Source organism: Oncorhynchus mykiss, chromosome Y, assembly GCF_013265735.2.
Source record: "Oncorhynchus mykiss isolate Arlee chromosome Y, USDA_OmykA_1.1, whole genome shotgun sequence".
In the NCBI taxonomy this organism is placed as follows: domain Eukaryota; kingdom Metazoa; phylum Chordata; class Actinopteri; order Salmoniformes; family Salmonidae; genus Oncorhynchus; species Oncorhynchus mykiss.
In genome coordinates this window covers 17,052,965-17,197,143 of record NC_048593.1, presented here as the reverse complement: position 1 = coordinate 17,197,143, position 144,179 = coordinate 17,052,965, and the positions used below count along the sequence as shown (strand labels likewise).

General features: G+C 44.2%; 5 protein-coding genes across 10 annotated transcripts in view; all 5 read left to right on the top strand.

Moving 5' to 3' along the window:
• Positions 1-26,460, top strand: part of specc1lb (sperm antigen with calponin homology and coiled-coil domains 1-like b) — a 30,109-nt gene extending 3,649 nt beyond the window's left edge. Inside the window, exons 2-15 of one of the 2 annotated variants that reach the window (XM_021590793.2) lie at positions 5,415-5,613; positions 5,737-5,860; positions 6,017-7,719; positions 7,867-8,074; positions 8,356-8,429; positions 8,671-8,840; positions 8,927-9,212; positions 16,627-16,705; positions 19,797-19,886; positions 20,053-20,170; positions 20,920-21,022; positions 24,236-24,352; positions 24,807-24,866; positions 25,567-26,460. In XM_021590793.2, coding sequence (XP_021446468.2) covers positions 5,452-5,613; positions 5,737-5,860; positions 6,017-7,719; positions 7,867-8,074; positions 8,356-8,429; positions 8,671-8,840; positions 8,927-9,212; positions 16,627-16,705; positions 19,797-19,886; positions 20,053-20,170; positions 20,920-21,022; positions 24,236-24,352; positions 24,807-24,866; positions 25,567-25,656 — 3,384 coding nt within the window. In that variant the 5' untranslated portion in view covers positions 5,415-5,451 and the 3' untranslated portion in view covers positions 25,657-26,460. Of the gene's footprint in view, positions 1-5,414; positions 5,614-5,736; positions 5,861-6,016; positions 7,720-7,866; positions 8,075-8,355; positions 8,430-8,670; positions 8,841-8,926; positions 9,213-16,626; positions 16,706-19,793; positions 19,887-20,052; positions 20,171-20,919; positions 21,023-24,235; positions 24,353-24,806; positions 24,867-25,566 lie in introns of both variants that reach the window. The other variant, XM_021590792.2, reaches the window with a different exon arrangement.
• A 21,424-nt stretch (positions 26,461-47,884) lies between these two features.
• Positions 47,885-52,892, top strand: adora2ab (adenosine A2a receptor b). The gene is made up of 2 exons (XM_021590791.2): positions 47,885-48,253; positions 51,198-52,892. The coding sequence occupies exons 1-2, from the start codon at positions 47,922-47,924 to the stop codon at positions 52,270-52,272; spliced, it is 1,407 nt and encodes a 468-aa protein (XP_021446466.1). The 5' UTR covers positions 47,885-47,921; the 3' UTR covers positions 52,273-52,892.
• Positions 52,893-57,533: 4,641 nt separating this feature from the next.
• On the top strand, positions 57,534-60,894 carry LOC110509725 (small nuclear ribonucleoprotein Sm D3). Its single transcript, XM_021590790.2, has 4 exons — positions 57,534-57,683; positions 60,044-60,182; positions 60,317-60,509; positions 60,652-60,894. Exons 2-4 carry the CDS (start codon positions 60,057-60,059, stop codon positions 60,717-60,719), a joined length of 387 nt encoding a protein of 128 aa, XP_021446465.1. The 5' UTR covers positions 57,534-57,683; positions 60,044-60,056; the 3' UTR covers positions 60,720-60,894.
• A 358-nt stretch (positions 60,895-61,252) lies between these two features.
• Positions 61,253-103,088, top strand: LOC110509723 (calcium/calmodulin-dependent protein kinase kinase 2). Of its 3 annotated transcripts, XM_036968328.1 has the most exons (17): positions 61,253-61,800; positions 67,035-67,603; positions 69,035-69,082; positions 70,148-70,201; positions 71,240-71,291; positions 92,063-92,196; positions 92,506-92,542; positions 92,787-92,808; positions 92,935-93,026; positions 94,272-94,471; positions 94,574-94,627; positions 94,758-94,831; positions 94,915-95,002; positions 95,091-95,222; positions 99,513-99,625; positions 100,046-100,099; positions 100,821-103,088. In XM_036968328.1, exons 2-17 carry the CDS (start codon positions 67,103-67,105, stop codon positions 100,891-100,893), a joined length of 1,728 nt encoding a protein of 575 aa, XP_036824223.1. In that variant the 5' UTR covers positions 61,253-61,800; positions 67,035-67,102; the 3' UTR covers positions 100,894-103,088. The 3 variants fall into 3 exon arrangements, with proteins under 3 accessions (XP_036824223.1, XP_036824224.1, XP_036824225.1); XM_036968329.1 differs by lacking the exon at positions 100,046-100,099 and having other exon boundaries at positions 61,257-61,800; XM_036968330.1 differs by lacking the exons at positions 61,253-61,800; positions 67,035-67,603 and adding an exon at positions 68,710-68,817.
• Positions 103,089-103,606: 518 nt separating this feature from the next.
• On the top strand, positions 103,607-130,782 carry LOC110509724 (PKc_LIMK_like_unk domain-containing protein). Of its 3 annotated transcripts, none has more exons than XM_021590787.2 (10): positions 103,607-103,893; positions 104,355-104,479; positions 120,780-120,976; positions 125,385-125,506; positions 125,636-125,684; positions 126,010-126,159; positions 128,285-128,461; positions 128,611-128,694; positions 129,212-129,298; positions 129,613-130,782. In XM_021590787.2, exons 1-10 carry the CDS (start codon positions 103,811-103,813, stop codon positions 129,712-129,714), a joined length of 1,176 nt encoding a protein of 391 aa, XP_021446462.2. In that variant the 5' UTR covers positions 103,607-103,810; the 3' UTR covers positions 129,715-130,782. The 3 variants fall into 3 exon arrangements, with proteins under 3 accessions (XP_021446462.2, XP_021446464.1, XP_021446463.1); XM_021590788.2 differs by having other exon boundaries at positions 103,788-103,900; XM_021590789.2 differs by lacking the exon at positions 104,355-104,479.
• The last annotated feature ends 13,397 nt before the right edge of the window (positions 130,783-144,179 follow it).

Sequence of the window (144,179 nt, the reverse complement as noted above, 5' to 3'; positions counted from 1 at the left end):
TTGGATAAAAGTAGAGACTCCGAACTAGAAGATGCTACATCGTACACAGGAACAATGGTTAAAGTAATTTTGCTTTGAAAGTTGATGAACTTGTAACCCCACTTTTGATGAAATGGCCCAGCACACCTACTAGAGAACTCTTCTTTGTCTACACCCATTCAGCATTGTTCACACCCTCTTAAACCTTAGGTGGGACGATCTCTTTAAGGATACACATGTGAGGCCATGTGCTAAACAGAGTGAGTAGTTTAGTAAACAACCAAAGATTTCATGGGTTATGTAAACATCTGACAAAGTGGAGTCTTTTGTTTAGACATGTAGCTAGCTAGCTAAACAATGACCTGGCATCATCCAAACTCCTCCTACTATCAATACAAACATTGTCATAGCTGTAGTATGAATCTGCAGGTAGCTAAAGAGCTAACCAACTAGGTTCCTTGTCAGCTAGCTAACATTAGGCTGTAACTAGCAATACAAATTAATTTCTGACTCAAATAATATCCCTGCACAGATCATACACGTAATGTTTGCTAGCGAGCCAACAAGCTAACATTCGCTAACTAGCGAACAGTATGCTTTAACTTGCAAATAAATAACTTTTTGACAAAATTAGAAATGTATATTTTCTGAAAATGTAGCTAGACTCTTACCCGAATACATGGATGGCAGACTGGAAGCATTTAACTCTGTTTTGTTTGTAGCTACATCTTGTTTGGCCAGCGTTGTCAAGTCACTCCAGTTCACACTGACCATGGTGTGTGCAGAAAGTAGCCCATCACTTTTTCCAACTGATCTGTCGATAGTACCTGCTAAATTCAGTGCATAAATGTTGTTAAGAAAGGTAGCAAAACTTTTTTTGTAGTTCTCGATGGCTAACGTTATATCTTTCAAAAACAGCGCGGTAGATAGGACTATTAACATACTGAGCAGCTCTCGCTATAGACAGAAGCATTCTACATGGCAGACCAATCCAAACTCATTTCCCGGCAGGTCCAGCCCATCCATTATCTCAGCCAATCATGGCTAGCAGGAAAGTTCCTGTCTTTTTCCATGGCTAAACCAACTAGGCTCATAATTTAACTTTAATTTGTATTTACGGATGGAGTACAAGTTTGTTATTAAAGCACATGCAAGTTCACATGTTCCAGAAGGCATTTCTGGGGGGGAAAACGCTATTTGATCAAATAAAAAAAATACATGTTTACACGCAAATGCCACTCCTGTGAAGTAATGACGTGCGGCATATGCCTAGTTTCCTGAAACGAGTCACATTTGACTGCCCCATATTTACATTTACAATGTTACGTCTAGTCTATGAGTCCAGGCTGGCCAGGCAGCACTTTTATAGGGCATGGTTTTTAGGAGCAAGATGAGGAATTTGAAGCGATAGACTAGCCTATCTGGTGTATGATTTTTATTCTCGCTCTGTTTACACATTGAAAGAGTGCAGCTTAAATACATTGTGGAGCAGCACATGTGGGCCTATTCTCTATATAAGCATGGACAGTGAATCATGTTCTGGGTTTTGTGACAGCATTCCTTATGCATTCCTCTTCTGTGATGCTCAACTCGGGTGTTCTTGATATGATAGGGTACCTGACAGGAGCCATCTGGTGCTGTAAATAATGGTGCAGATGGCCTCTTAGAAGACAGCAGTGTTTTGAAAACCTGCTGCATATTCATTTGAGGTTCGTTTATGGGATTCAGCAGTGTTACCGCCCTGTGTGAGAGACCGAGTCGTACTCAAACAATGCTCACTTAGTCTAACTGGTAGTCATCAACCAACATGATTGTTTCATTCAGCTGATCTCCAATTTCCTTCTTGCTCCGCAGATCAACAATCCCCCCCCCCCCCCCCCCCCGTACAACCCTTTGTCCTCTACACCTTTGTCTATCTCTACTCTCTAGTTATCAGCATTGTTTCCTGGTGATTGTGTCGAAAGTCTGTCCGTTCTCAAGCCTCAGCAGCACCAATCTATATAGGCCTAGTACAAACCATACTATGCATAGTCCCTGCTCACTTCCTCCAGTAACTATCTGGTCTGATTTAGTATTGGCTTTAATTAAGTCGATAGGAAATTACAGTAGTCACTTTTACCTTACCTACATGTACAAATGACCTGACTAACCTGTACCCCCAAACATTGACTCGGTACCAGCACCCCCTGTTTATAGCCTTGTTATTGTTATGTCATTTTATTGTTACTTTTTTCTTTTTTACTTTAGTTTATTTTGTCAATATTTTCTTATTTCTTGGAACTGCATTGCTTGTAAGTAAGCATTTCACGCTAAGGTCTACCTACACCTGTTGTTCAGCGCATGTGACAAATACAATTTGAGTTGAGTAAGCCATGCTCAGTGGGGATCCAAAGACTCAAGACTAAGCTCAGCTGACTTTTACCCATTCAGTGGCTCACTCAAGGTTAGGCTCGATCATTAGACTCTGTCCACTAATTGCATTACCATTCAATTAGATTTTAATCATAGGCAACTGATTCAAGTTGTAAGCTAAGAGTGCATTAAGAAAGCTTTAAATTATAGGCTATTTCAGATCAGTCAAATTTTTGTTACTCCTTTTTTTTTTTTAAATGGGCAAAGCTATTTAACATGTGGACTTGAAACAACAGAAATACATCTGCTGACTGACTGCCCTACCATTTGAAATTCCTGAGGTGTGTGTGTGTGTGTGTGTGTGTGTGTGTGTGTGTGTGTGTGTGTGTGTGTGTGTGTGAGAGAGACTAAATGTGAAATGAGGGAGTATATCCTATTCTCTCACACCGCTGAGTTAAGAGTTGGTGGAAACCTCTAGCTGGTAGTGGCTATTACCATGTCGTCCCATCCCCCTCTCCTCTTGAATTCCAGCAAGGTTATGTTATGGATTTCGTAGTCTGTTATTGTCCGGTCCATCTTCAGGGAAGAATGTCTACCCTGACCCCCTGGTACTAATATCATGAAGCTCACCATGGCCAGCCTATGTTTATTTACTGTATTTTAGGCTAGGCCTATGTATTTATTTTTTTATTTTTAAATAGCTAAATTCTTCTGGTAGTGGTTGTAAATAATTTAGCATAATGCTTTACTCTACAGAAGGATCTAGATTAGGTCATTTCTTCACCACTGCCACTCATTCTGTGTCTGACTGGCCTTGTTGGGTTGTTTCAAGTAAGCCTTTCTAGAAACTGTCTGACTCAGGGTGGTGTTGATGTCTACTAGCCTCTTGTTTGAACATGATGCGCTACAAGGATTTTCCCTGTTACTGGAGGCCCCATCCCAGCCAGTGATCCATGTTGGTGGGCTGCTGTCTAAGGTGTGTCTCCAGACGTCTTTGTTTTGTCTGTCCAGGGTGCGTCTCTGGGCGTCTTTGTTTTGTCTGTCCAGGGTGCGTCTCCGGACGTCTTTGTTTTGTCTGTCCAGGGTGTGTCTCCGGACGTCTTTGTGTTGTCTGTCCAGGGTGCGTCTCCAGACGTCTCTGTTTTGTCTGTCCAGGGTGCGTCTCCAGACGTCTTTGTTTTGTCTGTCCAGGGTGCGTCTCCAGACGTCTTTGTTTTGTCTGTCCAGGGTGCGTCTCCGGACGTCTTTGTTTTGTCTGTCCAGGGTGCGTCTCCAGACGTCTTTGTTTTGTCTGTCCAGGGTGTGTCTCCGGACGTCTTTGTTTTGTCTGTCCAGGGTGCGTCTCTGGGCGTCTTTGTTTTGTCTGTCCAGGGTGCGTCTCCGGACGTCTTTGTTTTGTCTGTCCAGGGTGTGTCTCCGGACGTCTTTGTTTTGTCTGTCCAGGGTGTGTCTCCGGACGTCTTTGTTTTGTCTGTCCAGGGTGCGTCTCCGGACGTCTTTGTTTTGTCTGTCCAGGGTGTGTCTCCGGACGTCTTTGTTTTGTCTGTCCAGGGTGTGTCTCCGGACGTCTTTGTTTTGTCTGTCCAGGGTGCGTCTCCGGACGTCTTTGTTTTGTCTGTCCAGGGTGCGTCTCCGGACGTCTTTGTTTTGTCTGTCCAGGGTGCGTCTCCGGACGTCTTTGTTTTGTCTGTCCAGGGTGCGTCTCCAGACGTCTTTGTTGTCTGTCCAGGGTGCGTCTCCAGACGTCTTTGTTGTCTGTCCAGGGTGCGTCTCCAGACGTCTTTGTTGTCTGTCCAGGGTGCGTCTCCAGACGTCTTTGTGTTGTCTGTCCAGGGTGCGTCTCCAGACGTCTTTGTGTTGTCTGTCCAGGGTGCGTCTCCAGACGTCTTTGTGTTGTCTGTCCAGGGTGCGTCTCCAGACGTCTCTGTTTTGTCTGTCCAGGGTGCGTCTCCAGACGTCTTTGTGTTGTCTGTCCAGGGTGCGTCTCCAGACGTCTTTGTGTTGTCTGTCCAGGGTGCGTCTCCAGACGTCTCTGTTTTGTCTGCAGTACAAACAGGTCAAGTTCAAAGACAAGGGGGCTGGGAAAAGGAAATGTTTAGTAGTGGTCATAATGGTCAAGATTTATCTTGTTATTTAAATCGACTGATCTGTGAGTGGGGGGACTTAGACTTCATCAGGCAGGCAATATGTGATTCATTCTAGATGATGGCGAGTAGCCTGTTAAATTTGAATAATCCATCTTCAAGAAGAAGAGGGTCGCCATCTCAGACATAGGCCGACATGTAGTAGAATACTTCCAAAGGCCAGCTACTGTACTGAAAGTGAAATGTTATGACTAAAGTGAGGGATTTTTTTCATTGCCTGGGCACCGTTATAGGCCGGCACACAAAGGCTCCTCATGCCTTTTTAAGGCAAGGCCCAGCTGGCCTGCCCAGACCACAGTTACTGCAGCCGCAGTTCAACCGTCTCATGATGATGTGATGAGAGAGGCAGCTAGCTACACGCTTGAGACGTCCAATCACACGCTTTGCTTTGTGTGCTTTCAAACCTGCATCCAATGACCGTTATCACCATGTGGTCTGTGTTTGTGTCTGAGAAGGAGGTAGTGCTGGCTGGCGTTTGAACATAAATAGACCGCAGCACGGGAGAATTGTAGTAATTTAGTCTCTCCTCCAGATTAGACAGCAACTCCTTAGCTAATACCTAGCCTCTAGATCACAGGCCATGTCTTCTCCCAAGAAAACTACTACCGCAGGCATCAGGTAACTAACAGGATTTTCAAAAGGCAATCTAGGCTAATTGAGTGTTCTTGCAATAGATTTAAAACTAATGATTTACAAACTAGTATTTAGAGGGGCTGCATCCTATAACACTTGTAGTTTTTAGGCTAAGCATTTGTCAGTCTTGTTCTTTAGTATTTATAGTAGCTGTAAGAGGTTGTTGACTGGGGTTAATTATGGTGCAAAAATATTACTTTTTTCCCTCTGGCTAAGAAACAAGAAACCCTCTGATACATGCATGTGTTACCGCATCGTCCTGTTATTAACTCATCCTGCGTGCTTGTATGTTTTTGTTCCACACAGACTACGCTGTAAATGTCCGAGAAACCGAGAGTCCAGTATGAGGAAAGCAACCAGGCCAGTGGCAGGCGTCTCCAAAGCCACAGCCGCAGCCACCAAGGCCCAGACCGTTGAGAAAGTCAAGCCTGAGGGCGCCACCACCACCATGGGCACAGCCGGCAAGATTACAGCCAAGACCTCTGCCACCGCGCCACTGTCTAAGGTACGAATGCAGAAGGCAAAAGCGAGCACTGGCTTCATACTGCAACAACAACCATGGAAGCCCCTTTTTATCTTTATAGGTCCAATAGCTGGTATGATAACTGTCATGTTTCTCTTTGGCCAGGCGAAGAGCAATGATGACCTTCCATCAGTAACAACAGTAGGCAGTGGAGCCTCTGCTGGGAGCAGCACTATTCCCAAGGCGAAGAAGACTGGCTCTGTCCACTCTTCAAACTCCTCCACTACAGGTACCAGCAACCCACAGGGCAAGACGAAGACCAACTCCGGCACATCATCAACACATAGAGCTACTTACAGACTATTCTCTGTTTGTGATTAGCTCTGACCCAAATAAAAATGCCAACTTCTTGACCTTCAATAATGTACTGTATTGTATTCCTCAGGCAAGCGTGGGACCACCTCTGTGGTGAAGGAGCTTGGTTCATCGCGGGAGGGACTACGGGAACGCTCCAGAACTTGCACCACCAGCAGGAAGCTCTCCGGACCCTCCGATGCCTTGTCACCGCCCAAGAGAGTCCGCTGCCGGACTGTGACTGAATCTGAGTCCCGTATGAGCAAGTCCAGGTCGAACGGGCAGCTCAGCGACAAGACGGTCCTGGAGAGCAGGGTGAAGGACCTGCTGGGCCTGGCCAAGAGCAAAGACGTGGAGATCCTCCACCTGCGCACAGAGCTCCGGGGCATCCGTGTCCAGCTAGGCCTGCCCGAGGAGGAGGAAGAGGATGGGGGGAGCAGAGCCAGAGAGGAAGGCGAGGGCGAGGAGACTGCTGAGGCTAAGCCTCCACAGGACCAGGAGATGGAAGCCCCTACTCCTCTCATCTCTGCAGACGTGGAATCCACCCTGCTCTTGCTACAGGACCAGAACCAGGGGATCCGTGGAGAGCTGAACATGCTGAAGAGTGAGAACCGCATGCTGAAGGACCGGCTCAACGCCCTGGGTTTCTCCCTGGAGCAGAGGCTGGACAGCCCCCTAAAGACCCTGCAAGGCCCCTGCCTTAGCTCGGATCTTCCCCCAGCCCGTGATGGCAGTTATGGAGATGGAGGGTGCCCACAGGCCTCTTTTTTACATGAGGTCTCCCCTCACAGCTCTGCCTGCGGCTCTACTGAAGACCTTCTTGACCCCCGGCGAGTCATCTCCCCTGAGGCGGCCGACAGCGAATGCAGCGAAGCCTACCAGCCAATCACCTCCAGCGATGATGCCCTGGATGCCCCCTCTGGTTCTGCCTCTGCCTGCGGCTCCTCCTCCGAGTCAGAGGGCGGGCCACCGAGTCACGGCGAGCGCTCCCGTAGAGGCAGTAGTGGCAACACCAGCGAGGTGTCGGTGGCCTGTCTAACGGAGCGCATTCACCAGATGGAGGAGAACCAGCACTGCACCTCTGAGGAGCTCCAGGCCACACTACAGGAGTTGGCTGATCTGCAGCAGATTACCCAGGAACTAAGCACAGAGAACGAGCGACTGGGTGAGGAGCGGACCATCCTGGTGGATTCCCTGTGCCAGCAGGGTGACCGGCTGGAGCTTTACTGCCGGCAGATGGACTACTTCCGGGGCCTGCTGGATGAGCACCGCGTGGCGTATGCCCCGGCCGACGAGCAGGACACTAAGAGCGGGCGCTACCTGGAGCTGGAGCGCCGCTATGTGGACCTGACGCAGGGCGCCCACTTCGAGAGGGAGCAGCTGCTGGGGGTGCAGCAGCACCTGAGCGGGGCGCTGAAAATGGCAGAGCAGGACAACGCCGAGGCCCAGGGCCTCATCTCAGCGCTGAAGGAACGGGTGCACATGGCAGAGCGGCAGGCTGATATGGAGCGCAGGGAAAGAGCGACGGCGGCAGCAGAGCTGGAGGCCATGAGGGAGGCGGCTGGGGGGGAGCAGGCGGAGCTGGCTCGGTGCAGAGTCCAACTGGAGCAGGAGAGGCAGCGGGTGGCTGAGCTCTACTCCATCCACAATGCCGGGGACAAGACGGACATCCGCCACCTGCTGGAGAGCGAGAGGAGGGACAAGGAGAGGGCAGAGGCTGAGTCTGTTCAGCTGCAGGAGGACCTGGACCACACCCACGACGAGGCCGCCAGGCTACAGGACGGCATCCGCAAGGTCACATATTCTCATAGTTAAAACGCTTTCCATTCAGATTATCCATCAGTCCGGGATATTTTTTAAGTGTTAGTATTTCTCCCAATTCATATCTTTGTATGTTTATGACACGTGTGCTCACACATACATCTCCCATTGTCCCGTCAGCTGGAGGAGGACTTCCGTGCATTCCGTGGCGAGGTGCAGAAGCAGTTGGCTGAGCAGAAGCGGGCCCTGGCCCAGCAGTGTTCTGAGCTGGAGGAAAGGGACACAGAGGTCTCTGACATGAAGGAGACCATTTTTGAGCTGGAGGACGAGGTGGAGCAACACCGAGCCCTCAAACTCCATGATAACCTCATGATCACAGACCTGGAGAGTGAGTGTTGGATGGACGCTAGGTTACATCCCCAAATGGCACCCTACCCTATTCCATTTGTAATGCACTACCTTTAACCAAGGCCAACAGGGTTCTGGTCAAATTTGTGAACTATTTAGGGAATAAGGTGCTATTTGGGATGTGGTAGCTCTCAGGTAAATGGACTAGGGGGAAACCTGATGTGTGACCACAAGGTGGGGATGTGGGACCATTATAACACATCCAAGTAAGCTAGTTTATCCCATCTCCATTAATTTAATCATTAATCATTTTTCTTTCAGACTCCGTCAAAAAACTACAGGACCAAAAACATGACATGGAGCGTGAGATCAAGATTCTGCATCGAAAGCTCCGGGTAATTTGGGGAAGTGGGAGGAATACTGTCCTGTGCCTCATCCATATCGGAGTTAAATGTTGCTCTTGTATGGAACATAACATGAAGATATTTAACACAGATGTAATAAACATGGGTGTGAAGGCCCTTAGTGTTAGCCCATGGCTGCATCCCTACTCCCTATATAGTGCACTACTTTTGACTAGGGCCCATAGGGACCCATGTGATGTGTGTCCATATGTGTTCACACCTCCCGTTGCAGGAGGAGTCTATGGAGTGGCGTCAGTTCCAGGCCGACCTGCAGACGGCGGTGGTCATCGCCAACGACATCAAGTCCGAGGCTCAGGAGGAGATCGGGGACCTGCGGCGCCGCCTACTGGACACACAGGAGAAGAACGAGAACATGAGCAAAGAGCTGGAGGAGCTCAAGAAGTATGTGGTCTTTGTTGTTGTTGTTGCGTGTGTGTGTCTTCCAATCTCCCTGTGTCAAAGATATTGACCATCTGTTATGTCTCTAGGCAGGATGAAGAGAGGGGCAGGGTGTATAACTACATGAATGCAGTTGAGAGGGACCTAGCTGCCCTGAGGCAGGGCATGGGTCTCAGCCGACTCTCCTCTACCTCCTCTGAGCCCTCTCCAACCGTTAAGACCCTCATCAAAAACTTTGACAATGCCTCCACTGCAGGCCCTGTCCCAACCTCCCCCACAGCAGCCGTGCCAGCAGTTACCACAATGGTTGCCCGTACACCCCTCAGCCCCAGTCCTCTGAAAACCCCACCTGCTGCTGCTATCTCTCCCATACAGGTAAGAAAAACACCCGATGGTAGACCAGTAGCCCATAAACAGCATTCTGAACCATGTCACCAGGCAGCACAGGTCACCCCTGAGAAGGAGGAAGCTGTAGGTCTCTAACCCCATCCTGATTGATTTGTTAGATGTCAGCCCCTCTATCGTTCCTTTGTCCTTGTCTTTGTAGAACTACTGAGAATTCCAGACCCATGCAGGACCTGATGGTTTCTACCCTAACAGTCAAGATGTCCTCTTCAAGTTAACTTGAGATATATGCTCTGAATAGGTGGCACATGACCATTATGTCACAAAACAGGATGTTTGTGTGTCAAGTCGGGTTGGATGGAGAATGAGGAAGGGTGATTCTTGAACATTAACATTTTAACTTCTAATGGGTTCAGTTTAATGTCTTGGCCAACCTTTGGTTAGAACAGGCCCAAAGGCATTTGAACTATCACAAGACCAGTGAATTAAGGCAGGCTTTCAGAGCTAACACTGCAGCATGTTGTTTGAGTTAAGCTCCTGTGTTGGTTGCCAGTGCCAGCTATGTTAGCCTTGCTCTGAGTGTCAAGTCCAGTTTAAGTCTGACCTTTTGGGGAATAGAGCATCTGAAGCTCTAGATATCAGAGAGATATGTCTCCACAGAAATAGAGCCATGTGTCTTGAATTAGGCATAATTCTTTTACAGGCTAAGTTTAAGTGCAATTGATAGATTTTTTATTTCTTGTAGGCTACATGTTCACAATTATAAACTGGCTTCTAAAAAGAAGCCTTAAACCTCTCTGGGATATTCGGGACGGTAGCGTCTCACCTCACCAACAGCCAGTGAAATTGCAGGGCGCCAAATTCAAAACAACAGAAATCCCATAATTAATATTCCTCAAACATAGAAGTATTTTACACCATTTTAAAGGTAAACTTGTTGTAAATCCAGCCACAGTGTCAGATTTCAAAAAGGCTTTACGACGAAAGCACACCAAACGATTATGTTAGATCAGTACCTAGTCACAGAAAAACACAGCCATTTTTCCAGCCAAAGAGAGGAAATATAGATACAATTCATCACTAACCTTTGATCTTCATCAGATGACACTCATAGGACTTCATGTTACACAATACATGTATGTTTTGCTCCATAAGGTTCATATTTATATAAAGAAATCTGTTTACATTGGCGCGTTACATTCAGTAATGTTTTGCTTCCAAAACATCCGGTGATTTTGCAGAGAGCCACATCAATTTACAGAAATACTCATCATAAATGTTGATGAAAATACAAGTGTTATGCATGGAACTTTAGATCAACTTAATGCAACCGCTGTGTCAGATTTCAAAAAAGCTTTACCGAAAAAGCACACCATGCAATAATCTGAGTACAGTGTTCAGACAACAAAACAAGCCATACAGATATTCGCCATGTTGTGGAGTCAACAGAAGTCAGAAATAGTATTATAAATATTCACTTACCTTTATGTTTTTATCATAAATCTTCAATAATGTTTCAACTGGAGAATTCCTTTGTCTGTAGAAAAGCGATGGAATGCAGGTCACTCTCACGTGATCAGGTGTGATCAGCTCATGCCACTCTGGCAGACCTCTGACTCATTCAGCTCTCATTCCCCTCTCCTTCACAGTAGAAGCATCAAACAAGGTTCTAAAGACTGTTGACATCTAGTGGAAGCCTTAGGAAGTGCAATATGGCCCCATAGACACTGTATATTCGATAGGCAATGAGTTGAAAAACTACAAACCTCAGATTTCCCACTTCCTGGTTGGAATTTTTCTCAGGTTTTTACCTGCCATATGAGTTCTGTTATACTCACAGCCATCATTCAAAGTTTTAGAAACTTCAGAGTGTTTTCTATCCAAATCTACTAATAATATGCATATATTAGCAACTGGGCCTGAGTAGCAGGCAGTTTACTCTGGACACCTTATTCATCCAAGCTACTCAATACTGCCCCACAGTCCCAAAGAAGTTAAACCAAAATACCTTTGGTTGGTCTTCATATTGCCACCACCAAAGTGTAAATCAACATACACAGGGAGCCCATTCACTCAATCACTCTGTAACATTGTTCATTTGGATCGGTGGGTTCTGTCTGTTTGGCGCGCAGCCAATCTTTTCAGTGAATTGGAAGGTCGCTGCCTGCGTTATTTTTGGTTCAAGCTATAGGAAAAGCTCTTCCGTGAAACAAAGCTCTGTATAGCAGAGCAGACAGACAAAGCTCTCCCAGAGCAGACAGACGATGGTCATGAAACATTAATTTACCCTGTGGAGTTTATTTTGAGAGCGGTCAATATAGCAGGCGCTATATGATGCCCGTCCCTCACTCTGAGGAACCTCACTCGCATTTTAATGAAGATCAGGTCTGAGTGCTCAGATGGAAACAATATATCTAGGTTGGTGTAGAATAAATTAAGCACTTTACAACATGATGATATTTATTTATTCTACAATGATCGTACAAAACATTAGGAACACCTAAGGCTGTTACGGTGACCGTATTACCGCCACACCGGCAGTCACGAGTCATGACCGCAGTCAAATTCCACATGACCGTTGAGTCACAGTACCTAGGCTTCTCCGAAACTGCCCTCTGTTGCCTCTGTCATTTGTAGCCTACCAAACTTGCTAACGGCCGTCTCTAATGACCGGTACTCAGTGCTTTATTGTTCCTCTAAATCACTCTGACACAAATGCAATCGTAAATATAATCAAACAGTTCATGAGAGGCCTGAAATTCAGAGTTTGAGTACAATAGGATCACCTGTTGCCCAGTGAGAGCCAGCTGTTCCTATAAGCTCATGTTATGCAACATTTCTATAGGCTATGCATTTGCGTGAGAACAGTTGTAATGGCCTCTATTAAAAAGAGGAGGATTCCATCAGCTTTCTTAGGCTAGGCCTACTATATTTGTTTCTCAACTGTCCTAATATTAAGCACTTTGCTTTATAAACGGGTAACCTATCTGGCTGGCATGAAAATGAACTACGGGAAAAGCCCATAATGCCCATTTTGAAATAAAACATTATTTTACACATACACTACATGGCCAAAAGTATGTGAACATAGATTTATGGATTAAAAAGGGTATAAAATCGAGCATACAGCCATGCAATCTCAATAGACAAACATTTGCAGTAGAATGGCCCGTATTAAAGGGCTCAGTGACTTTCAACGTGGCCCTGTCATAGGATGCCACCTTTCCAACAAGTCAGTTGGTCCAATTTCTGCCCTACTAGAGCTGCCCCAGTCAACTGTAAGTGCTGATATTGTGAAGTGGAAATGTCTAGGAGCAATAACAGCTCAGCCGCAAAGTGGTAGGCCACACAAGCTCACAGAACGGGAGTGCTGAAGCGCGTAGCGCATAAATATTGTCTGTCTTCGGTTGCAACACTCACCACCAAGATCCAAACTGCCTCTGGATGCGATGTTAGTGCAAGAACTGTTCGTCGTGAGTTTCATGAAATGGCCGAGCAGCCGCACACAAGCCTAAGATCACCATGCGCAATGCAAAGCGTTGGCTGGAGTGGTGTAAAGCTCGCCACCATTGAACTCTGGAGCAGTGGAAACGCGTTCTCTGGAGTGATGAATCACACTTCACCATCTGGCAGTCCGATGGATGAATCTAGATTTGGAGGATGCAAGGCACGACCTGCCCTAATGCATAGTGCCGACTGTAAAGTTTGGTGCAGGAGGAATAATGGTCTGGGGCTGTTTTTTCATGGTTTGGGCTTGGCTCCTTAGTTCCAGTGAAGGGAAATCTTAACGCTGCAGCATACACTGACATTCTAGACGATTCTGTGCTTCCAACTTTGTGGCAACAGTTTTGGGAAGGACCTTTCCTGTTTCAGCATAACAATGGCCCAGTGCATAAAGCGAGGTTCATACAGAAATGATTTATTGATCGGTCTGGAAGAGCTTGACTGGCCTGCAAAGAGCCCTGACCTCAACCCCAGGAAGAGTAGCTGCTGCTTTTACAACAGGCAATGGGGATCATAATAAAATACCAAATGCCCTTTGGGATGAATTGGAATGCCGACTGCGAGCCAGGCCTAATCGACCAACATCCATGCCCGACCTCACTAATGCTTTTGTGGCTGAATGGAAGCAAGTCCCTGCAGCAATGATCCAACATCTAGTGGATAGCCTTCCCAGAAGAGTGGAAGCTGTTATTGCAGCAAAGAGGGGACCAATTCCATATTAACGCCCATGATTTTGGAATGAGATGTTTGATGAGCAGGTGTCCACATACCTTTGGCCGTGTAGTGTATTATTTAGTATTTGTAAAGACAAGATTATAGTGAAAATAGTGTGATAAGTGAGAATATTATCACGTGAATAATGCCCAGAGTGTACAATCAGGCAAGAGACCGCGCGTGCATTTTTTAATCATAGTTTCATGCATCATGTAGCATATATGTTTTGCTAAGGTTTCTATCGCAACTAAAGTGGCCAAATAACTCCAAACGTAAAGGCCTAGGACCCCTGGAACATGGTTGGAGAGCCCATAGACTACAGCGCCTAGTTAAGTGTTTTTTTTGTGGGAGGTTCTAAAATAATTGTAAAGAACAGATTACATTGAGGAAAGTCTGATGGGTGAGAATATTATCAAGTGCTTGTCAAATTTTGAATGAGAGACTGATTAAGTGTGTGCAGCCTGCACAAGAAACAGAGCAGAGTGCTTGTTCTGAGAGTAGCCTCATGTAACCTTCGAATGTATTAGAGATCAAAACATATAGCCTAACGTTTTTATCACAACTGAAGTTGCATGAATAACTCAATGAATCATATAGGAGGACATGTTTATTTTGTTAACCGCTCAACACAGAATACCCGCATGTGCACTCCCTCGGAAATCGTTTGGGGAAAAATATCCTTTCTATTTTATTCAGCCATGTTCAATTGTAATATTACTATAACATAATGCCATAGGACTTATAAGCAAATCTTACCTGCCTAGTGAACTAGTGTAGCCCACTGACATATGGCATAGCCAGATCAGGACCGGACATAAGGACGACTCAGAATATGCTATTCTGTTCTTCTGAAATAGGCTACATTTTCTTCACATCATAATGTTTCTTTAGACCTGCCTAAAATAAATAATGGATTTATTTTGATTGTGTAGACTATATTATACTGAACAAAAATATAAGCTCAGCAAAAAATGTCATCTAACTTACTGAGTTACAGTTCATATAAGGGAATCAGTCAATTGAAATAAATTCATTAGGCCCTAATCTATGGATTTCACATGACAGGCCCACTCACTGGGGAGCCAGGTCCAGCCAATCAGAATTAGTTTCTCCCCACAAAAGGGCTTTGTTACAGACAGAAATACTCCTCAGTTTCATCAGGCTCCTGAGTGGCACAGCGGTCTAAGGCACTGCATCTCAGTGCAAGAGGCGTCACTGCAGTCCTTGGTTTGAATCCAGGCTGCATCATAACCGGCTGTGATTGGGAGTCCCATAGGGCGGTGCACAATTGGCCCAGTCTGGGTTTGGCCGGGGTAGGCTGTCATTGTAAATATGAATTTGTTCTTAACTGACTTGCCTAGTTAAATAAAGGACATCAGCTGTCCAGGTGGCTGGTCTCAGACTATACCACAGGTGAAGAAGCCAGATGTGGAAGTCCTGGACTGGCATGGTTTGCGTTTGTGAGGCATGGTCTGCGTTTGTGAGGCCGGTTGCCAAATTCTCTATAACGACATTGAAGGCGTCTTATGGAGAGAAATTAACATTAAATTCTCTGGCATTTCTGCAGTTGCAATCTCTCTAAAAACTTCAGACATCTGTGGCATTGTGTTGTGTGACACAACTGCACAGTTTAGAGTGGCCTTTTATTATCCCCTGTGTAAGGATCATGCTGTTTAATAATGAGCTTCTTGATATGCCACACTTGTCAGGTGGAGAGATTCTTGGCAAAGGAGAAATGTTTACTAACAGGCATGTAAACAAATTTGTGCACAAATAATCTTTTATTTCAGCTCATGAAACATGGGACCAACACTTTACATGCTGCATTTATATTTTTGTTCAATATAAATGGATTTATCATACTTCTTTAAAATGTAGATGTTCCAAAGGTCCACAGCAGTGGCTTGTAGGCTATGCGTGGAAGCCAGGAGATGCTAAACATGTTTATGTTAATTGGCAGTCAATTACCGGACGTTATTTGCATGACAATCACCGGCTGTCATGACCCCCACAGCCCTAGGAACACCTGCCCTTTCCATGACATAGCTTTCACCTGGTCAGTCTATGATCCCTTTTTTGATGTCACTAGTTAAATCCACTTCAATCAGTGTAGATGAAGAGGAGGAGACGATTTAGATGAAGAGGAGAAGACGGTTAAAGAAGGATGTTTAAGCCTTGAGATATGGATTGTGTATGTGTGCCATTCAGATGAAGGGTGAATGGGCAAGACAAAAGATTTGCACCTTTTTGAATGGGGTATGGAAGTAGGGGACGGGCACACCAGTTTGAGTGTGTCAAGAACTGCAATGCTACTGGGTTTGATTATTTGTGCCAAGTCAGTAATTGCAGGCCTACTGGAATAGAACGACTAGTGCAGTGAGTCAGAGAGGACAAAGCAGTGCAGGGGTGTCAAACATCTGGCCCACGACTAGTTTTGAGTAAAAAATCCTACAGTTTCTTGACTGTCCAGCTCGCTAATAATCACCGAAATGAAAGCTAGACAGTCAGAGGGCATCGAAAATTCCAAAAACGATGGCTAGAGGACACTTTTTTTGTGCAAATTCTGACGGTGAATTAATCTAACCAATTTTCAGTCCTGAAGTCCGGACCTTGTTGAAGACCAACTGTAGCCCTCAGGGCAAAATGAGTTGAACACCCCTGAAATAGAGGGAAATGGGCTCAAGTCACTGGAAGTAGAAGCACTCTGTGACCCACATCCTCTTCCACTACACCATGAGTTATCCTAGCCTTGTCCCACCTGTTTAGCTGTTGTCTTGCCAACTCCATCGCTGTCATTGCAAAGCCAACCATGTTTTGGCATGACGAGGAGTTGGCATGACAGCACAAACAACATGGATGCCACTCAGGCGAGCATTTTTGCTCTGTGGCTCAAACTCGGCACCAACATTATTACATAATGATGGTACACTTCACCTTAATTAACCAACCCCAAAGTTCACTGATCAATTAATTTATAATTAGTAGGTTTTGTTTGCCTTTTCCCCCCCTTTTCAATTTGTTTTTACACTTTGGTGTGGTTTTCATATAAGCCCTTGGGCTTCCAACCACAACTGTACTGTTTTTTTTTTTATCTCTATCACTTTTCTTTGGTGCGACTAAACTATTAGGAAGATCAGTACTTTATGAGTAGTACAGCTATCCTGTCCTCATTAATGAAGAATATTTGTGTGTGTGTGTGTCTAATTCTCCTCTGTTGCTATGTTAGAGGCACACTGCGTCGACCCCCAAACCCCTGTCCTCCATGGTGGATAAAAGGTCAAGCTACACAGACCTCAATATGCCAGGTGGGTACAACAGTCTTCATTCATATCAACTATATTCTGTTGGACAACCGTTATGACTCCAATTAGTCGATTGTTTGATCAGTAGGCTTTTGGTTGAGAAAGATTCCTTTTTTTGTCGAGCAGTAGCAAATATATAGTACCAGTCAAAAGTTTGAACACCTACTTTCAAGGGTATTTCTTTATTTTTACTATTTTCTACATTGTAGAACATTAGTGAAGACAATAAAACTATGAAATAACACACATGGAATCATGTAGTAACCAAAAAAGTGTTAAACAAATCAAAATATAGTTGATATTCTTCAAAGTAGCAACCCTTTGCCTTAATGACAGCTTTGCACACTCTTGGCATTCTCTCAACCAGCTTCATGAGGAATGCTTTTCCAACAGTCTTGAAGAAGTTCCCACATGCTGAGCACTTGTTGGCTGCTTTTCCTTCACTCTGCGGTCCAACTCATCCCAAACCATCCATCTCAATTGGGTTAAGGTCGGGTGATTGTGGGGTCTGATGATCTGATCTGATGCAGCACTCCATCACTCTCCTTGGTCAAATAGTTCTTACACAGCCTGGACATGTGTTTTGGGTCATTGTCCTGTTGAAAAACAAAAGATAGTGGGACTAAGCGCAAACCAGATGGGATGGCGTATCGCTGCAAAATTCTGGTTAAGTGTGCCTTTTTGAATTCTAAATAAGTCACAGACAGTGTGACTAGCAACGCACCATCACACCACCTCCGCCATGCTTCATGGTAGGAACCACACAGGCGGAGATCATCCGTTCACCTACTCTCTGTCTCACAAAGACACGGTGGTTGGAACCAAAAATCTCTAATTTGAACTCATCAGACCAAAGGACAGATTTCCACCGGTCTAATGTTCATTGCTCGTGTTTCTTGGCCCGAGCAAGTCTCTTCTTCTTATTGATGTCCTTTAGTAGTGGTTTCTTTGCAGTAATTTGACCATGAAGGCCTGATTCACACAGTCTCCTCTGAACAGTTTATGTTGAGATGTGTCTGTTACCTGATCTCTGTGAAGCATTTATTTGGGCTGAAATCTGAGGCTGATAACTCTAATGAACTTAACCTCTGCAGCAGAGGTAACTCTGGGTCTTCCATTCCTGTGGTGGTCCTCATGAGAGCCAGTTTCATCATAGCCCTTGATGGTTTTTGTGACTGCACTTGAAGAAACTTTCAAAGTTCTTGAAATGTTCCGCATTGACTGACCTTCATGTCTTAAAGTAATGATGGACTGTCATTTCTCTTTGCTTATTTGAGCTATTCTTGCCATAATATGGACTTGGTCTTTTACCAAATAGGGCTACCTTGTGTATACCATCCCTACCTTGTCACAACACAACTGATTGGCTCAAACGCATTAAGAAGGAAAGAAATTCCACAAATTAACTTTTAACAAGGCACACCTGTTAATTGAAATGCATTCCAGGTGACTACCTCATGAAGCTGGTTGAGAGAATGCCAAGAGTGTGCAAAGCTGTCTACATGATTCCATATGTGTTATTTCATAGTTTTGATGCCTTCACTGTTATTCTACAATGTAGAAAATAGTCTAAATAAATAAAAACCCTTAAATGAGTAGGTGTGTCAACTTAGGCTTACCTGAATAGCCTACAGCACAAATAGACTACAGCTGTGTCTGTGCAGGAAACTCTGAGGTCCAGAATATTTTATACAATGTTGCAAGATTGCTGGAATCAGCTTCAGGCCTGACCCAAGTTAATAGGTGATACAATGTTTCAAGTTCATTGCAGACAGGCAATGTATAGCCAATGTGATTTGTAGGATGTTAATTTTTATCAGGATATTTTCTACCTGTGGCTGCAATGTTTTTATTTGTTGGCTTTATGTAGGCATTTTTTACATAGTTGGCAATAGAAGTTACTTTTTAGGTTTATCATTTTAATAAAGATTTGGATAGAGTTCTGATTAACCACATGACAATGATTTTGCGATATGAAGACATTATTATAAATGAAATGAAACTTCCACGAAAATGTTTATTTGAAAACCATAACTGGCACGCAGATCGGTAGAAATGGTAAGATAAATTGACATTCCACATGAGAAAGGTTTCCGACTCCTGTAGCCTATTACCGGCAACTTCAGGAGAGTAACGGCAGAATCACCGAAGCCCAGCATGTGCGTTTTTAATTGTGTTTCTTCTGGTTATCTTGATCTCTGGCTCTCTTGAATCATTTGTGTTCTATTTCTTCAAACAGTGTGCTTAAAGCATCAGACAAGCTCAATGCATATAGTTGATTTCATGAAAACTCTTGAATTGGAATATTTTGACTAATTTGATTGCCCGAAATCGTAGTCTGTTCTTTCGACCAATCACATGACACTTGTCATTTAGTAGATGCTCTTCTCCACTTAGTCAGGGCCTTCAACTAGTTTAGTAGGTTTCCTCACTGCGCCGTGACATCTCAGGCGAAGAACCCCGCAAGACAAGACTGCCGTCTAGGAGGTATTGCTTGGACAGTGGTGGTTGTAATGGTAGGGCAGTGTGTAGCAGACGGGTAGGGGATTGGATAACTCCGACCCACCAGGACTGTGAGATTGACCTCTATCTTGAGTGTCAGGTGTAATAATGGAAGAAGCACTCTTTCATTTTAAAATGAGGTTCATATAGCAGGCAGCCCTCAGTGGGGAGGCCACAGGCCCAGACAACAGGGCTTGGGGAAAATGGAATCCTATTCCCTGTATAGTGCACCACTTTAATGACTAGAGCCCTATAGGCCCTGGTCAAAAGTAGTGCATTTAATAGGGTGCCATTTGTGCTGCGGACCAGGAGAAATGGGAATGTGCCACGTTGGATTTAGCCCCCCGTTCACACGCTAATTTAGAGCCACCCCTGCTAGCTCAGCTCACACTGTTTTTCCACTAAGCTTGGCACAAAAGCAGCCCACTGCTTTTGTATTTTGGGGAAAAAGTCTGCTTGCATTAACAGGTATTAATGAAGGTTTTAACTTGGGCTCTGAAGTTAGCTTATTTTACTGGTAGGGCTCTTAGTTCCCCTATGGGTTCATTTAGAGTAATAGGGACTGATGTGTGTTCTCCATCCCCAACAGCAGATCACCTGTTCCGGGCCTCCTCTGGGACCCGCACCCCCTCTGCCCTTCAGAGGGTCCCCAACATGGACTCCTCCTCCAAGTCCCTCTCAGGTGTGTGTTTACGCCACCATATGTACCTGTGTCAGAGGCTGTAACATAAATCTGTGCCTGTGTGCTCCAAGTGACCTGATTGCAGCTTGATAGTTAAAAGTAATGTGATTGTGGTACTGATGACACTGTGGTAAGCTACAACTAAAACAGTGACCTGTGTCCCCAGTGTCTCGCAGGAGCAGTGAGGAGCTGAAGAGAGACATGTCTTCCTTAGAGAACACCTCCTCCCCTGCAGCCTCCTCCCCCACCACCTCAGTCCCCCCCTCCACAAGGGGACGCTTACGGTATGCTCTCTCTCGCTCTCTTGCTCTCCGTCTGTGTGCGTCAGTATCTGTGTGGCGTGCACGTCACTATCTGTTTGTGTGTGTGTCTGTGTCCCATGTCCCCATGGCTCCATGGCTCCTCTGCCCTGTAGATGAACAAATAAGTAGATGAGAAAAGTGACAGATTGATTGTCCAGTCTAACAGAGGGACGCAGGGGTCGAACTGGAAATGCCAGGTAATTCGGGATGCGTTGACTGGAAATCTAATTGACTGCAACCTGATAACCATATATTGACCGCTGACAACACACACTGCTCTGAATGGCTGAGGGGCTCGACTGAAAGGACACATTTTCTCCTTTCACTATCTCCCTCTCGTTCCTGAGCTCCATCTCTGTATTCCCCTTTCTCTGAATTATTCAATCTCATGGAAGGATTCTATTGTTCACCATCTTGACATGCTAGTTGGTGAATGCAGGGGGCTGGGAGAGTATAGTTACATAGGATGACAGACAAAAAGACAAATGTTTTTCAATGTCCCCCCCTGACGTGTTGTAGATGATCATCTTCTGAAAGAGACACAATGAGACTGTTTCCTGGACACGGATAAAGCCCAGTGCTGGACAAAAAAAATCAAGCTCAATGTGGAATCTCCATAGAAAATGCATTTTAGTCCAAGATCAGGCTTACTCTGTGTCTGTAAAACACCCCTTTGTGTAGGATCATTCTTTCTGTCTGTGTGCTCTTTAATTTCTGGTGTGTGTCCATAGGGAGGGGAGAAAAGACGCCCTGTCTGCACTGGCCAGGGAGTACGGGGGATCCAAGAGGAACGCCCTGCTCAAGTGGTGCCAGAAGAAGACTGAAGGATACCAGGTACGAACTAACAGGGTGGGGAATGGGTCGAGGGTACAGGCACACCCCAACTAGCGCACCGTACTTATTCCATCCCATTGGACAATGCTTTGATTTCTCAACAGGTTTAGATGCAGGAAAGAATATCAGATCATTACCGTTACTCTGTTTTAATCAATAGGGCCATTGCCTTGTGCGCTTTCTCCAATAGCTGCAAACACAGACGGTAAACGCTGTGTTTCCTTCCTGTTCGTTTCCAATCAGAGCCCCTTCTTACTCCTTTGAGGCTTTTAAGATGTTTACCCACCAGGAAGCATTAAGGTCTGCCCTGTCTAGTTACCATGGTAGCAGTTAGGCTTTACCCTCTCCAGGAAGTGTGCCAGACTTCACCGACGTCCCGGCCCTTCCTCTGCCCTCTCCCTTTCTCTGAATCTCTCCACGGCATGGGCTGGGGCATGTTGGTACAAATGTGCATTTTGTGCTACAACAGAGACAGTCGTGTCCAAAAGTTTTGAGAATGACACAAATATTAATTTTCACGAAGTCTGCTGCCTCAGTTTGTATGATGGCAATTTGCGTATACTCCAGAATGTTATGAAGAGTGATCAGATGAATTGCAATTAATTGCAAAGTCCCTCTTTGCCATGCAAATTAACTGAATCCCCCCCAAAAAATGTCTGCTGCATTTCAGCCCTGCCACAAAAGGACCAGCTGACATCGTCAGTGATGCTCTCGTTAACACAGGTGTGAGTGTCGACGAGGACAAGGCTGGAGATCACTCTGTCATGCTGATTGAGTTCGAATAACAAACTGAAAGCTTCAAAAGGAGGGTGGTGTTTGGAATCATTGTTCTTCCTCTATCAACCATGGTTACCTGCAAGGAAACGCATGCCGTCATCATTGCTTTGCACAAAAAGGGCTTCACAGGCAAGGATATTGCTGCCTGTAAGATTGCACCTAAATCAACCATTTATCGGATCATCAAGAACTTCAAGAAGAGCGGTTCAAGAGCGAATACTTTTGGAGGATGTCCTGGTGTCAAGAAGGTCAGCAAAGAAGCAACTTCTCTCCAGGAAAAACATCAGGGACAGACTGATATTCTGCAAAAGGTACAGGGATTGGACTGCTGGGGACTGGGGTAAAGTCATTTTCTCTGATGAATCCCCTTTCTGATTGTTTGGGGCATCTGGAAAAAAAGCTTGTCTGGAGAAGACAAGGTGAGCGCTACCACCAGTCCTGTGTCATGCCAACAGTAAAGCATCCTGAGACCATTCATGTGTGGGGTTGCTTCTCAGCCAAGGGAGTGGGCTCACTCACAATTTTGCCCAAGAACACAGCCATGAATAAAGAATGGTACCAACACATCAACCGAGAGCAACTTCTCCCAACCATCCAGGAACAGTTTGGTGACGAACAATGCCTTTTCCAGCATGATGGCGCACCTTGCCATAAGGCAAACGTGATAACTAAGTGGCTCGGGGAACAAAACATCGATATTTTGGGTCCATGGCCAGGAATCTCCCCAGACCTTAATCCCATTGAGAACTTGTGGTCAATCCTCAAGAGGCGGGTGGACAAACAAAAACCCACAAATTCTGACAAACTCCAAGCATTGATTATGCAAGAATGGGTTGCCATCAGTCAGAATGTGGCCCAGAAGTTAATTGACAGCATGTCAGGGCAGATTGCAGAGGTCTTGAAAAAGAAGGGTCAACACATCAAATATTGACTCTTTGCATCAACTTCATGTAATTGTCAATAAAAGCCTTTGACACTTATGAAATGCTAATTATACTTCAGTATTCCATAGTAACATCTGACAAAAATATCTCAAGACACTGAAGCAGCAGATTTTGTGAAAATTAATATTTGTGTCATTCTCAACTTTTGGCCACGACTGTGTAAACCTCTTTGGGGGGTGCCCTACGGAGTTGCCCACGACTGTATAAACCTCTTATTTGGGGGGGTGCCCTACGGAGTTGCCCACAACTGTATAAACCTTTTTTTTGGGGGGGTGCCCTACGGAGTTGGCCACGACTTTTTAGCTGTTCAGTCTGGGAAATGGAACAACAAGGCCTTTGCTACAATGCTAAATAGCCTCTCTAGTTTGTATTTTCTATTGGTCCCCTGGCTCCCTTCTAAATCGTACATTTTCTTTCCACAAAGTGTTCTCGCTTGTTCTCTTTTATATATACGGTATATAGGCCTATGTGGCATTGTTTTCATGAGGCCCATAGTAAATGTGTTCATTACCTGTGCTCTGTTGCTGCTCGGAGTGCTTTGTGCCAGTTGACTCACTGCCATGCTCACTGTAAACACACTGCTACCAGCCAAGCCTTTCCTAACGTAGCTCAGCCCTGTTTTTCCACAGATTATACTTTAATGCTCTCTGCTGGGATCCTCCTGTCGCGTGAACTCTACTATGCATCGTTGCTTCATATACTCCTCTAGTAAAAGGGATGCATAGAGAATACATGCCTTAAACATGCCTCATTTTTATGTTCCTTGTTTCTAAGTATGTCAGCGGTTTAACAGTCCTTTCTCAATAGTTTTCCGGTTTTTGTGTGGGTGGAAGGTTCCAAGGAAAAGACGAGTTGGCAAAGCTAAGCAACCAGTGTGACTCACCATAGTTAGTGACTAGAGTGCCTTTGTCTGCAGGAAGTGTAGTCCTGGTTGTCATCAATGCGACAGACGGGTGCTGTGATCCCGGAGAGCCAGTGAATTGGGGTCCCACAGAGAGCAGCGACGCCTCTTGGCGGAGTAAGCAGGCACCCCCTTCCTCTTCCATGCTCCACACTGCGGTGTCCCTTGTGTAACGGCGCCCTGGTATCTGTACCATTTTCTTCTCCCCATGTCCCTTGACACGCAACATCTCTGATAACTGACAAAGGTTCCCTGTGACCCTTAGAAGACATGAGGGCTGCCTTGCTGTAGACAGGGCCTGCGTCCCAAATGGCACCCTATTCCCTATATCGTGCATTACTTTTGACCAGGGGTCATTGGGCACACAGAAGGGGGTGGCGGAAGGTTGAAGTCAAATTCTCGCTCGAGTGCAAGGCAGTGTAAGTAACCACTAGTGTGCTAAAACATGTTCCTTCTTCCACTTCCCTTGAAAGACCACGGTTTGCGTAATCTATGGTTGTTGCTGGTGGTTTGGGATGACATGGTCAAACATCAGGATAGCCTATGGCTGGGGTTTTGTTGATCCCTTACTGTTGTGCTCCTTCGCTGCAGAACATTGACATCACCAACTTCAGCAGCAGCTGGAACGACGGGCTGGCCTTCTGTGCTGTTCTCCACACCTACCTGCCTGCCCACATCCCCTACCTGGAGCTCTCCAGCCAGGACAAGGTGAGATCGAGGCTCCCATTGTCAACTAAGGCAGTCATGGTGGAGTCCCTGGACACAGATTAAGTCTAATCGTGGACTTAAAAGCATTTTCAATTAATATTCTCCATTGAGCTTGCCTGCCGGGGTGACAGGGTAGCCTAGTGGTTAGAGCGTTGGACTAGTAACCGGAAGGTTGCAAGTTCAAATCCCCGAGCTGACAAGGTACAAATCTGTCATTCTGCCCCTGAACAAGGCGGTTAACCGCCACTGTTCCTAGGCCGTCATTGAAAAGAAGAATTTGTTCTTAACTGACTTGCCTAGTTAAATAAAGGTAAAATAAAATAAAAAAGTGTCCATAGCTAGGCCTAAGCTGTGTCCAGGAATCCGCCCCTACAAGTGTTTGGAAATTTTGTGTCATGTATGCACTTTGTTGTTCGTTCATCAAAAAACGGTTATTTTCTCCCTTTTCTTTCAGAAGGAGAATTTCACACTGGCTTTCCAGGCTGCGGAAAGTGTCGGGATCAAGTCCACGTTGGTAGGTGTCCGAGCTAAAAGGAACCCAAGACGGCTCCACCATTTGAACGAAAGGATATTTGACTACCACTAAAAGCTTAGAATGAAATGAGTCAGATGCTTTATTCGAGGGGGATGAGAGAGACATTCCATGTGACTTCCTCCCCTTTGTAAGGCTTGACTGGGCAACAGGAAGACGGGGCTGATGTATAGTTGCACCTACAGCAGCAATGCACACCAACGTCACATAGTTTGGCCGGCTGTAGCCTGTGAGGCCTTAAAAGAAGATGTGTTCATGTCAATAGCAAGCAGCTCCAGTTTATTTAGGAGCGGTGTCACACCGAGGCCAGTTGACTTCAGCGTAACAAGAGACGGGCTGGGTTTCCTCTGTGTGTGTGATCCACTGTTTTCCCCAATACACACTCCAGAGAGCTGACAGAGGGGGAGGAGATTTGCTATTAAAACAAAAGAGACGCTCTCTGTGTTCTTGACAATTATATGACCATTTAGATATTAAGTAGAGGCAGGAACACCTCTCCACCTTTCTCTGGTGGAAAGTATTGTGACTTCTTACTCTTAGGCCAAACGAGGGGTGCTTGCTTATTCCTCACCATCTCTTACTCAGAGAATATTCTGCACGTACAATTTGCAGCGAAAGAAACTATGCAGTGTGTTACGCATTTGTATTGCAACCCATATCTCTCTTTGACTCACTCTCTCAGGACATTGGAGAGATGGTGTACACAGAGAGGCCTGACTGGCAGAGTGTGATGACCTACGTCACGGCCATCTACAAGTACTTTGAGACGTGACCCATCTTCAAGCCTGAACACCTCGCAGCCCCGCACACCCCAGACCACATTTCCAGCCAGGGCTGTCATCACAACACTGGACAACCTTACAGCAACATCAGCTAATGCTACCTGAAAAGACTTCTGGGACCCTGAGTTGTACATTTTAAGAGTTATCACTTAACTCCATCCAGTATGTTCCATGTGTACGCTGCAATGTTCCACAAATTCTTGGCTTGGGACGCTCATGTGGTTTCTCAGCTAGACTGAAACCCTCGAAGACTATGTTATGGATAGACCGAGGCCCTGGGTATTGGACAATGTGTTGACCAGGCCCCCCCCATCTGTCGTTCAAATTCCCTTGGATCAGCGACTTCCTGTATACTCAAGTCTTTTGACCTCTTGACCCCAGCCCTATGTGAACTCTGCGCTGTCTGCAGTAGCCTATAATAACACCATGATCACCTCCAACACTACACTTCAAGTTGGGTAGTACATGTTTAGCGAGCTGAAAAACAATGTGGGTATGGTTTTTGGATTTGGATTTGGAATACTGCAGAGAACAGGACTGCGTTTTAAAAATTGGTTTGCCCATTTTGTCCGAGCAATGACTTTAATGGTAAGTGTGCCTTACCTGATAGAGGGTCCAGCTTAACTGTCACGGTAGGTGTTGTGTACTGTTTTAGCCTGATGCTTTGCTATATATATATTCCAAAGAGATAATCTACAAGTTTGGCAGATGATATCTTGAACTTCACAATAATCAGTGCCATGTTAGTCTCTTGTTTGTCATAATTGGCCAATACAATAAGCATTGACCATTAGTAACAGACGTCAATCGCATTGAAGTCTTTTACACCATTTACATTTTGTTATTTTTTCTCAGTCTAGCAGTCTGTTGTGTCCAAACTCTGCGAAACTGATGGTTGGCCATCATGGCCAGTCTCTGGGTGTATAGTGAGGTCAGTTGCCCTGTAGCACACCAATCCATAAATAGGCTGAACAACACAGGGAGCTGACCTGATAAGCTAACAGTTTTGTCATTACGGTAAAGGCACCCCTTACTGTTTCACAAATCCTCACTGGTTTCAAAGCACAACGAGGGGAGGGGAGGCTCTTTACTCAAATGGAATGTGTTTAAACCTTCATCAATGCCATGAAAAACACTTTGAAGGTTTCAAAGGGTGATTGCTCATGAAACCAGGACAAAAAAATAGACTGATTTTGGGGATTTTCATGGCGTGTATTCCATAGAATGGTCCTTTGGAGGAATGGTTGGTTGTTGACATACAGTGCCTTCCGAAAGTATTAAGACCCCTTCACTTTTTCCACATTTTGGTAGGTTACAGCCTAATTCTAAAATTGATTTAAATAGTTGTTTTTTTCTACACACAATACTCCATAATTACAAAGCAAAAACAGGTTTTGTAGAAATTTTTGCTAACATTTACAGAAGTATTCAGACCTTTACTCAGTACTTTGTTGAAGCACGTTTGGCAGCGATTACAGCCTTGAGTCTTCTTGGGTATGACGTGACAAGCTTGGCACACCTGTATTTGAGGAGTTTCTCCCATTCTTCTCTGCAGATCCTCTCAAGCTCTGTCAAGTTGGATGGGGAGCATCGCTGGCCAGCTATTTTCAGGTCTGTCCAGAGATGTTAGATCGGGTTCAAGTCCGGGCTCTGGCCGGGCCATCCAATGACATTCAGAGACTTGTCCCAAAGCCACTTCTGCGTTGTCTTTGCTGCGTGCTTAGGGTCATTGTCCTGTTGGAAGATGTCCGTTGCCGCATTCTGAGGTCCTGAGCGCTCTGGAGCAGGTTTTCATCAAGGATCTCTCTGTGCTTTGCTCCGTTCATCTTTGCCTCTGTCCTGACTAGTCTCCCAGTCCCTGACGCGGAAAAACATCCCCACAGCATGATAGAGATGGTGCCAGGTTTCCTCCAGACATGACACTTGCATTCAGGCCAAAGAGTTCAATCTTGGTTTCATCAGACCATAGAATCTTGTTTCCTTTTAGGTGCCTTTTGGCAAACTCCAAGTGGGCTGTCATGTGCTTTTTACTGAGGAGTGGCTTCCGTCTGGCCACTCTACCATCTTGACAGAGGAACTCTTGAGCTCTGTCAGAGTGACCATTGGGTTCTTGGTCACCTCCCTGACCAAGGCCCTTCTCCCCCGATTGCTCAGTTTAGCGCTAGGATGAGGCTTGTTGGTTCCAAACTTCTACCCTTTTTAAGAATGATTGAGGGCACTGTTCTTGGGGACTTTAAATGCTGCAGAAATGTTTTTGTAACTTTCCCTAGATTTGTGCATCGATTACAATCATGGCTCGGAGCTCTACGGACAATTCCCTCGACCTCATGGCTTGGTGTTTGCTTTGACATGCACTGTCAACTGTGGGACCTTATATTGTGCCCCTTTCCAAATCATGTTCAATCAATTGAATTTACCACAGATGGACTCCAGTCAAGTTGTAGAAACATCAAGGATAATCAATGGAAACAGGATGCACCTGAGCTTAATTTCGAGTCTCATAGCAAAGGGTCTGAATACTTATGTAAAGGAAGGTATTTCTGTTGGTATTTTTGATAAATTAGCAAAAAAGTCTAAACTTGTTTTTGCTTTGTCATTATGGGATATTGTGTGTAGATTTCTGAGGATATTGTTTTTATCAATTTTATAAAGGCTGTAACGTAACAAAATGTTGAAGTCAAGGGGTCTGAATACTTTATGAAGACACTGTCATTTAGCATCTAAAAACATAATTGAGAAATAATTAATCAAAGTTGTCCTATTTCTGGCATGTTGGCCTTATCCAGGCCTCCAAGACTCCATGATGTTTTATCTGTAGATGCTACAAAGCAAACATTTGTCATATGAAGCTTTACTGCTTGCTCTGTAATATGAGTAGTATTTTGAATTCAATAATTTCTTACATTATTTATGAATATTGAAAAATATAAACATGAAAATATAAACAATTTGATTTGCCTATTACCTGGGCATATCAAAGTCCCAAAGTGGGATCGCTGCTGCTTTTAGAGTTGCAGGATGTTCAATGATACAAGTAAAAGGAGGGCTGTGATTGGTTATATTGCCCACTATGCCAATTTCTCTGTTTTAAAATGGGCCATTACAATTTTATATTTGTTATTATATTCATAAAATTCATAAAATTGTTATTGAAATCAAAACACATTTCAGAGCAAGCTGTATTTTTTTTTGATATTTTTTTTAAAACATTCATTTAACTCGGCAAGTCCGTTAAGAACAAATTCTTATTTACAATGCCGGCCAAACCCGGACAACGCTGTGCCAATTGTGCGCCGGCCTATGGGACTCCTAAACACGGCCCGTTGTGATAGTGGTAAAGCTTCATTTGTGTCACCTACATATTAAACATTATGGAGTCTTAAAAGAGGCCTGCCTGGGTAAGGCTAAAATGCCAACTTTGATAAATGATTTCTCGATTATAGTTTTAGAATAAATTTCATGAAAATCCCCCAAAAATCATGGTAGCTTTTTGTTCTGGTTTCGTGAGGAATTACCCCAAAAACATTTGGTATCGTACACAGTAAATCTCTTTCCTCCAGCACAGTGAAATCAAATTAGCTAGGTCTGTTCCCATGCATTGGGAAAGCATACAATCTTCAATTGTTTTGAGGTTGAAAAGTACACAACTGTGTGTTTGTAGTTTACATACACCTTAGCCAAATACATTTAAACTCAGTTTTTCACAATTCCTGACACTTAATCCTTGTAAAAATTCCCTGTTTTAGGTCAGTTAGGATCACCACTTTATTTTAAGAATGTAAAATGTCAGAATAATAGTATAGAGTGATTTTATTTCAGCTTTTATTTCTTTCATCACATTCCCAGTGGGTCAGAAGTTTACATACAGTCAATTAGTATTTGGTAGCATTGCCTTTCAATTGTTTAACTTGGGTCAAACGTTTTGGGTAGCCTTCCACAAGCTTCCCACAATAAGTTGGGTGAATTTTGGCCCATTCCTCCTGAGCTGGTGTAACTGAGTCAGGTTTGTAGGCCTCCTTCCTTGCACTTGCTTTTTCAGTTCTACCCACACAGTTTCTATAGGATTGAGGTCAGGGCTTTGTGATGGCCACTCCAATACCTTGACTTTGTTATCCTAAAGCCATTTTGCCACAACTTTGGAAATATGCTTGGGGTAATTGTCCATTTGGAAGACCCATTTGCGACCAAGCTTTAACTTCCTGGCTGATTTCAAGAGATGTTGCTTCAATATATCCACATAATTTTCCTACCTCATGATGCCATCTATTTTGTGAAGTGCACCCTCCTGCAGCAAAGCACCCCCACAACATGATGCTGCCACCCCCGTGCTTCATGGTTGATGGTGTTCTTCGGCTTGCAAGCATCCCCCTTTTTCCTCCAAACATTATGGCCAAACAGTTCTATTTTTGTTTCATCAGACCAGAGGACATTTCTCCAAAAAGTACAATCTTTGTCCCCATGTGCAGTTGGAAACCGTAGTCTGGCTTTTTTATGGCGGTTTTGGAGCAGTGGCTTCTTCTTCTTCCTTGCACCAATGTGTCGGAGGCTACACCGTGCACCTGGCACTGCGCCCGGCTCGCCACAGGAGTCGCTGGTGCGCGATGAGACAAGGAGATCCCTACTGACCAATCCCTCCCTAACCCGGACGACGCTAGGCCAATTGTGTGTCGGCTCACGGACCTCCCGGTCGCGGCTGGTTACGACAGAGCCTGGGCGCGAACCCAGGGACTCTGATGGCACAGCTGGCGCTGCAGTACAGCGCCCTTAACCACTGCGCCACCCGGGAGGCCTTTGTGTATGTAAACTTCTGATCCATTGGAATTGTGATACAGTGAATTATAAGTGAAATCTGTCTAAATAATTGTTAGAAAAATTACTTGTGTCTTACATAAAGTAGATGTCCTAACCGACTTGCCAAAACGATAGTTTGTTAACAAGACATTTTTTGGAGTGGTTGAAAAATGAGTTTTAATGACACACTTAGTTTGGAATGTGAACTTCTGACTTCAAGTGTGTGAGTGTGAGAACTTATGAGTGGTGTTTTTGGTACATTCCAATAGTCTCCTTATCCTAAGATTCCATGTGAATAATTCACAACATTCTGTTGTTGCTCATAAAGGCGTCTGATAAGGTTGCCTGACATGCCTCTGCTAAGATGAGCTACACTCATTGAATAGGTACTGGTCATTGCAAGGATTCAAGGATAATATATTTATATATATTAGTTACCAGTCAAAAGTTTGGACACCTACTCATTCAAGGTTTTTTATTTATTTGTACTATTTTCTACATTCTAGAATAATAGTGGTCAAAATAGCCCTTACACAGCCTGGAGGTGTGTTGGGTCATTGTCCTGTTGAAAAATGAATTCTAGTCCCACTAAGCGCAAACCAGATGGGAAGGCGTATCGCTGCAGAACGTTGTGATAGCTATGCTGGTTAATCAAATCAAATCAATTTATGTAGCTTTTCTTACATCAGCTGATATATCAAAGTGCTGTACAGAAACCCATTCTAAAACCCCAAACAGCAAGCAATGCAGGTGTAGAAGCACTGTGGCTAGGGAAAAACTCCTTAGAAAGACCAAAACATAGCGGAACCAGGCTATAAGGGGTGGCAAGTCCTCTTCTTGCTGTGGCGGGTGGAGATTCTAACAGAACATGGCCAAGATGTTCAAATGTTCATAAATGACCAGCATGGTCAAATAATAACAATCACAGTAGTTGTCTAGGGTGCAACAAGTCAGCACCGCAGGCTATGAAAAGCTAACTGACACTTACTCCTATCTCTACCGCTCCTGCTGTCTCTAGAGAGTTGAAAACAGCAGGTCTGGGACAGTTAGCACGTCCGGTGAAAAGGTCAGGGTTCCATAGCCGCAGGCAGAACAGTAAGTTTTTGCTTGAATCTAAAATAATCACGACATGGTCACCAGCAAAGCACCATCACACCTCCTCCTCCATGCTTCAAAGGTACACCTGTTAATTGAATTGCATTCCAGCTGACTAGCTCATGAAGCTGGTTGAGAGAATGCCAAGGGTCTGAAAAGCTGTCATTAAGGTAAAGTGTGGCAACTTTGAAGAATCTCAAATATAAAATGTGTTTTGATTTGTTTAACATTTTTGTTTGTTACTATATGTGTTATTTAATAGTGAAGACATAAAAACTATCATTCTACAATGTATAAAATAGTACAAATAAAGAAAAACCCTTGAATGAGTAGGTGTGTCCAAACCTTTGACTGGTAGTGTGTATATACAGTGGGGCAAAAAAGGTATTTAGTCAGCCACCAATTGTGCAAGTTCTCCCACTTAAAAAGATGGAGGCCTGTAATTTTCATCATAGGTACACTACAACTATGACAGACAAAATGAGAGAAAAAATCCAGAAAATCACATTGTAGGATTTTTAATGAATATATTTGCAAATTATGGTGGAAAATAAGTATTTGGTCACCTACAAACAAGCAAGATGTCTGGCTCTCACAGACCTGTATCTTCTTCTTCAAGGGGCTACTCTGTCCTCCACTCGTTACCTGTATTAATGGCACCTGTTTGAACTTGTTATCAGTATAAAAGACACCTGTCCACAACCTCAAACAGTCACACTCCAAACTCCACTATGGCCAAGACCAAAGAGCTGTCAAAGGACACCAGAAACAAAATTGTAGACCTGCACCAGGTTGGGAAGAATCTGCAATATGTAAGCAGCTTGTTTGGAAGAAATCAACTGTGGGAGCAATTATTAGGAAATGGAAGACATACAAGACCACTGATAATCTCCCTCGATCTGGGGCTCCATGCAAGATCTCACCCCGTGGGGTCAAAATGATCACTAGAACAGTGAGCAAAAATCCCAGAACCACACAGGGGGACCTAGTGAATGACCTGCAGAGAGCTGGGACCAAAGTAACAAAGCCTACCATCAGTAACACACTACGCCACCAGGGACTCAAATCATGCAGTGCCAGACGTGTCCCCCTGCTTAAGCCAGCACATGTCCAGGCCCGTCTGAAGTTTGCTAGAGAGCATTTGGATGATCCAGAAGAAGGTTGGGAGAATGTCATATAGTCAGATGAAACCAAAATATAACTTTTTGGTAAAAACTCAACTCGTGTTTGGAGGACAAAGAATGTTGAGTTGCATCCAAAGAACACCATACCTACTGTGAAGCATGGGGGTGGAAACATCATGCTTTGGGGCTGTTTTTCTGCAAAGGGACCAGGATGACTGATCCGTGTAAAGGAAAGAATGAATGGGGCCATGTTTCGTGAGATTTTGAGTGAAAACCTCCTTCCATCAGCAAGGACATTGAAGATGAAACGTGGCTGGGTCTTTCAGCATGACAATGATCCCAAACACACCACCCGGGCAACGAAGGAGTGGCTTCGTAAGAAGCATTTCAAGGTCCTGGAGTGGCCTAGCCAGTCTCCAGATCTCAACCCCATAGAAAAACTTTGGAGGGAGTTGAAAGTCCGTGTTGCCCAGCAACAGCCCCAAAACATCACTGCTCTAGAGGAGATCTGCATGGAGGAATGGGCCAAAATACCAGCAACAGTGTGTGAACCTTGTGAAGACTTACAGAAAACATTTGACCCCTGTCATTGCCAACAAAGGGTATATAACAAAGTATTGAGATACACTTTTGTTATTGACCAAATACTTATTTTCCACCATAATTTGCTAATAAATTCATAAAAAATCCTACAATGTGATTTTCTGGATTTTTTTTCTCATTTTGTCTGTCATAGTTGAAGTGTACCTATGATGAAAATTACAGGCCTCTCTCTTTTTAACTTGCACAATTGGTGGCTGACTAAATACTTTTTTGCCCCACTGTATGTGTCCACATTTTCCACAGGTGAACTGGTTTCTTCTCTTTTTGAATTTGCCTATAAATAAACTGCACCTCTGTTCACATTGTCACATTCAAATAAAGTAAGATATTTGATATCTTCGTGGTTGAAAGGTTGCCCATCTGATGTCAGTGAAATAGATATCAACACTCTTGTTCAGGGTCTTACCAGTGGCTACATTTCCATTAACTTGTAAAGTATTTTTTTGTTGACATTTAGAAAGTTTGCATTGAAAATACTGCGGCGTTTCCTTTGAACTATTTTGTCGCTAAAAAAACAGCTGGACGTAACGACATCACACACAAACCTGGTGAAGAATAAAAAAGTGATTGAAGTGTTTCCATTATCCATTTAGGCAAATTGTGCATTAATAAATTGCTGACAACCTGTATGTCCTCCCACCTATCTGTTTCGTGTCCCAGGTAGCCCGCAAAAGCCAGCATGGATAGAATGCACAGTCCGTGCCACAGTGAAACTTGCGCTCCTGTATCCTAGATCTGAAATAATTGGATAGTGAAACTTGCATTCAGCCAACCAGAAAAGCAAGGCGATTAAGACCATCCTTGTTCTGCAAAGAAACATTTAGATATAAATGTTTTAGATGTAAAAAATAGTTTTAGCAAGCAGTAGGTATTTAGAATTAGATGTGGAGTGGAGCTTTATAATAACGTGATGACATCACGTGCCCCGCGTACCTTCAAATTTATTCGGCAATCATTTTATTTATTTTTTAAACACTGTTTCCATAACTGTTCGCGATTAAGAAAGTTTGACAAAATACAAATCCACCTATGCCAAACGGATACAAAATGTGTCGATTTTTAGAACGTTTCTCCTATAGCTGCCGTTGCTCTTTTTTTGTTCTTGCGACATTGTTTTTATCGAATAAACCTTGATCAATGAAAACCTTGTCTTATGTCATCTGATGCCTCACACGAACACTGTGGTCATGTTGTGGTTGGGTTGGTTTCTGGGTTCTACAGTTCCTGGTTTGCTCATTTTAATGTGTTATCTGAATACATGGACTGGCTAGCAAGAGCAGTCGGCTACATGACAAAGGTCACTGATGTCTCGCTGAAATATAAATTAGATTAAAAGTAGGGTGAGTATAGCCAGAGCATGTTATGTACTGTGTGGGGAACACTTTATAAAGTAAAGAGTTGTTGAATTTATCAGTCCGTCATAGCTAACAGTCGACAGGATGCCAATGTCGTCTTATTTCCTTCCCCCTCTCCTTTTATAGCGCAACTCTCTTCAGTCAATGATTCAAGAGACCTGGGCTCGTTGATGTTTGAACCATAGAGATAGATAGAGGGCTAGTACCTAAAAGCCGTTTAATCACGGGCAGCGCCATTGACGAGTTTTTACCATTTTTTATTTGTCAACTGGGTGGGACTTCCTATAGTTTAAGGAAGGATCACACAATTCCATCCAGGTCACCAGGATGGCTCAGCCAATTAATTATACAAGTTTGGAAACGTTCCATAACTGCAGGTCACAGACGCCACAATGGGGCGGGCGGATACAATAATGTGACGTCTTAAGTATATGGTTTGAGCCTATGGGCACGATGTATTTTTGTTGGCATGTACCAGTAAAAACTCCAACTACTTACAGTATGTATCAGAGGACCATTCAATTAATAGCATTCTGAAGTACAAACTGGGTTGATTGAACAGGTCTTTGAAGTCCTCAATGTAACGTTAACACTACAAGACCGTTTAACTTATTATGAAATTACAAAAAGCTTTGTTAAATTTGATGAATGAGGTTGAGAAGTAGATTTAACGAAAAATGTATGCATTATGTTTTTTATCCACTTGTATGTGTTTGCAAGCTAATATCTATAAGCAATACAATTATTACTGCAGTTATTTTTTCTTTTCTTTTTACCAGTCTGTAGTGCCATACACCTCATCAGCAAGCTATTTTATTTCCCCATTTCTACAAAACTAACACACTGAAAGTTGCATGGCTTACAGGCTTATTTTTATTTATTTATTCTACCGACTTTCTTACAAAATGTGAGCTATAATTGAATTTTTGGCCACTTTGCTTCGCTCCACAGCAGAATAGAACACTAGATTTGACTCCAAAGGCACCACAGACAGTAGATGGAAACTAAGTGGTCCTGCTGATAAAAGGAAGGTGTCATCCTCTCCACCAACATCCCTCAACATGGGTTATTTGTGTGGGCTAGACCTTGAGCTTCTCTCTTCTGGCTAGCAAGAGGAAATGGTTTGTGAATGAGGAAATGGTTTGTGAATGTGTTGCTGCCTGAAGGTTTTTGTCAACACTCTTGTAACAAGATTGCGGTCACAATGGTGCACAATTTGACACCTCTTTTATTGTCTGTTTATTTAAATTCCATAGCCGAATTATAGCCAAATCAAAGCACGTCCTTTCCGTAGACTAAATTTTGTGACTTCTCCTTTTAAATCCTCATTGGGCCAATGTGAGACACAGGTCTCCTAAGGTACATATCCCAACCAGAAACCATGGATTACAGGCAACATCCGCACTGAGCTAAAGGCTAGAGCTACCGCTTTCAAGGAGCGGGACACTAACCCGGAAGCTTATAAGAAATCCCTACGCCCTCCAACGAGCCATCAAACAGGCAAAGCATCAATGCAGGACCAAGATTGAATCCCACTACACTGGCTCTAATGCTCGTCGGATGTGGCAGGGCTTGCAAACTATCACGGATTACAAAGGGAAACCCAGCCACGAGCTGTCCAATGACACGAGCCAACCAGACAAGCTAAATACCTTCTATGCTCACTTCGAGGCTAGCCTCACTGAACCATGAATGAGAGCACCAGCTGTTCTGGATGACTGTGTGGACACACTCTATAGCCGATGTGAGACTTCACTGACATATTCAACCTCTCCCTGACCCAGTTTGTAATACCTTCATGTTTCAAGCAGACCACACAGTAGTGGTGTGTGGGTAAAATCACTGGCCAAGCCAGAATTTTGTATTTTTTTTATTACAACCTATGTGTTGTGATAATTGCATTGTTTGCTCTATAACATTTTCGTTTATATGCCTTGAAACTGTGAAATATTTTTATTTGACCTTTATTTAACTAGGCAAGTCAGTTAAGAACAAATTCTTATTTTCAATGACAACGGGTTAACTGCCTTATTCAGGGGCAGAATGACTGATTTGTACCTTGTCAGCTCAGGGATTTGAACTTGAAACTGTTTGGTTATTAGCCCAACACTCTAACCACTAAGCTACCTGCCGCCCCAGGCTACCCTACGCCTAAGACCGAGACAATAGGCACAGTGGCAGAATAAATTCAACCTCACCTTTGTTTCATCACAAAACCGGAAAGCAACCTCTGTCCGGTGAAGTGCACAAAGCATATTGCATGTAACAAACAGTTACATGACCTACAGTATGATCAAGCAAATTAAAGTTTCCATAATTTCAGACTACTAAACAACTATAGATTTAGAACCACAAAGAGTTACCGCAAGTTGCAAAGAAAACAGGAGCTGACTACACTATTCCAGCACCATTTAAACTTCAACATTTCAACATCATCAAATCACCTCTGCTTAGTCTAAAACAGTGACAACTAAAAGATTCCAAAAATGATTTAGTTCAATCAACGTAAAATAAATATGATGTGGCTGTCCAAGATTCTGATGTGTTTGTGTGTGTGTGTGCGTGTGTGCTGTGTGAGTGTGTGCATATGTTCATGCAAGTAGAAAAAACATGTTGACTCACCCTACTTATAGAGAATGCCATCCTCCTCTCTTTCACGTTGATGAAACGGTCAATGACTCTGTCATACAGTACACACTTGTATTTTTTGTTGCCCTAGGCTACCTGGCTAAAATGCTTGCTCACTAGCTTAACTTCCTTTCATGGGAAATGTTAGCTCGCTACATATTAAACTTTCATTCCCTCAGTCCAGGGCCACAATGTATGAATTTATGGTTGTATCAGAATCACTGCTATAACCATTGGCCAGTACAGAGAATGAAGTAAAACCAGAAGTCCAAATCCCTATCTGCATTCAACAACGAGAAACAAGAATTGAAGTTGTTTCTGTTAATTACGTATTTCTCTTGATGCGATGTGATAGGAGAGAAGCCAAATCCAAACTGGCTTCCCTTAACATTTTCCTTTGGTGCACCAGGACCATTCACAGTTTGCATACCGCCCCAACAGATCGACAGATGACTGCCCTTTCCCACCTGGACAAAAGGAACACCTACATGAGTCAATGAACACCTGGGGGTTGCCCATCCAGGATCCAGTTGCAGAGGGAGGTGTTTAATCCCAGGGTCCTTAGTTTAGCGATGAGCTTGGAGGGCACTATGGTGTTGAACGCTGAGCTGTAGTCAATAAACAGCATTGCATTCAGGTCAGCGTTCAACACTACAACACTACACGCAACAACACATCTGCCACTCTGACCCTCAACACGGGGGCCCTTCAGGGGTACGTGCTTAGTCCCTTCCTGAACTCCCTGTTCACCCCCCACTGCATGGCCGTGCACGACTCCAATACCATCATTAAGTTTGCAGATGACACGACGGTGGTAGCCCTGATCACCGACAACGATGAGACAGCTTACACGGAGGAGGTCAGAGACTTGGCAGTGTGGTGCTAGGACAACAACCTCTCCCTCAACATCAGCAAGACTAAGGAGCTGATCGTGGACTACAGGAAACGATTCAGCATGAGCCCTCAGATCCTCAAAAAGTTACTCAACTGCACCATTGAGAGGATCTTGACCGGCTGCATCAGCGCTTGTCTTGGCATCTGACCGCAAGGCACTGCAGAGGGTAGTGCGTATTGCCCAGCACATCACAGGGGCCAAGCTCCTTGCCATCCAGGACCTCTATACCAGGCGGTGTCAGAGGAAGGCCCTAGAAATTGTCAAAGACTCCAGCTGCTACCACACCGCAAGCAGTACTGTTGCACCAAGTCTGGAACCAGCTAATTGTGCATTATTATTTTTCTATTATTTAAAACAATTATCTCTCTGCATTGTTGGGAAAGGCCCATAAGTAAACATTTCAATGTTAGTCTACACCTGTTGTTTACGAAGCATGACTAATAAAAAAAAATAGATACATTGAGTGATCTCTAGACCTCAGTGAGCTGGTACCCCCATAACTGTTATAGATTACCCCTACCACAGTAAAGGGCTAGATTAGTGGTCATATGCCAGGTTTATACTATTAGATAGATTAGTGGTCATATGATGGTTGTACAGTAACAATGGATAGACTTTTACCATGGTCTAATTTTAGCAACAGATCCGTAGAATTTCTGTGGACTCTGATGTCACTTTGGGGATTGACGTTTATCGCAACCGCAAGGCTTTTCAGCCACGATCAACTTCAACATGTATCAATGTAATCTGCTCATCATTAAAACTGGTCCAGGTACAGCTATTCTGAAGTAAATGTACAATTATAACAGACCAATAGTTACGTCACACACACATAGCTGAGCTGCCTAAATCCCACCTCCTCTTGACGACCTGTAAGAAAGTGATGTATTGCACGTCTTCAGAACGGCGCGTTAATCAGAGCATGCAACCGCGTTTTCCTGTTCTAGCTTCTGAGTGCATCAAGACCGAAACCTCTCCAACAGGCGGAACATCTATATCATTTACAGGCATATTTTCCTATAGACAAACTTTCAAATTTTGAAGAAGCATGGATTATGTGAATACTATGAATACGCTTGTAGCCTATGGAGAGAAGGCTTGAACATATGTTGTGCATTTGCGTCAGTGTGTGTCTTGACAAGACAAAAAGGCAAGTATTATTTAAATGTTTTACTTTCACTGTATGGTTAATCATAAAGGGTAATCGGAATAACTATTGGTCGAAAAGGATTCAAATGTCCCAAATCTCAAAGTGGCTCTTAATTTAATTAAGGTGAAATATAATTGTCTAAATTGTGAAATGTTCGAGTTTCTTTTTGTGTCCATTTATTTCAGGTTAGACGCAATAGTTTTGGTGGTTTAATTTACTTGTTCCCTCCTCATTAAATTAGTCAACTAAATTGAAACTGAAAGGAAATAAGCTTCATAACTCAATTACTACCTATAGTAACTAACATGATCAACAAACCTACTTCTTGCAGTCTTCCTGAATTGACTGAGCTGAAATTGGAATTGACCCCTACCCTGCTATCTATCAATATAGAAATATGTTGATTATGTAAACATATTGAAAAACTTTATCCTGAGAATGAATATCATCTGCATCACCTGGCTATAATGCAGATGCTGATTGGTCGTTTGTTTTGGGCTATGTAGTCTCGACTCTAGCTCACAACCTCAAAGACCTATTCCACGGCAAGCTCTCAGTTACAACAACCATCAATTACCCTCACTGTTACACCAACTATGAATTACCATCACTGTTACACCAACCGTAAATTACCCCGGCACCCCGGCGTAGTTTGTGTCTGTATTTCAGGACAAAGATGTAGTCAAGCCCTTATTCTCCTTACATCAGCAATTCACATAGTGGTATGGCCAACAGCAACATTCCTGTAATTCGTTTTCATTCTCTGTGGTGGTCCTCTCCAACTGGTCCTTTGATTGACAGGTCTGCAATACAGTCCTTCCAAAGGATGTGCAAAGCTTATCACGTCCTTCAGGGCCCGCGCACACACATCCCCCCCCCCCCCCCCCCCCCCCCCCCCCACACACACACACACGCACATTAATGCCGATTTACACACTATACATTGTACACTGACTCAGATTACAGTACACCTATGTGCAGTCTTAGAAAAAAGGTGCTATGTAGTACCTAAAACGGTTCTTTGCCTGTCCCCAAAGGAGAACTCTTTGAAGAACCCTTTTGGGTTTCAGTTTTTTTTTAATGCTTTACACAGAGGGTCCTACCTGGAACCAAAAAGGCTTGTACCAGGAAACAAAAAGGGATCTCCTATGGGGACAGCCATAGTGTACAAGCAAACAAACTGAAAAAAAGCATCCCCATTTAAATTCCTGCACCACCTTTATCATATAACACATTAATGATCCATGTGAAGCATGTAGCTTATTCCTGCCTCTGAGGGTAGGTAAGGCCAGTGACAACCTGGTCTCGGAGCATTTCGTGTTATTCTGTATGTAAATCTGAGAGACTCCATTTAGTATGATATGTTACATTTCGTATGGTATGTATTCATTTGTGGATGTCTATCACCCATTTCGTACCAGTCAAAAGTTTGGAATCATGAAGTAACCAAAAAAAGTGTTAAACAAATCTAAATATATTTTATATTTGAGATTCTTCAAAGTAGCCACCCTTTACCTTGATGAAAGCTTTCTCAACCAGCTTCACCTGGAATGCTTTTCCAACAGCATTTAAGAAGTTCCCACTTATACTGAGCACTTGTTGGCTGCGGTCCAACTCATCCCAAACCATCTCAATTGGGTTGAGGTCGGGTGATTGTGAAGGCCAGGTCATCTGATGCAGCACTCCATCATTCTCCTTCTTGGTCAAATAGCCCTTAAACAGCCTGGATGTGTGTTGGGTCATTGTCCTGTTAAAAAAACAAATGATACTCCCACTAAACACAAACCAGATGGGAGGGCATATCGCTGTGGTAGTCATGTTGGTTAAGTGTGCCATGAATTCTAAATAAATCACAGACAGTGTCACCAGATATGCACCCCCACACCATCACATCTCCTCCTCTATGCTTCACGGTGGGAACCACACATGCAGAGATCATCCGTTCACCTACTCTGCATCTCACCACAAAGACATAGTGGTTGGAAACAAAAAACTCAAAAGTTGGACTCATCAGACCAAAGGACAGATTTCCACCGGTGTAATGTCCATTGCTCGTGTTTCTTGGCCAGAGCAAGTCTGTTCTTCTTTTCAAATCAAATCTAATTGTATTTGTCACATACACATGGTTAACAGATGTTAATGTGAGTGTAGCGAAATGCTTGTGCTTCTAGTTCCGACAATGCAGTAATAACCAACGAGTAATCGAACCTAACAATTCCACAACTACTACCTTATACACACAAGTGTAAAGGGATAAAGAATATGTACATAACATATATGAATGAGTGATGGTACAGAACGGCATAGGCCGTTCTACAATGCAGTAGATGGTATAGAGTACAGTATATACATATGAGATGAGTAATGTAGGGTATGTAAACAGTATATTAAGTGGCATTGTTTAAAGTGGCTAGTGATACATGTATTACATAAAGATGGCAAGATGCAGTAGGTGGTATAGAGTACAGTATATACATATGAGATGTGTAATGTAGGGTATGTAAACATTATATTAAGTGGCATTGTTTAAAGTGGCTTGTGATACATTTTTAACATGTATGGCAGTAGCCACTCAATGTTAGTGGTGGCTGTTTAACAGTCTGATGGCCTTGAGATAGAAGCTGTTTTTCAGTCTCTCGGTCCCTGCTTTGATGCACCTGTACTGACCTCGCCTTCTGGATGATAGCAGGGTGAACAGGCAGTGGCTCGGGTGGTTGTTGTCCTTGATCTTTATGGCCTTCCTGTGACATCGGGGGGTGTAGGTGTCCTGGAGGGCAGGTAGTTTGCCCCCGGTGATGCGTTGTGCAGACCTCACTACCCTCTGGAGAGCCTTACGGTTGTGGGCGGAGCAGTTGCCGTACCAGGCGGTGATACAGCCCGACAGGATGCTCTCGATTGTGCATCTGTAGAAGTTTGTGAGTGCTTTTGGTGACAAGCCGAATTTCTTCAGCCTCCTGAGGTTGAAGAGGCGCTGCTGCGCCTTCTTCACCACGCTGTCTGTGTGGGTGGACCAATTCAGTTTGTCCGTGATGTGTACGCCGAGGAACTTAAAACTTTCTACCCTCTCCACTACTGTTCCGTCGATGTGGATAGGGGGGTGCTCCCTCTGCTGTTTTCTGAAGTCCACAATCATCTCCTTAGTTTTGTTGACGTTGAGTGTGAGGTTATTTTCCTGACACCATACTCCGAGGGCCCTCACCTCCTCCCTGTATGCCGTCTCGTCATTGTTGGTAATCAGGCCTACCACTGTAGTGTCGTCTGCAAACTTGATGATTGAGTTGGAGGCGTGCATGGCCACGCAGTCGTGGGTAAACAGGGAGTACAGGAGAGAGCTCAGAACACACCCTTGTGAGGCCCCAGTGTTGAGGATCAGCGGGGTGGAGATGTTGTTACCTACCCTCACCACCTGGGGGCGGCCCGTCAGGAAGTCCAGTACCCAGTTGCACAGGGCGGGGTCGAGACCCAGGGTCTCGAGCTTGATGACGAGTTTGGAGGGTACTATGGTGTTAAATGCTGAGCTGTAGTCGATGAACAGCATTCTCACATAGGTATTCCTCTTGTCCAGATGGGTTAGTGAAGTGTGCAGTGTGGTTGCGATTGCGTCGTCTGTGGACCTATTGGGGCGGTAAGCAAATTGGAGTGGGTCTAGGGTGTCAGGTAGGGTGGAGGTGATATGGTCCTTGACTAGTCTCTCAAAGCACTTCATGATGACGGAAGTGAGTGCTACGGGGCGGTAGTCGTTTAGCTCAGTTACCTTAGCTTTCTTGGAAACAGGAACAATGGTGGCCCTCTTGAAACACACCAGCCAGCTGGTCTGCGCTGATATGAGGACGCGGCTGGGGATGCCGTCTGGGCCTGCAGCCTTGCGAGGGTTAACACGTTTTAATGTTTTACTCACGTCGGCTGCAGTGAAGGTGAGTCCGCAGGTTTTGGTAGCGGGCCGTGTCAGTGGCACTGTATTGTCCTGAAAGCGAGCAAAGAAGTAACTTTAAAAGTTATTGGTGTCCTTTAGTAGTAGTTTCTTTGCAGCAATTCGAATAGGCCTGATTCACGCAGTCCCCTCTGAACAGTTGAACTTGAGATTTGTCTGTTACTTGAACTCTGTGAATGCTTTATTTGTGCTGCAATTTCTGAGGCTGGTAACTCTCATGAACTTATCCTCTGCAGCAGAGGTAACTCTGGGTCTTCCATTCCTGTGGCAGTCCTCATGAGAGCAAGTTTCATCCTAGTGCTTGATGGTTTTTGCGACTGCACTTGAAGACACTTTAAAAGTTCTTGACATTTTCCAGATTGACTGACATTCATGTCTTAAAGTAATGATAGACTGTCATTTCTCTTTGCTTATTTGAGCTGTTCTTGCCATAATATGGACTTTGTCTTTTACCTGTCTTCTATATACCACCCCTACCTTGTCACAACACAACTGATTATCTCAAATGCATTAAGAAGGAAAGAAATTCCACAAATTACATTTTAACAAGGCATTCCTGTTAATTGAAATGCCCTCCAGGTGACTATCTCATGAGGCTGGTTGAGAGAATGCCAAGAGTCTGAAAAGCTGTCATCAAGGCATGATTTGCTTAACACTTTTGGTTACTACATGATTCATATGTGTTAGTTCATAGTTTTTAGTGTCTTCACTATTGTTCTGCAATGTAGAAAATTGTAAAAAATAAAGAAAAATGGTGTGCACAGGTGTGTACAAACTTTTGACTGGTACTGTATGCCTCTATTATCATGTCACCTAAATACACTACTGGACCAAGAGTATGTGAACACCTGCTTGTCGAACATCTCATTCCAAAATCATGGGCATTAATAACAGCCTCCACTTTTCTGGGAAGGCTTTCCACTAGATGTTGGAACATTGCTGTGGGGACTTGGTTCCATTCAATCACAAGGGCATTAGTGAGGTTGGGCACGGATGTTGGGCGATTAGGCCTGGCACGCAGTCGGCATTCCAATTCATCCCAAAGGTGTTCGATGGAGTTGAGATCAAGGCTCTGTGCAGGCCAGTCAAATTCTTCCACACCGATCTCAACAAACTATTTCTGTATGGACCTCGGTTTGTGAACAGGGGCATTGTCATTCTGAAACAAGAAAGAGCCTTCCCCAAACTGTTGCCACAAAGTTGGAAGCACAGAATCATCTAGAATATAATTGTATGCTGTCGAGTTAAGATTTCCCTTCACTGGAACTAGGGGGCCTAGCACGAACCATGAAAAACAGCCCTAGACCATTATTCCTCCTCCACCAAACTTTACAGTTGGCACTATGCATTAGGGCAGGTAGCGTTCTCCTGGCATCCACCAAACCCAGATTCGTCCGTCAGACTGCCAGATGGTGAAGCGTGATTCATCACTCCAGAGAACGTGTTTCCACTGCTCCAGAGTCCAATGGCGTCTTTACACCACTTCAGCCGACGCTTTGCATTGCGCATGGTGATCTTAGGCTTGTGTGCGGCTGCTTGGCCATGGAAACCTGTTTCATGAAGCTCCCGACGAACAGTTCTTGTGTTGACATTGCTTCCAAAGGCAGTTTGGAACTCCACGATTTTTATGCGCAATGCACTTCAGCACTCAGCATCCCGTTCTGTGAGCTTGTGTGGCCTACTACTTTGGAGCTGAACCGTTGTTGCTCCTAGACGTTTCTTTACAATAACAGCTCTTACAGTTGACCGGGGCAGCTCTAGCAGGGCAGACATTTGACAAACTGACTTGTTGGAAAGGTGGCATCCTATGACGGTGCCACGTTGAAGGTCGCTGAGCTCTTCAGTAAGGCGTTTCTACAGTCAATGTTTGTCTATGGAGATTGCATGGCTGTATGCTCGATTTATACACCTGTTAGCAATGGGTGTGGCTGAATTAGCCGAATCCACTAATTTGAAGTGGCGGCCACATATTTTTGTATATATAGTGGATGTAGATATTCGTCTGTCATGTTGCCTAAATATGTATGGACAAAACATTTTGCACACCTGCTCTTTCCATTTTGCACACCTGCTCTGACCAGGTGAATCCAAGTGAAATCTATGATCCCTTATCTATGATCCTCAATCAGTGTAGATGAAGAGGAGGAGACAGGTTAAAAAATATTTATAAGCCTTGAGACAGTTGAGACATGGATTGTGTGTGTGTGCTATTCAGAGCGTTAATGGGCAAGACAAAATATTTAAGTGCCTTTGAACGGGGCATGGAGGTAGGTGCCAGGCACACCGGTTTGTGTCACGAATTGCAACACTGCTACACTGCTGGGTTTAACCCACGCTCAACAGTTTCCCGTGTGTATCAAGAATGGTCCTCGACCCAAATTATATCCAGCCAACTTGACACAACTGTGGGAAGCATTGGAGTCAACATGGGCCAGCATCCCTCTGGAATGGTTTCAACACCTTGTAGAGCCCTGCTCCGACGAATTGAGGCTGTTCTGAGGGCAAAAGGGGGTGCAACTCAATATTAAGAAGGTGTTCCTAATGTTTTGTACACGCAGTGTCTATAGGACATGCACTTTGCCTTCAAACCCCACAAATTGCCCTCAGTACACTTCAGAAGGAAGAGCCCATGGTATGATGTGTCATTGTAGTTTAAAAAGACCAGGTTGTGGAAATGTCAGCTTCCATTTATCAGCTCCCGTGATCTGCCTGTCTGTCTGCCCACTAACTTACTCTCAAGGAATTCTTTCCCGGACCAGCACCCCTATTACGACCCTTTGCCCCCCTCTCCCTAGATTCCACTGTCCTTATATCACTCCAGAGGGGCACATGGGGTTGCAGGGTGAGGGAGGGGGTGAGGTGTAAGAAACGGCCCCTTTGACCCTTTGGGCCAGGATTAAAGAGCATTCACTCTGATTAAAGGCACGCTTTTTTTAATGTTCGCTCTGCCACGTTCTCAGACATGGCTGCCAACACAGAGTTCAATGGGTTCCAGGGGAACGAGCTGTCTAATCTTTGTCTAAACTTTATAGCCAAGAGGGTTCCCAAGAGGGTTGATAGCCAAGAAGATATTCAAGAGGGTAGCCAAGAGGGCCTGATAGCAACGAGCTACTTACTATAAACAGAAGAGAGGAATAGACCCCTGCATATTATCAGTAAGGGAACAGCAGTGTTTTCACATTAGAAATGCTTCCTCTCATACCGCGTCATAGTTTCCCTCTGTCTACTGTTCTGTCATCATGCTGAACATTCAAGTGGTAATATCCATTTATACAGATCCAGAGGTGTATGTTCGTTCAAAACGGTTCTTTTGAAATATTGTACAATTTTCCTGACCTCAATCATCAAGGTTTGTATAAAGGCTGATACACAGTAATAATTGGCACTGTCCTGTGGAACTCATTAAACGCAATAGACTAGCCCACATTTAAATCTCTCCTTGTTTAGGGGTTTGTACTGGCAACAGGAAGGAAAGGGGGGATACCTCGTCAGTTGTACAACTGAACGCATTCAACTGAAATGTGTCTTCTGCATTTAACCCAACCCCTCTGAATCAGAGAGGTGCAGGGGGCTGCCTTCATCGACATAGTGAACAGTGGGTTAAATCAAATCAAATGTATTTATATAGCCCTTCGTGCATCAGCTGATATCTCAAAGTGCTGTACAGAAACCCAGCCTAAAACCCCAAACAGCAAGCAATGCAGGTGCCCCTTGCTCAGGGGCAGAATGACAGATTTTTACCTTGGGGATTCAAACCTTTCTGTTACTGGCCCAACACTTCTACCCGCCAGGCTACCAAATGCCAACAATTGCTTTAGATTTAGAATAACCTGACTGACTATAGTAAATACTTTGGAGAAGACGACCACACCTTGAATAGAACAAGCACAGCCATGTTAATGATATAGAAATTAGCTGTGTCGCTATAATTCATACAGATATGCTCTTGGGCATAAATCTTGGAGAATAGAAAATAAAGTGTGACAGGGTCTAATGATGTGTGAGCTTTTTGGGGAGGGAAGCTGTTCTAAAATACAAATCTGTATTTTGGAAAACAGAGCTGCTGGCTTTGGAAGACAGATTGCTGTTGTGGCCTGGGGTGTGTGAGTTAACCTGTTTGTACAGGGACTTGTAATGAGATTGTTCTCTCTCTCTCTCACACTCTCTCCTCTCTCTCTTTCTGTCTCCTTAGGACACGGATCTTCATGTGAAAGTGGGTTGGCCACGGCAACACCCCGCCCACTCCCAGTGTCCAGCCACTGAGGAGGCTGCTGAAGTTAGCAACAGAAAGCACGATTGGACAGAAGAAGTGGAAGAAGAAGAGAACCAAATAACCTTCTGTAGAGTGACAATACATTAGAGTGAATCTCAACTCACTTCTTCATTTGCTCTGTGTTTGGCAGTGGCACCATTGCCTGAGTGTCGGGTGTATAAACAGGAAGTGGTTAGTGGTGGTGGGTCCTGCTAATCACTGAAAGAACAGTCCCTGGCAGCACTGCAATAGCACCTCACCTGTGTGTGTGTGTGTGTGTGTGTGCGTGTGCGTGTGTGTGTGTGTGTGAGGCTTGCTGTTGGAGGGGGAGTGTCTGCACGTGTAGCGATGCGTGTAGAGACGAAGAAGCCCCTTCCCTGCTACCTGACTCAGACTCTGGCTGTGACCTTCAACGTGACCCCAGCCCCACCATGCTGAACAATGCCTCCCTTGTCTACATCGCCCTGGAGCTGGTCATAGCCTTTCTGGCCGTGACCGGTAACATGCTGGTCTGCTGGGCCGTGTGCCTCAACAGCACCTTGCAGAGCATCACCAACTACTTTGTGGTGTCCCTGGCAGTGGCAGATATCGCTGTGGGCTTGCTGGCCATCCCCTTCGCCATCACCATCAGCACGGGCTTCTGTGCCAACTTCCACGGCTGCCTGTTCATCGCCTGCTTCGTACTGGTGCTCACCCAGAGCTCAATCTTCAGCCTGCTGGCCATCGCTGTGGACCGCTACATCGCCATCAAGAGCCCCCTCAGGTGATCTTAGCAGGGGAGGAGAGGGAGGGGATTGGAGGGAGGGGGACTGGGCTGAGGATGGTGGTGACACTCTGTTCCTGGTCTTTTTCTAGAAACCAACAATGAAACATAAACAGGTATCATCCATGTTTAATACGCTGTCTTATTTGCAGAACACCAAAGGCAGATCCTCAGACCTGTTAGATCTTGGCTGTGATCTAAGTGACGCACAACAAAATGCATTTGTGTATCAAAACACATTGAATTACAGTGAGGTTATTGGATTAGGGTTCATCTCCCCAGCGCAGGGCAGACACAGGTAAATGTCTCCACAGGCTTCATTGGGTTAGTGTTTGTGTGCTGTTGGAAGGACTGAAAGGACTGAAGGCTTTGATCGTTATCCTCCTGGTAAATCAACACCAAGGGAGAGCGGTGAAGGGGCAGGCCCAGGCACCGTATCGATAGAGAGGCCAGTGTTCTCACCTTAAACAGCCCCGGATCACCTTAGCAGAAACGTGCATCAGCTCACGTAGCCTCTCTGTCAGTGTGACGGGGTGGACACAGAGCATTGTCATCCCTCTTCAATCAATAGTCAGTTTCCCCAAAGAATGTAGGAACGTGTTTTAATTAGTCTTGCCTTTAGTAGCAATTGGAGATTGTTTATACATAACAATAACTGAAATAAACAATATTTTTGTGGATGTCCAGTAGGGTCAGATGAGTTAATAATTATGACAATTATTTGTTGTCTTTATTAGTTATGTCTAATGATCTTTTATAATGTGTTGAATGTGGAATGTCCCATGTGCCTCTTCTATTCTATACTGGTCTGTGACTGTGTAGCAGATTAGGATCTGCCAAACTCAATCCTCAGCCTGAATTGTCTCCATTTGCGCTGCCGGAAGAGCCTGTCAAGTGTGCTTTTGACACTCTTTGCTTTAGCGAGTGAGAGAGCGTTGTTATTTTTCTGTTGTCCAGTTCTCCATCAGGGTGTGATGACAGGTAGATAATGCTATCTGCTCAACACCAGTCATTAGCAACATTAACTGCAATAAATTTCCAGCAATAAAAATCGAGATAGCTAGTTTATTAGGACGCTATATAATGTTTGGTTAATAAGGCACTCAAGCTTGTATAAGGGACAAATATGTAACTTTGAACATTTGTTAAGGGTTATTTCCTGCCATTCTAATCAAATTTGAAACAAAACAAAACAACAACTTGTTTTAAATAGGCTACACCATCATTTTCCCCTGTGGGCATATAATACTAAAAGAACGCAGACTATGGAGGTTTTACGCACATCCAAAACGGGACCTGCATGGCTAAAATAATGTGGGCCTGCCCACAATGCATAGATAAAAAGGGAATGTCAGCTATAAATCTTTGGTGATTTAAGATGTATTTCCAAGCGGTCTCAGGAGCCAAACCCTTTATGGACAGTATTGACTACTTCGTGATTACATTGGGTATTTTAACTAAATACAACGTACACATGCATCAAAGGCACATTAGTCTACGCTTGTTCCATGCGAATATGGACAGTGTGCGTCATGGATGGATAGGCTGTGTTTCCACTCTCAATATTCAAGGCATAACCAACTGTGTTACATCTAAACACAGTTTTTGTTTGGTCTTATATATCCCTACCATCGCTGCCTGAAATTAGAACTTCGGATCATGTTTTTAAGGACACACCTCAAATATTTCCAACCAGTCCATCTAAGCTGATATAAGACAGATCAATTCCCGAACCTGGCGTTAGGTCTGGAAAATGCCAGTGCGCCAGTTTTGACATGACGAATTTGCAAGCTAACGTACTTTTGACACGAGCGCCGCCTTAACGAGACGAAAATAGAACCCATAGAAAGTAACCTACCCAACCCTGTTTCCATCAGACTACAATCAAAAAACTCAACCGGCAAACAACTTGGCAACAACCAAATAGTTCAGCTTGCAAATCCCTTTTCTTTACTAGAGTGAAATATTAAGACACGCATTAATGCTTCATACTACAAATGTGTGGGGAATCAAAGGCACTGTTTGGTCACAGTCGCAATTGAAATTTTGATTCTCCAGTGGGAAGGCATTGCTTTCATGGAAAAGTCCTAAAGCAGGTGTTTATTGCAAAAGGGCCCAGCCAGGGTGTGTGTGTGTGTGTGTGTGTGTGTGTGTGTGTGGATATGATTGAGCTTCCATTGGAGCCGGAGCTTTGGTGCCAATGACCATAGATCCAAGGGGCTTAATAAACTTGCCGCCACCCTGGTCCACAGAGGTCTCAGTCAAAGAGGACTAAATCCCCACTGGACCCCCAAACCCACCCCCATAACCACAAACAACAGGGTCATGTGCCTGTGGCGCTGCCTTCTGACTTCCACCCTGGTGTACATTATGAACTCTGGTTTAGACATGACCAATGGAAGAAGACAGACAGCAAAACTAATATAGCCTGATACATTGTTCATGACACTGATTTCCATTTGTCTAATGTCTGATGCAGAAACAAAGCAACGCCAAGAAGACTTACATCAGACTATAGATAGGCTTTTGTGCAATGATCCCTAAATCACAATACAGGTAGGAAATGCTTTCTTAAATCTACATGTAGTACATGACCTGATATCCACTGCTCCATCTCCTAGTATGGCATGACTGGTCGAGTCTCCCAAACAATGGACTCAGTTTCCAAGAGCTTACTGCTATATATGCAAATACTAGTATGTTCTCGGGAAAAAGGCTTTTTACCCTCTGAAGTCTGTCCCATACGTTCTCTAAGCTCTCTGATTACAGGAAGTAAAATTCATTGGTTGGGTCCAGGAAAAGTGAACTTGCTTTCTTATTGAGTGTTACTGGGAGTGTCTGAACCTGAATAGAGGAGCCCTCTCATCCTGGGAGCATTTCTGTGTCATGTAACAATACAAAATGCCTATCTGAATTCCTCTCATGTTTTCACGTGATCCTCTAGGTATAACAGTCTTGTGACGTCCGGGAGGGCAAAGGGCATTATCGCAGTGTGCTGGGTTCTCTCTGTGGGCATCGGCCTCACGCCCATGCTGGGCTGGAACAGGGGTGTCAACGGCACCAACAGCAGCTCGTGCCCCGAAGGCATGACAGAGTGCCTGTTCGAGGGTGTGGTCACCCTGGAATATATGGTCTACTTCAACTTCTTCGGTTGTGTGCTGGTGCCCCTGCTAGCCATGCTGGTCATCTACGCCCGCATCTTCATGGCGGCGCGGCGCCAGCTGAGACTGATGGACCTGAAGCTGGCTCACATGCACGCCCCTGGGGCATGCTCATCGTCCACATCGTCCCGCTCCACCCTGCAGAAGGAGGTCCACGCAGCCAAGTCTCTGGCCATCATCGTGGGGCTATTCGCCCTCTGCTGGTTGCCCCTTCACATCATCAATTGCTTCAACCTGTTCTGCCAGGACTGTGGGCGCCCGCACGTCTGGGTGATGAACATCGCCATCATCCTGTCCCACGCCAACTCCGTGGTCAACCCCTTCATCTATGCATATCGCATCCGGGAGTTCCGCCACACCTTCCGCAGGATCCTGCGCAAGCACATCCTGGGGCACTGGGAGGGGCATGGAGCTGGGGGAGGGGGTGGCAGAGGGCTGGGTAGCAGCAGCAGTATCACGCGTGCCTCTACTCGCATCAGCATGGTGGACAGCTCGTGTGGCACCATGGGGAACAGTTATTCCCTGGAGTCCAGCCCCAAACCCAGCCCCACTCGGACCCCCATAGAGACTCATAGAGCTGGGAAAGAAGCTTACTCTGACTCCTGCCAATGGTCACCACAACAGTCAGACCCTGCACCAATCAGCTCCATTGAAAACGGACACAACAAAGGCGATGCCCCGGTGTCTCCCAGGCAGCAGCAATGCATCATGGGATGTGCGGACCAAAGTGGGGTTGAGACTACAACCGTGTTGATGGAGGTGAAGGACAGTGGGAACATATCCTTTGTGCACGTCAGGCCTCTGTCCCCCACACTAACCAGCCCTAACCACTCAATAGAACTCACAGAGGTCTCATGACATAGTTATCTCCATGGTGGACAAGTTACTGATACCCCAACCTACATCATCAACTAGGAGGGGGAGAAGTGAGGGACCAGGACAAAAGCATGTTCCCTTCACCTGTAAAATAAATTCTACAGAAATATTGGAAATGGTTGCACTGACTAGAAATAGCTTTTCTTTCTTTAGGGGGAGACTTCTTGAGCCTGAAAGGGCAACAGCAAACTGGCATTAAATCACGCCTAGCCATTGAGCTTTTGTTTACTTATCACATAGCTGTTGTTGGTGGACACGTTTTGTACACGTTACCTCTGAGGCTCTTTCCTGTAGGCTAATAGTCTTTCAGAATTGAAAATGTATGACGATATAAATGAATGGTCTGATCTACTGAGCACCTGTCATATGCTGACAGATTATGACCGAAACCATGTTGCCCCTGGACACTGTCCAATACTGTATGACTCAATATTTGGTATTGCTGGCCAACCACTACTGAGTTAATGCAACTACTGTATGTCAGTGTGAGACGTCGGGAATGTATTCTCTCTCTTATGAAGTGCAGTATTCCTCCAATTGTGTCATGTTTTCAAACGCTGGTCCCTTGTGTGTTTCCATGTCAGGTTATTAAAATACCTTAATAAGCCATGTTGTCATTGTGTGTGGTTATTTAAGTGAGTCCTGTTGAGGAGAGTGCATTATACAGCAAGTCACATAACGCTAGAAAAGGGTTCCAAAAGGGTTCTTCGCCTGTCCCAATAGAACTCTTTTTGGTTCCAGGTAGAACCCTATTTGATTCCAGGTAGAACTCTTTTGGGTTCCATGTAGAGGGTTATCCTGTGGGGACAGCTGGTAGAACTCTTTTAGGTTCTAGATAGCACCTTTTTTTCTAAGATTGTAGAAATCTAGTAGTTTCTATAGAAAGCTATGACACTGCATCTGATTGGACAGTAAATCGCAGCATCCTACGATTGCGCGCTCACCACTGAAGTGAAAACAAATTACATTACTCCCAAGGGGAAAATGTATTGTTCCATGTAGCCTCCATATATAGCCTCTGTAACAATGAGTCTTGCTTATCTTACAGCCAAATATACTCTGTGTATATGTAAAATCGATAACCTGGTCAAAAGCACCAGTCACCCGATACAAATCTATTGAGTAACAAGATAATTGTAATCATTTTACTTCAGAGCCAGAATCCCCTACAAGCATTGCCAACAAGGCAAAACACACAGGATTTTATCTCACTGTTCAAATAAAAGTGGACACATCTTTACCCCCCCCCCCCCCCCCCCCCCCCCACACACACACACACACACGCTCACCAACTGGTTTGACTGTGTTTACTGAGTACTTGCTGACGCCAGTCACTGTGCCTAATGCAATGGAAATAAAATAAAGGTGCATTTTATGTATTTTATTGTGCCATTACACCTTCCTTTTCCTCATTAAAAAGCTCCTCCACTGTGTGAAAGACCTACTTTAAGCAGTGTTTGCTCCCCAGCGCAATCGTGTGATGTGGAGGAAGAGTTCTCTCCATAAGTGCTCCCAGCTTAGTTTTAAAAAAAATATGCATTGCATTTATTGAGCGTCTATCATAACATTATGCAGTGAATGAAAATGTAAGGTGGACATTAGCAAATGGCTCTTAAAAAGGCTTTGTGTTGTGTTACTATGATAAACACGAGATAAAGGAAATATGAAAATGAGATCTATAACTTACAGGGATTTCGGTAACCATCATAAAATCCCTTGATTGATTTACTTAAAGAAGATATTGCCTGACTGCTGATTTCACCAATAAGCCAATGATTGACAGGAACAAGGAACCTACCCCGATATACCCTCAGATTCATGTCTCTAGGTTATTGGCACAAACTAAATAAGTGTGCATTTAAGGTAACAGATGGATGGAGAGATGTGTAGATCAAGGTCCCTGGCAGGTTTATTTGAAGCTTGAATTGAGTTTTGGTCTGAAGCTTAGAGCAGGGCCGGTCCCATGCATAGGCGACATACAGTGCCTTCGGAAAGTAGTCAGACTTCTTGGCTTTTTCCACATTTAAATGGTACGTATTAAATCGTTTTTTTCCGTCATCAATCTACACACAATTCCCCATAATGACAAAGCAAAAACCCTTTGTTATGAGACTCGAAATTGAGCTCAAAGCAAAAACTGTTTTTTATAAAAAATAATAAAACATAAATATCACATTTACTTAAGTATTCAGACCCTTTACTCAGTATTCTGTTGAAGCTCCTTTGGCAGCGATTACAGCCTCAAGTTTTCTTGGGTATGATGCTACAAACTTGGCACATCTGTATTTTGGGAGTTTCTCACATTCTTTTCAGCAGATCCTCTCAAGCTCTGTCAGGCTGGATGAGGAGCGTTGCTGCACGGCTATTTTCAGGTCTCTCCAGAGAGGGTCGATCAGGTTCACCCTGCTTCACCGTAGAGATGGTGCCAGGTTTCCTACAGATGTGACGCTTGGCATTCAGGCCAAAGAGTTCAATCTTGGTTTCATCAGACCAGAGAATCTTGTTTCAATCAATTGAATGTACCACAGGTGGACCAATCAAGTTGTAGAAACATCTCAAGGATGATCAATGGAAACAGGATACACCTGAGCTCAATTTCGAGTCTCATGGCAACGGGTCTGAATACTTATGTAAATAAGGTATTTCAGTTTTTTGTTTTTAATACATTTGCAAAAGTTTCTAAAAACCTGTTTTTGCTTTGTCATTATGGGGTATTGTATGTAGATTGATGAGGAAATTGTTTTATTTAATCTATTTTAGAAAAAGGCTGTAATGTAAGAAAATGTGGAAAAAGTCAAGGGGTCTGAATACTTTCCGAAGGTCAGTAAGCTGTCACTTTTTAAACATTTTTATTTAACCGTTATTTAACTGGGCAAGTCAGTTAAGAATTTGTTTTTATTTACAATGACGGCCAACCAGGGAACAGTGAGTTAACTGCCAGGGGCAGAATGACAGATTTTTACCTTGTCAGCTCGGGGATTCAATCCAGCAACCTTTCGGTTACTGGCCCAACGCTCTAACCACTAGGCTACCTGCCGCCCCTTAGAGCCCCCGACCCCCCAAAATGAATTTGTATTATTATTATTAATACACCCTAACAATGAGTATACAGTATCAGTTCTCCGTGTCAGACAAGAAGTATTGAGCTGCGGCTTGGAATATTGTTTCTTCATCCTATATAATGTATTCTTAGTGAATTTTATGTTTTTTTTTAAGAATCCCCCCTCAGTGTTAAAGGGATAGTTCACCCAAATTACAAAATTACATTGGTTTCCTTACCCTGTAAGCAGTTAATGGACAAGGTATGACAGCAACTCATACTTTGGTTTTGTTTACTTGGCCACTGTTTCAAATGCTAAACTTTTTAGCAAGTCAATGGTACCTATATTAGCATTTTGCGGTTAATATCCAAATAATCTATAAGTAACATCATTGAGTTACACAATCAATTTTTACATACTTTAGGATGATTTCGACATGAAGCGTGAAATTGCTAACATAGGTACTATTGACTTGCTTTGGATTTGAAACAGTGGACAACAAAACCAATGCATGGATTGCTGTCATACCTTGTCCATAAACTAGAAACCAATGTCTCTTTAAAAAAATAAATCACCTGGAACAGCACCATCTAGTGGCCAGAACCGGGTTATATCAGGATGTAGGATGGGACATGAATCTAACAACTTCAATGACTAATTTCTCTGAGCAGTGAAAAAAAACCCATCAAAACAATTCACTGATTAAACATTACATACAGTAGGATGAAGAAACAATACTCAGAGCCGCAGCGCCATACTACTTGTCAGACATAGAGAACTGAAACTAGTTCTGAAAGTAGCACTCACAAGCCAAAAGTGGTCTACGGAAACGTCTAACTACATCACATATATGCAGATATATGCACCACATCATTGCTCTGTTCTGTCCAATGAGTCATTGGGCCCACCCGGAAACCTCATTGGATAACGCTGGGCAGGCCTCTTTCTCGCTGTCACTCAAATGCGAAGGGCTGAAGCTCATTGGCTAGAACTCGAATTGCTAGGGGGCTGGCCCATGTGTTGGGAAATGTAGTAAAATTGCACAGCACAGCTTCAAGAAAACAGTTGCTTTCAAACTAGGGATTTCGTGGTTAATTGAGGTAAAATAGTAATTCTGCTCATAGATTATGCATGTGTGAACTACACATTGACACATCCAGCCCAAATACTTTCTCAGTCGCCAAATTAAAGGAGCATGTCTTTAAGTATGTTTGAGCAGTTACATTTACTTTTGATACTTATGTATATTTAAAAGCAAATACTTTTTGATTTTTACTCAAGTAGCATTTTACTGAGTGTCTTATAACAATTGGGTAGTTTTACCACCACTAGATTCAACAGTGGTGTACAATCCTGTAGTACACCAATACGGGCAAAAGGCAGGAGCATTGAGAGGGTGCATTGCTTAGAATAAATTACAGTTGCCTACATTACTTCATCCAGTGGCAGCCAGGGTCATGGCAATGTTTATCACATCAGCTGTGAAACTGACCAAACATGCACTGAGGCGTTTTGAAGGAAGCGAGAAAAAAATGTTGTAGCTGTCATTGTCAATTAGCCTGAGAAACAAGGGAAATTAGCAAAAGTGGAAGTCGAGTTAAGCATCAAAAGTAAAAGTATAAATAATAAAAAATGTCTTATATTAAGCAAACCAGACAGCCTGATTTTCTAGTTTTTTAATTTACTGATAGCAAGGGGCACGCTCCAACACTAAGATGTTATTTACAAACAAAGCATGTGCTTAGTGAGTCCGCCAGATCAGAGGCAGCAGGGATGATCAGGGATGTTCTCTTACTAAGTGTGTGAGACCATTTTCCTGTCCTGCTAAGCATTCAAAATGTAAGATGTGCTTTTAGGTGTCAGGAAAATTCTTTAGGAATGTAGGGAAGTAAAAGTAATCAAAATATAACAGTTAAGTAAAGTTCAGATACCCAAAAAAACTACTTAAGTAGTACTTTCAAGTATTTTTACTTAAGAACTTTACACCACTGGTTGAATCATAGCAGATCAGAGTGAATTTTTTTTTTTTTTAATGGATTTCACATTGTACGTATATTTCATTTGTTTAAACACGTTAATCGAAACACGTTAATTAGTTTTTTTGTTTTACAGTAGGGCCATCTGTATTGAAAGAAGTGGGGTATGTCGAGAAAGACAGCAAGTCCCATGAGGCATCACTTCATGTTTTAACCGGAAGCACTTTTTTCTTCTTCCTTTCTCAAGTTGCATTCTGGGTAGTTGGAAAACGCACAAAGTATTCTCGCTGCTCGTTCATTCATTCGTCGCACGTTGGGTAAGCTTGAAATACAGAATACGGAACTCAAGAAAGAACAACTTCGTTCCCGTTGAAAGGTAAACAAAATACCATGTTGAATGTTTGCATTTGTTCATGTAGGTAGTTAGTTACCTGTTGTGTTAGTTGCTAGATTACTTTTACTATGAGCGAGGCCGACACACCCACCCTTGCTAGCATGCTGGACCCACATTATTAGTATTATTTTTTATTTATTTAACTACATTTGACAATGACCGCCTACCCCGGCTAAACATTCCACTAACCCGGACGAGGCTTAACTAATTGTGCACCGCCCTATGGGACTCCCGATCACGGTTGCGAACCGGTTGCGAACCGGTTGCGAACCAGGGACTGTAGTGATTTTTCAAGCACTGAGACGCAGTGCCTTAGACCGCTGCGCCACTCGGGAGCCTATAAGTAACTACGTTTGACTGTTTTTAAAGTCCTATTTTTATTTACCTGGCTCAGAAATTAACTATAAACGTTGTTACTGAAACTCCCTTCTATTTTCAGTAGAATTGAAAAGGTGTGTTACTTTGTTTACAATGTAGGCCAAAACATAAGGCCATGCTCAGATTCAGTGTTGTAATAGTCACATGTGCAGGTGTGATTGCAGGGTACAGTGAAAATTGTAGGCTTCGAGCTCCAACATGTAGGACTAAATAACTAGGTCTATGGGGAATTGAATACCATTGCCACAGTAATTGAAAGCCAGGCCAGGTGCCAATACAATTGCAAAGAACTGCTACAGGTAGCAGGAAACTGGGAAGGAACCACTCAAGTACATCCTCTGGTTGGCCAATTACAAGTTCAGTGCATCTCATTTTAACAATAGTCCAAGGCTGAATCAGGCAAGGCATACCATTGCCAACAGTGGAGACAGATCTTGGACTGGGTCAGCAAGGTGAGTGCATGAACTGAAGACCACACATCGCAGGGGTCGGTTTTCCAGATAAAAGGTAAACGTGGGGCATTGCAGTGTAGGTGAGGCAGGGCAAACCGAAGGACTCTGGCTGAGCACAACCAGGGGTAAGGCAGAGCAGATCAAGCACTTTATATATAGTTGAAGTCGGAAGTTTACACACTTAGGTTGGAGTCATTAAAACGAGTTATTCAACCACTCCACAAATTTCCTGTTAACAAACTATAGTTTTGGCAAGTCGGTTAGGACATCTACTTTGTGTATGACACAAGTCATTTTTCCAACAATTGTTTACAGACAGATTATTTCACTTATAAGTCACTGTATCACAATTCCAGTAGGTCAGAAGTTTACATGCACTAAGTTGACTGTGCCGTTAAACAGCTTGGAAAATTCCAGAAAATTATATAATGGCTTTAGAAGCTTCTCAGAAAAAAAACAATAGTATGCAAGTATAAACACCATGGGACCACGCAGCCGTCATACCGCTCAGGAAGGAGACGCGTTCTGTCTCCTAGAGATGAACGTACTTTGGTGCGAGAAGTGCAAATCAATCCCAGAACAACAGCAAAGGACCTTGTGAAGATGCTGGAGGAAACGGGTACAAAAGTATCTATATCCAAAGTAAAACGAGTCCTATAGCGACATATCCTGCTCAGCATGGAACACGCCCACTGCTCCAAAACCACCATAAAAAAAGAGGCTACGGTTTGCAACTGCACATGGGGACAAAGATTGTACTTTTTTGAGAAATGTCCTCTGGTCTGATGAAACAAAAATAGAACTGTTTGGCCATAATGACCATTGTTATGTTTGGAGGAAAAAGGGGGAGGCTGCATGCTGAAGAACACCATCCCAACCGTGAAGCACGGGGGTGGCAGCATCATGTTGTGGGGGTGCTTTGCTGTAGGAGGGTCTGGTGCACTTCACAAAATAGACAATTTGTGGGCAGAACTGAAAAGGTGTGTGTGTGTGTGAGCAAGGAGGCCTACAAACCTGACTCTGTTACACCAGCTCTGTCTGGAAGAATGGGCCAAAATTCGCCCAACTTATTGTGGGAAGCTTGTGGAAGGCTACCCAAAACGTTTGACCCAAGTTCAACAATTTAAAGGCAATGCTACCAAATACTAATTGAGTGTATGTAAACCTCTGACCCACTGGGAATGTGATGAAAGAAATAAAAGTTGAAAGAAATAATTTTCTTTACAATTATTCTGACATTTCACATTCTTAAAATAAAGTGGTGATCCTAACTGACCTAAGATGGAATTTTTACTGTGATTAAATGTCAGGAAATGTGAAACTGAGTTTAAATGTTTTTGGCTAAGGTGTATGTAAACTTCCGACTTCAGCTGTATTATATATGTATGGTAGGCTAATCTAATCCTTTCCATTTTACTCAAACCAAATGCTGTCTCTTATACCTTTTTGTATTGTGATGGGTGCCAATTGATTTCTGCAGACAATGAGTCTACCTTGTCTCTGTTTCTACAGGACCCTTGGAAATATGTCCATTGGCGTGCCCATCAAAGTTCTGCATGAAGCAGAGGGCCACATTGTGACCTGTGAGACCAACACTGGTGAAGTGTACAGGGGCAAGCTCATTGAGGCTGAGGACAACATGAACTGCCAGGTAGGTCTTCTGATTGCCTTTAGCGTTCAGACAAATGATCTTGTTTTAGGGTATATTTGTGAGCTCATCTGTATAGGAGGGTTGTGTTTGTCCCTTTTTGAGTTGTGTTGTAAGTGTATGTCGCTTCCTTTCAGATGTCCAATATCACTGTGACGCATCGGGATGGCCGTGTAGCCCAATTGGAGCAGGTCTATATCCGGGGCAGCAAGATTCGCTTCCTGATCCTACCGGACATGTTAAAAAACGCCCCTATGTTAAAGAGCATGAAAAACAAGAACCAGGGATCTGGAGCAGGAAGGGGGAAGGCAGCCATTCTCAAAGCTCAGGGTGAGTGCTGCTGCTTCTACATGCACCTATGGCGAATGAGGCAATTGCTCATTTGCGCTCAACTAAGGATAAAATGTTTTTTTTAAATGCAATTAACTGCTAACTTCTGTGCATCTTTGACTAATTGTCTTTTTTTCTGCAGTGGCTGCAAGAGGACGGGGTCGTGGTGGAGGGATGGGAAGAGGAACCATTTTCCCGAAAAGGCGGTAGTATCTGCGTTGGTTAGTTTAAAACGATTGCATTGTACAGTTTCTTTTTATCTTTAGAGAATTTGGTACTCTACTTGATCTAATTATTTTGCTAGCCTTTTAAAAAAAATTCAAGACCTGCTTTTTGACATTGTACTTTTTCTTTTTTCTTAAATAAATTGTTCTGTCAATTTGAATTGCCTTTGGTCTCAGTCTAATTCTTATCGTGTGCTTTGTAAACAGTGAAATGCTTATTTACTGGCCCTTTCCAACAATTCTGAGAAATTGAATGAATAGAAAAATAACGAGGAATAAATACACAAGGAGTAAGGACTATACATGGGACTATACATGGGGTACCAGTACTGAGTTGCTGTGCAGGGGTACAAGGTAATTAAGGTAGATATCTACATATAGGTAGGGATGAAGTAACTAGGCAACAGGATTGCTAATAAACAGTAGCAGCTGTGAAGGGTCAATTCAGATAGTCCGGTTACTAATTAGCAGTCATGGGGTGGTAGAAGCTGTTTAGGGTCCTGTTGGTTCCAGGCTTGCTGTGTGGTACCAGAGTGAACCGTCTATGAAGGGGAAGCGGCTTTGTCATGCCTTCACGACTTTGTGGACTTTTGAGTGATTGTGATGTGCACTGCAACTGCTTTTTGGTGAACGGCTAACTATACAGTTAGCATTTTTCCCATTATTTTACCTGGTTTTCTGGGTCGTCAAATATCGTTTTTGTACCACATGGTGGCGCCAGAATGAATCAAGGCTACATTATGCTTCTATGCCAAGAAAGCCCAATGCCATGCAAAGTTAGTGTTAACTATGCTCCGATAATTGGGGGTGAATATCTAATTTTCCTTTTGTGAATATTCAGGGAGGGATACTGTCATATGGTCCACGACCTACAGCGTTTCACCCACTGGCCACACGGTTTCTGCCCAGCTGGATTGGTTCTTCAGAGGATGCTCGCCACCTATCACGATGCTTCGTTCAGTTTCTTCACGTCGCTAGATATTTTACCAGCAACATCAACACTATTTCATGCAGAGTCAGGTGGCTAGCATACGGAACGCCCTTAGTTCATAATTGCCCCCGAAAAGGTAAGTTTCAGAGCAACGATTAGATGGTAACGTTATTTCTACCATGCGTCACGTTTGTGGTCGAGAGATTGTTTTTTTTTTTAAAGCGTGAGCGTTGCTTCCACTAATCTTCGTTTAGGTTAGCAATCTAGCTAGCGATACATATTTTATGCTGTAGCTTGCTAGTTTAATGTAAACCGTTATCAATGTGAACCTTCCAGGGGGCCTTTGATGTTCCGGGTGTGCATGCTTTTGCGTTATTCATCGCCCTTGTCTCGCGCCCAGGACATTCTCTATCCGCTCATGAACATTTTAGCCTGCAAGCTCGATTTACTTTAAGATATGTCATGGAATTAACATTAGTTTGTGTCTACTGATTGCTTTGATGTGCTAAATGACGTTCCCCCGACTGTCAGGCGACTGGGGTCCTATATGTTTTGTGTATGTACAGGCCATCGGGAACATCTTCGGCATTGAAACATCTGGTTACCGACGATAATAATTGTGGGTTTGCAGAATAACGTTGACATTGATGCAAATGACTTCCTATTCAATTGAGCACTGTCCATATCGATAAGTCATGACAGCTATGGCCATATCGTCATGATACCAAACTTTCCACGTGCACTCTTGCAGCATCTCTGTTTGGTCAAATGTATACCAAATGGGCCTAATAATCGGCACCATCAGTCCCATTGAGACCTCTGCATAAATAGCATAGTACAGCAGCTGTAGTCTGCTTGAGAGAGGAGACTCGTTTTGCCATTCACAGGCTTATCTGGTCTCGGACTATCTACAGATCAGTGACAGGGTTGATCTGTAATGATGCTTAGAATACTCCTCTGCTCCAGATGGCATTGTGTTGTTGCCCTCAGAGCAGCATCTGTTTGTTTCCAGGGCTGGAAAGAAGCTGCTTCTTCAGCGATCCACCGTAATGAGGGATCACAGAAGTTTAATGGCTTTAGCCTCAGATCTCTAGGAGCAAGGTAGTAAGTTGTCTGTCTTTGCCTGCCATGGACTCCATTATAGCTGCCTTGACAAAAAGTGACAATGTGTAAATAAGTAATCTTGCTAATTGTGTGTGAATTTCTCAATCACTGACTGTGTACATTAGCATCTCAAGCAAGTGGAAATAGATGGCGAGAAACAGGTCAAGACCCATCTGAGATCCAAGTAGGTCATGGGTAGTTGACCCCACTCCATTCTATTATAGGTTCAAACACAGTGGGTTAGGCAGGCTAGCTTGGCCTACATCTTGGGTCACTTCTCACCAAGTTTCTCTCCTCAAGCTAAATCAAGCTATTGTGGAACAGTGTGGGTACATTAAAAGAGAGAGGTTCCCAAAACACTAAATATGTTGTGATTAGGGTTGCAAAGGGTTGGACATTTTCCGTGGGAAGTTAAGCCCTGGAATGTTTCTTAAATTCATCCAAAGTTAGCTTATAACAGTGACATTTTTTTGTGGGATACACATAAGGCAATTATAGGTATTGTGGCATATTTTGGTTAAACTATCCCCAAATCAAATGGAATTGCACCCCTCTGCATGCCCAGTGCATTCTTCCATCACATGTACAGCTGATTCTCAAGATCTTGCAACCTAATGAGATGCTATTGAGCCCACACTACTACACTGTCTGAGCCAAGGACGACATGCATTCTGGTAAGTTTTGATGACCAAATTGGGTGGGGTGAATATATTTTATATGACATACAAAGTGTGTAAATCATTTCTAACTTGTTAACAGTCCCTGCTAGTTAGTTTTTGCTACAATGTGGGTTTTAGCTTGCTTGAGCCTGCTAACTGAGGAGTGTTAATTCACCTTTTTCCATACATGTTTCATTTAAAAACATTTATCTTACAAAGGAGTTGTTTTAATCTAACTGCTTAACTATTTATCTGTACACGGAATTGTATTTTTTTTAACACTTTCTTCTAATCTTTACAGGAAAATGCCACAGGCTTTATCTGATGTGTGGAGACATTTCACTGCAGCTAATGTAGAAGGAAAATCTGTGTACATTTGCAAATACTGTACCAAATCAAATGTGAAGAATGCAACAAAGATGCAGAATCATCTGGCCAAGTGCATAAAGTTCCCTCACCGCTCACAACAAGCAACCTCTGACACAAGTCCCTCTACATCTATTCGAGGTGAAAATGATGAATCAGACACCATATCGATAGCAACAGCTCATGGTCCTCCTGGAATCAGACGTTTATTTGACTCAATGGAGGAACGTAATCAGAGAAATGCTGATGAATGTCTTGCTCTAGCTGTGTATGCAACTGGTTCACCTCTGATGCTCACAGGCAATGTGTATTGGAGGAGATTTCTGAATGTTCTTCGCCCAGCATACACCCCTCCAACCAGACATGACTTATCTATTAATTTGCTGGATGCAGAGTTCAAGTGCAGGTCAAGCAAATCATAGAGAAAGCAGACTGTATTGCAATCATCTCTGATGGGTGGTCGAATGTTCATGGGCAAGAAATAATTAACTACATCTCCACCCCTCAACCAGTATTCTACAAGAGCACAGACACAAGGGACAACAGACACACCGGTCTCTACATTGCAGATGAGTTGAAGGCAGTCATCAATGACCTTGGACCACAGAAGGTATTTACACTGGTGACAGAAAATGCTGCAAACATGAAGGCTGCTTGGTCTAAAATGGAGGAGTCCTACCCTCACGTCACACCCATTGGCTGTGCTGCTCATGCATTGAATCTGCTCCTTAAGGACATCATGGCACTGAAAACAATGGATACACTCTACAAGAGAGCCAAGGAAATGGTTAGGTATGTGAAGGGTCAAGTTATAGCAGCAATCTACCTCACCAAGCAAAGTGAGAAGAATAAGAGCACCACATTGAAGCTGCCCAGCAACACCCATTGGGCTGGTGTTGTCATCATGTTTGACAGTGTTCTGGAGGTGAAGGAGTCTCTCCAAGAAATGGCCATATCACAGTCTGCCGATATGGACAGCCCAATCAAGAGGCTCCTCCTGGATGATGTATTTTGGGAGAGCGTGGTAAGCAGCCTGAAACTCCTGAAACCTATAGCAGCAGCCATTGTACGGATTGAGGTAGACAATGCCATCCTGTCTGATGTTCAGACTCTGCTTGCAGATGTAAGAGAAGAAATCCTCAACAAGGTTGGAAAGTGACAGTGAAGATCAGGCCTCAGAGTCTGATGTTCAAGAGGTGGGCATTGAGGAGGTCCAGGGAGAAGACATGGAAGCCTGAGAGGAAGACAGTCTAGAACCTGAAGCTTTTGTTATCATTTTACAGATGTATGCTGAAACTGTTTTTGGGAGATGCGAAGGATCATTGGGGATCATTCAATATTCCCTTTCTTTTGTTGTTCAGTGAAACCGTCCCATGTGAGGAGTCAACTCATTTAACTAAAGTTACATTTGTGACTAAATATTTTTTTTTATTTCTATTGGAAGGATTTAATCGTTTGCAATTATGTCTACTGATGATAAGGTAAAAGGTTTGGTTGGTTGGGTTGTGTATCGGAGGACGCATGGCTTTCGACCTTCGCCTCTCCCGAGTCCGTACGGGAGTTGTAGCGATGAGACAAGATAGTAACTACCAGCAATAGGAAACCACGCAAAAGGAGGTAAAAAAAAGAAGAGGTTTATGTTTGTCTCCATATGATATGGTAAATATATCCAATGCAAAAAACATCTACAGTTAAATGGAATTAAGTATTAATGGTATTAATAATAATTTGACTATAATCCCGTTAATTCCCACGGAAAGTTTCCACCTCAAAATGAGCAAACCCTTGTTGTGAAGCCATTCATATGATGTTAGGTTGCACAGGACATTCCTATAATGTTGACAGAACACCTGGTATAAGTTCTTTAAATTAACCTATGGTAGTTGTCTGGGATGTTGCTAGAATATTCCTTGTGATATTCACATAGGTTGCACAGTTTAGTTTAGTCAACATGGGAGGGAACAGTGCTCTGCTCTGAAAATAATGAAGGGGCACTTCGTTGTTTATTCTCTGTTGAAACTGGCCCCTGTTTGATATTGTTATTGTGTTGTTACTTGGTAACGAATGACGGAGGAAGATTCCCAAGGGTTCCACGTCATGTTCTGGATATGTCTCTCTTCTTCAAAAAAGAAACACACAAGAATCACTGCTCCAGCCTGTATTCCCCTGGTAACACTGGGGCCACTAACTTTTTCAGTTGGTGGCACCAGCCCATGATTAAACATTTTGTTGCTGCGTCACACAATATAAAAAAGCAGTAATCACCTTGTAAAGTTACTCACAGTGAAATAAGCAGTTGAAGCAACAACAGAGCGTTTCCCTGCCATTGTTTCGGTCAGTAGAAAGCTGAGGAAAGAGGCTGGAGAAGTTGGAGTCAATTTCAATTCATGAAGTACACTGAAAATCACATTTTCAATGTTTTTTAATTGGAATTGAGGTTTGGTTTACTTTCTGAATTGACCCGGAATGGGGGGGGGGGGGGGGGGGGTGAATAGAAGTGGTGTGAGGCAGAGCAGGAGAGACACAGAAGACAGAGATTATACAGAGGCAGCTATAGGGAGTTACATGAATAGAGAAAATGTGAAAGAGATTCCAGGAGAGAGCTTAAGCAATTCACTCCCAGAAGACTGTGGTGGTAAAGAAAGATGGAGGGATGTATAGAAGAGATAGATAGTGTGGAGGTAAAGGGGGGGGGGGGGCGAGAGTCAAGGCCACCTGGATGGGGTGTCTCTTCCCACACGCCATCTTCTCGTTGTGAACTTGGCTGGGGGATGAGAGTGTTTTTCCTGTCGGCTTTGACTTCACAGTCTATGGGGCCCACTCAGTTCGCACACACTGAGCGCCAATCCCCTCAACACCATGTCAGGAATCAACCTGCCGAGAGAAACCGCTCCGTCTTTACCACCCTTGACGGGCAGAGTCAACATCAGAACAGATCATGGACCCAGATTGGGTTGTGAACAGGGGGGTGTACTTGAGATAGAGGTAAACAACCTTGTTTGGCTGGAATAGATAACCTAACCCCCTATAGAGACTGATTCCTGCCCTGTTTTGAAGTTGTTAGCACATGGAGAAGCAGTATGCTAGCAACGTTGCCTAGCCTAAGTTCAAACAGCTGTAGGTTGATTTGGTTCTGAAGAATGTTTATGAAGTTGCTTTGTGTTTGCGTCATCTTGTTAGGATTTGTTTGTTGGCACCTCAACTCATTTTTATGGTTTTTATTTTGTGTTTTTGCCTTTAGTGCTCTGCTCTCCTGAGGTAGACCACTGATGGAGCAGCGACATACAAGCCCTGGGGACAGTCGTTGTCATGTTTCCATGCGTTTCCTCCTGGCCCTCTGCTGAGCCCCCGTCGCCCTGCGGTCATGTCTCCCTGCCCACACACACTCACACACAGCCCCTGCCTGACCTACTGTGCAGCTGCCCTGCCCCGCAGATGAACCCTCACCCCGTCCCAGACTACATGGAGTCCCTTATCGTGGTGACCGAGTACGAGCCCAAGGGAGGTGATGAGGTGGAGGACATGGAGTGCTCTGAGACGCCCTTCAGAACCCACTCCTGCGACCTGCTGTCCCACTCTGTGGGCCACCCCGAGGCCCTGTCCCCTGAGCTCCAGGGGCACAGGGGAAGACTAAACCTGTCAGACCGGAAGCTGTCCCTGCAGGAGCGCTCCCAGACGGCCTCGTCCCCCAACGGGCGCTACATCTACCCCTCGCTGCCCTACTCGCCCATCACCTCGCCCCAATCCTCCCCACGACTGCCCCGTAGACCCACCGTGGAGTCTCACCGCGTCTCCATCACTGACCTGCAGGTAGGCAACGCCGCCACAGCCCTTCTGCCTTTTAACCCCCCCCCCCCCCCCCCCCTGGTCTTTGGAATAAAAACACAATTTTGTGTTAGTCAAACTCTATGAACACACATCAACTTGTGTGTTTGTCTCCAGTGGTAAATGAAGCAGCATACTGGTATAAAGGTTGAGCCTATGTGAAGGTAAGGTCCATGGTGTTAGTAGATGCCAGCTCACTCCCCAGTAGATCTCAGAAGCTTGGTCCAGTAGACTCCCTGTAGAGATGTCCTGTGTCCCAAATGGCACCCTATTCCCTGCACAGTGCACTACTTTTTACCCGAGCCCTATGGGACCTGCTATTTGGGATGCAGACATGGGCTGCATTCCACACACTTAAAGGCACACCCTCCTCCACTTACCCTCGCCTTATGGTCCTTGGGGGAATCCCTGCCGCCATCTTTGCCATCGGTCCAAACAATTAGCCAAGCAAGAAAAGTTGGCAACGAAAGCCCCTCAGCCCTCGTTTGTGATCGAGTGTTGGAGTGCACATTTCTTTTCACTCCGGGGGCCTGAAACGCCCCAGAATTCTATTGGTCATGATTGGACATCTGCTAAGAAAAGTCATTCAACACTTAAAACCAACATCAATATGGAGAAGTCAACATACCAGTCTAAGTAAAAACAAATTGTACTACTAATGCACATGCTGGCACAAACACGTCTCGTAAAAGTAATGGTGTTTTTGTTTGGTTGGCTTTTGGAAGCGTTATCTAGCCCATACAACTTTCCCTGACATCACACTTATACGTTGTCATTTCCGATTTACCTGATATGGTCGGATGGCTAGTTTTCGATGCCTGTGGAGGTGTCTTCTAGCCAAGATATGAAATTCAATCATAATTGACTGTAGCGCATGCAAAGCAGACACAATAGCTACCGGGGGGTTCCATGATGCCTGGATGAAAAACAACCGTGGGACGAGTGAAGAATTTCCTGGGCGAGGGCGGTCCATTTAAAATGAATGAATTCCTCCCTTGCACTGCAGGTGTAACTCATCATAACGTCATGATACGTCGTCAGAAGTGTCCACCTAATTTGAGGGCTGATGGGAGAAGGTGTGTCTTTCACATGTTTGGAATGCAGGCATGATCTCTCTGCTTGCTAGGCTGTTACCCTGCTCCCCGAACACCCCTAGACTTTACAGGATAAAAACCAGCAGAACCCATTACTCATGAATGGTACAGGCTTATATATATTTTTAATGTTTAGTCATGCTGACCTCTGGTAGTTTGTTTTCCAAGTTGAAACAAAAGGAAGGTTTTGTTAGTAAACGTATTGCTTTTACATGGATTGTTGGTTCTCCTAATGCTACACCTCGTGTGGTTCTGGCAGATTAAGAAAATGCATTAGTCATGCAAAGACGTCAGCTTCTCTCTCTTTCTCTCTCTCTCAAAGGACTGCGTGCAGCTCAACCAGTACAAGCTGAAAGATGAAATCGGAAAGGTACTGTTGTCACTCCTCAAAGCACTTCACCATTCCTCCACCATTCTCCTCCACCATTCCTCCACCATTCTCCTCCACCATTCCTCCACCATTCTCCTCCACCATTCCTCCACCATTCCTCCACCATTCTCCTCCACCATTCCTCCACCATTCCTCCACCATTCTCCTCCACCATTCTCCTCCACCATTCCTCCACCATTCTCCTCCACCATTCTCCTCCACCATTCTCCTCCACCATTCCTCCACCATTCCTCCACCATTCCTCCACCATTCCTCCACCATTCTCCTCCACCATTCCTCCACCACCATTCCTCCACCATTCCTCCACCATTCTCCTCCACCATTCCTCCACCATTCTCCTCCACCATTCCTCCACCATTCCTCCACTATTCCTCCACCATTCCTCCACCATTCCTTCACCATTCCTCCACCATTCCTTCACCATTCCTCCACCATTCCTCCACCATTCCTCCACCATTCCTCCACCATTCCTTACTGTGCGTGTTTAAAAAGTCGGAGGGGATCATTAAGGACACGGTTGCCGTCATTCTCACTTCTCCCTGCCAGCCTTGTCCTCATTTCAAATTGCCTAAAATCCGTGTCCCAGGGAGAGTTAGAGGAGGATGAGAGGCTGGTATAAATAGCCCGAGTCTCCTCTCCTCTCTCCTCTCCTCGGGCAGAGTGGGTCTGTTCTGTGTGAAGCAGTAGACAATGGGAGCCTCAGGATGGGTGAAGTTGGAGAGAGAGTTCTGCCTGCTGTCTAAAGTGTCTGTGTGCGTGTACATGTGCGTGTACGTGTGTGGTGGAAGGGGGCGGGTAGATTTACATTTTTACTGTACTTGATTTGAAGCAGCTGGTTCTCATTGAGAATACTCGGCCCACACATTTCCGGTGGGTCAGCTTGGGATAGCTATTGTGTGTGTGTGTGTGTGTGTGTGCGTGGGTGGGTGGGTGGGTGTTTGTGTGCGTGTGTTCTTTTGAGTGTGTACTGTAGGTTTTTATTTGTGTGGATGATTGACAGCTACTGAACGTCACACTGCCTGTGCTCTCCTGTTCTCTGACAAGGGCTCCTATGGTGTTGTCAAGCTGGCCTACAATGAAGACAACAACACTTATTACGTGAGTCCTGCTGGCCATCTTACACTCACACACACACACACAATGGCGATTTTAGCATGTACAGTTTACATACAGTTTACATACGGAACTTTACATACACCTTAGCCAAATACATTTAAACTCAGTTTTTCACAATTTCTGACATTTAATCCTAGTAAAAATTCCCTGTCTTAGGTCAGTTAGGATCACCACTTTATTTTAAGAATGTGAAATGTCAGAATAATAGTAGAGAGAATGATTTATTTCAGCTTTTTTTTCTTTCATCACATTCCCAGTGGGTCAGACGTTTACATACACTCAATTAGTATTTGGTAGCATTGCCATTAACCTGTTTAACTTGGGTCAAATGCGTCGGGTAGCCTTCCACAAGCTTCCCACAACAAGTTGGGTGAATTTTGGCCCATTCCTCCTGACAGAGCTGGTGTAACTGAGTCAGGTTTGTAGGCCTCCTTGCTCGCACACAAGTTTTCAGTTCTGCCCACAAATTGTCTATAGGATTGAGGTCAGGGTTTTGTGATGGCCACTCCAATACCTTGACTTTGTTGTCCTTAAGCCAGTTTGACACAACTTTGGAAGTATGCTTGGGGTCATTGTCCATTTGGAAGACCCATTTGCGACCAAGCATTAACTTCCAGACTGATGTCTTGAGATGTTGCTTCAATATATCCACATAATTTTCCTGCCTCATTATGACATCTATTTTGTGAAGTGCACCAGACCCTCCTGCAGCAAAGCACCCCCACAACATGATGCTGCCACCCCCGTGCTTCACGGTTGAGATGGTGTTCTTCGGCTTGTAAGCCTCCCCCTTTTTCCTCCAAACATAACGATGGTCATTATGGCCAAGCAGTTCTATTTTTGCTCCAGCCATTACCACGAGCCCGTCCTCCCCAGTTAAGGTGTCACCAACCTCCTGCGATATGCACGGGTTTGTAGCATGTAACGACAATCCCCTTTACTGTACATCTCTCCATACTTTGATGTCAGACCTCTTTCCCTCTCCTCCCTCTCTCCCTCCTCCTCCCTCTCTCCCTCCAGGCGATGAAAGTGCTGTCCAAGAAGAGGCTGATGAGGCAGGCAGGTTTCCCACGTAAGTACTGAGCCTGTGGCATATGGTCAATCCAGCAGGGAACACATAGACTATTCTAGGACACTACAGTGAGACTGCTGTAGACCAGTGGTCACCAACCTTTGCTGAGTCCAGATGCAAGCCAAGATCTACCGCTCAGATAACAAAACATGTACCTATTGAAAACAGTTTTGTAGCAATGAGGTTTGTAGTAGGCTACATCACTGCGTGTTGGCTGTGCTTGAATTACCCTGCCAATGTTCTTCTCAGACCATTTTGAGATTATATTTAAAAAAAAATGTAGATACATGACCATGATCATTTGTTGTATTACTTGTGAAGCACAGCTGAGTGAGCAATATCATTGGCTTTTTATGTAATTTTACTGGACTGATGGCCTGCATCTCATGGTCTGTCTGAGGGGGGAGGGAGCAGCGATGAGGCTGCCTGTCACCCGATGCACCGTCCCTCCTCTCTCCCCCCTCTTCTCTCCCACCTCTCTCGCCCCTCTTCTCTCCCACCTCTCTCCCTCCTCTCTCACCCGACTCACCGTCCCTCCTCTCTCACCCGACTCACCGTCCCTCCTCTCTCCCCCATCCTCTCTCCCTCCTCTCTCCCTCCTCTCTCACCCAACTAACTGTCCCTCCTCTCTCCCTCCTCTCTCACCCGACTCACCGTCCCTCCTCTCTCCCTCCTCTCTCACCCGACTCACCGTCCCTCCTCTCTCCCTTCCTCCTCTCTCACCCAACTCACCGTCCCTCCTCTCTCTCTCCAACGAGTACAACCATCACTGCAGCTGTATGAATGCGTACAACCATCACTGCAGCTGTATGAATGAGTACAACCAGCCGACTCACCGTCCCTCCTCTCTCCCTCCCTCCTCTCTCCCTCCTCTCTCACCCGACTCACCGTCCCTCCTCTCTCCCTCCCTCCTCTCTCACCCGACTCACCCTCCCTCCTCTCTCCCTCCTCTCACCCGACTCACCGTCCCTCCTCTCTCCCTCCCTCCTATCTCCCTCATCTCTCAACCGACTTAACGTCCCTCCTCTCTCCCTCCTCTCTCACCCGACTCACCGTCCCTCCTCTCTCCCTCCTATCTCCCTCCTCTTTCTCTCCTCTCACCCGACTCACCGTCCCTCCTCTCACCCGACTCACCGTCCCTCCTCTCTCCCTCCTCTCACCCGACTCACCGTCCCTCCTCTCTCCCTCCTCTCACCCGAGTCACCGTCCCTCCTCTCTCCCTCCTCTCACCTGACTCACCGTCCCTGCTCTCCCCCTCCACTGAGAAAAGGTGACACAGTCTTTCAGCTGATGGCGAATCTCAAGTCGCACAGCATTATTTCTGCCTCATGCCCTAATTCATGTTAGTCCGATGTCCATATAAAGTGAAATATTACTAAATTTAAAAAAGAGACAAGCCGCTAATAATAACAATGCAAACTTATGGCAACACTTTGTTGTACTCATTCATACAGCTGCAGTGCTGGTTGTACTCATTCATACAGCTGCAGTGCTGGTTGTACTCATTCATACAGCTGCAGTGCTGGTTGTACTAATTCATACAGCTGCAGTGCTGGCTGTACTCATTCATACAGCTGCAGTGCTGGTTGTACTCATTCATTACAGCTGCAGTGCTGGTTGTACTCATTCATACAGCTGCAGTGCTGGTTGTACTCATTCATTACAGCTGCAGTGCTGGTTGTACTCATTCATTACAGCTGCAGTGCTGGTTGTACTCATTCACACAGCTGCAGTGCTGGTTGTACTAATTTACACAGCTGCAGTGCTGGTTGTACTCATTCATACAGCTGCAGTGCTGGTTGTACTCATTCATACAGCTGCAGTCCTGGTTGTACTCATTCATACAGCTGCAGTGATGGTTGTACTCATTCATTACAGCTGCAGTGCTGGTTGTACTCATTCATACAGCTGCAGTGCTGGTTGTACTCATTCATACAGCTGCAGTGCTGGTTGTACTCATTCATACAGCTGTAGTCCTGGTTGTACTCATTCATACAGCTGCAGTGATGGTTGTACTCATTCATTACAGCTGCAGTGCTGGTTGTACTCATTCATACAGCTGCAGTGATGGTTGTACGCATTCATACAGCTGCAGTGATGGTTGTACTCATTCATACAGCTGCAGTGATGGTTGTACTCATTCATTACAGCTGCAGTGCTGGTTGTACTCATTCATTACAGCTGCAGTGATGGTTGTACTCATTCATACAGCTGCAGTGATGGTTGTACTCATTCACACAGCTGCATTGCTGGTTGTATTCATTACAGCTGCAATGCTGGTTGTACGCATTCATACAGCTGCAGTGATGGTTGTACTCATTCATTACAGCTGCAGTGATGGTTGTACTCATTCATTACAGCTGCAGTGATGGTTGTACTCATTCATTACAGCTGCAGTGCTGGTTGTACTCATTCATACAGCTGCAGTGATGGTTGTACGCATTCATACAGCTGCAGTGATGGTTGTACTCATTCATACAGCTGCAGTGATGGTTGTACTCATTCATTACAGCTGCAGTGCTGGTTGTACTCATTCATTACAGCTGCAGTGATGGTTGTACTCATTCATTACAGCTGCAGTGATGGTTGTACTCATTCATTACAGCTGCAGTGATGGTTGTACTCATTCATTACAGCTGCAGTGATGGTTGTACTCATACATTACAGCTGCAGTGCTGGTTGTACTCATTCATACAGCTGCAGTGATGGTTGTACTCATTCACACAGCTGCATTGCTGGTTGTATTCATTACAGCTGCAGTGCTGGTTGTACGCATTCATACAGCTGCAGTGATGGTTGTACTCATTCATTACAGCTGCAGTGCTGGTTGTACTCATTCATTACAGCTGCAGTGATGGTTGTACTCATTCATTACAGCTGCAGTGCTGGTTGTACGCATTCATACAGCTGCAGTGATGCTTGTACTCATTCATTACAGCTGCAGTGATGGTTGTACTCATTCACACAGCTGCAGTGATGGTTGTATTCATTACAGCTGCTGGTTGTACGCATTCATACAGCTGCAGTGATGGTTGTACTCATTCATTACAGCTGCAGTGCTGGTTGTACTCGTTCATTACAGCTGCAGTGCTGGTTGTACTCATTCATACAGCTGCAGGGATGGCTGTACTCATTCATTACAGCTGCAGTGCTGGTTGTACTCATTCATTACAGCTGCAGTGATGGTTGTACTCATTCATTACAGCTGCAGTGATGGTTGTACTCATTCACACAGCTGCAGTGCTGGTTGTATTCATTACAGCTGCAGTGCTGGTTGTACGCATTCATACAGCTGCAGTGATGGTTGTACTCATTCATTACAGCTGCAGTGCTGGTTGTACTCATTCATTACAGCTGCAGTGATGGTTGTACTCATTCATACAGCTGCAGTGATGGTTGTAGTCATTCATTACAGCTGCAGTGCTGTTTGTACTCATTCATACAGCTGCAGTGATGGTTGTACGCATTCATACAGCTGCAGTGATGGTTGTACACATTCATTACAGCTGCAGTGATGGTTGTACTCATTCATTACAGCTGCAGTGATGGTTGTACTCATTCATACAGCTGCAGTGATGGTTGTACTCATTCATACAGTTGCAGTGATGGTTGTACTCATTCATACAGTTGCAGTGATGGTTGTACTCATTCACACAGCTGCATTGCTGGTTGTATTCATTACAGCTGCAGTGCTGGTTGTACGCATTCATACAGCTGCAGTGATGGTTGTACTCATTCATTACAGCTGCAGTGCTGGTTCTACGCATTCATACAGCTGCAGTGATGGTTGTACTCATTCATTACAGCTGCAGTGCTGGTTGTACTCATTCATTACAGCTGCAGTGATGGTTGTACGCATTCATACAGCTGCAGTGATGGTTGTACTCATTCATTACAGCTGCAGTGATGGTTGTACTCATTCATACAGCTGCAGTGATGGTTGTACTCATTCATTACAGCTGCAGTGATGGTTGTACTCATTCATTACAGTTGCAGTGATGGTTGTACTCCTTCATACAGCTGCAGTGATGGTTGTACTCATTCATTACAGCTGCAGTGATGGTTGTACTCATTCATTACAGCTGCAGTGTTGGTTGTACTCATTCATTACAGCTACAGTGATGGTTGTACTCATTCATTACAGCTACAGTGATGGTTGTACTCATTCATACAGCTGTAGTGCTGGTTGTACTCATTCAGACAGCTGCAGTGCTGGTTGTACTCATTCACACAGCTGCAGTGCTGGTTGTACTCATTCATTACAGCTGCAGTGCTGGTTGTACTCATTCATTACAGCTGCAGTGATGGTTGTACTCATTCATTACAGCTGCAGTGATGGTTGTACTCATTCATTACAGCTGCAGTGCTGGTTGTACTCATTCATACAGCTGCAGTGATGGTTGTACTCATTCATTACAGCTGCAGTGATGGTTGTACTCATTCATTACAGCTGCAGTGCTGGTTGTACTCATTCATTACAGCTGCAGTGATGGTTGTACTCATTCATTACAGCTGCAGTGATGGTTGTACTCATTCATTACAGCTGCAGTGATGGTTGTACTCATTCATTACAGCTGCAGTGATGGTTGTACTCATTCATTACAGCTGCAGTGATGGTTGTACTCATTCATTACAGCTGCAGTGCTGGTTGTACTCATTCACACAGCTGCAGTGATGGTTGTACTCATTCACACAGCTGCATTGCTGGTTGTATTCATTACAGCTGCAGTGCTGGTTGTACGCATTGATACAGCTGCAGTGATGGTTGTACTCATTCATTACAGCTGCAGTGCTGGTTGTACTCATTCATTACAGCTGCAGTGATGGTTGTACTCATTCATTACAGCTGCAGTGCTGGTTGTACGCATTCATACAGCTGCAGTGATGCTTGTACTCATTCATTACAGCTGCAGTGATGGTTGTACTCATTCACACAGCTGCAGTGATGGTTGTATTCATTACAGCTGCTGGTTGTACGCATTCATACAGCTGCAGTGATGGTTGTACTCATTCATTACAGCTGCAGTGCTGGTTGTACTCATTCATTACAGCTGCAGTGCTGGTTGTACTCATTCATACAGCTGCAGGGATGGCTGTACTCATTCATTACAGCTGCAGTGCTGGTTGTACTCATTCATTACAGCTGCAGTGATGGTTGTACTCATTCATTACAGCTGCAGTGATGGTTGTACTCATTCACACAGCTGCAGTGCTGGTTGTATTCATTACAGCTGCAGTGCTGGTTGTACGCATTCATACAGCTGCAGTGATGGTTGTACTCATTCATTACAGCTGCAGTGCTGGTTGTACTCATTCATTACAGCTGCAGTGATGGTTGTACTCATTCATACAGCTGCAGTGATGGTTGTACTCATTCATTACAGCTGCAGTGCTGGTTGTACTCATTCATACAGCTGCAGTGATGGTTGTACGCATTCATACAGCTGCAGTGATGGTTGTACACATTCATTACAGCTGCAGTGATGGTTGTACTCATTCATTACAGCTGCAGTGCTGGTTGTACTCATTCATACAGCTGCAGTGATGGTTGTACTCATTCATACAGTTGCAGTGATGGTTGTACTCATTCATACAGTTGCAGTGATGGTTGTACTCATTCACACAGCTGCATTGCTGGTTGTATTCATTACAGCTGCAGTGCTGGTTGTACGCATTCATACAGCTGCAGTGATGGTTGTACTCATTCATTACAGCTGCAGTGCTGGTTCTACGCATTCATACAGCTGCAGTGATGGTTGTACTCATTCATTACAGCTGCAGTGCTGGTTGTACTCATTCATTACAGCTGCAGTGATGGTTGTACGCATTCATACAGCTGCAGTGATGGTTGTACTCATTCATTACAGCTGCAGTGATGGTTGTACTCATTCATACAGCTGCAGTGATGGTTGTACTCATTCATTACAGCTGCAGTGATGGTTGTACTCATTCATTACAGTTGCAGTGATGGTTGTACTCATTCATACAGCTGCAGTGATGGTTGTACTCATTCATTACAGCTGCAGTGATGGTTGTACTCATTCATTACAGCTGCAGTGTTGGTTGTACTCATTCATACAGCTGTAGTGCTGGTTGTACTCATTCAGACAGCTGCAGTGCTGGTTGTACTCATTCACACAGCTGCAGTGCTGGTTGTACTCATTCATTACAGCTGCAGTGCTGGTTGTACTCATTCATTACAGCTGCAGTGATGGTTGTACTCATTCATTACAGCTGCAGTGATGGTTGTACTCATTCATTACAGCTGCAGTGCTGGTTGTACTCATTCATACAGCTGCAGTGCTCTTTGTACTCATTCACACAGCTGCATTGCTGGTTGTATTCATTACAGCTGCAGTGCTGGTTGTACGCATTCATACAGCTGCAGTGATGGTTGTACTCATTCATTACAGCTGCAGTGCTGGTTGTACTCATTCATTACAGCTGCAGTGATGGTTGTACTCATTCATACAGCTGCAGTGCTGGTTGTACTCATTCATACAGCTGCAGTGCTGGTTGTACTCATTCATACAGCTGCAGTCCTGGTTGTACTCATTCATACAGCTGCAGTGATGGTTGTACTCATTCATTACAGCTGCAGTGCTGGTTGTACTCATTCATACAGCTGCAGTGATGGTTGTACTCATTCACACAGCTGCATTGCTGGTTGTATTCATTACAGCTGCAGTGCTGGTTGTACGCATTCATACAGCTGCAGTGATGGTTGTACTCATTCATTACAGCTGCAGTGCTGGTTGTACTCATTCATTACAGCTGCAGTGATGGTTGTACTCATTCATTACAGCTGCAGTGATGGTTGTACTCATTCATACAGCTGCAGTGATGGTTGTACTCATTCATTACAGCTGCAGTGCTGGTTGTACTCATTCATACAGCTGCAGTGATGGTTGTACTTATTCATACAGCTGCAGTGATGGTTGTACTCATTCACACAGCTGCATTGCTGGTTGTATTCATTACAGCTGCAGTGCTGGTTGTACGCATTCATACAGCTGCAGTGATGGTTGTACTCATTCATTACAGCTGCAGTGCTGGTTGTACTCATTCATTACAGCTGCAGTGATGGTTGTACTCATTCATTACAGCTGCAGTGATGGTTGTACGCATTCATACAGCTGCAGTGATGGTTGTACTCATTCATTACAGCTGCAGTGATGGTTGTACTCATTCACACAGCTGCAGTGATGGTTGTATTCATTACAGCTGCAGTGCTGGTTGTACGCATTCATACAGCTGCAGTGATGGTTGTACTCATTCATTACAGCTGCAGTGCTGGTTGTACTCATTCATTACAGCTGCAGTGATGGTTGTACTCATTCATTACAGCTGCAGTGATGGTTGTACTCATTCACACAGCTGCAGTGATGGTTGTATTCATTACAGCTGCAGTGCTGGTTGTACGCATTCATACAGCTGCAGTGATGGTTGTACTCATTCATTACAGCTGCAGTGCTGGTTGTACTCATTCATTACAGCTGCAGTGCTGGTTGTACTCATTCATTACAGCTGCAGTGATGGTTGTACTCATTCATTACAGCTGCAGTGATGGTTGTACTCATTCATACAGCTGCAGTGATGGTTGTACTCATTCATTACAGCTGCAGTGCTGGTTGTACTCATTCATACAGCTGCAGTGATGGTTGTACTCATTCATACAGCTGCAGTGATGGTTGTACTCATTCACACAGCTGCATTGCTGGTTGTATTCATTACAGCTGCAGTGCTGGTTGTACGCATTCATACAGCTGCAGTGATGGTTGTACTCATTCATTACAGCTGCAGTGCTGGTTGTACTCATTCATTACAGCTGCAGTGCTGGTTGTACTCATTCATTACAGCTGCAGTGATGGTTGTACGCATTCATACAGCTGCAGTGATGGTTGTACTCATTCATTACAGCTGCAGTGATGGTTGTACTCATTCACACAGCTGCAGTGATGGTTGTATTCATTACAGCTGCAGTGCTGGTTGTACGCATTCATACAGCTGCAGTGATGGTTGTACTCATTCATTACAGCTGCAGTGCTGGTTGTACTCATTCATTACAGCTGCAGTGATGGTTGTACTCATTCATTACAGCTGCAGTGCTGGTTGTACTCATTCATACAGCTGCAGTGATGGTTGTACTCATTCATACAGCTGCAGTGATGGTTGTACTCATTCACACAGCTGCATTGCTGGTTGTATTCATTACAGCTGCAGTGCTGGTTGTACACATTCATACAGCTGCAGTGATGGTTGTACTCATTCATTACAGCTGCAGTGCTGGTTGTACGCATTCATACAGCTGCAGTGCTGGTTGTACGCATTCATACAGCTGCAGTGATGGTTGTACTCATTCATTACAGCTGCAGTGCTGGTTGTACTCATTCATACAGCTGCAGTGATGGTTGTACTCATTCATACAGCTGCAGTGCTGGTTGTACTCATTCATACAGCTGCAGTGCTGGTTGTACTAATTTACACAGCTGCAGTGCTGGTTGTACTCATTCATACAGCTGCAGTGCTGGTTGTACTCATTCATACAGCTGCAGTCCTGGTTGTACTCATTCATACAGCTGCAGTGATGGTTGTACTCATTCATTACAGCTGCAGTGATGGTTGTACTCATTCATACAGCTGCAGTGCTGGTTGTACTCATTCATACAGCTGCAGTCCTGGTTGTACTCATTCATACAGCTGCAGTGATGGTTGTACTCATTCATTACAGCTGCAGTGCTGGTTGTACTCATTCATACAGCTGCAGTGATGGTTGTACGCATTCATACAGCTGCAGTGATGGTTGTACTCATTCATTACAGCTGCAGTGCTGGTTGTACAAATTCATTACAGCTGCAGTGATGGTTGTACTCATTCATACAGCTGCAGTGATGGTTGTACTCATTCACACAGCTGCATTGCTGGTTGTATTCATTACAGCTGCAATGCTGGTTGTACGCATTCATACAGCTGCAGTGATGGTTGTACTCATTCATTACAGCTGCAGTGATGGTTGTACTCATTCATTACAGCTGCAGTGATGGTTGTACTCATTCATTACAGCTGCAGTGATGGTTGTACTCATTCATTACAGCTGCAGTGCTGGTTGTACTCATTCATACAGCTGCAGTGATGGTTGTACTCATTCACACAGCTGCAGTGATGGTTGTACTCATTCACACAGCTGCATTGCTGGTTGTATTCATTACAGCTGCAGTGCTGGTTGTACGCATTCATACAGCTGCAGTGATGGTTGTACTCATTCATTACAGCTGCAGTGCTGGTTGTACTCATTCATTACAGCTGCAGTGATGGTTGTACTCATTCATTACAGCTGCAGTGCTGGTTGTACGCATTCATACAGCTGCAGTGATGCTTGTACTCATTCATTACAGCTGCAGTGATGGTTGTACTCATTCACACAGCTGCAGTGATGGTTGTATTCATTACAGCTGCTGGTTGTACGCATTCATACAGCTGCAGTGATGGTTGTACTCATTCATTACAGCTGCAGTGCTGGTTGTACTCAATCATTACAGCTGCAGTGCTGGTTGTACTCATTCATTACAGCTGCAGTGCTGGTTGTACTCATTCATACAGCTGCAGGGATGGCTGTACTCATTCATTACAGCTGCAGTGCTGGTTGTACTCATTCATTACAGCTGCAGTGCTGGTTGTACTCATTCATACAGCTGCAGTGATGGTTGTACACATTCATTACAGCTGCAGTGATGGTTGTACTCATTCATTACAGCTGCAGTGATGGTTGTACTCATTCATACAGCTGCAGTGATGGTTGTACTCATTCATTACAGCTGCAGTGATGGTTGTACTCATTCATTGCAGCTGCAGTGATGGTTGTACGCATTCATACAGCTGCAGTGATTGTTGTACTCATTCATTACAGCTGCAGTGCTGGTTGTATTCATTCATTACAGCTGCAGTGATGGTTGTACTCATTCATTACAGCTGCAGTGCTGGTTGTACGCATTCATACAGCTGCAGTGATGGTTGTACTCATTCATTACAGCTGCAGTGATTGTTGTACTCATTCATTACAGCTGCAGTGATGGTTGTACTCATTCATTGCAGCTGCAGTGATGGTTGTACGCATTCATACAGCTGCAGTGATTGTTGTACTCATTCATTACAGCTGCAGTGCTGGTTGTATTCATTCATTACAGCTGCAGTGATGGTTGTACTCATTCATTACAGCTGCAGTGCTGGTTCTACGCATTCATACAGCTGCAGTGATGGTTGTACTCATTCATTACAGCTGCAGTGCTGGTTGTACTCATTCATTACAGCTGCAGTGATGGTTGTATGCATTCATTACAGCTGCAGTGATGGTTGTACGCATTCATACAGCTGCAGTGATGGTTGTACTCATTCATTACAGCTGCAGTGATGGTTGTACTCATTCATACAGCTGCAGTGATGGTTGTACTCATTCATTACAGCTGCAGTGATGGTTGTACTCATTCATTACAGTTGCAGTGATGGTTGTACTCATTCATACAGCTGCAGTGATGGTTGTACTCATTCATTACAGCTGCAGTGATGGTTGTACTCATTCATTACAGCTGCAGTGTTGGTTGTACTCATTCATTACAGCTACAGTGATGGTTGTACTCATTCATTACAGCTGCAGTGATGGTTGTACTCATTCATACAGCTGTAGTGCTGGTTGTACTCATTCAGACAGCTGCAGTGCTGGTTGTACTCATTCACACAGCTGCAGTGCTGGTTGTACTCATTCATTACAGCTGCAGTGCTGGTTGTACTCATTCATTACAGCTGCAGTGATGGTTGTACTCATTCATTACAGCTGCAGTGATGGTTGTACTCATTCATTACAGCTGCAGTGCTGGTTGTACTCATTCATACAGCTGCAGTGCTGGTTGTACTCATTCATGCAGTGCTGGTTGTACTCATTCATACAGCTGCAGTGCTGGTTGTACTCATTCATACAGCTGCAGTGCTGGTTGTACTCATTCATACAGCTGCAGTGCTGGTTGTACTCATTCACACAGCTGCATTGCTGGTTGTATTCATTACAGCTGCAGTGCTGGTTGTACGCATTCATACAGCTGCAGTGATGGTTGTACTCATTCATACAGCTGCAGTGCTGGTTGTACTCATTCATACAGCTGCAGTGCTGGTTGTACTCATTCATACAGCTGCAGTCCTGGTTGTACTCATTCATACAGCTGCAGTGATGGTTGTACTCATTCATTACAGCTGCAGTGCTGGTTGTACTCATTCATACAGCTGCAGTGATGGTTGTACTCATTCACACAGCTGCATTGCTGGTTGTATTCATTACAGCTGCAGTGCTGGTTGTACGCATTCATACAGCTGCAGTGATGGTTGTACTCATTCATTACAGCTGCAGTGCTGGTTGTACTCATTCATTACAGCTGCAGTGATGGTTGTACTCATTCATTACAGCTGCAGTGATGGTTGTACTCATTCATACAGCTGCAGTGATGGTTGTACTCATTCATTACAGCTGCAGTGCTGGTTGTACTCATTCATACAGCTGCAGTGATGGTTGTACTCATTCATACAGCTGCAGTGATGGTTGTACTCATTCACACAGCTGCATTGCTGGTTGTATTCATTACAGCTGCAGTGCTGGTTGTACGCATTCATACAGCTGCAGTGATGGTTGTACTCATTCATTACAGCTGCAGTGCTGGTTGTACTCATTCATTACAGCTGCAGTGATGGTTGTACGCATTCATACAGCTGCAGTGATGGTTGTACTCATTCATTACAGCTGCAGTGATGGTTGTACTCATTCACACAGCTGCAGTGATGGTTGTATTCATTACAGCTGCAGTGCTGGTTGTACGCATTCATACAGCTGCAGTGATGGTTGTACTCATTCATTACAGCTGCAGTGCTGGTTGTACTCATTCATTACAGCTGCAGTGATGGTTGTACTCATTCATTACAGCTGCAGTGCTGGTTGTACTCATTCATACAGCTGCAGTGATGGTTGTACTCATTCATACAGCTGCAGTGATGGTTGTACTCATTCACACAGCTGCATTGCTGGTTGTATTCATTACAGCTGCAGTGCTGGTTGTACACATTCATACAGCTGCAGTGATGGTTGTACTCATTCATTACAGCTGCAGTGCTGGTTGTACGCATTCATACAGCTGCAGTGCTGGTTGTACGCATTCATACAGCTGCAGTGATGGTTGTACTCATTCACACAGCTGCATTGCTGGTTGTATTCATTACAGCTGCAGTGCTGGTTGTACACATTCATACATCTGCAGTGATGGTTGTACTCATTCATTACAGCTGCAGTGCTGGTTGTACGCATTCATACAGCTGCAGTGATGGTTGTACTCATTCATTACAGCTGCAGTGCTGGTTGTACTCATTCATTACAGCTGCAGTGATGGTTGTACGCATTCATACAGCTGCAGTGATGGTTGTACTCATTCATTACAGCTGCAGTGATGGTTGTACTCATTCATTACAGCTGCAGTGATGGTTGTACTCATTCATTACAGCTGCAGTGATGGTTGTACTCATTCATTACAGCTGCAGTGCTGGTTGTACTCATTCATTACAGCTGCAGTGATGGTTGTACGCATTCATACAGCTGCAGTGATGGTTGTACTCATTCATTACAGCTGCAGTGATGGTTGTACTCATTCATTACAGCTGCAGTGATGGTTGTACTCATTCATTACAGCTGCAGTGCTGGTTGTACGCATTCATACAGCTGCAGTGCTGGTTGTACGCATTCATACAGCTGCAGTGATGGTTGTACTCATTCATTACAGCTGCAGTGATGGTTGTACTCATTCATTACAGCTGCAGTGATGGTTGTACTCATTCATTACAGCTGCAGTGATGGTTGTACGCATTCATACAGCTGCAGTGATGGTTATACTCATTCATTACAGCTGCAGTGCTGGTTGTACTCATTCATTACAGCTGCAGTGATGGTTGTACTCATTCATTACAGCTGCAGTGCTGGTTGTACGCATTCATACAGCTGCAGTGATGGTTGTACTCATTCATTACAGCTGCAGTGCTGGTTGTACTCATTCATTACAGCTGCAGTGATGGTTGTACGCATTCATACAGCTGCAGTGATGGTTGTACTCATTCATTACAGCTGCAGTGATGGTTGTACTCATTCATTACAGCTGCAGTGATGGTTGTACTCATTCATACAGCTGCAGTGATGGTTGTACTCATTCATACAGTTGCAGTGATGGTTGTACTCATTCATACAGTTGCAGTGATGGTTGTACTCATTCACACAGCTGCATTGCTGGTTGTATTCATTACAGCTGCAGTGCTGGTTGTACGCATTCATACAGCTGCAGTGCTGGTTGTACTCATTCATTACAGCTGCAGTGATTGTTGTACTCATTCATTACAGCTGCAGTGATGGTTGTACTCATTCATTGCAGCTGCAGTGATGGTTGTACGCATTCATACAGCTGCAGTGATTGTTGTACTCATTCATTACAGCTGCAGTGCTGGTTGTATTCATTCATTACAGCTGCAGTGATGGTTGTACTCATTCATTACAGCTGCAGTGCTGGTTCTACGCATTCATACAGCTGCAGTGATGGTTGTACTCATTCATTACAGCTGCAGTGCTGGTTGTACTCATTCATTACAGCTGCAGTGATGGTTGTATGCATTCATTACAGCTGCAGTGATGGTTGTACGCATTCATACAGCTGCAGTGATGGTTGTACTCATTCATTACAGCTGCAGTGATGGTTGTACTCATTCATACAGCTGCAGTGATGGTTGTACTCATTCATTACAGCTGCAGTGATGGTTGTACTCATTCATTACAGTTGCAGTGATGGTTGTACTCATTCATACAGCTGCAGTGATGGTTGTACTCATTCATTACAGCTGCAGTGATGGTTGTACTCATTCATTACAGCTGCAGTGTTGGTTGTACTCATTCATTACAGCTACAGTGATGGTTGTACTCATTCATTACAGCTGCAGTGATGGTTGTACTCATTCATACAGCTGTAGTGCTGGTTGTACTCATTCAGACAGCTGCAGTGCTGGTTGTACTCATTCACACAGCTGCAGTGCTGGTTGTACTCATTCATTACAGCTGCAGTGCTGGTTGTACTCATTCATTACAGCTGCAGTGCTGGTTGTACTCATTCATTACAGCTGCAGTGATGGTTGTACTCATTCATTACAGCTGCAGTGCTGGTTGTACTCATTCATACAGCTGCAGTGCTGGTTGTACTCATTCATACAGCTGCAGTGCTGGTTGTACTCATTCATACAGCTGCAGTGCTGGTTGTACTCATTCATACAGCTGCAGTGCTGGTTGTACTCATTCATACAGCTGCAGTGCTGGTTGTACTCATTCACACAGCTGCATTGCTGGTTGTATTCATTACAGCTGCAGTGCTGGTTGTACGCATTCATACAGCTGCAGTGATGGTTGTACTCATTCATACAGCTGCAGTGCTGGTTGTACTCATTCATACAGCTGCAGTGCTGGTTGTACTCATTCATACAGCTGCAGTCCTGGTTGTACTCATTCATACAGCTGCAGTGATGGTTGTACTCATTCATTACAGCTGCAGTGCTGGTTGTACTCATTCATACAGCTGCAGTGATGGTTGTACTCATTCACACAGCTGCATTGCTGGTTGTATTCATTACAGCTGCAGTGCTGGTTGTACGCATTCATACAGCTGCAGTGATGGTTGTACTCATTCATTACAGCTGCAGTGCTGGTTGTACTCATTCATTACAGCTGCAGTGATGGTTGTACTCATTCATTACAGCTGCAGTGATGGTTGTACTCATTCATACAGCTGCAGTGATGGTTGTACTCATTCATTACAGCTGCAGTGCTGGTTGTACTCATTCATACAGCTGCAGTGATGGTTGTACTCATTCATACAGCTGCAGTGATGGTTGTACTCATTCACACAGCTGCATTGCTGGTTGTATTCATTACAGCTGCAGTGCTGGTTGTACGCATTCATACAGCTGCAGTGATGGTTGTACTCATTCATTACAGCTGCAGTGCTGGTTGTACTCATTCATTACAGCTGCAGTGATGGTTGTACGCATTCATACAGCTGCAGTGATGGTTGTACTCATTCATTACAGCTGCAGTGATGGTTGTACTCATTCACACAGCTGCAGTGATGGTTGTATTCATTACAGCTGCAGTGCTGGTTGTACGCATTCATACAGCTGCAGTGATGGTTGTACTCATTCATTACAGCTGCAGTGCTGGTTGTACTCATTCATTACAGCTGCAGTGATGGTTGTACTCATTCATTACAGCTGCAGTGCTGGTTGTACTCATTCATTACAGCTGCAGTGCTGGTTGTACTCATTCATACAGCTGCAGTGATGGTTGTACTCATTCATACAGCTGCAGTGATGGTTGTACTCATTCACACAGCTGCATTGCTGGTTGTATTCATTACAGCTGCAGTGCTGGTTGTACACATTCATACAGCTGCAGTGATGGTTGTACTCATTCATTACAGCTGCAGTGCTGGTTGTACGCATTCATACAGCTGCAGTGCTGGTTGTACGCATTCATACAGCTGCAGTGATGGTTGTACTCATTCACACAGCTGCATTGCTGGTTGTATTCATTACAGCTGCAGTGCTGGTTGTACACATTCATACATCTGCAGTGATGGTTGTACTCATTCATTACAGCTGCAGTGCTGGTTGTACGCATTCATACAGCTGCAGTGATGGTTGTACTCATTCATTACAGCTGCAGTGCTGGTTGTACTCATTCATTACAGCTGCAGTGATGGTTGTACGCATTCATACAGCTGCAGTGATGGTTGTACTCATTCATTACAGCTGCAGTGATGGTTGTACTCATTCATTACAGCTGCAGTGATGGTTGTACTCATTCATTACAGCTGCAGTGATGGTTGTACTCATTCATTACAGCTGCAGTGCTGGTTGTACTCATTCATTACAGCTGCAGTGATGGTTGTACGCATTCATACAGCTGCAGTGATGGTTGTACTCATTCATTACAGCTGCAGTGATGGTTGTACTCATTCATTACAGCTGCAGTGATGGTTGTACTCATTCATTACAGCTGCAGTGCTGGTTGTACGCATTCATACAGCTGCAGTGCTGGTTGTACGCATTCATACAGCTGCAGTGATGGTTGTACTCATTCATTACAGCTGCAGTGATGGTTGTACTCATTCATTACAGCTGCAGTGATGGTTGTACTCATTCATTACAGCTGCAGTGATGGTTGTACGCATTCATACAGCTGCAGTGATGGTTATACTCATTCATTACAGCTGCAGTGCTGGTTGTACTCATTCATTACAGCTGCAGTGATGGTTGTACTCATTCATTACAGCTGCAGTGCTGGTTGTACGCATTCATACAGCTGCAGTGATGGTTGTACTCATTCATTACAGCTGCAGTGCTGGTTGTACTCATTCATTACAGCTGCAGTGATGGTTGTACGCATTCATACAGCTGCAGTGATGGTTGTACTCATTCATTACAGCTGCAGTGATGGTTGTACTCATTCATTACAGCTGCAGTGATGGTTGTACTCATTCATTACAGCTGCAGTGATGGCTGTACTCATTCATACAGCTGCAGTGATGGTTGTACTCATTCATTACAGCTGCAGTGATGGTTGTACTCATTCATTACAGCTGCAGTGATGGTTGTACTCATTCATTACAGCTGCAGTGCTGGTTGTACTCATTCACACAGCTGCATTGCTGGTTGTATTCATTACAGCTGCAGTGCTGGTTGTACGCATTCATACAGCTGCAGTGATGGTTGTACTCATTCATTACAGCTGCAGTGCTGGTTGTACTCATTCATTACAGCTGCAGTGATGGTTGTACTCATTCATTACAGCTGCAGTGATGGTTGTACTCATTCATACAGCTGCAGTGATGGTTGTACTCATTCATTACAGCTGCAGTGCTGGTTGTACTCATTCATACAGCTGCAGTGATGGTTGTACTCATTCATACAGCTGCAGTGATGGTTGTACTCATTCACACAGCTGCATTGCTGGTTGTATTCATTACAGCTGCAGTGCTGGTTGTACGCATTCATACAGCTGCAGTGATGTTGTACTCATTCATTACAGCTGCAGTGCTGGTTGTACTCATTCATTACAGCTGCAGTGATGGTTGTACGCATTCATACAGCTGCAGTGATGGTTGTACTCATTCATTACAGCTGCAGTGATGGTTGTACTCGTTCACACAGCTGCAGTGATGGTTGTATTCATTACAGCTGCAGTGCTGGTTGTACACATTCATACAGCTGCAGTGATGGTTGTACTCATTCATTACAGCTGCAGTGCTGGTTGTACTCATTCATTACAGCTGCAGTGATGGTTGTACTCATTCATTACAGCTGCAGTGCTGGTTGTACTCATTCATACAGCTGCAGTGATGGTTGTACTCATTCATACAGCTGCAGTGATGGTTGTACTCATTCACACAGCTGCATTGCTGGTTGTATTCATTACAGCTGCAGTGCTGGTTGTACACATTCATACAGCTGCAGTGATGGTTGTACTCATTCATTACAGCTGCAGTGCTGGTTGTACGCATTCATACAGCTGCAGTGCTGGTTGTACGCATTCATACAGCTGCAGTGATGGTTGTACTCATTCACACAGCTGCATTGCTGGTTGTATTCATTACAGCTGCAGTGCTGGTTGTACACATTCATACATCTGCAGTGATGGTTGTACTCATTCATTACAGCTGCAGTGATGGTTGTACGCATTCATACAGCTGCAGTGATGGTTGTACTCATTCATTACAGCTGCAGTGATGGTTGTACTCATTCATTACAGCTGCAGTGATGGTTGTACTCATTCATTACAGCTGCAGTGATGGCTGTACTCATTCATACAGCTGCAGTGATGGTTGTACTCATTCATTACAGCTGCAGTGATGGTTGTACTCATTCATTACAGCTGCAGTGATGGTTGTACTCATTCATTACAGCTGCTGTGATGGTTGTACTCATTCATTACAGCTGCAGTGCTGGTTGTACTCATTCACACAGCTGCATTGCTGGTTGTATTCATTACAGCTGCAGTGCTGGTTGTACGCATTCATACAGCTGCAGTGATGGTTGTACTCATTCATTACAGCTGCAGTGCTGGTTGTACTCATTCATTACAGCTGCAGTGATGGTTGTACTCATTCATTACAGCTGCAGTGATGGTTGTACTCATTCATACAGCTGCAGTGATGGTTGTACTCATTCATTACAGCTGCAGTGCTGGTTGTACTCATTCATACAGCTGCAGTGATGGTTGTACTCATTCATACAGCTGCAGTGATGGTTGTACTCATTCACACAGCTGCATTGCTGGTTGTATTCATTACAGCTGCAGTGCTGGTTGTACGCATTCATACAGCTGCAGTGATGGTTGTACTCATTCATTACAGCTGCAGTGCTGGTTGTACTCATTCATTACAGCTGCAGTGATGGTTGTACGCATTCATACAGCTGCAGTGATGGTTGTACTCATTCATTACAGCTGCAGTGATGGTTGTACTCATTCACACAGCTGCAGTGATGGTTGTATTCATTACAGCTGCAGTGCTGGTTGTACACATTCATACAGCTGCAGTGATGGTTGTACTCATTCATTACAGCTGCAGTGCTGGTTGTACTCATTCATTACAGCTGCAGTGATGGTTGTACTCATTCATTACAGCTGCAGTGCTGGTTGTACTCATTCATACAGCTGCAGTGATGGTTGTACTCATTCATACAGCTGCAGTGATGGTTGTACTCATTCACACAGCTGCATTGCTGGTTGTATTCATTACAGCTGCAGTGCTGGTTGTACACATTCATACAGCTGCAGTGATGGTTGTACTCATTCATTACAGCTGCAGTGCTGGTTGTACGCATTCATACAGCTGCAGTGCTGGTTGTACGCATTCATACAGCTGCAGTGATGGTTGTACTCATTCACACAGCTGCATTGCTGGTTGTATTCATTACAGCTGCAGTGCTGGTTGTACACATTCATACATCTGCAGTGCTGGTTGTACTCATTCATTACAGCTGCAGTGCTGGTTGTACGCATTCATACAGCTGCAGTGATGGTTGTACTCATTCATTACAGCTGCAGTGATGGTTGTACTCATTCACACAGCTGCAGTGCTGGTTGTACGCATTCATACAGCTGCAGTGCTGGTTGTACGCATTCATACAGCTGCAGTGATGGTTGTACTCATTCATTACAGCTGCAGTGATGGTTGTACTCATTCATTACAGCTGCAGTGATGGTTGTACTCATTCATTACAGCTGCAGTGATGGTTGTACGCATTCATACAGCTGCAGTGATGGTTATACTCATTCATTACAGCTGCAGTGCTGGTTGTACTCATTCATTACAGCTGCAGTGATGGTTGTACTCATTCATTACAGCTGCAGTGCTGGTTGTACGCATTCATACAGCTGCAGTGATGGTTGTACTCATTCATTACAGCTGCAGTGCTGGTTGTACTCATTCATTACAGCTGCAGTGATGGTTGTACGCATTCATACAGCTGCATTGATGGTTGTACTCATTCATTACAGCTGCAGTGATGGTTGTACTCATTCATTACAGCTGCAGTGATGGTTGTACTCATTCATTACAGCTGCAGTGATGGCTGTACTCATTCATACAGCTGCAGTGATGGTTGTACTCATTCATTACAGCTGCAGTGCTGGTTGTACTCATTCATTACAGCTGCAGTGATGGTTGTACTCATTCATTACAGCTGCTGTGATGGTTGTACTCATTCATTACAGCTGCAGTGCTGGTTGTACTCATTCATTACAGCTGCAGTGCTGGTTGTACTCATTCATTACAGCTGCAGTGATGGTTGTACTCATTCATTACAGCTACAGTGATGGTTGTACTCATTCATTACAGCTACAGTGATGGTTGTACTCATTCACACAGCTGCAGTGATGGTTGTACTCATTCACACAGCTGCAGTGCTGGTTGTACTCATTCATTACAGCTGCAGTGATGGTTGTACTCATTCACAGAGCTGCAGTGCTGGTTGTACTCATTCATACAGCTGCAGTGCTGGTTGTACTCATTCATACAGCTGCAGTGCTGGTTGTACTCATTCACACAGCTGCAGTGCTGGTTGTAGTGTGAGTAGAAGTAGGGATGCACATTTTATGGCTTATAAAAGTTTTGAACAAAGTATTGACAGTGCTGAATAATGACTTAAACTTGAACTTACTCATCAGTGTTCTGCTGTATTCGTTGACTCAAGTCATGTTTTTGAAATCTCTCGGTATCAACTTTGATGTGCGTTCGAGGTTTCTTTTCACAGTCTATGGCTCGAGGAAACTGTGCAAACACAGTGATCTGGGCTTTCTGATTGGCCAGCTGTAGGCCTATAGGTACACTTGATTTGCTCTCTGGGCCTGCCAGGTAGGCAGAGTTCTACGTTCAGACACATGAAATGGTTCAAAATGGGAACACTTTGCCTTCCCGGCGCTAGGGCTGCTGAATCAAGTGCACCTACCGCCAACAGTGTGAAAGGAATTTTAAATAATAGGAACGCAAGGCTTTATCGTAGTTTTTTTTACAGAAATGTTTGGTGATCGACTAGGAATGCCTTGGAGATCGACCAGTTGATCGCGATCGAACCGGTTGGTGACCACTGCTGTAGACTAACCAGACCACTACACTTTCTCCCCTCCCTCCCTCCTCCTTCCTGTCCACCTGCAGGGAGACCACCCCCCCGCGGAGCCAAAGCAGCCCCCGAAGGCCCCCCTCAGCCAAAAGGACCGCTAGAACGGGTCTACCAGGAGATTGCCATCCTAAAAAAGCTGGACCATCCCAATGTAGTGAAGCTAGTGGAGGTGAGGCTCTACAATCTGGATGGTGTTTGTCCTCTTAACACAAGCTGTTGTGTGTTGCCAATGCATAATACATTAGCAATTCATTGTCACTGTTTGAGTTCAGTGTTATTTTCATGAGACAGGAACCTCTCTGCTTCAATTGTTTTGTCAAAAATGTCATACAATATTATTGTGACTGCTCGTTGGCACCGTGGCACTGTCAGTGATTGCAAGTGGGTTTGTGTTTACAACAGACTGCTAGTATTGTAGTGTGCTGTCGGTCTAGTATGTGTGCTCCTCTGAACCTGCGTCCCTCTCTTCTCCTGCCAGGTTCTTGACGACCCTGGTGAGGACCATCTGTACATGGGTAAGATTGGCCTGATTCTGCGCTTATCAGCGCACACACACACACACACACACAGATAGATATAGATATCCCTTCAGTTCACATTACGCAGTCACTGTTCAACATCGTTATGAGGTGTGAGACACACACATCCCACTCACTTCCTAATCAGACCCATTCACAGATTTGATCATTTTAATCATAATAACTAACTAGCTAAAGCGTTGATGATGTAGTAATGACGGCATCTCTGTTCTTTTTACAGTGTTCGAGCTGGTCAAAAAGGGGTGGGTTAATCCTCTTGCTACTGTAATCAGTATAAGCTGGAGTGAGCTCAATCTCGTTAAGCACTGACGCTCAATTTACTGCTCTCTCGCTGTGTCTGTTTGTGTGTGTGTCTCGCTCGTGCACAGGGCTGTGATGGAGGAGTTGCCCACGGACAAGCCGCTAAATGAGGACCAAGCTCGGTTCTACTTCCAAGACCTAGTCAGGGGGATTGAGTTCTGTGAGTGGGTTCTCTTCTCTAATCACAGTACTGTCTGTGCTCTCCCTCTCTTTGTTGCTGCACACCGGTAGCTCACCTGTGTTCCCTATAAATTGTTGTTGTGAATGAAAAAGATTTGCACCCACACCCTGGCTGCGAAGCCTGAACATCTGTGTACGCGATCCCTGACGCAGTGACAATAATACAAATGAAGTAAGCTTCATGCGACCTCTTTTTGAGTGTGGACCCATCGCACCTTTTTTGCTTGTCTGAATTGCCGGGTTTTACGCACCCACCAAACATTTGGGAGAGCACAATGGTCTTCTTCTGATTAGCTACTCTTCTGCTCTTCAGCCACCCACTGCCTCCTTTCCACAATGCACATAATCACAATAGCTTTCAGTGGCATTATTGCACTCAAGCACATCCTAAGTGGCACCCTATTTCCTATATGGGGCTCTGGTTAAAGTAGTGCACTATATAGGGCATAGGGTACCATTTGGGACTATTTCCTATATGGGGCTCTGGTTAAAGTAGTGCACTATATAGGGCATAGGGTACCATTTGGGACTATTTCCTATATGGGGCTCTGGTCAAAGTAGTGCACTATATGAGGGCATAGGGTGCCATTCGGGGCACCCAGGCTTACCACAAGCTCTGTCTTCTACCAGAGCAGTACACACGGAGAGATGGAGGGAGAGAGATGCACTATAAGGGTACTTCAAGCAGCACTCAAACCTCTCTTCCTCTCCCACATACAACTACTCAGACACCCCCCCTTCACTTTAACACAAAGAGTCCTCCTTTCCCTGTATCTTCAGGAGGTGTTATACAGAGGTGTGTTTGTAACAGATTGAGATCGCACCGGAACAACTCACCCACAGCTTAAAATGGTGCCGTTGAATCAGATCCTTTTCAGTGCTTAGTAGGTTGTCAAATCAAACTTTATTTGCCACACGCGCCGAATACAACAAGTGTAGACTTTACCGTGAAATGCTGACTTACAAGCCCTTAAGAAGAAGAAAATATTTACCAAGTAGGCTGAAATAAAAAGTAACACAATAAGAATAACAAGCAGATGGTTATGTGTTTGCGGGCAGAGGGTCACTAGTTAAAGCCGTGCTATGGACAGGGACTGTGAAGGAAGCGATACCGTTTAGCAGCACAGTGGTTACAGAGGGACAAATGACAAGTAGTCAAATGTATGACTCGTTACCGTGAGAGCCTCTGCTAAATGACTAATAATACTGTGCTGTTGTTTTCCAGTGCATTACCAGAGGATCATCCACCGGGACATCAAGCCCTCTAACCTCCTGGTTGGGGAGGACGGTCACATTAAGATCGCTGACTTCGGGGTCAGTAACCAGTTTGAGGGGGCCGACGCCCTTCTCACCAGCACGGTAGGCACGCCCGCCTTCCTCGCCCCCGAGACCCTCTCCGAGACCAGGAAGAACTTCTCTGGCAAGGTGAATGAGCTTCTGTCAGTGAGCTTCTCTCTGAAATTCCTTAAGGGCAGCTGTTATGAGGAAATGATGTGGGTTTTAAGTGAATTCTGTTTCTTCTTATAGGCATTGGACGTTTGGGCCATGGGAGTGACGCTGTACTGTTTCGTGTTCGGAGTGGTAAACCTCTCCTCCTACTCTGCTCTATATTACAATCCACAGCTGCATGATGCAATAGTTCAGCCTTATGACCGATACGGAACATGTTTCACCTGACGAGTTCTCATTTGAATGTGACTCCTGTCAACAGTGTCCCTTTATGGATGAACGCATCATCAGTCTTCATCAGAAGATCAAGACTCAGCCAGTGGAGCTGCCAGAGCAGTGAGTTCTCCATTCAACTCTACTGGGAGGGGATACGATCCATGATTAATGAAGGACCCTAACTCTTGTTGTGGCCCCTACAGTTCAGACTTATCTGATGATCTGAAAGATCTGCTACTGAAGATGCTTGACAAGAATCCAGAGACCAGGATATCAGTACCGCAGATTAAGGTCTGCTTTTTAGTGATTTGCGTGTGTGTTTGTAATGCACCTAGTGTGTGTGGCTGCATCACGTTGGGCCTCTCTCTGCTCCCTCCAGGTGCACCCGTGGGTGACGCGGCGAGGAGCGGAGCCCCTCCCTCTGGAGGACGATAACTGCTGCATGCTGATCGAGGTGACCGAGGAGGAGGTTGAGAACTCTGTCAAACACATCCCCAGTCTGGCCACTGTGGTGAGTGGTGGGAGGAGGACACACACAGGCCACACTGCACTGCCTTCATAGCTAGAATCTGTAGTTGATACTTCCTTTTTTGGGACCATTGATATGTGCCCATTGATTCTTGAAGAATATAACTTATACAGTGGGGAGAACAAGTATTTGATACACTGCTGATTTTGCAGGTTTTCCTACTTACAAAGCATGTAGAGGTCTGTAATTTTTATCATATGTACACTTCAACTGTGAGAGACGGAATCTAAAACAATAATCCATAAAATCCCATTGTATGATTTTTAAGTAATTAATTTGCATTTTATTGCATCACATACATCAGAAAAGCAGAACTTAATATTTGGTACAGAAACCTTTGTTTGCAATTACAGAGATCATACGTTTCCTGTAGTTCTTGACCAGGTTTGCACACACTGCAGCAGGGATTTTGGCCCACTCCTCCATACAGACCTTCTCCAGATCCTTCAGGTTTCGGGGCTGTCGCTGTGCAATACGGACTTTCAGCTACCTCCAAAGATGTTCTATTGGGTTCAGATCTGGAGACTGGCTAGGCCACTCCGGGACCTTGAGATGCTTCTTACAGAGCCACTCCTTAGTTGCCTTGGCTGTGTGTTTCGGGTCGTTGTCATGCTGGAAAACCCAGCCACGACCCCGCTTCAATGCTCTTATTGAGGGAAGGAGGTTGTTGGCCAAGATCTCGCGATACATGGCCCCATCCATCCTCCCCTCAATACAGTGCAGTCGTCCTGTCCCCTTTGCAGAAAAGCATCCCCAAAGAATGATGTTTCCACCTCCATGCTTCACGGTTGGGATGGTGTTCTTGGGGTTGTACTCATCCTTCTTCTTCCTCCAAGCACTGCGAGTGGAGTTTAGACCAAAAAGCTCTATTTTTGTCTCATCAGACCACATGACCTTCTCCCATTCCTCCTCTGGATCATCCAGATGGTCATTGGCAAACTTCAGACTGGCCTGGACATGCGCTGGCTTGAGCAGGGGGACCTTGCATGCGCTGCAGGATTTTAATCCATGACGGTGTAGTGTGTTACTAATGTTTTCTTTGAGACTGTGGTCCCAGCTCTCTTCAGGTCATTGACCAGCTGTGTAGTCCTGCTGTGTAGTTCTGGGATGATCCCTCAACTTCCTCATGATCATTGATGCCCCACGAGGTGAGCTCTTGCATGGAGCCCCAGACCGAGGGTGATTGACCATCATCTTGAACTTCTTCCATTTTCGAATAATTGCGCCAACAGTTGTTGCCTTCTCACCAAGCTGCTTGCCTATTGTCCTGTAGCCCATCCCAGCCTTGTGCAGGTCTACAATTTTACCCCTGATGTCCTTACACAGCTCTCTGGTCTTGGCCATTGTGGAGAGGTTGTAGTCTGTTTGATTGAGTGTGTGGACAGGTGTCTTTTATACAGGGAACGAGTTCAAACAGGTACAGTTAATACAGGTAATGAGTGGAGAACAGGAGGGCTTCTTAAAGAAAAACTAACGGGTCTGTTAGAGCCGGAATTCTTACTGGTTGGTAGATGATCAAATACTTATGTCATGCAATAAAATGCAAATTAATTACTTAAAAATCATACAATGTGATTTTCTGGATTTTTGTTTTAGATTCCGTCTCTCACAGTTGAAGTGTACCTATGATAAAAATTACAGACCTCTACATGCTTTGTAAGTAGGAAAACCTGCAAAATCGTCAGTGTATAAAAAATACTTGTTCTCCCCACTGTAAATGCCTCATGAGTTTAGTTCAACTGTCGCACCCCATCAGAACCCAACATATAAACCTGTTTTGCTCCAATGTTTGTTAACATCGTAAATGTAAACGGACACTGCACAGCCTCAAAACATGGTTTTAAACTATAATTTTGATATCCATATCCCTGTTTATGAATTAAAGAGTGGTTATATTTCTCCAGGCCCATCCCTCAGCTTTTTATCAAAACGGGCGGGGTAAATGCGTTGATATTGTTTCAGTTAAGGATTCTAGCTTTAACACTGGATTAAGCATGATAGCACGGGATTAAACATGATAGCACGGGATTAAACATGATAGCACTGGATTAAACACGATAGCACTGGATTAAACACAATAGCACAGGATTAAACACGATAGCACGGGATTACACACAGACGATGCAATCTTAACCACACTGCACACTGCCCTAACCCATCTGGACAAGAGGAATACCTATGTGAGAATGCTGTTCATCGACTACAACTCAGCATTTAACACCATAGTACCCTCCAAACTCGTCATCAAGCTCGAGACCCTGGGTCTCGACCCCGCCCTGTGCAACTGGGTACTGGACTTCCTGACGGGCCGCCCCCAGGTGGTGAGGGTAGGTAACAACATCTCCACCCGCTGATCCTCAACACTGGGGCCCCACAAGGGTGCGTTCTGAGCCCTCTCCTGTACTCCCTGTTCACCCACGACTGCGTGGCCACGCACGCCTCCAACTCAATCATCAAGTTTGCGGACAACACAACAGTGGTAGGCTTGATTACCAACAACGACGAGACGGCCTACAGGGAGGAGGTGAGGGCCCTCGGCGTGTGGTGTCAGGAAAATAACCTCACACTCAACGTCAACAAAACTAAGGAGATGATTGTGGACTTCAGGAAACAGCAGAGGGAACACCCCCCTATCCACATCGATGGAACAGCAGTGGGGAGGGTAGTAAGTTTTAAGTTCCTCGGCGTACACATCACAGACAAACTGAATTGGTCCACCCACACAGACAGCATCGTGAAGAAGGCGCAGCAGCGCCTCTTCAACCTCAGGAGGCTGAAGAAATTCGGCTTGTCACCAAAAGCACTCACAAACTTCTACACAATGCACAATCGAGAGCATCCTGTCGGGCTGTATCACCGCCTGGTATGGCAACTGCTCCGCCCACAACCGTAAGGCTCTCCAGAGGGTAGTGAGGTCCGCACAACGCATCACCGGGGGCAAACTACCTGCCCTCCAGGACACCTACACCACCCGATGTCACAGGAAGGCCATAAAGATCATCAAGGACAACAACCACCCGAGCCACTGCCTGTTCACCCCGCTATGATCCAGAAGGCGAGGTCAGTACAGGTGCATCAAAGCTGGGACCGAGAGACTGAAAAACAGCTTCTATCTCAAGGCCATCAGACTGTTAAACAGCCACCACTAACATTGAGTGGCTAGTGCCAACACACTGACTCAACTCCAGCCACTTTAATAATGGGAATTGATGTAAAATATATCACTAGCCACTTTAAACAATGCTACTTAATATAATGTTTACATACAATACATTAGTCATCTCATATGTCTAAGTATATACTGTACTCTATATCATCTACTGCATCTTTATGTAATACATGTATCACTAGCCACTTTAAACTATGCCACTTTGTTTACATACTCATCTCATATGTATATACTGTACTCGATACCATCTACTGCATCTTGCCTATGCCGTTCTGTACGATCACTCATCCATATATCTTTATGTACATATTCTTTTTCCCTTTACACTTGTGTGTATAAGGTAGTAGTTTTGGAATTGTTAGTTCTGCATTGTCGGAACTAGAAGCACAAGCATTTCGCTACACTCGCATTAACATCTGCTAACCATATGTATGTGACAAATCAAATTTGATTTGATTTTTGATTTGATTAGCACGGGATTAAACATGATAGCACGGGATTAAACATGATAGCACGGGATTAAACATGATAGCACTGGATTAAACATGATAGCACGGGATTAAACATGATAGCACGGGATTAAACATGATAGCACTGGATTAAACATGATAGCACGGGATTAAACATGATAGCACTGGATTAAACATGATAGCACTGGATTAAACATGATAGCACTGGATTAAACACGATAGCACGGGATTAAACATGATAGCACTGGCTCAGAACTCACACTCAGGCTCATTTCCAGCAGGCAGTCTCTTCGTGTACTGGGACAAGAGGCCACACTTTACAGTTCACAAAAGATACCTTATGAATGTTCATTCATTGATTTAATATCATCAGTTTCCTTTCAGCTCTTTTGATTGTTTCATCTACAATTACTGTTGTACAGCTGGGTAGTTACACTGGTTACACAGAAGTTATAAAGTCATTAAACCACGAGGGCGAACTTGATATGAAGTGTTGTAACTAATAAACGACTGTTTGACCAGAAAAAGTGAATGATAAACGTAGGACATTTGTTCACAGCCACTCTGCTCTGTGACAGGTGTCAATCTTAACTCTGTGGTGTAGCCCATTCAAATGTCTCTCTGTCTCTGTAGATCCTGGTGAGGACCATGCTGAGGAAGCGCTCCTTTGGGAACCCCTTTGACTGGGGCCGCCAGAGAACCGAAGACCGAGGCACCGGTCTGTCTGCACCAGGACACGTGCTCACGTAAGTTCCCATCTCTTAGGCCTTTTACACTGCTCTCTAGTAGAGAAACATATTTTCTAAACAGTTAGGGTTGCAAAATATCTGTGTTTTTCTCAGGTTTTCTCAAAATCCTGGTTTTGGATTCTGGATTTTCTACTTATTTCCGGAACATTTCTGGAAAACCTGGCAATTTTAAGATAGTTTCCAGAAATGTGCAATTCTACAATCACTTAATAATGTAATGTAGCTTCATATTGCAATAGAAAAGCTATTTTGTACATGGCTAACTATTCTTATCTTGCGAAATTGATTCTTACTTGTCATTAAATTATAGTAGGATGTCACGTAGATGGTGTTAAGATTTACTTGTGATATACTCGTCTGTGCTTGCTGTAGCAACCTCTTAATCTGCCCCCCCCCCCTCCCCCTCCTGCCCGCCAGCAAAGGGAGAGCGGGCAATGTGAGATGCTGCTACATTCATAGTAACCAAAGAAGGTAAAGGACTATGGGCCTGCCACTGCCTTGCCTGCCTATCTAGCTCAATACTATTCAAGTGGTATGAAACTCACTTAAGTCCATAGGCATGAGTGGTGTTTGTCGTCAAGTGCTCCTGTGTAACAGATCAACATGCAGTCAAGGGAATAATTATAGCCAATACACAGGGGTACTTGAAACCATGTCTGGGAACCTCTTGCTGATCCCCAACTGGGGTGACCTGGGGTTCCCGTACGACCAAGTGCAATCTAAGGTGTTTCTGGTCAAGTGTGAACTGTACAGCAATGAGCAGAGCAGAAACCGTCAAGTCAGCAAATTAGAATGAATCAATCTCATCCTTGGCCAAGCACTTATAGAACTGCAGCCTAAACACTTTCCCTGTGAAAACCCTGATTTAAATTTGGCCGAATATCTGTATTTAAAAAATGGGTCATTGATTCCTCCGCATGCAGCATCACAATACCCTCCTCCCTCCCAAGGACATACCAGTGAACTACTTTGATGTTGTTTTTTAAATCTCTGACCTGAATGTTCAACTAACAGCTTGCTAAGTTCCCTCTCTGCTCAATCTCTCCAGTTACGTAGCTAACAAGTGAATGGTTCCACTCAGTTTCCCAGCTAAACTGAGGTTAACTAGCTGTATCTCTACAGTGCTAGAATTGACACAGGTACTTAGCACTGGTGGCTGTATTGAATTCTGCTCCTCCGGTTTGTTTCCTAGGAAACAAGAGAGCGGGGAGGGCATGAGAAGTATGGACCTGCCCTTGGTGGGCGAAGATGAGACTCTTTCCTGATGCGGTGTGGTTTGTCAGCGCGAGGGTGAAGGCATGCTAGCGAATTATGTTGGTTGAAGACACTAATGTATTTTGTGGAGGTGGACAGGACTGTTATAGGGATGTGACGGGAGCCTGAACACCCTTTTGGTGAAAGCTCCCTCCTGACTGTCACTCACTAACACCCATCTGTAATGCATGCTCATGTTTCTAGTCATAGCATGCTCTGTCACAGGCTTCTGATATAAAGGTCTGTATTTTAGCCTAGGTACATGTGTTTCTCCAGGCCTCCTCCGTTTGAAAAGGCTCTCACGTTTACTACAGGGGTATGGGGGACGGTTGTACATTTTCAAGGGGCGACCCCTGTCCCCCACATATTAATAGAGCAAGTTACTTAACTATGATTGTCTGGACCACTCACCATTAATGTGGACAGTTTTGTAACGATAAACAGGAGAGGTTTATTGAAACGAACAATAGATTTACTACATTCCTGGTATGCATGTGGGTTTGTTTCTTTCCCAGTGCAGCCATTGTTTACGCTGCACAATCATAGAATTAGTTATCCAGGCACAAACTATTTATTTGATTCATTCAGTCCTCACTAATGGTTTGTTATAAAATGTCTCCCAGTTACTACAACTGGTGAAGAGCTTTTAAAAAATGCCGTGTTTTCTAACGCACTTACTTCTTAAAACGTGTGGCGGGCCAAGGGAGATGATACAATGTTGAAGCTCAAGCCAAAATAATGTGTTTGTGGCATGTTTGTTTCTTTAAGTTTTTTATATGGTAATAGATTGACGGGTGTGGTTTTTAAACCTCTCATTTTCAGGACACCAAAAATAAATTCAATTGTGTATTTTGTAAACTAATAGCAAACACCTTTAAAACAAGTGACTATTTCTAATTGCAATGTCATTGTGAAATGATAGGAGTTATTGTCTCTTACAAATGAATTTCACTCCCAGGCATATCGTGTGGCTGCAGACCTCTTGTACAAATCTATGCATGACATATCTGTTACGGAAGTGTTGGAATTCGTTTGAATTAGATAAAGTTGTCATCAGATATGGTAAGATACAAACGTGCTAGTAGAACTCAGACATTGCCACTGGAGTGCAACTCTTTTTCCATGGCTAAGCGGTCGAATGATCTTCCTAGTTGTCTTGTGGCATGTTTTAATTTTCTTTTTTTAATGTTTACCTCTTGCCTTTTTTTTGCACGTAGATAGACTGTGTTTGTGTATGGATAGCTACAGTCGCTGGACATGTTTGTGGTTCCATAGTATATCTTTGAAACAACATTAATTCAACAATTAATGCTTCCAACATACAGATTTTTTTCAGCACCAACGTGTTGAATGTATGATAACGGTACATATATATTTTTTGGGGGGTGGGGGGAGGGGACATTTCTTGCATGTCACTACTGTATGTTAAAACAATCTGAATTGAATGTTGTGTGTTTTTTAAGACTTATTACTTACTATGCATACGAAATGTCACTGTGGTGCAGCGCTCCACCCTGTCATTGGTCTGTCATGTATACTGTGTTGTTGGAGGGTACAGTATCTAATTGAGGTCTCTGTATACAGTAGCTGACCACTTGGTATGGCAGTACCTGTTTGGGGATCTCACCATCTTGTGTAAAATGTTCAGGAATAATATGATGGAATATTAAAAGGAAGGAGAAGATACTGACTATGACCTCAGTCCAGATCAGAAGCGGCGGTTAGAGCGCTGGGCCTGTGACCGAAAGGTTGCTAGTTTGAATCCCTGAGCCGACGAGGGAAGAAAATGAAATGACAACTTATTTTATCACTCCACATGAAAGTGCTACCCTCCCCTTCATTATATCATAGAAGAGGTTGGGTTTGACTACAGGGCTGAATTAAATGCAACCCACAGAACTCTGTATTATATTTGTATTTATACATATATTTCATCTTCCCTTTTTGTTTCAGTCTTTGCCCATTCTTATTGAAAGGGCTAGGATTACCTTTATTGTCCATATCACACAATGTACTGTAGCATAATGCCATCCATTGTAGTGAGAGCTTTGGTGCCTCTACCCAAATGCATGCCAACATACTATAAAAATACCATTGAATTGTCATAGCATAACAGAGCTTCTCACAAAACAAGAGCTCATAATAATTGAATCTATTGTATCCAGTTCATTATTTGAGTAAATTACAGTTAACTTTCTGCAATGTCTCCCGTCTCTGTCACATTATTTTTGGGTGCTTTGCTGTCGGGTATTGTTGAAGCACTTGGTCACACGTTTTCAGGCCATCATGGGTAATGGCCATACTTTATGAACATCAATTTGTTACACAAGATGACCACCAGAGTGCGTCCTATGCCATTTCATGATACAATATGGACTGCATATTCACTGCCTCGGGTCAAAAATAAATGCCTATAGCTGAATAATACTCATAGGCCTAATAGGTGAATGTATTATAATAGTTGTATAAACCAGCTGCAAGCAAACTTGTTGAATGTCTATGGGGAATTAGTTTAACATGTGGAATAGGGATGTTATTCAATAAATCAAGAATGGTTCAGTTATTGCCGGGTTAACATTTTGGGAGGTCATCTAGACTTGCTTTACAGAACACAGAAGTGAAAAGGTTATGAGAACAAACGGTTCTTTGGAATACGAAAGTTTCCCATTGCGGCAGCTGTCTGGGGTGGGGGGGGCAGGACTGGGCACCGCTGTCATTGGTCTCACTTTTTACCGAGTGACCGGTTGAAGGGCAGGGAGGCAACAGATAAGGCATACATGTAATCTGATTTCATCAACCTGCGTGGGTTCAGTTTCTGCACAACAACTGAACCCGACGGTGACTGATTGGGATTGAGGCATTGTTTACTCTGTTTGTGAGACACTCGCATGAACGCGCTAAAAGTGTTGCGGAGCTGGCGCAACCTCTATGGGGAAATATTTATTTTCATCTACGACGCAGCCAGGGAAGTTCATTGAAGAAAACGCTCAACTATACAACAGTTTGCCGCAGTAAGTAGTAAGTAGTAAGGTGTCTACACCTTCGAATGATAGGTGACGTTAAGAATGAAATCATATCCCAATATAATTAGAAATGTTACGTAATATAAATCAGCTGTTTATTGCATCATTGACACATTTATTAAGCCTACCATCCTAAAATAGTATAACAAATTTTATGGCAGGTAATGCGTAGTTTCCTCGTCTGAAACGTAAAGATACCCGTAACGTGATCATGCACGAATAAGCGCTGAAACACGCAACAGGTGCTCTCTTATAGGTCCCTATGTCATCCAGATTACACAAGCAGCCTACTGAAAGTGCAATAATAGTTTTATCACCAATAGTGGAATGTTTCATGTGTATCTTGTGGTGTGACAGTGACACTTATTTGCATGTTTAATCACCTTTAGTTGCGTTGTCCCCTGTCTGTGGCTTTGTGTTCATAATGTTTGTGGTCTGGTCTCTCTCAGCTGCTGGACAAAGGTACTAACTTCTGCTGGTCTTGCTTGTGTTTACACACACTGTGGGACTGACTGTGCAACCCTCCTGTCCACCCATCACAAGATGCATATGAATAGCTTACTGAATCGATGGAGTAAGTAGTACACTCTTTTAGTCCATCCATATGCTTGCCACAGCTTACCTACTATTAACTTACTTTATTTTCTTCCGTTGCCCTCAATTCCTCCAGATTCCTGCCCTTGAAAGAAAATAATTGGAGAAAAGCTCTTGATGAAAGTGATTGCATTGCTTAAATCCTGTATCTGTGCACCCCAGAGTTGAACAATGTTATGTTATCCATCAGCACAGCAGGTGCTTCGCATTTTTCAAGGGCTTAGACGACTGAAGTAGGGCTTGCCTAATGATGTAAACTAAACTTAGATTGTGCCAAGCCAGTCACAGTGATAAAGTAGATCTAAACTTGTGTTGTAATCAGTTAATTTTCTTGAGCTGAAAGAAATAGGTTGTACAGTAATAAATATCATGTATTTATGGTAATAACTGGATAATAACATGATTGGTCAATTATTCCACCTTGACTGACTGCTGATTTTGCAATTCCAACTTGAATCACCTTGGAGTTCTGAACAGTGTGGTAATCTCCCTCAAATTTTCTTTGTTTTGTTATTTATTGTTGGGGGAGATACAGGTATATTATCCATTTCAAATTAAACATTTATAAAACCTGTAGGCTTCCCCTCAAAAAAAGGAAAAATAACATCAAAGACTTATTTTGCGGCAGTGCTGCCTGCAAGCAGTAATCATCTCTAATTGATTGAGAGATTCAATAAACTATACTCAGTAAGTAACATACTGTGAATGAATTTCGTAACTTTTCCCCAGAAGCATTTAACAGCAGGCACTCACTCCCAGATCATATGGAGGAATGTGCTTACCTGATTTAGGGGACACAGTGAACAGTTGGGAGTTGAGGCCAATCTCATCGTAAAACGTTTCCTTGGTGTTAAATACAGTCTGTGAACAAACTTAAGTTAATATTTCGGGTTACGGGATGCCATGGTCATATATTTCCATATTCTGTTCCAGTTAACAGGGTTGTTCAGATTCTATTACATCTGTGGACCATACTTTTTTAATGGCTAGCTCAGAATAAGAGCTTTCCAAAAGTAGTCTTACTGTGCCTTTGGGAAGTATTCAGATCCTTAACTCAGTACTTTGTTGAAGCACCTTTGGCAGCAATTACTGCCTTGAGTCTTCCTGGGTATGGCGCTACAAGCTTGGCACACCTGTATTTGGGGAGTTTCTCCCATTCTTCTCTGCAGATCCTCTCAAGCTCTATCAGGTTGGATGGGGAGTGTTGCTGCACAGCTATTTTCAGGTCTCTTGGCTTGGCTGTGTGCTTAGGGTCGTGGTCCTGTTGGAAGATGAACCTTTGCCCCAGTCTGAGGTCCTGAGCGCTCTGGAGCAGGTTTTCATCAAGGATCTCGCTATACTTTGCTCCGTTCATCTTTGCCTCGATCTTAACTAGTCTCCCAGTCCCTGCCGCTGAAAAACATCCCCACAGTATGATGCTGCCACCACCATGCTTCACCATAGAAAGGGTGCCAGGTTTCCTCCAGACATGACGCTTGGCATTCAGGCCAAAGAGTTTCATCAGACCAGAGAATCTTGTTTCTCATGGTCTGAGAATCTTTAGGTGCTTTTTGGCAAACTCCAAGCGGGCTGTCATGTGCTTTTTACTGAGGAGTGGTTTCCGTCTGGTCACTTTACCATAAAGGCCTGATTGGTAGAGTGCTGCAGAGATGGTTGTCCTTCTGGATGGTTGTTCCATCTCCACAGAGGAACTCTAGAGCTCTGTCAAAGCGATTGTCAGGTTCTTAGTCACCTCCCTGACCAAGAACCTTCTCCCCCGATTACTCAGTTTGGCAGGGTGGCCAGCTCTAGGAAGAGTCTTGGTGGTTCCAAACTTCTTCCATTTAAGAATGATTGAGGCCACTGTGTTTTTGGGGACCTTCAATGCTGCAGAATGTTTTTGGTACTCTTCTGCAGATCTGTGCCTCAACACAACCCTGTCTCGGAGCTCTACGGATAATTCCTTCGACCTCATAGCTTGGTTTTTGCTCTGACATGCACTGTCAACTGTGGGACATAATATAGACATCTGTGTGCCTTTCCAAATCATGTCCCATATCAATTGAATTTAACATAGGTGGACTCCAATGAAGTTGTAGAAACATCTCAATGGAAACAGGATGCACCTGAGCTCAATTTCGAGTCTCATTGCAAAGGGTCTGAATACTTCTGTAAATAAGGTATTTCTGGGTTTTAATACATTTTCAAACATTTCAAAAATCCTGTTTTCACTTTGTCATTATGAGGTATTGTGTGTAGATTAGGGTTGCTATCCCCAATTCAATAGAATTGCAACCCTCTGCATGCACAGTGTAATCTTCCATCACATGTACAGCTGATTCTCAAGATCTTGCACACTAATGAGATGCTATTGAGCCCACACTACAACACTGTCTGAGCCAAGGACTACATGCTTTCTGGTAAGTTTTGATTACAATACTGGGTGGGGTGAATATATTTTATATGACATACATACATGTGTTTAAATCATTTCTAACTTGTTAACAGTCCCTGCTAGTTAGTTTTTGCTACCATGTGGGTTTTAGCTTGCTTGAGCCTGCTAACTGAGGAGTGTTAATTCACCTGTTTCCATACATGTTTCATTTAAAAACATTTATCTTACAAAGGACTTGTTTAATCTAACTGCTTAACTATTTATCTGTACATGGAATTGTATTTTTTTTTTTACTCCTTTTTTCCCTTGCCACGGGCACTATCTGATGTGTGGAGACATTTCACTGCAGCTAATGTAGAAAGAAACGCTGTGTACATTTGCAAATACTGTGCCAAATCATATGTGAAGAATGCAACAAAGATGCAGAATCATCTGGCCAAGTGCATAAAGTTCCCTCAGCGCTCACAACAAGCAACCTCTGACAAAAGTCCATCACATGTACAGCTGATTCTCAAGATCATTTTCATGGTGAAAATGATGAATCAGACACCACATCGATAGCAACAGCTCATGGTCCTCCTGTAATCAGAAGTTTTTTTGACTCAATGGAGGAACGTAGTCAGAGAAATGCTTATGAATGTCTTGCTCGAGCTGTGTATGCAACTGGTTCACCTGTGATGCTCACAGGTAATGTGTATTGGGAGAGATTTCTGAATGTTCTTCACCCAGCATACACCCCTCCAACCAGACATGCTTTATCTACTAATTTGCTGGATGCAGAGTTCAAGTGAAGGTCAAGAAAATCATAGCGAAAGCAGACTGTATTGCAATCATCTCTGATGGGTGGTCGAATGTTCGTGGGCCAGGAATAATAAACAATATCATCTCCACCCCTCAGCCAGTATTCTACAAGAGCACAGACACAATGGACAACAGACACACCGGTCTCTACATTGCAGATGAGCTGAAGGCAGTCTATAAAGGACCTTGGACCACAGAAGGTATTTGCACTGGTGACAGACAGTGAAGGCTGCTTGGTCTAAAGTGGAGGAGTCCTGCCCTCACGTCACACCCATTGGCTGTGCTGTTCATGCATTGAATTTGCTCCTCAAGGACATCATGGCACTGAAAACAATGGATACACTCTACAAGAGAGCCAAGGAAATGGTTAGGTATGTGAAGGGTCATCCAGTTATAGCAGCAATCTACCTTACCAAGCAAAGTGAGAAGAATAAGAGCACCACATTGAAGCTGCCCAGCAACACCCATTGGGCTGGTGTTGTCATCATGTTTGACAGTGTTCTGGAGGGGAAGGAGTCTCTCCAAGAAATGGCCATATCACAGTCTGCCGATATGGACAACCCCATCAAGAGGCTCCTCCTGGATGATTTATTTTGGGAGAGTGTGGTAAGCAGCCTGAAACTCCTGAAACCTATAGCAGCAGCCATTGTACGGATTGATGGAGACAATACCATCCTGTCTGATGTTCAGACTCTGCTTGCAGATGTAAGAGAATAAATCCATACTGCCCTGCCCACTTCACTGTTGCTCCAAGCAGAGGAAACTGCAGTTTTGAAATGCATCAAAAGCATGAAGACTTCTGCCTGAAGCCCATACACGCCGCAGAGTACATGTTGTACCCCAAGTATGCTGGCAAGAGCATCCTGTCTGATGCAGAGATCAACAAGGCCTATGGTTTCATCACTACCGTGTCTCTCCACCTTGGCCTGGATCAGGGCAAGGTTATTGGCAGTCTGGCGAAGTACACTTCCCAGCAAGGGCTTTGGGATGGAGATGCAACATGGCAGTCGTGCCAACATATCTCATCAGCCACCTGGTGGAAGGGATTTTGTGGATCAGAGGCTCTTTCCCCTGTTGCCTCCATCATCCTCCAAATCCCACCAACATCAGCCGCCTCAGAGCGCAACTGGTCCTTGTTTGGGAACACGGACGCAACAGACTGACCAATATAAGGGTTGAAATATTGATGGCCGTCCGGGCAAATTTAAGGCTTTTTGAGCCTGACAACGAGCCATCCTCAACAAGGTTGGAAAGTGACAGTGAAGATGAGGCCTCAGAGTCTGATGTTCAAGAGGTGGACATTGAGGAGGTCCAGGGAGAAGACATGGAACCTTGAGAAATATGGCTGAGGGATTGGTATATAGTATTTTAATCATATGAATACAATTGGAGCCAAGTCCCATATGTTCCAAAACCGACCAAAGATACGACCATTCTAGTCTATCAAAAGCTTTTTCTGCGTCGAGAGAGAGAACTGCCCAAAGGAGCTTTGATTTCTGATGAAGCATGTAAGATATGTAATACATGATGGAGGATATCTGAGGATAATAGTTTTTTTAACAAACCCTCTTTAGTCCAGATGTACCAATCTGTGTTTATCAAAGATAGGGGGCATCCTTACCTTTTTTTTTTATAACAGCCAAATTTGTGCTCTATTTACGTCCTTTCCAAATGAACCGTTGTGAATGGCTGAGTTAATGATTTCAAGTAACAGTGGACCTAATTGTTTCCAAAATGTTAAATAGACCTCAGGAGGAATACCATCACAACCAGGTAATTTGCCTTTATTCATGCTATCCAATATGCCCTTTTGATTTCATGGAGAAAGACGTGGGCTTCCAGCAAGCCGGCTTCCTCCGTTGAGAGAAGAGTTCTTATATCTTTTTTTTAAAAGGACTCAATCTTTGTTAGAATACTTGTTAGATATTACTGCACGGTCGGAACTAGAAGCACAAGCATTTCGCTACACTCGCATTAACATCTGCTAACCATGTGTATGTGACCAATAACATTTTATTTGATTTGATCTGGCTTGGTGTGGATTTACAATCAGAGGTATACAATTCTTTATTAAAATGGGGGAGAATCTTTGGTTAATACATTTTGGTTCTGATAGTAATTCACCTGATTCAAATTCAATAGTTGCAATATTGGCTAATTGATCATTACTGCGTAGCTTGTTGGTCAGTAGACGACTGGGTCGATTACCATGGAAGTAATGGTTGAGTCTAACTCGATGGATGGCAGATTCTGCTCTCTGTCTTATCAATAGATTTAGTTCCTCGTGACTTTGAAAAGAGTAGTTGCTACCTGGTTTGAAAAAAGTGTTTGTTGAGAGAAGACTCTGACATCCGTTAAAATCTTTCCCATTTATGATATCTTCTTTTAATTGTGATTTTATTCATGGCGTCCCAGAAAATCAGAGGATCATCGACAGAATTTTTGTTAATAATTTTGAATTCATTCAATTCAGTTCAAATTGTTCACAGAGAGTAGGATCTCTTGTAGTAAGGAAAAGCATAATCTTGTGGCTCTTTTAGGAGATTCTGAAATGTGTATCTGGCAGTAATAATCATTATGATCAGATAGGCTCGTACTGTATGTCAAATTTATATTTTCTTGATTAAAGGAAATAGAAGAGTAGATAATAGCACGACATCGATTTGGGAGAATGTTTTGCGCCTGTTTGAATAGAAAGTGTGCTCTCTTGCTTTACGGTTATGAGCTCGCTAGGCATCAATGGAATCAGAGAGTTGGAGAGCCTTGGTTGCCTGTGGCGTGTGGTTGGTCTTATTAGATTTGTCCAGGAGCAGGGCAAGAACAGGAACTGTGCTACTGCCCCCCTGAACGAGGACAGAGGATGACAAGTCATAAATAGGTTATTAATATCAGACAACAAAACAGGCATTGTGGGCCTTCAGTACAGGAGGTTCTGTAAAGGGGGGGGGGGGGGGGGGTTACAGTTGATTCAGTGCCTGATATACAGGTAAGACAGAAAATTAACTTTACATTATTATAATTCACATACTGTATTTTTGTATTGATATTTACACTAACTGGATGCACACCCAGTATACCTGAAGATTTAGTTAAATATCAGCACACTTGGTAGAAATATTGTATGGATAGATGATTTGCATCAGCCTTTGTAAGAGGTACGCAAGGTAGCCTACGGATCTATCCACGGTGCATTAGACAAAGGCAATATGGCTGTTGGGCTAGTCTGTGGTAATTTGTCTCTGAGCCTGAAGAACAGCCCAGTCTCTTATGGCGTTTTAATGACAAGATCAGATTTCTTACCCAGTGTCCTTTCTGCAGGTACAAAGCATTCATCAGATCTAGAAGTCATTCTCACTCACTTAGAGAAGGAATGAGATATGCTCTTAAGACTGTTCTCTCCCGCTAGGAGTGATGTCCGTTTTGTCTGTGCTTTCTGTTTACCATGTACCGTCCTTGGTTATATTGATATTATTGCTCTGTGGTGTTTCACTCCTGGGACATTTTTTTGTGGTTGCAGTCGATTGTTCAGTTGGAGCAAAGTAGCTGAATGAATGTGCGTAGGTCATCTGTGGGGGTTTGTCCATGGACAAGGGAGTCGATTCATTAGGGGCTTAGCCACACGAGTTAGCCTTTCCCTGTGTGCCACAATGCTGGCACGCAATTGCTGGCTGAACCCTGCCACGTGGTGACCAGCTTTGGAATAAAAAAAAAATAAATACTTTTTACCCCTTTTTTTTCTCCCCAATTTCGTGATATCCAATTGGTAGTTAGTCTTGTCCGATCGCTGCAACTCTCGTACCGACTCGGGAGAGGCTAAGGTTGAGAGCCATGCGTCCTCCGAAACACGACCCGGCCAAGCCGCACTACCGGTCGCGGCCGGCTAAGACCAAGACTGGTATTGAACCAGAGTCTGTAGTGACGCCTCTAGCACTGCGATGCTGTGCCTTCTCACATCCTGGATTGTTTTAGATGACACACAGGCAAGGTAGATCCCTCCCCCGTCCTAAGTAAGATCCTTCCTACAGCCCCGTTTTCTCTCCTGGTTAATCCTTCATAAAAAGTAACTAGCATGACTGGGCGCACTTTAACTTGAAACATATCTACTTAAAAAGCCTGCCTACACAATTGAACTGAAAACAACCTGAATCCCACACGAAGCTGCTACATTATACACAGTTCTGGTCAGGGAAAATGTTCATCCTCAATAAACTGTTTTCATGGGTATTGTTTGTTTAGTTGGTGTAGAACACAGTAATATCCTATCCATTGCATTGTATAGTAGGTGCCCTCCGCTGCTTCTAGCCAGTCTCCGTGGGCTCTCTGATGGTGTGCCAGGGTAACAGTGGTAGAGAGTTCACCACCAGTAGCAGACTGTGCTCCAGCAGTAGCTAGGTTGGAAGGTAGCTGTCCTGGGCAGGGTTGTGGAATGTGGCAGAGCTGTGAGGATTAGCTGAGCCTTTGAACATCAGGTTGTTCTGTACTCAGGCACCTGGCCTGGTAGCCTGGTGCTGAACCATTCTCACCCATTCCATCTATTCATTCCCTTCAGAGATGCTGGGCCTAGATTGTAATTTGTCTTTGGTTGGTCAAGTGTTTGTCAGAAATCTGATCCATTAATAGTGCTATCAGGCTTCAGTCACTGACGTCTGATTGATACTCCTTAAGTCTGACTCTTCCCACCACCGGCACTTGACGAGATAATGTGACCTGGAGAATGACAATGAAGCAAAATGTGTACAGTACATGTGAATAAAGGAATACAATCTGTGGATATACAGTTGAAGTCAGAAGTTTACATACACCTTAGCCAAATCCATTTAAACTCAGTTTTTCACAATTCCTCACATTTAATCCTAGTAAAAAAAATCCCTGTTTTAGGTCAGTTAGGATCACCACTTTATTTTAAGAATGTGAAATGTCACAATAATAGTAGAGAGAATTATTTATTTCAGCTTTTATTTTTTTCATCACATTCCCAGTGGGTCAGAAGATTATATACACTCAATTAGTATTTGGTAGCATTGCCTTTAAATTGTTTAACTTGGATCAAACATTTCAGGTAGACTTCCACAAGCTTCCCACAATAAGTTGGGTGTATTTTGGCCCATTCCTCCTGACAGAGCTGGTGTAACTGAGTCAGGTTTGTAGGCCTCCTTACTCGCACAAGCTTTTTCAGTTCTGCCCACAAATTGAATTTAGGATTGAGGTCAGGGCTTTGTGATGGCCACTCCTGTCACGACTTCCGCCGAAGTTGGCTCCCCTGCCTGTTCGGACGGTGCTCGGCGGTCGTCGTCACTGGCCTACTAGCCGCCACCGATTCCTTTTTCATTGTCTGTTTGTTTTGTCTTATTAGTTGCACCTGTGTCTATTTGTGTGCGCTTGATGGGCTTCCTTATCTAAAGTAGGTTTACCCGCCCTTGTTTTGTGGGGGATTAATTTTGTGTTACGTGTGTGCGTTAGTTAGGTGTGTTTGTGTTCTGGACCTGGTACCCTGTGTTTTTGGGTGGTCCATATATTTCCGCGCCCTGTGTTGTGGGCTTGTTTGTTTGTGCCATATTAAAGTGCACTTTGGAGTTCCCTGTGGAACTCTCTGCGCCTGATTCCATTCCTCACACACCTAGTTCCCTGTGACAACTCCAACACCTTGACTTTGTTGTCCTTGAGCCATTTTGACACAACTTTGGAAGTATGCTTGTGGTCATTGTCCATTTGGAAGACCCATTTGCGACCAAGCATTAACTTCCAGACTGATGTCTTGAGATGTTGCTTCAATATATCCACATAATTTTCCTGCCTCATTGTGCCATCTATTTTGTGAAGTGCACCAGTCCCTCCTGCAGCAAAGCACCCCCACAACATGATGCTGCCACCCCCGTGCTTCACGGTTGGGATGTGGTTCTTTGGCTCGTAAGCCTCCCCCTTTTTCCTCCAAACATAACAATGGTAAATTATGGCAAAACAGTTTTATTTTTGTTTCATCAGACCAGAGGACAGTTTTCCAAAAAGTAAGATCTTTGTCCCCATGTGCAGTTGCAAACTGTAGTCTGGCTTTCTTACGGCGGTTTTGGAGCAGTGGCTTCTTCCTTTCTGAGTGGCCTTTCAGGTTATGTCGATATAGGACTTGTTTTACTGTGGATATAGATACTTTTGTACCTGTTTACTCCAGCATCTTCACAAGGTCCTTTGCTGTTGTCCTGGGAATGATTTGCACTTTTCGCACCAAAGTACCTTTCATCTCTAGGAAACAGAACGCGTCTCCTTCCTGAGCGGTATGACGGCTGCGTGGTCCCATGGTGTTTATACTTGCGTACTATTGTTTGTACAGATGAACGTGGTACCTTCAGGCGTTTGGAAATTGCTCCCAAGGATGAACAAGACTTGTGGATGTCTACAATTTTTTGGTCTAGGCTGATTTATTTAGATTTTCCCATGATGTCAAGCACTGAGTTTGAAGGTAGGCCTTCAAATTCATCCACAGGTACACCTCCAATTGACTCAAATGATGTCAATTAGCCTATCAGATACTTCTAAAGCCATTTTCCAAGCTGTTTAAAGGCACGGTCAACTCAGTGTATGTAAACGTCTGACCCACTGGAATTGTGATACAGTGAATTATAAGTGAAATAATCTGTCTGTAAACAATTGTTGGAAAAATGACTTGTGTCATGTACAAAGTAGATGTCCTAACCGACTTGCCAAAACTATAGTTTGTTAACAAGTAATGTGTGGAGTGGTTGAAAAACGGGTTTTAATGACTCCAACCTAAGTGTATGTAAACTTCTGACTTCCACTGTAGGTCTCTCATGTCGAATATAATGATCACGGCATTAGGAGCTTAGAGCACCCTGCCCAAGACGCTTAGCCATTCAGCATGAAGATATCTACAGTCCCACACCCTGAATAACTTCCTGAAGGAGTCAGTGTTTTTTATGTTTTACATGATGTACCTTGAACTCTGCCTGGGTGGTTTCCTTACATAGTCTTTTCCAGCAGTTTATCACACACGTACACACACACACACACACACACTCCCCAAACATGCACACAGACTGACCTTATGGAAGCCGCAGGTCGTGACCCCAGGAGCTAAACCCTCTAGGGTGACAGGAAGTAACCTGAGAGAGTTGTGTCACAGGGGCCGGGGCCAGAGAGGGAGGGAGCAGAGAGCCATGTCACAGGGGACGGGGCCAGAAAGTGAGGGAGCAGAGAGCCAGCAGCAGCTCTAGAGTTCCACTAGACTGAATTATTTACCCAGCACAGCAAAGTCCAACCAGGTCAGGACCTGATGCTTCTTTCCATCAACACAATTCCAAACCCTGCCAGCTCTCCATGCAGCCTCATGACACAGGAGCATAAATGAATTATTATCCACACGTGGGAGGCCCATTTGGAAAAGCTCTATTCCGGCCATTTTCAACCTGATCTCATTTGTTGCATCGCCTATACGGATCTTAGACTAACTGTATTGCATACGAGAGTGATATCAAATTGCGTATTAAATAACTAATTGAGTCTGAGCCAGCCTGTGCTGCTGGCCAGTGTAAGGTTGTTGTTGTTGATCAGGTTTATTTGTATATATTGTTATGCTCATCACATCACCCACACAAGGCCTTGTTCTTTTTGACTCCCCCGTCTCTGCCTCTCTCTGGCCCTCTCATGAAATCAGGGCTGAGTGGCTCTGTGATTGTTTAGTGGTGGGTGGCCCTCCACGTGTCCAACAACGCTTAACCCAGCTTGCATCGTGGTTGCCTCTCCCATCTATCACTCACTGTCTTTCCATACTTATACAGGGTACATACTGTACTCCTATTAGCACAACCACCTTCTCTTTTTCAGTAGCTCGTATACTCAGACATGTCGTACTCACACATTCATTTCTCCTTGGGAATTACACAGGCAGACAGAGTTTGCGTAACGCTCCAGAGGACCACTCAGTGCAAACCCCTGCAAGAGTCCGAATAAACCCTCACACAGGGGTGCAACTTTGGTTTTAGAAGTGGGGGGGACATGTATATATATATTACAGAAATAGTGTGCAAAGCTGTCATCAAGGCAAATGGTGGCTACTTTAAGGAATCTCAAATATAAAAAATATTTTGTTTACTACATGACACGTGTTATTTCATAGTTTTGATGTCTTCACTATTATTCTACAATGTAGAAAATAGTTTTAAAAATGAAGAAAAACCTTTGAATGAGTAGGTGTGTCCAAACTTTTGACCGGTACTGTATATTTATCTTTATCCAGTGGGATAAACACTCCAAACTGCCTACCCGACCGCTCGGAGACGTCCACATGGTCTTAAAGCACACCGCTGCCTCTTTTTGTATCACATTCCAATTATAAAACTGGAGGGGGAATCAGAATCACATGTCCCCATCCCAGTCTCCCCCGTCCCAAGTGAAAGTTGCGCCCCTGCCCTCACACATACACGATATAATGTTCGGACAGACAGTTTAGCCCACACAAACTCAGCTAGTTCTCATTAATCTACACATGCACACGCACTCACACATACATGAGCACACAGACATGCGCATACACACACACACACGAGGAAGGCCTTTCTGCCCACTCTCCTGCACGCTTTGAGAGTTTTAGTGGGAGAGAATGTGAGGAGGAAGCGCAGAACAGTTTCAGTCCTATAAGAGAATAAATGTGCTACGGTAAGGGACCAGCCAAGCAGGTTTCTCTGTGTGTGTCATGTACAATAGGTGATAGCTCATGGCAGCAGAAAGTTAATATTTCACCAGGTAATTGCCTGTTTGTGTTGATATGATACTGTACTGTACACCATTGGTTGTTAGAAAGCAATATGTTACAAAGCAAAAGATGGGTGCGGAAAGAAAACATTAGCCTATCAATGAAAGATGATTGGATATGACTAGATATTGACTGTGTGCAGTGAAATATGCACGATGCACATATCCCATAGTGCTGAAAGGCTGATGCTGGAATGAAGGAAATAAACGGGGCACTGTATGCAGATATGAGCAGAAGCAATCGTTTCACAAATCTGACAAGAGATTAAACAGGATTTGATCTTTAGTTGACATGAGACAGGAAGTGTGGGGTAAAGGATTTCAGATACATCTCTCTATGTAAACCTCTTAACCTCTTAAGTTATCTAACATGTCCTCCTTCCAAGCCCGGTCTGCATGTCTGTACACAACATTACGCCTTGTTTAGCTCAGTCGCTGAGTGAGAGGAGGTTATTCCACTCCCCCTAGTATTGCATTGTCAATCATCTGTCTATTATGGTGTGCTTTGTGCCACTCTGGGTGGGTGGGTGGGTGGTGGGGGGGGCTGGTAAGCAGATTGTGTGAGAGGATGTGTCAGGATGCCCGGGGTTGCAGAGAGAGCCAGGGGGTGGACTCATTGGACTGATGGCTGTGCAGAGTAGAGTGTGGCTGCTAGGACTGCCCATGGGAGTTTGGATTGAGCCTTTGCTGTAAGAGGATGGTTAAAAAGAAAGAAAGCCATTACTGGCAAACCCCCGCATCGTAGATGGCTAAGGATTGAGCCGTGATGGCTTTTTAATGTTGGGGTGACGTTACAAGCTCTCATCCACACTGACGTGTTCATCTGTTGTTGATTAAATTATATAATAATAATAACATCTGTCTTGTACACAATGGGCCTGCGGCACATAACACACACACAAATGTGCACAGACTTTTTGTGCTCTCGCTTTCCCAATCTCTCTCTCATCCATTCAACAAGTCATGACTAGTTTCTCAAGACAAATATTTTCTTGTTTTTAAAGGTAGAATCCTTCATCGAAAGTCAACAAAGAACAATCAACAAGGACAGTCAACAAGTGATTGTGGTTTGCTAGGAGCCACAAATATGTTACTTTTAATAATCCACTTTATTTGCATGTTAGAGGTACGTGATGCAGGTTGTGTAAGGTGTTTTGACCCAGTTTGGGAAAGACTGTCAAAGTCTATGGAAATGACATCTCCAAACCCCTTTCCATCCCAACACATAAAGTGCCTTCAGAAAGTATTCACACCCTGTCACTGTTTCCACATTTCGTTGTGTTACAGCCTGACTTTAACATGCATTACATGTGTCACTGGCCTACACATAATACCCCATAATGTCCAAATGGAATTATGTTTTTAGAAATGCTTACAAATTAATAAAAAAGGATGAAATGTCTTGAGTCAATAAGTATTCAACCTCTTTGTTATGGAAAGCCTAAATAAGTTCAGGAGTAAAAATGTGCAAAACAAGTCACATAATAAGTTGCATGGACTCACTCTGGGTGCAATAATAGTGTTTAACATGATTTTTGAATGATTACCTCATCTCTGTACCCCACACATACAATTATCTGTAAGGTCCCTCAGTCGAGCAGTGGATTTCACACACAGATTCAACCACAAAGACCAGGTCGGTTTTCCAATGCCTCGCAAAGAAGGGCACCTATTGGTAGATGGTTAAATACACTGGGTAGCCAGGCCCAACCAATCAGAATAAGTTTATCCCCACAAAAGGGCTTTATTACAAACAGAAATACTATTCAGTTTATGGTAGAGCAATGGACATTCAATTCTCTAGCAATACCTCTAGTGGACATTCCTGCAGTCAGCATGCCAATTGCGTGCTCCCTCAATGGCATTGGCATTGTGTTGGTGACAAAACTGCACATTTTAGAGTGGCCTTTTATTGCCCCCAGCACAAGGTGCACCTGTGTAGTGATCATGCTGTTTAATCAGCTTCTTGATATGCCACACCTGTCAGGCGGATGGATTATCTTGATAAAGAATAACATGCTCATTAACAGTGATGTCAACAAATTTCTGAACAAAATCTGATGAGATAATATGTTTGTGCGTATGGAACATTTTTGGGGTCTTTTATTTAGACGCATGAAACATGGGACCAGCACTTTACATGTTGCGTTTATATTTGTGCTTGTTACATCAAGGTAATTTCATCGTAATCATCAGAAGTATGTATACGTTGAAATTGCATGGAAACTTCTACTTAGAAATTCTACTTTTTCACCCTGAACTGTATTCAATATGCAGTATATTGGGTGGCTGAAATGATGTTGAACGTTATATTTGATTAGACAATACATTGATCATGTTGAAACGACATTGATTCAACCAGAGTGTGCCCAGAGGGCCATGACTGTATGATTGTGGATTATGACATTCCTTGGAGTACTGAACTCTTGGCCTGACTTTGTTTGTAAGACTCTCTGACCTTTCAGTTGAAGTCCCTGTCTCAGAGGCCTTGTCTTGCCAGTGGCCTGTGTTTACACATAGCAGGGAGGTGTAATACAGGGGCCTGTATGTGACCTGCACCTTAATTGGAGAGGACGGGCTCGTGGTAATGGCTGGTGCGGTTTTATTGGAAGGGTATCAGACGCATGGTTTCTATGTGTTTGATGCCATTCCATTTGCTCCGCTCCAGCCATTATTAAGAGCCGTCCTCACTTCAGCAGCCTCAACTGGTGACCTGTGTGTAGCCTGGTGGTTGGTCAGAGTTCACTGGCTTTCTCAGGGTACACGGCCACAGCTGCCTAACTGGAAATTTGCCGTAGCGTCTTTCCCGCAAAGATACCATCGTCATTCCACTTTCTTACCCAACCGTGACATTCCAACTGGGGCTCGACCGATATCGGTCTTTTTTATGGTGTCAGATATGTTGGAAAAGAGTGGGAATGGAGCAAAATAAGCCCTCTCAAGGCCCTCGGGAAGAAAATAGAAAGCGTGTTCTGTTTTTGCTGCGGATAAAGAGGGACCTTTGGATGAAGGGAGAAATCTGTCACTTCACTTTAGGGAACTTGGCAGCCTGGGAAGTCATGTTTAACTCGGTCTGTCACATCAAGGCTGAACTATCTGCCTCAAGGGTGATTTCCCCACCCAATCCACTCCATGTCAAAGTGACAACATCAGATGTTGCCAGAAACCGAATAGAGATAACTGCAGCCATATTGTGGCCACTTGTCACTTGTGATTGAAGACTTTTCATTAAAGACGTTCCTGCACTTGCAAATGGGAAACGTTTAGAACATTTTTTACACGTGCGCTAAACTGACCCTAGAGGATTTGTAAACACTTAAGGATCTAGTTTCTCATGGCTTCTTCCTGGTTCATGGGTGCCTTGCCCTAGATGGTGACATTGTCATAACAAACAATGTTCTACCCATAAAACTAATTTGATTACATCTATGTCACCATGTGTGCTTTCCCACTACAGTATTGTCACGCCTACCTTATCTGACCATCGCGATGAAAATATTTAGCATAACCATTTTCAACTCTGAACCATTGCAGAAGCTATGAGAAGCTTGTCTGATTATATCTGTGTGAACAAGCCTCTCTCAGTGAGGAGACAACAAGTAGGAGGTTGTTTGGCCTTGAGCAGGTGTCACATACAGTAACCAAGGCTTTAACCTTGTGTTTTCTGTCTTGGAGCTGAATGCACCAATGACATATGCTGTTGTGATGGTGTCATAGACCTCTACTGACGTATGTGTTTGTAGTTTTAGGTTACACACCGCAAAAGCAAAGAATAATCAATCTAAACCGCGAGTGTGCATCTCCAACTGGGTGTTAAACCTGACACCGTTAGGTCAGCCAATAGTAGATTACCTTGACAAATGACCTCTGAAACTTTCTCACAGAAGTACCATATTGGCTTATACTCTGCAGTTAGACTACAAGTTGTATCAGTCTCGAAGATACAAGTCAAATCACTGGTGTTCTTAGATGTAAATTGCAAAGTTATTTGGAATTAATTCTAATGCATTCCAAATATATTTTCTGTGCAAATGATGTTCTGGTCTCAGAATGTGTTTCAGCTCACCAAACAGTTCTCCCTTTCCTCTGAATCGGTTTCATTTGCATTTTAAATGACTATATTTATCTTTCAAAGCGCTCCCACTTAAAGATGAAATCAATTTTCTTTTTCAGAAGCTTTTTTCCCTCATGTTTACTAGTTTAGAGTGTTTGCCTCCAAGATGTCTAAATTGGGTTGAAGGAGAGCGCAGAGACATTTCTAGTGCCTTTGATGGCTTTAACACTGGGCTATGGCTAGTGAGTGAGACTAAGTGTCTGACCCTTTGGCCCCGTGCCTCACCAGACGAGCTGCCTAGGATGAGGTGTGAGGTGGAGGTGACCCCTGAACCCAGCAGCCCCACACTGCTCGGAGAGGCAGCAGACACCTACTGCCAGGTGGACCGATGGCAAAAGCTACGCACCGCCGTCCGCAAGCTGGAATTCTGGGAAGACTTCAGTGCCGAGCTGATTGGCAGTGGCTTCTTCTCCAAGGTGTACAAGGTACGAACCTGTTCATTTTGGAAATGGCTGTGGGGAAAAAATTTATGCGTACACTTATGTGCGCGGAAGATAGAGCAAAACAGAATTGACCTTCCACACACCCTCTAATTAAAGTCTATGATTTAATTACCATGTTTGTTTCAGTTACAATTACCTCATTAAATCAGCAAATTTCAAAAGTGGCATCAAGCTTTATATGGCACACATCCAGATAAGTGTACTACAACATATTTAACAGAGTACATACTGTACATACAATACAGTCCCATACAAAGAGCAACCTACATTTAGTCTACTGCCAACTCCGGTGTCAAAACTGACAACATTATGCCTTGGCTGATCCCTTAAACACCCCTCAGAGCATCAGACACAACATGCCCAAGTAATTACACTGCAAACATGTTCTTCTCTGCATTCATATTCCCACGAGACAAAGGAACACAGTTTAAGTTCCCTTAATACTGTCTCGGTGTGAGGTACTGTCTGTAGAGTCAAGTGAACAACATTTAAATAATCATGACTGAACACTGGCAGCTTCTTCAACAGTCCTAGTCCTTTTCCTTGGAGGCCATGTCAGGTCACAATTGTAGCAGGGCCACTGTGGCTTTCCTGCTATTGTTAGCGTGTTTGTCTTGAGCTGGAACTCCCAGATGCTCAGATAAGGATCAGAGATAATGGCGCTGGAGGAGATGGCTGCCGTTTTACGGTCTCCTAACCAATTGAGCTATTGTGCGTGTTTTCTATCGTGTCGTTACGTGTCGTAACTTATTTTGTACATAATGTTTCTGCCACTGTCTCTTATGACCGAAAATAGCTTTTGGATATCAGAACAGTGAGTACTCACCTCGTACTGGACATAGATTTTGTCTTTAACGAGTCGGACACAAGGGATTTACTTCAGACACAGGACAAGGCCCAGATCCCCATCATTCTCATGAAGAAGAGACAGAGATATAGGGGTCGTAGGTCGGGGTGCCTTGTAAGAATCAGACAGCGAGTGGGTAACCCGTCTCTACCATCAGTCCTATTAGCCAACATGCAATCATTGCATAATAATCTGGATGAGCTCCAATCAAGACTATCCTACCAATGGGACATTAAAAACTGTACTACTGTATCTGACGTTTCACGAGTCGTGGCTGAATGACGACATGGATAACATACAGTTGGCTGGGTTTTCCGGGCATCGGCAAGATAGAACAGTGGGGTGGTGGTCTGTGTCTATTTGTCAATAACAGCTGTAGCACAAAATGTAATTTAGTCTCTAGGTTTTGCTCGCCTGAGGTAGAGTTTCTCATGATAAGCTGTAGACCACACTGCATACCAAGAGAGTTCATCTATATTTTGTCATAGCTGTCTAGTTACCACCACAAACTGTTTCTGGCACGAAGACCGCACTCAACAAGCTGTATATGGCCATAAGAAGGAAAAAAATGCTCATCCAGAGGCGGCACTCCTAGTGGCCGGGGACTTTAATGCAGGGAAACTTACATTTTTACCAGCATGTTAAATGTGCAAACCGAGGGACAAAAAACTCTCGACCACCTTTACTCCACACACAGAGATGCGGACAAAGCTCTCCCTCACCCTCCATTTGGTAAATCTGACCATAACTCTATCCTCCCAATTCCTGCTTACAAGCTAAAACTGAAGCAGGAAGTACCAGTGACTCTCTCAATACGGAAGTGGTCAGATGATGCAGATGCTAAGCTACAGGACTGTTTTGCTAGAACAGACTGGAATATGTTCAGGGATTCTTTCGATGGCATTAAGGAGTACACCACATCAGTCACTGGCTTCATCAATAAGCCCATCGATGATGTCGTCCCCACAGTGACCGTATATGTACATACAGTACCCCAACCAGAAGTCATGGATTACAGGCAACATCCGCACTGAGCTAAAGGGTAGAGTTGATGCTTTCAAGGAGCAGGACTCTAACCCGGACGCATATAATAAATCCCGCTATGCCCTCCGACGAACCATTAAACAAGCAAAGCGTCAATACAGGACTAAGATTGAATCCTTCTACACCAGCTCCGACACTCGTCGGATGTGGCAGGGCTTGCAAACTATTACGGACTACAAAGGGAAGCACAGCCATGAATTTCCCAGTGACACGAGCCTACCAGACGAGCTAAATTACTTCTATGTGCGCTTCAAGGCAAGCAACACTGAAGCATGCATGAGAGCACCAGCTGTTCGGGATGACTGTGTGATCACGCTCTCTGTAGCCAATGTGAGAAGACCTTTAAACAGGTCAACATTCACAATGCCATAGGGCCAGACTGATTACCAGGATGTGTACTCTGAGCATGCGCTGACCAACTGGCAAGTGGCATCACTGACATTTTCAACCTGTCCCTGACCAAGTCTGTAATACCAACGTGTTTCAAGCAGACCACCATAGTCCCTGTGCCCAAGAACACCAAGGTAACATGCCTAAATGACTACCGACCCGTAGCACTCACGTCTATAGACATGAAGTGGTTTCAAAGGCTGGTCATTGCTTACATCAACACCATTATCCCAGAAACCCTAGACCCACTCCAATTTGCATACCGCCCAAACAGATCCACAGATGATGTAATCTCTGTTGCACTCCACACTGCCCTTTCCCATCTGGACAAAAGGAACACCTATGTGAGAATGCTATTCATTGACTACAGCTCAGCATTCAACACCATAGTGCCCTCAAAGCTCATCACTAAGCTAAGGATCCTGGGACTAAACACCTCCCTCGGCAAATGGATCCTGGACTTCCTGATGGGCCGCCCCCCATGTGGTAAGGTTAGGTAACAACACATCTACCACGCCGATCCTCAACACAGGGGCCCCTCAGGGGTGCGTGCTCAGTCCACTCCTGTCCACACCTCTATAAAAATTGCCAAAGACTCCAGCCACCCTAGTCATCGACTGTTCTCTCTGCTATCGCACGGCAACCGGTACCGGAGCGCCAAGTCTAGGTCCAAAAGGCTTCTTAATTAATCTAAGGATCTGCTCCTTTTTTTCAATTTTACCTAAAATGACATAGCCAAATCTAACTGCCTGTAGCTCAGGCCCTGAAGCAAAGGTTTTCATGTTCTTGGCACCATTTGAAAGGAAACACTTTGAAGTTTGTGGAAATGTGAAAGGAATGTAGTAGAATATAACACAATAGATCTGGTAAAAGATAATACGAAGAAAAAAACAACCGTTCTTTTGTATTTTTTTTGCACTGTCTTTGAAATGCAAGAGAAAGGCCATAATATATTATCCCAGCAAAGGTGCAAATTAGATTTAGGCCACTAGATGGCAGCAGTGTATGTGCAAAGTTTTTTGACTGATCCAATGAACCATTGCAATAATGTTCAAAATGTTGTATCAAGACTGCCCAAATTGCCTAATTTGTTCATTAATAACTTTATGTTCAAAATTGTGCACTTTCCTCAAACAATAGCATGGTATTCTTTCACTGTAATAGCTACTGTAAATTGGACAGTACAGTTAGATTAACAAGAATTTAAGCTTTCTGCCCATATCAGATACTCAAAGAAGTTAACAGCTTTTACCCCCAAGCCATAAGGCTCCTGAACAGCTAAACAAATGGCTTCCTGGACCACCCCCCTTCGATTTTTACTATGCTGCTACTCTCTGTTATCTATGCATAGTCACTTTAGCTCTACCTACATGTACATATTACCTCAATTACCTCGACTGACCTGACCTGTACCCCGTTTTCTATTTTCTTATATTTTTCATTTTTATTTTTGTTTATTTATTGTTTACTTCAGTTTATTTGGTTAATACTTTCTTAACACTTATTTTTTCTTAAAACTGCATTGTTGGTTAAGGGCTTGTAAGTAAGCATTTCACTGCAAGGTCTACCTGTTGTATTTGGCGCGTGACAAATAAAATTGTATTTTATTTGATATGGCGATATAAAGCCCAGTCCTGATAGGAGCGTAATTAGTTTGCAGTCAGTCAGCCATGGATGGTTCCTAGAACCTGTGCCAAACAGTCAAAGGCTGAATCCCAAATTTCACCCTATTCCCTATGTAGTGCACCGGTCTAAAGTAGTGCACTACATAGGGAAGAGTGCCTTTTGGGATGCAGACAGAGGATGCTACTGTGGAGGCAACATGGTGTATTGCCTTACAGAGAGACAATAGGATGCAGTAAACTTTAATCACCTCAGGAAGTTAAGGCTGTTGCTTAAGTCGTTCTATTTTTAGCACGCTTTTGTGTTGTGTTGGTATACAAGAAGCGATTCACTGTTTGTTTTTCTCGTTCGCTTCAGTTCAAAGAGATCCAGCCACGTTTACAACTTGTACAAATGCAGAACAGTGAGATCGCGCCAACTGTTGTCAATCAACCCTGAGCAAGGACGGCACTATAGAAATACACTATATCGCCCTCTGTTGTCTAGGTGTCACACTGTACCACAAGAAAAGTGATGGTGGTCAAGATCTATAAGAACGACGTGGACCAGGACAGCATCGTACGAGAGATCAGTCTACTGCGGAAGCTCTCACACCCCAACATTGTCCGGTCGGTCCCTGTCCAACATATGACAAATGCCTGTTTTTAGAGGAAGATGTGTAGTTGTTGCAAAAAGAGCTTGACATTGTGATACTAAATGCTAACCGTTATTATCATCTGTTTTCTGATTCTTCCTAGGTATCTTGGAATCTGCGTGCGGGAGGATAAACTGTATCCAATCTTGGAGGTAAGATTGTCAGTATGTTTATGATCGTGTTGATGATCACAGATAGCAGATGTGTTTTCCTCTCAGTACATGTGTGCATGTCACCATAGTAGCAGTGTTGGAAGGGAAGAGACTGGGATGCCTATGTAAAACTCCTAGAAACCCAATCTATATGGTACATCACATAGAAACACGTAAGGCATCTCAACAGCACATTCCCTCCTCTGTATTTTGTGCACATGGCAGTAGTCACGGTTGTTTTGAGGGAGTAGATTGCCATGTATATGTATAACCCTTGGATATAGGATATCTATTGTTCTTACGCAGCCTCTCTCTGTGCTGTCAGTATGTGAGTGGGGGCTGTCTGGAGGACCTCTTGGCCCAGGAGGACGTGTCTCTGTGTTGGAGGGAGAAGGTGGATCTGGCATGTGACATCAGCAGAGGCATGACCTACCTGCACTACAAGAACATCTACCACAGAGACCTCAACTCCAAGGTAGACACACACACAGAAACACCACGGTCGGGCTCGGGTCACATCTGGACAGATAACTACAGTGGTGCCAGAGCCAAGTACCTTACTAATGCAATCTGGGCTCCAAAATATAAAAAAAGCATGTCACTTTCATTTGACGTCATTTTCCCCCATGTATCAGACATTCAGTTGGAAGTTGACTGAAGGTATCAAGGACAAGTAAAATAAATGTTTCTGATTATTTCTTGATCTGTCAATCAGATAACTGGGGTCCGCCGACTATTTTCTCAAGCACGTAGCCGTGGAGCCGCCTTAGACATCCATTCTATCTGCCCCCCCTACACAAACCCTCCTGATAGGGACCTAACCTAATGCCGATTTGACCTCCAGCAGCTTTCGCAGAACTGAGCCTTTCACTGTATACAACGCACATGCCAAGCTCCAGGGTCTGCGTTCTTCACCGTCAGTTGTAGTTCCACTGGACAACTATGTGAAAGGATAAGAACAAGCCTTTCTCAGATGGAAATTCCTACTTCACTAGGCAGTACCATTAGGGATGCTGCCAGACAGGCCCAACTCCTGCACATGTACCTACTTCACCAGGCAGTACCATTAGGGATGCTGCCAGACAGGCCCAACTCCTGCACATGTACCTACTTCACCAGGCAGTACCATTAGGGATGCTGCCAGACAGGCCCAACTCCTGCACATGTACATTATACCGTAAGTCAGTCAGTCAGTAAGCCTTGACCAGGCCAAAACAGCCCAAAGGGCAGGAGCCTGTCTCCTGTTTCTGTAGCATGAGGCACCATGATGTACAAGTACACCCCCTGGACAGGACTCTAGTCTGTAGTGCCAGTAAGGTGGGTGTAATTCCACCTCCTAGATAACCCTGTATGTAAACGGGTTGAAAGGGGGGTTGTTTATATACAAAGCACGCACACACACGCACGTCTCCCTTTCTCATTATCTGTCCATCACAGTCCAAACTCCTCTCTTTGGTGGTAAAACACATCAGTGATGAGATAACGACGGGCTGTTTGGTTGTGATCCTCCCATTGCTGTGTCACTACAGGCCCACGGTGTGTCAGGAAACGCCCTGCATTGCTCTAACTAGGACCAGCCAAGTCACCAGCATCAGGGACAGAGGTTATGGAGATCTCTATACTCTATATATAACACAGATACGGATCGTCTCTGTCTAGCCACCGACCCATAGGTCTACATACGGATACAGTCTAAATCACTGTCACAGACGTTTTGGTCGAACGTTACTGTTCCACTCTGTCATCACTAGTATCGGGACAACAAAATGGCCACCTCGGCCCCCAGGTCACATCTCAATAATTCACTGTTCAGAGAGGATGGCTGGTGAAGGGACGTTTCAGACCGGATTGTGAGGCAGCCTGCTAAACCAGCTGGTTTCATATGGCTACTGTTTAATGCAGGAGCCATATGCAGATCAGTAATCTTAAGTGTGTTATGACATTTGTATTCAATGTTATGACTGTGTTCTATCCTCCGTCCCTGTGCCTCTTTGTACATTTGAGAATCTTGTGGTTTGACCTCCAGTACAGTGATAATTCATACCTGTCAGCACTCAACACTGAATAAAGAGGTGTTTCCTATCATGTAGAAACACACACACACTTTCTATGGAAATAGGTTGCTACCTCCAGGCTCAAATGCATAGAGACGTTTATTGAATGGATGATGTTTATGTTGCCTTGTTGCGTGGATGTAGAAGTATCACACTGACCTCTTGTGGTCAACATGTTGCACTGCGGTGTGACTACTGTATGACTTCAATGATTGTGTTTCTCGTGAACACCGGCTCTATGAATATCTACTGTACGTTTCAAGCTACAACTTTTTGGGCAACCTGACAAAATTCAGGTAGAAATGTGAGTTATAGATCTGTCATTCTCATTGGAAGCAGTGTGCTCTATTTTTATGCTTCCCGTTTTTGTGTCTCTTTTTTACTTTCGGTTCTGTACACCAGCTTCTAACAGCTGAAAATACAATATTTTTGGTTACGGAAAATATATTTCTCAGCGATTTAGATGCTAGAATGATTCTCTACACTATACTTGCATATTTTGTCACATATATGTATAGAACTGTTGTCTGAACATTGTGTGTTCAGAACTGTCTGATCCGGGAGACGTATCGGGGCAGGGAGGCGGTGGTGACAGACTTTGGTCTGGCCAGAGAGGTGATGGTGGAACTGCCGGTCAACGACCCCGAGAGGAAGATGTCTCTGGTGGGATCTGCCTTCTGGATGGCACCCGAGATGCTCCGAGGGGAACCCTACGACCGCAAGGTTGGTAGCCTACACACACTCTCTGCATCCCAGTTTAGTACACTGCTTTTTGCTGTCTATTTAACCTTCATTTAACACATGTAGTAATTCATAACAATGTAATAATGGAAGTAGGACTTGAGTAAACAAGATAACTGCTTTTTCTCCAGGTGGACGTCTTCTCCTTTGGGATCATGCTGTGTGAGATTCTGGGCCGGATCCCAGCAGATCCTGAGATCCTTCCCAGAACACGGGTGAACACAAAACACATGCATACACTGGCGCACAACCGCACACACTTCCTTAACCCCTGAACACAACCTGTACCCTAACATTAACACAAAAACCTAACCTTAACCCTAACCCTAGTTCGAAAACCCTAAAACGAACCTTATGCCTAATTCTAACATTCATTCGAACCTTAACCCCCCCAGAAGTAGCATTTTACATTGTGGGGACCAACAAAATGTCCCCAGTTGGTCAAATGTTGGTTTGTTTACTATTCCTGTGGTCCCCACAAGTATAGTTAAACACATCCACACACACACACACATCCACACACATCAGTAGGCCCCGGATATCAAAAGTGGGGTGAACAGTAGCCTACAGCAATAGTTGTGGTCTCATAACTTTTCTTGTTTGCCATGACATTGGTTATCTGATCTAGCTCTCTAACCTGTAACTACTTAGTGATAATCTATGTTCCCATACAAACACATGTTGTACAAATGGTGTACAATGCATTTGACATTGTGTTTCTTCTCTCTGCAGGACTATGGTCTAGACATGGAGGCCTTCAGTAAGATGGTGCAGGGCTGTCCACGACACATCCTGGAGCTGTCAGCCAACTGCTGTCTGGTCAGTGTGGACTGGAGGGGAGGGGAGAGGAGGGGACCGACCAACACAGTGTTTATTTAGGTGTCCCTTTTAAAGTGATTTAAGTTTGAGCCAATATCCGCAGCATTTATCATGAATACGATCTCCGTGATCGTCTGGAAAATTCCATTTCAAAGGCGCACTGTCTGTGTTTCTGTGCGTAGCGCTAGAATGCACTTTGACAGCATCTGAACATGGTGATAGAATCCACCTCAATAACAAGAGTGTGAGAAAGACGTGCATGTGCGATCTACCGCAGAAGCTAACGCTTGTTGTCCTCTTATCCTGTGGTTCAGATGGATGCGTTCCGGAGACCCTCCTTCTCAGAGCTGCTGGACGAGTTGGAGGACATCGCTGAGAGCCTGGAACCCCCCGACTCAGACCTGACCACGGGGTGAGGGTGTGGGGTCACCCCCAAACCCCTCCAGGAGCATGTGGACTGCAGCAGGCAGCTACTCCAAAGTCTTATACAGCAGAGGCACTTTATACTTCAGGACCTCTTTACAGTAACACATGCAGGGCTCCCATTGCAGCTCTCTCTGCTGACTCTGTGTGACTCTCTGAAACAGGACGGGATGACCCCCCCACGGCTCTTAAATTGTATGATATTATTGTATTATTCCACTTGAAGTTAAGGATGTAGAAGCCTTTGATTGTAAATAGTGCATAAGGACTTGTCCACTCTCTTCTCTTTCAAAGCTGCCTCCTATCATCATTGAACAGGGACTGCTCCTCCTCTCTTTCATCAGCCACGTGGCGACGCACGCAAAATGAAATTCCTCTCTCTGTCCAACTAGTCATCTGAATGATGTCATTTGGCAGTGAGGTAATGGCCGCTGGTGGACTGCAGCAGGGGAGCTGATGGGACAGGAGACGAGTTACGATTACATTGAGTCAGGATTACATTGAGTCAGGATTACATTGAGTCAGGATTACATTGAGTCAGGATGACTTTGCACTAGAACTGACTGTTACAGTATGTGGCTGAAGTCAATAGGATGGCTGAATTGTGCCATTGTGTGGGTGAGGACCAAACTACACTCTTTCTTTCTCTCATCCTTTCTCGTTTGTAATGTCACATATTTTCTGTTGTTGATGAACAGAGTTGGCAGGTGGTGTTAGGTAAGGGTTGGTGTACAGTGGTGTTCAGTACTGGGGTTAAGTAGGCAGAGGAAAGAGCACTATCCCTCCCTCTCAGGATGTGAATGAAATAATACTAAACTCAATGAAACACTAACCTCAGCAAGACTTTAACTGCAGTTGTGTATCAGTTTATATGAAATGCCTTTATGTCTTGTCATGCTTGTACAATAACGATTTTGCTTCACCCTTTTTGTGGGGATACATTTTGTTTTCCACATCAAATCCATACAATACTATATTTTGTGATTTTAGTTGCTATGGGAAACAAGGATCTTGCTTACTTAAAGAAGATTTGAAGCATTGTAATAAAATGCATGAATTGACTTGTGTGTATTCAATTGAACTGGACTTTCCATGGATGAAAAAAGATTGACACAATTTTGCTCATTAGCCTCATTAGCTTAAGGTCTTTAGTTTTTGTCTGGCTAAAACCAATCTGTTGAATAATTCAAAACATTATGTGGTTATTCACTCAGAAAAAAATGGGCTTGGAGATCATTCTGCAATTCTCATATTTCCTTTTTTACTGCAACAGGGGAATCTAAAGGTGATTCTCCAGACGATTGATGCAGTGCCTTCGGAAAGTATTCAGACCCCTTGACTTTTTCCACATTTTGTGACATTACAGCCGTATTCTAAAATGGATTAAATAAATCTATTTCCTCATCAATCTACACACAATACCCCATAATGACATCACAATACCCCATAATGACAAAGCGGAAACAGGTTTTTAGAAATGTTATTGCCTTATTTACATCTCTGCAGCATTCCACCAATCAGGCCTTTATGGTAGAGTGGCCAGACATAAACCACTCCTCAGTAAAAGGCACATGACAGCCCACTTGGAGCCAAATTGCACCTAAAGACTCTCAGACCATGAGAAAAAAAGATTCTCTGGACTGATGAAACCAAGATTGAACTCTTTGGCCTGAATGCCAAGCGTCACATCTGGAGGAAACCTGGCATCATGCTGTGGGGATTTCTTTCAGTGGCAGGGACTAGGAGACTAGTCAGGAGAGAGGCAAAGATGAACGGAGCAAAGGTTCACCTTCCAACAGGACAACGACCCTAAGCACGCAGCCAAGACGACACAGGAGTGGCTTCGGAACAAGTCTCTGAATGTCCTTGAGTGGCCCAGCCAGAGCCGGGACATGAACCTGATCGAACATCTCTGGAGAGACCTGAATATAATTGTGCAGCAACCCTCCCCATCCAACCTGACAGAGCTTGAGAGGATCTGCAGAGAATGCGAGAAACTCCCCAAATACAGGTGTGCCAAGCTTGTAGCTTCATACCCAAGAAGACCTGAGGCTGTAATCCCTGCCAAAGGTGCTTCAACAAAGTACTGAGTAAAGGGTCTGAATACTTATGTAAATGTGATATTTCAGTTTTTTGCTTGCTTTGTCATTATGGGGCATTGTGCGTGGATTGATGAGGGGAAAAAAACAATTGAATACATTTTAGAATAAGGCTGTAATGTAACAAAATGTGGAAAAAGTCAAGGGGTCTGAATACTTTCCAAAGGCACTGTATGTCATGCCATGGCTGCCTGATTCCCTTGTTGTTGTGGAAGCAATGGAAATGGAAAAAAAAGAGAGGACAAATGAATTAAAACAATTATGCCCTTATTTTGGCAAGATCACAAGATAATTGGTTCGTGATCGCGACAAAACAAACTTTTTTTATCATGAGATAACCTCTATGAAGAGGAGTGGACATATTGAAGATAGATTGACGGTATGGCTGAAGCAGCAGAGCCAATGGTGGATCAATGCCTTCGTTTTTTCATTTTGATCAGGCATTAACTCAGGCAAAAAAATGGCATTATGTCTGTCAGCTATAGATGGCTTCCAATTTTGGCTCCAACACATTCCAATTTTAAAGACATAAACATGTGGTTGCCCATCCATTTTAAATGGATTAAATATGGAATGTTCAGTGCAAGAAAAGTTAACATTGAGGCCTGTGGTTGCAGACTACCAATGAAAGTTTACCAGACTACCAATCTCTTGAATCTCTTTAATAGTTTGAACAGGGAGGTTGGCCTGTCAATAGCAGCAAAAACACAGTCACATACAGCACTTAACAAGTAGCACATAGAAATAGAAGGTGAAGGGAATCACTTGTGGTTTCTAAATACTCCTACACTTCATGTAGGCTACAGTCTATTTGTCATTTCAGCCAAAAATGTCGGACAAAATGTGGTGCTGAAGGACAGCATACTGTAACGCATGCAGTGTGTTTGGAATAGGTAATTCCTCAGGTTGTAATTGCTGAAGCTTTGATAAGAAGACCCCGGCCTGAAATGGAGTAGCACATGGCTACTTACAACAGATTTGCTCTAATAGATATTTGTAGAGTCATACGGCAACTGGTTAACTATGACACCGCTGTTAAATTATTATTAATATGCCTACTCCTAGAGAGTTTCTCTCGTGATCTCGCCATAACGAGCTAATTTGTTACATGTCCTCTCTGGACCTCCGTCATTTCCTGAGGGTTAACAGCATAATGGTTTAAAAACGTTTGCTTTTTGTCCAACAGAAGGGTTTTCTTTTTGACCGTGATTTGTGCCAATCAATAGGACATCGGTCAAAGGCAAGAAAATCACTTGCATTTGAAAGACCTATTTTCCCCACCTCTAAATGAACTTGACAGCACTCGGCTCTCCTGCTCTGAGAGAGATAGCTAATCCCCTGCAATTCTATGGCTACTGATCTAGTGCTTGAAGAACGCAAGCGGACACCATGGACGGGCTGGGTACAGTTGGGGCGACAAGCCGCTCATCGGATAATTGATGAACACAGATCAAAATTCTATTTGGGGCTGAGGAGCACAGCGGGAGGAGGGTGATAATTCACTTGAGGTAGGTTAATCATTTACAATGTGTGTGTAATACTGGGAAAAGGACGTGGAGTGATCGGAGCAAGGCTCAGCCTCGCTGCATTGGGGTGCTAGAGAGCAGGGGTGAAACAGGAGATTAGGATGATGAAGGAAGAGGAGGTTGGGTGAAACTCAAACTGTGGAAAACAGCATTAGTTAGCATTCCAAGCAAGTAAACACTCCCCTGTGTGAAAGAGGAAAATTATGTGAAGTGCAAATGAGAAAAAGCCAGGGAAGCAAAACAACTATGATGTACATATCCACTCTTCAGAGATTTCTCATTATGAATGGTAAGCAGAGCAGCAAAACAAAACAAAGAGCTGGAACCAGGGACAGACTAGGACCAGAAATCAGCCCTGGCATTTCTAACACACCGGCCCATTTTCTTCCTCGAGGCCCACATTATTAGCCTAATCACTATAATTCAGTGCAACAACCCCAATACAGACAGATCCACTGGGTTAAAGATGGATCTCTGTTTTGCTGCTCTGCTTACCATTCATAATGAGAAATCTCTAAAGAGTGGATTTGTACATCATACTGCCCAAACTGTCCTTTGACCAGTCCGTTTCCAGCAGAAACACATGTGGAATTGATATTCACAACCATAACCCACCAAACATCAGTAGGAACTGATGAAAAAGGGAAAGGGGGATACCTAGTCAGTTGTACAACTGAATGCATTCAACTGAAATGTGTCTTCCACATTTAACCCAACACCTCTGAATCAGAGAGGCGCGGAGGGCTGCCTTAATCGACATCCACGTCTTCGGTGCCCTGGGAACTGTGGGTTATCTGCCTTGCTCATGGGCAGAACGACAGATTTGGACCTAAACCAAGGCATATTAAAGTGAACCATTCCAGTTCTGTTATAAACAATGACCAAGATGGCCGATCAAATCCCAAGGGGCAAATATATCAAAGCGTAAAAAGTCTTTGATCAACTTGGACCGGATTTACACTACAGCACTCATTTCATCACAAAGCGTTGTGTACCAGGCAGCAATGCACACAGTCAATTCAGATCAAAGGCTGTTTTAGGTGTTGCGGTATAGCTAAGCCAACAGCTAAGCACCTGGGGGAACGGGGTGGGGGGGGGACCAAACCCCCACGTCAGCAGACGGGAAGGGCTGATTACGAGGGGATGGTGAACCTTCACTCCTGATCCACATGTAATTGTTTACCGGAGAGAATAAAGAAAGTGAGAGAAAAACACAAACAAAGGATAAAGGTCAGCAGTTTTAGAATTGCGCGGGTTCCTGTCTTGCTCCTCCGCTTCTCTTGTTTCTCCCTGCCCTTCCCTGGTCTCCTCATTTGGAGAAATGGCCTCTAAAGAGAAAGAGGGAGCTGACAAAGCAGGTGAGGGAGGGAGGAAAAGAGAGAGGGTGTAAGGAAAATATTATTTTGGAATCTGTTGTAGTGCAAGAAGCCAGGTAACCGCAGTCTGTATAAAATATTAAGAGAAAGTAAATAAATTATTGGGTCGTAAATGTAAGAAAAACTCTGGTGGTACTTTAGCATTACTGTCGGATGAAGAGATATCCATTTCCTGAAAATGTTTTGTGTAAGGAGTCTAGGGACGTCGGAGATGCTGCAGGGAATTTAGGCCATGTAATATTGATTCCAATCTCCCAAAGTACTTCACAATGAAAATAACCCTCAGTTAGACCTGGTTTGAAAAATGAATAGTGTAGTTCTATGAAATTCACACACACGCACACACACACACACCTCTTAATTTCTATGCAGAATCTTCAAATCACAATGCACTGCACCTCGCAGCATCAGACAAATATTCACAACGTGTGCTCCGAGAGTGGAAAAGTAACAAATTAATTCTGTAAATTCAGAGTTCCACACTCCTGACTCTTGAGATGCTAATATAAACACAGAAACACATTTTCAGCACTTTCATCAGCTGAGCAAAGAGGAAAGAGAAAAGAGAAAAGAGAAAGAGAGAGACTCTAGCAGAGACAGACTGTACTGTAATCAGCTCTTCTTAGACAGGCGTCTCGTCTCGTGTGTTGGGCCATGAGCCCAACAAGCTCACTGCTTCTCTCACTAACTACCTGTTATCCCACTTACTAGCCCTCCCCCTCCCTCCTGCACATCACTGCTCTGGGTAAACACTGAGTGTACAAATCATTAGGAACACCTTCGTAATATTGAGTTGCACCCCCTTTCACCCTCAGAACAGCTTCAATATACTCAGTCAGTTAGGAAAGCTAACGCTAGCTTTTTCAAACAGAAATGTGCATCCTGTAGCACTAATTACAAAACATTTTGGGACACTGTAAGGTCCATGGAGAATAAGGAGCACCTCCTCCTAGCTGCCCACTGCAATGAAGCTATGAAACACTGTCACCACCGATAAATCTATGACAATCGATCATTTCAATAAGCATTTTTCTACAGCTGGCCATGCTTTCCACCTGGCTACCCCTACCCCCGCCAACATCTCAGCACCCCTTGCAGAAACTTGCCCAACCCCCCCCCCCAGCTTCTCCTTCACCCAAATCCACACAGCTGATGTTCTGAAAGAGCTGCAAAATCTGGATGCCTACAAATGAGCTGGGCTAGACAATCTGGACCCTCTCTTTCTAAAATTATCAGCTGAAATTGTTGCAAGCCCTATTACTAGCCGATTCAACCTCTCTTTCTTATCGTCTGAGATCCCCAAAGATTGGAAGGCTGCCGCGGTCAGGTACCCCAGGTAATCTTATGTTTTTATTACATACAGTTGGGAGGAACTACTGGATATAAGAGCAACGTCTACTCACCATCATTACGACCAGGAATACGACTTTCCCGAAGCGGATCCTCTGTTTTGCCCACCACCCGGGACAATGGATCGGATCCCAGCCGGCAAACCAATACAACTACGCCGTAAAAGGGGCAGACGAAGCAGTCTTCTGGTCAGGCTCCGGGGACGGGCACATTGCGCACAGCTCCCGATCATACTACTCGCCAATGTCCAGTCTCTTGACAACAAGGTTGATGAAATCCGAGCAAGGGTAGCATTCCAGAGAGACATCAGAGACTGTAACGTTCTTTGCTTCACGGAAACATGGCTCACTCAAGACACGCTATTGGAGTCGGTACAACCAGCTGGTTTCTTCACGCATCGCGCCGACAGAAACAAACATCTTTCTGGTAAGAAGAGGGGCGGGGGGTGGGGGGTGGGGGGTATGCCTTATGATTAAGGAGACGTGGTGTGATCATAACAACATACAGGAACTCAAGTCTTTCTGTTCACCTGACTTAGAAGTCCTCACAATCAAATGTCGACCGCATTATCTACCAAGAGAATTCTCTTCGATTATAATCACAGCAGCATGTATTCCCCCCCTAAGCAAACACATCAATGGCCCTGAACAAACTTTATCTGACTCTATGTAAACTGGAAACCACATATCCTGAGGCTGCATTCATTGTAGCTGGGGATTTTAACAAGGCTAATCTGAAAACAAGACTCCCTAAATTCTATCAGCATATCGATTGTGCTACCATCATTGTTATTGTAATGTTTTTTGTCGTCTGAAGAAGAGGAATCATCGGACCAAAGCGCAGCGTGGTAAGTGTTCATGCTTGTTTTATTAAAACTGAACACTATAACAAAAATAAACAAGAGAATAACCGAAACAGTCCTGTAAGGTGAAAACACTAAACAGAAATTAACTACCCACAAAAACCATGTGGAGAAACGCTACCTAAGTATGGTTCCCAATCAGAGACAACGATAGACAGCTGTCCCTGATTGAGAACCATACCCGGCCAAAAACAAAGAAATACAAAAACATAGAAAAGGAACATAGAATGCCCTCCCAAATCACCCCCTGACCAAACCCAAATAGAGACATAAAAAGCTCTAAGGTCAGGGCATGACAGTTATTCTAACTTCTGTGACGCATATAAGGCCCTCCCCTGCCCTCCTTTCGGAAAAGCTGACCACGACTACATTTTGTTACTTCCAGCCTATAGACAGAAACTAAAACAGGAAGCTCCCGCTCTCAGGTCTGTTCAACGCTGGTCCGACCAATTAGATTCCACGCTTCAAGATTGCTTCGATCACGTAGATTGGGATATGTTCAGCATTGTGTCAAACAACAACATTGACGAATACGCTGATTCGGTGAGCGAGTTCATTAGCAAGTGCATTAGTGATGTCAGAACTATTAAAACATTCCCAAACCAGAAACGGTGTATTGATGGCAGCACTCTCACGAAACTGAAAGCGCGAACCACTGCTTTTAACCAGGGCAAGGTGACCGGAAACATGACCGAATACAAACAGTGTAGCTATTCCCTCCGCATGGCAATCAAACAAGCTAAGCCTCAGTATAGAGACAAAGTAGAGTCTTAATTCAATGGCTCAGACACAAGAGGTATGTGGCAGGGTCTACAGTCAATCACAGATTACAAAAATAAAACCAGCCCCGTTGCGGACCAGGATGTCTTGCTCCCAGACAGACTAAACAACTTCTTTGCTCGCTTTGAGGACCACTGTGCCACTGACACGTCCCGCTACCAAAACCTACGGACTCTCCTTCACTGCAGCCGACGTCAGTAAAACATTTAAACGTGTTAACCCTCGCAAGGCTGCAGGCCCAGACGGCATCCCCAGCCGCATCCTCAGAGCATGCGCAGACCAGCTGGCTGGTGTGTTTACGGACATACTCAATCAATCCTTATCCCAGTCTGCTGTTCCCACGTTTCAAGAGGGCCACCATTGTTCCTGTTCCCAAGAAAGCTAAGGTAACTGAGCTAAACGACTACCGCCCCGTAGCACTCACTTCCGTCATCATGAAGTGCTTTGAGAGACTAGTCAAGGACCATATCACCCCCACCCCGCAACATCTCCACCCCGCTGATCCTCAACACTGGGGCCCCACAAGGGTGCGTTCTGAGCTCTCTCCTGTACTCCCTGTTCACCCACGACTGCGTGGCCATGCACACCTCCAACTCAATCATCAAGTTTGCAGACGACACTACAGTGGTAGGCTTGATTACCAACAACGAAGAGACGGCCTACAGGGAGGAGGTGAGGGCCCTCGGAGTGTGGTGTCAGGAAAATAACCTCACACTCAACGTCAACAAAACAAAGGAGATGATCGTGGACTTCAGGAAACAGCAGAGGGAGCACCCCCCTATCCACATCAACGGGACAGTAGTGGAGAGGGTAAAAAGTTTTAAGTTCCTCTGTGTACACATCATCAACAAACTGAATTGGTCCACCCACACAGACAGCGTGGTGAAGAAGGCGCAGCAGCGCCTCTTCAACCTTAGGAGGCTGAAGAAATTTGGCTTGTCACCAAAAGCACTCACACACTTTTACAGATGCACAATCGAGAGCATCCTGGCGGGCTGTATCACCGCCTGGTATGGCAACTGCTCTGCCCACAACCGTAAGGCTCTCCAGAGGGTAGTGAGGTCTGCACAACGGATCACCAGGGGCAAACTACCTGCCCTCCAGGACACCTACACCACCCGATGTCACAGGAAGGCCATAAAGATCATCAAGGACAACAACCACCCGAGCCACTGCCTGTTCACCCCGCTATGATCCAGAAGGCGAGGTCAGTACAGGTGCATCAAAGCTGGTACCGAGAGACTGAAAAACAGCTTCTATCTCAAGGCCATCAGACTGTTAAACAGCCACCACTAACATTGAGTGGCTACTGCCATACATGTTAAAAATGTATCACTAGCCACTTTAAACAATGCCACTTCATATAATGTTTACATACCCTACATTACTCATCTCATATGTATATACTGTACTCGATGCCATCTACTGCATCTTGCCTATGCCGTTCTGTACCATCACTCATTCATATATCTTTATGTACATATTATTAATCCCTTTACGCTTGTGTGTATAAGGTAGCTGTTGTGAAATTGTTAGGTTAGATTACTCGTTGGTTATTACTGCATTGTCGGACCTAGAAGCACAAGCATTTCGCTACACTCGCATTAACATCTACTAACCATGTGTATTTGACAAATAACATTTGATTTGAACAAACAGATCACTGACCGTTTTGAATCCCACCGTACCTTCTCCACTATGCAATCTGGTTTCCGAGCTGGTCATGGGTGCACCTCAGCCACTCTCAAGGTCCTAAACGATATCATCGATAAAAGACAGTACTGTGCAGCCGTCTTTATCGACCTGGCCAAGGCTTTCGACTCTGTCAATCACCGCATTCTTATTGGCAGACTCAATAGCCTTGGCTTCTCAAATGACTGCCTCGCCTGGTTCACCAACTACTTCTCAGAGGTCAGTGTGTCAAATCGGAGGGCCTGTTGTCCGGACCTCTGACAGTCTCAATGGGGGTGCCACAGGGTTTAATTCTCGGGCCGACTCTTTTCTCTATATACATCAATGATGTTGCTCTTGATGCTGGTGATTCTCTGATCCACCTCTACACAGGCGACACCATTCTGTATACATCTGGCCCTTCTTTGGACACTGTGTTAACAAACCACCAAACGAGCTTCTGAGTTCTCCAACTGCTTTTAAATGCTAGTAAAATTAAGTTCATGCTTTTCAACTGATTGCTGCCCGCACCTGCCCGCCCGACTAGCATCACTACTCTGGACAGTTCTGACCTAGAGTATGTGGACAACTACAAATACCTAGTATTTTGGACTGTAAACTCTCCTTCCAGACTCACATTAAGCATCTCCAATCCAAAATTAAATCTAGAATCGGCTTCCTATTTCGCAACAAAGCCTCCTTCACCCATGCTGCCAAACATACCCTTGTAAAACTGACTATCCTACCGATCCTTGACTTCGGCGATGTCATTTACAAAATAGCCCCCAATACTCTACTCAGCAAACTGGATGCAGTCTATCACAGTGCCATCCATTTTATCACCAAAGCCCCATATACTACACACCACTGCAACCTGTATGCCCTCGTTGGCTGGCCCTCACTACATATCCGTTGCCAAACCCACTGACAGGTCATCTATAAGTCTTTCCTAGGTAAAGTCCTGCCTTAGCTCACTGGTCACGATAATTACACCCACCCGTAGCACGTGCTCAAGCAGGTATATTGCACTGGTCATCCCCAAAGCCAACACTTTGGCCGCCTTTCCTTCCAGTTCTCTGCTGTCAACGACTGGAATGAATTGCAAAAATCACTTATATCTCCCTCTCTAACTTTAAGCATCAGCTGTCAAAGCAGCTTACCGATCACTGTACCTGTACACAGCCAATCTGTAAATAGCACACCCAACTAGCTCATCCCCATATTATTACTTACCCTCTTGCTCTTTTGCACCCCAGTATCTCTACCTGCACATCATCATCTGCACAATTATCACTCCAGTATTAATGCTACATTTGAATTATTTTGCCTTTTTTTATTGCCTACCTCCCTACTCTTCTACATTTGCACAAACTGTACATAGATTTTTCTATTTTTCTTTTCTATTGTGCTATTGATTCTACGTTTGTTTATGTGCAACTCTGTGTTGTTGTTTTTGTCGCACAGCTTTTCTTTATCTTGGCCAGGTCGCAGTTGTAAATGAGAACTTGTTCTCAGCTGGCCTACCTGGTTAAATAAAAGTGAAATAAAATAAAAATCCAAATAAAATTTATCAGGGCATGGACTCTACAAGGTGTTTAATCCTGACCTAAAGGGTCAAAGGGGACATTTGTTACACCTCACCCCCTCCCTCACCCTGCAACCCCTTGTGACCCTCTGGAGTGGTATAAGGACAGTGGAATCTAGGGAGAGGGGGGCAAAGGGTCGTAATAGGGGTGCTGGTCCGGGAAAGAATTCCTTGAGAGTAAGTTAGTGGGCAGACAGACAGGCAGATCACGGGAGCTGTTAAATGGAAGATGACATTTCCACAACCTGGTCTTTTAAACTACAATGACACATCATACCATGGGCTCTTCCTTCCGAAGTGTACTGAGGACAATTTGTGGGGTTTGAAGGCAAAGTGCATGTCCTATAGACACTGAGTGTACAAAACATTAGGAACACCTTCTTAATATTGAGTTGCACCCCCTTTTTCCCTCAGAACAGCCTCAATTCATCAGGGCATGGACTCTACAAGGTGTTGAAACCATTCCACAAGGATGTTGGCCCATGTTGACTCCAATGCTTCCCACAGTTGTGTCAAGTTGGCTGGATATCATTTGGGTGAAGGACCATTCTTGATACACACGGGAAACTGTTGAGTGTGAAAACCCCAGCAGCTTTACAGTTCTTGACACACTCAAACCGGTGCACCTAGCACCTGCTACCATACCCCGTTCAAAGGCACTTAAATCTTTTGTCTTGCCCATTCGAATGGCACATATACTGTACACAATCAATGTCTCAAGGCTTGAAAATCCTTCTTTAACCTGCCTCCTCCCCTTCATCTACACTGACTGAAGTGGATTTAACAAGTTACATCAATAAGGGTTCATACCCTAGCTTAAACCTGGATTCACCTGGTCAGTCTGTCATGGAAAGGTGTTCCTACCGTTTTGTACCTTCTGTATACATACACAAAAGTATCTGTTTTACAACTTACGAAACTGAAGTATTTTCTACTGAGACAATTTATTTTCTCCGTAGAGGCCTAACTTTCCATCTCCAGTGTACACTCAATAGTTCATCACCAGTAGGCAGCTGTAGCTACTCCATCCACAGTGACTGAGACCCTGTGTTGTACACACCACAAGGTAACGGAAGCATTTGGTACATTATTTTGAGCTGATTCATATGTTACAGCTAGCATTTGGCATTGAAAACCGACCTAAAAGAGACAGACAGCTTGCCACTGCAGATGGCTCATTCCAAATGACTCTTTCTGTGTGTTCTGGTTGGTTCATCGCTCTGCGTTAACATTACGCTCAGTCATCTCAATAACACCTGTGAACAGTAGGTGTTACATCCACACACGCAGACGCACACACTCACCGGAACACACTCCCCTGTTTCCAAATGCTCCAAACGGTGATGGATGACATGTTTAGAGCATTAGGCTATGCTCTAGACGATTCTCTATTTCTGAGTTCAACCCAGTGAAAAGTCAGGGGGAGGGAGCGAGGGAGGGAGGTAGGGTGGGAGGGAGAGAGAGAGAGGAAGGGAGGGAAGCAGAGTTAGTAAGAGAAGGAGAGAGGAAATTAAAAAAGCTCAATTCCTCCTTATCTTCACCCAGCAGACACCCTGTCAATAATGGCCTAATGTGACATAATCATTAGGCCTACTGATGAGAATCACAGGTAGCCAACAATAGGTCATTATCAATAAAACGTCACACTAAGGTGCAGAGCATTCGATTGGAGACCCCCAGCTCCGCTAAAATCATTGACAACTGCGTTCCATTTTCAAAGGATTGTTAAATAAATTTTAACTATTTGGTTGTAACATCATCCCCTCTTGAAAAGCATAAATCAGAAATACACAGTTCCGATTATTCCATGCAAAACAATTGCGCACATTTACAGTCGCTCTATCATCAGAGTTATACAGCAGTAACTGCATCAATTGATCATGTCACTTCAGATACGTGAGGTAGCCTGACAATATCGCTCAATATTGGCCACCATTAACTGGATATTTGAGTGATCAAATGAACTATACCTAACAACTATGGTTTAGGTTATTTCCCATCCTTTGTGGGCCCTGCCTGTCAAGCAGCAGAAGGGTGCATTTGAGGATGTACTGTTTGTTAGCTGGTAATGTTTACATTGCAAGCTACTGGTAGAAACGTTGTGTAGTTGAATAAAGATACACTCGGCGGCTAGTTTATTAGGTACACCATCCCGTTCACGAAAATTAATCGCTCCTATAGACAGTGAGTCACGTGGCCGTGGCTTATTATATGAAGCAGGCAGACAGGCATCGAGGCATTCAGTTACTGTTCGATAGAACGTTAGAATGGACCTAGGCACCTTTGAGCGTGGTACGATCAGGTGCGCCGGATCCAGTATCTCAGAAACGGCCAGCCTGCTCGGCTTTTCCCGCACGACAATGTCTAGAGTTTACCGAGAATGGTGTGACAAACCAAAAACATCCAGTCAGCTGCGGTCCTGTGGGCAAAAACAGCTCATTGATGAGAGGTTGAAGGAAATTGGCAAGAATTGTGCAAGCTAACAGGTGGGCCAAAACAGACAACTAACGGTGCAGTACACAGTGGTGTGCAAAACGACATCTCGGAATGCACAACTCGTCTGTGCTTGTCGCGGATGGGAGCAGGCGACCACACCGGGTTCCACTCCTATCAGCTAAAAACAAGAAGAAGCTGCTCCAGTGGGCACGCAATTACCAAAATTGGAAAAACATCGCCTGGAACATGACAGTGAATTTAGTTTACTTGAGTAGCCTGCTCAATCCCCAGACTTCAACCCAATAGATTATCTTTGGGATGAGATGGAAGGGGCTGTTCGCAGCATGCATGTACTGCCGTCCAATCTGCAGCAACGGCTAAATACCATCGCGTCAGCATGGCCCTACATCCCTGTGGGACGTTTCCAACACCTTGTTGAATGCCCCAAAGAATTCAGGCTGTTCTGGAGGCAACGGGGTGGGTATGGCCCGATACTAGATGGGTGTACCTAATAAACTGGCACGTGAGTGTATAGTGGTACCTAGTTAGCTAACATTGTTTTTAAGTGTCCAATCACGATTGCTGCTGACAGGCATAAAGGCTACATTGATTGACATCAAATTGGCTAGCTAGCTAATAACAGCTCACGTCAATATGCCCCCGAGCAGTCAAACCGAACGCTCTGCTCCCTATTGGGATGTTTTATAGATAATGACCTATTGCCGGAGAAAACCTCCCTGATTGTTTCCGTTACTGTCTGATTTAGGTTATTC

What these genes read in the sequence shown, in the direction of transcription:
- LOC110509723 (XM_036968328.1), top strand. Translation starts at nt 67,103, where the DNA reads ATGTTTCCATGCGTTTCCTCCTGGCCCTCTGCTGAGCCCCCGTCGCCC. An exon ending in GAGGCAGGCAGGTTTCCCAC is followed by an intron (nt 71,292 to 92,062) that starts GTAAGTACTGAG and finishes GTCCACCTGCAG; the next exon opens with GGAGACCACCCCCCCGCGGA. An exon ending in ATTCATAGTAACCAAAGAAG is followed by an intron (nt 100,100 to 100,820) that starts GTAAAGGACTAT and finishes TTTGTTTCCTAG; the next exon opens with GAAACAAGAGAGCGGGGAGG.
- LOC110509724 (XM_021590787.2), top strand. Translation starts at nt 103,811, where the DNA reads ATGGGGAAATATTTATTTTCATCTACGACGCAGCCAGGGAAGTTCATT. An exon ending in TCACACCCCAACATTGTCCG is followed by an intron (nt 125,507 to 125,635) that starts GTCGGTCCCTGT and finishes GATTCTTCCTAG; the next exon opens with GTATCTTGGAATCTGCGTGC. An exon ending in AACTGTATCCAATCTTGGAG is followed by an intron (nt 125,685 to 126,009) that starts GTAAGATTGTCA and finishes CTGTGCTGTCAG; the next exon opens with TATGTGAGTGGGGGCTGTCT.
- adora2ab (XM_021590791.2), top strand. Translation starts at nt 47,922, where the DNA reads ATGCTGAACAATGCCTCCCTTGTCTACATCGCCCTGGAGCTGGTCATA. An exon ending in GCCATCAAGAGCCCCCTCAG is followed by an intron (nt 48,254 to 51,197) that starts GTGATCTTAGCA and finishes GTGATCCTCTAG; the next exon opens with GTATAACAGTCTTGTGACGT.
- LOC110509725 (XM_021590790.2), top strand. Translation starts at nt 60,057, where the DNA reads ATGTCCATTGGCGTGCCCATCAAAGTTCTGCATGAAGCAGAGGGCCAC. An exon ending in AGGACAACATGAACTGCCAG is followed by an intron (nt 60,183 to 60,316) that starts GTAGGTCTTCTG and finishes GCTTCCTTTCAG; the next exon opens with ATGTCCAATATCACTGTGAC. An exon ending in AGCCATTCTCAAAGCTCAGG is followed by an intron (nt 60,510 to 60,651) that starts GTGAGTGCTGCT and finishes TTTTTTCTGCAG; the next exon opens with TGGCTGCAAGAGGACGGGGT.